This window comes from Sorghum bicolor, chromosome 6 (genome assembly GCF_000003195.3).
Source record: "Sorghum bicolor cultivar BTx623 chromosome 6, Sorghum_bicolor_NCBIv3, whole genome shotgun sequence".
In the NCBI taxonomy this organism is placed as follows: domain Eukaryota; kingdom Viridiplantae; phylum Streptophyta; class Magnoliopsida; order Poales; family Poaceae; genus Sorghum; species Sorghum bicolor.
This window is the reverse complement of record NC_012875.2, coordinates 54,769,948-54,909,723: the sequence shown is the minus strand read 5'-3', so window position 1 is coordinate 54,909,723 and position 139,776 is coordinate 54,769,948. Positions and strand designations below refer to the sequence as shown.

Sequence of the window (139,776 nt, the reverse complement as noted above, 5' to 3'; positions counted from 1 at the left end):
TGTCTCGACGGGGGGGCGAGCGGTGGACGACCGTGGACCGCCGCGGCGTCCACCGTCCGTTGCTCCGCGGACGGTGCGGGATGTGGCTCCGTCCGTGGATCAGGTCCAGGGCGAGGCTGATCCGGATGGCTCCAGATCGGACACGAGCTGCGGATAAAGCGACGGGGAGATTTGCAACACGCGAGTCCGCGTCACCCGGCACATGACCTAGTGGGGTCCACCAGCCGGTGAGACTGGGAGCTGTGGGTTCTAGGCATTGGTGGGTCCCGCAGAGTTCAGTAGCGTAGGGATCTGGCGGACTCGAGAGTCTCCGACGTCCAACGTGTAAAGTAGGTATGACCAGTCACTGCGTCATCTTGTGCCAGAGCAAATATTATGTGAAGACAAGAGGAAATCATCAAGTTTTTGAAGGAACTTGGGTCTTATTTAGTTTTCAAAAAAATTTAAGATTCTATATCATATCGAATCTTTAAACATATGCATAAAATATTAAATTTAAATAAAAATAAAAACTAATTACATAACAATCTTTTAAGTCTAGTTAATCTATGATTGGACACTAATTATTAAATACAAACGAAAGAATTTCGCGAACTAAACAAGGCCTTAGTTTCTAAAAAAAAATTAAGATTTTTTATCACATCGAATCTTTACGCATATATAGGATATTAAATATAGAAAAAAAATTAACTAATTATATAATTTGTCTGTAATTTGTGAGACGAATTTTTTGAGTCGGACAATAATTAACAAATATAAATAAAAATGCTACCATAGTCAAAACCAAAAAAAATCCAACTAAACAAGGCCTTGATGAATCCCTGCTAACTGAATCCATGGGGCAACGGACTCTAGGAATAAACATGCATGGGAATGGGAACTCGACCACCATATATGCCGGATGATATTGGTTATTATCAAGATGTGAATTCGTGTCGAATGAGTATTTGTCCAGTGCCAATGTCCCATGGTCTCACTATCGATCAAAATGGCCAGATCCTATTCACTGGCAATGGTGATGCGATGAGAGACCTGCTCTCAGTTTTCCTGAAGTTAACATGTGTAAACGAGAAACCGGTGCCTGCAAGGCTGCATTTCTTAGTTCCATAATTTTACTCTTTTGGGACGTACTCCCTCCGTTCCAAAAAAAACACAATTCTAGCAATGAGTCTAGATATTACATTTATTTGTAGGACGGAGGGAGTAACACTGAAAAACATGAATGATATTCTCTGAACTGCTATTGTGACCTTCCCTAATGACCTGAGCTCACATAGTGTCAGTAAGACTGCAAATGCAGATCATTCTAGGTGACTTTGCTTGTGATATCTGTCAAGCATTTTTTTTGGGTTAAATATACTACTTGCTGCAGTTTGCCCAGCAATATGATGCAATGATGCGGTATATCCATTATTATCTTCTAGGACAGGCACAACTTCTGCCCGCCTACCGTCCAGGACTGGCCGCTGCCCCTTCCCACAATCCCACCCCAACAAATAGGAGTAGATTGTTGATTCATGCTTATATGTAAATGGTAGATTTCTGATGAATTGCTTATATGGTGACGGTTGATTACTAATATTTGCTTTCAATTTTAAATGCAAACCAGTACCTAGGTTAGCCAAAGATGGTTATAGGTTTAAGGACACAAGGTGATCCTACTTTTTCGGGGTAAGAAGGGGTAGAGAAAATGCTTCTAGCCGAAAGGTAGAAAATGACTTTGATCATATGTTCAAACAACTATCTCATGTGCAAAATTGAATTATCTTGATTTTTTTTTCATGGGCGGGTTGAACCCGTATTTCATTAAGAGGTGAAGAAATAACATATAGTTCATTTTTTGGTTGCTCCCGTTGCAATGCACCGACAATTATCTTAGTAAAGCAAAATAAGCGTTATACAACTTGCCACCGCTTGGGATGTCAGCTAACACGGAAGCATTAAAGCATATAGCTAGCGACTAGCCAAACAAAAGACATAGTAATCGAGTAGTCCTTGGCTGCTTGCAAAAAGTAGTAGCAAATCCCGACTCATTTATGTAAACAAAGGAGCTTGTCACTCGTAGGTAGAGCACAGAAGCACAGCATAACAATACATTTATGCTGAAAATGATAATTTGTACAATCGCTGAATACGAATGATACATCTTAAGGGAAGATGGATTAAAGAAGTTTTTCAGTGTTGTATCTTTGTGCTGCATGTCACACTTTTTGCATGTGCGATGTTAATATCAACACACCACGCAAATCATCAGTATACAGAAGGACTGACTTCAACAAAACTCCCAGTCCCAGTTACTCGTGGCCTCTTTGAAACATTTGGATCAGAGGTATCTTTATGCGACTCTTGATGACTTGAGCGCTTCATAGCTGCACCCAAAAAATAAAATAAAAATCTTGGGACAAAAAATAACTATATAGCAACATTGGCAGGTTTGCCAAATTTAATCAACGATGAACAATTTCAAAGAGTAAACTGGGGTTTTGGACACATTTGAATCAATCAAACTGTTATATTAACTTAGTAGAGATCATTTCTGGAAAAGCCAAGGCAAATAACTTGCCTGAATTAATTTCGGGAGTGGCCACAGTAGCAGGAATTTGAGATGTATCTGCAAGTAAACGACAAGCTTGGCAGTAAGAAGATGCAGCTTAATGTGAAGTTTCGAACTGCAGAAAGAAAATTGCAAGTTACCTAGCTTGGATGAATGTTCAGATTCATGTCCTTGGTTGCTTTGGGGGAACACCAGGGATCCACGCGTTACAAAAGCCTTGAGTGGGAAAACTGCAGAGAACCAACAATATCATATCAGTGATCCATATCTGCAGCTTATTTTGTCTTGAGAGAACTTGATAGTACCTTGTTTGGACAAAGATCCAGTGGGGTGGCCTTGCTTGAGCACCGGATCGTCTCTACCAGCTTGTAAAGCTTGGTCTGATGATAATGTGAGTTTCCAGTCATCATGCATATACAAAATTCAAGTGCTTTGAAAAGTAATGGCACTTGATGAAACAACTGGGGAAATTCTAGTAACTTGCAAGCATGGAAAGTTCCAAAACATGCATGGGTATTTTAAGCTTTTCACTAAAGATCATGCAAGTTTTCCAGTCATTACACATTGATGAAGTTCAAGTTGTTGAAATGATGATGAAGTTCAAGTTGTTGAAATGATGGAACTCTGTAACATATAATTGGACCGTTCTAATTATATTAGCATGGAAGCATGGATATCCAATTGGATCATAAAATACATGGGTCTACCATATAGTTCAGCACAAGAAATGCAAAACGAAATATAAGATAAAATGAACTGGGCTCGCTCAAAACCAGACATGGAGAAATATACTCTGTCTAGGACATCATGGACAAGCAAGCTGGAAAACAAAACTAATGCAGTGACAAACTAGAAGTACGTACCCAGTAATGCTATCAGCACCTCCCATTTGTTCATTGCTGAGAATCATTAATCAACAAAAGTGTATTATGAATCATGTTTCTCAAACCATATATGATGTATAAAAACATGGTACTAGCTGGAGACGATGTTGAATAGCATCATGGTACCTGAAAAAAGACGTTTTTCCACAGGATTTGAAGAAGGCAGCCTGCACAAAATGAAGAAGGAACATTTATACAGTGAAGTTTGTCCGTGGAAAAGGTAGAAACAGCGTGAAAGCTTCATTGCAAGATGCACCTCTTCTTCAGCTGAAGATAGAACTGCGCAATGTCAGTTGATTGTTTGTGGCCTGAACTCTTCGCTCGACGCCTTTGGCGAAAGCTAGCAAGATTAGATCGCATGCACAGGAAGTCAGTTACTGGTAAGCGCAAGTGACGCGACATGTTGGAAGAAGCTTGCACCGGCGTGCTGCACACATATATGTACCTGGAACCAACAGGTACCACGTTGTCCAGGTTGTTCCGGACACGAGGGTAATGCATCCTGTCCTTGAGCTCGGGCGTCTTGTGAGCTATCGCCTCGACCAACTCCACTGCCTTGTTAATGACGAGTTTCCGGTCCAGGGAGGCCCTGCAACAGGAGTAACAATAGGAGTTAAGTGTGCTGCACATATCGATGGATGGATCATATTACATGGATGTGGCATTCAGAGAGATGGTACCTGACACGATCTGTGCGCAGGAAGAGGACATCGGCAACGAGGGTGGCGAAGCAGGGAAACTTGGCGAGCACACGGTGATTGTAGAGGCTTATGAACCAGTCGCAAAGGATGCGCGCCGCCATGGTGTGGCCGTCAGCGAAGTCCAAGATGGCCGCGAGGTCCTGCAGAAACAGCGCGAGGAGTGTCGCCTGGTGAAGGGCGCGAAGCTAAGGATGTAGTTACAGGCCTCCCGCAATTGGCCTGCCTTGACCTGCTTCAGCAGGTCCCTCAAGTGGAAGACGACACGCAACTTCTCTTTCGCCCTGCGATGTTTAATCAAGGCCGCAACTGATCAATTTTGCATGAACAATGGCGAGCGATCTCTGGTCGGGTAAATTAAAAGCAAGCAAAATAATCAAGATGGGGTTTCGATGGGGGGCATACACATAGTAGATCTCAATGTGGCCGTGCCTCCGGAAGTAAGCGAGGAGCCGGCGGAGACGGAGGCGCTTCGTGCAGGGATAATCCAGGGACCGCAAAAGGGTGCTCTCGCCCACGCCGGAGCCCGCCATCTCGCTCTCAGGGAGATGTAGATTTTCGTCGAGTCTGATCGGACACAGCGCATCCTGCGTGCGGACCGCGGAGGGTTGATAAGTTCACTGGGAGGTGGGAGCAGGTGCGGCGCTGCGCGGAATTCGAACGGACGGAAGCGGAGGTGCGGAAAGGCTTCGGAACGGGGGGGTTCGGAAGGAGGAGGGAGAACGGAGAAGGGTTCGGTCGTTCGGAACGGGGTTCGGAAAGAGGAGCCAAAAGGGGCTTCGGAAAGGGCGTGCGGAACGTCGCAATAGTTCAAGGCCGGGAGTGTTTGCCTCGGCACGGTTCCCGAGACAGAACGCACTATATTTTAAAATATAAATGGGATGGGTTTTTTAATACCAGAATCATGTCCCATGTATTGTTGCGGTTTTTTTAAGTAACATTGTTTCAGCGTAAGGCAAGATTCTCTGTCGCATCGAATCTTTGGTCTCATACATAGAGCGTTAAATAGACGAAAATAAAAATTAATTGCACAGTTTACCTATAATTTGTAAGATAAATCTTTTGAGCTTAGTTACTTCATGATTAAACAATGTTTGTCAAATAAAAACGAAATTGCTACAGTAGCCAAAAACAAAATTTTTACGACCTAAACAAGGCCTAAGTTAAACCTAGATATTCTTACATCTTTTTTATCAAAAATGAGTAAGGTAATAGCAGAATTCGATGTACTTATAAAATAATATTTGGAAGAAAAAACAAACAACATACGGATACCTCCTATATTTCGTTTGTTACACCTAAAATCTAAAAACTTTTTTAAAAAAATTTCCATCACATCAAATTTTGCGCCACAAGCATAAAACCTTAAAATATAGATAAAAACTAATTATATAGTTTATCTATAATTTGTGAGACAAATTTTTTTAGCCTAATTAGTCCATAAATAGAAAATAATTACCAAATACTAATAAAAGTGCTACAATATCTAAATCCAAAAAGTTTTTTAATCTAAACAAGGCCTAAATATGAGGGGACTCTAAGGAAACTAAAGTTATGTTTGGCACAACTCAGCTTTACTAGTAAAACTATTTTTTTTAGAAAATAACTTCATGAGCAACTTTTTTAGTCCTTGTTTACTTCCAAAAAATTTTACAAAATAGGAATAGTAGCAATTTCGTTTGTATTTGACAAATATTGTCCAATCATAAATTAATTTGGCTTAAAAGATTTGTCTCGTAAATTACAGGTAAACTGTGTAATTAGTTATTTTTTATCTATATTTAGTGCTTCATGTATGTGCCACAAGATTCGATGTGATGGGAAATGTAAAAATTTTTGAAATATTTCGGGAACTAAACAAGGCCTAGATGAAGTTGAGCTATTTTTAAAAAAGTGTTTGGTAAAATAGCTTCATCAACTACTTCTTGCATAGATGAGAGAGAAATAAAGGAAAGAGCTGCAATAAGCTATTTTTTTCAGCTTCATCCAACTCATATCTTTATGAAAGGAGAAGAAAAATAACTTTAACCATGAAACTGTTTAGAAACAAGTGTTTGAAAAAAAAAGTTAGGTTGGGTTCCACCCTATAATGGAATATTCGCCTAGTAAGCAGGTTCAATCCGTCCGCCCAAATCTAAGAAATCAGCTCGACCAACTATGTCCCTCGCGAGTCTTGGGCAAGCAGGGGAGGGGGGCACGCACATGGCACGACGGCGGCGGCGTGACCTGGGCTCGTAGAGGCGGCGTGCCTTGCGTGAACTGAAGCGGTGGCTCCACAACCTAGACGAGCGGAGGTGGGCGAGTAGGAGCGGCGACGACATGGCCTAGACGAGCGGGAGCAACGATGTGACATGGACAAGCAAGAGCGCTCAGTGGTGGAGTGAGCAGCAGCAACTCCATGGAAGAGCATTGTAAAGATGTGTCATGTGAGCCCCACAAGTAAGTACCTCATCCCATTTCAACTAAACCTTCAAAACCAAACAGAGAATTGGAATGGTTCTATCCTCCTCAACCAAACACGAGATGGACTGATCCCATCTTAAAAATCTGGGCTGGGTCCAACTTATCGGTTATCCCTAGTAGTCCCAAAACTAGATAAACACTTAATCTCGTAGAAATTGATTAATTTGTAGACAAATATTTATGTTAGAAATCTATTTATCCAGAGACAGAGAGCTGAGTATGAGTTAAACCTATATGTTCTTATATCCATTCTTATCAAAATTTGGCAATGCAATGAAATCATCCAATAAAAAAAAGCAATAGTATTCTGGTATATTAAAAATAGTAATCATGCTTGGTGGATATGACGTGGATGGCTTGCATTAATCCTCACTACAAATTCTTTTTAGTGATATAATTAGTGGGATGACATTGCTATTAGTGAGAGATGATTTGGATGCTTAGTGGTAGATGATCTGGATGACTTGCATGTGTTGAGATAGAATTTGTAGTGAGGATTAGTTTTATAAGAGATACATATATAGATACACTATCTAGATAAATATCAATATTTATGTATCCAAATTTAAAAATTAAAATGCCTTATAATTTAGAATAGAGAGAGTACATGGTATTACATTTATTTTTAAGTAAAATGCACCATGGGTTCTTGTTCCTTAGATTGTTCATAGATTTTCTCCGGAGTCCTCAAATTGAAAAGGTGACCATCTGGGTGATCAATCTACTGTGGATTCTCACTAGGCTCTTCAACTAAAAAGTGATCATGTAGCCCCTTCAACTAATGTCATGCCTGAGTAGAGTTTTTATAGTTTTTTTTACTAAACTCTTAGTTATTCATACTATACATACGTGAAAACTCTATATTATATAATAATAAATATTGAGATAACACAAGATAGTTTGATGGTCGCATGCCATAGATCTCGGGCCTTATAAACATAGTTCTATAGTGCATGCCTATATGTCTCGGGACTTATAAACATCTATAGTAAAGGGTTTGTGTTATCCTCCTGCTAAAATAGGATGCCAACTGCAAATATTACCTACTTCCTCTGTCTGAAAAATAATATTATCAACTTTTTAGAAGTTAATGAATTTTGAAGTTGACTAAATATATGTAAAGTATACGAATAAATTAATTCTAAAGTTGTCCTAAATAGACTTCCTTAATTGAATAATTTTTTAGAAAAGAGCATGAATATTTATAATACCAGATAAACGTAATATAAAAATATTTTATGGTGTATATTATGATATTAATTTAGTGTTATAAACCTTCATGTTTTTCAATAAAAATTGATAAAACTAAAAAAATATTTGATTTAAGACAAATCTATAAATTAAAATTTTGAAAGATAACTCTAAAATTTGATTTATGCAGGAACGGAGTGAGTAATATTTACTATCACAATTCTCTATTTTATAAGGCACCATTACAATTTTTATCAATAATTTGGCTACAATTTTCAATTTTAATTATTATAATATAAATTTGATAACGTTAGATTTGAAATTAAATGTATTATCCAATTTTTATAAAGGGAGTTAAATGAACAATAGGTTTGTTAACTTTTGCACGTATGTCATTTAGGTCTATAAACTTTGAAAGTGACTCACTCGACATCCATACCCTTTTTCTTTCGGTTGATCAAATTCGGGCATCTTTCGTAAATCGTCGAGGGCCCACGCAGACCGTCCCCAGTTGCTATTCTCTAAAACTAAAAGTTATAAAAAGGACCCGTCTACCACATGCATGGTAAAGCCACAACTCCCCTTTTACTATACCATCCATGATAGGCTATCCCATCAATTCAAGCTCCACTCACCCATGCATGCAAAGTTGTTATAGCGAATTAAAAAAAGTCATAACTCTTAAACCGAAGATATAAATTAAATTCCGATTGCGCCACTAAATTTCTTATAACAAATCCTTCAAAACAAGATCACACATGGATATATTTAGATAAAGTTTTATTAATGAATATTTATTTTTACAACTAAAATTATGGAGAGGATCCGTCCACAACTTTCATGCCTTTAGTAGTCTTTTTTACTGTGCGATGACATGCTATCCCATCAACCTAGGCCCCACTCACCTATGCATGCAAAATTGTTTTAGCGAATTAAAAAAAGTCATAACTGATAAACCAAAGATATAAATTAAATTCGGATTGCAACATTAAATTTTTTATAACAATTCCTTCAAACAAGATCACACATGGATATATTTAGATAAAATTTTATTAATGAATATTTATCTTATAAAGATAAAATATTTTCTTTTACTAAGTAGAGACAATATTCTGGGTTCAATAGACAATGATCTGTCTTTGTAAAAAAATGTTATCGGTTTAGAAGAATAGTATTTTAGTTTTAGATTTATGAAACTGATATTACAATATACATAAAAAATACATAAATACATGACATAGATAAAAATAATAATAAAATCTAGAGTAAAAGGCATAAGAAAAAAACACGAAATAGAGAAAAATTTCAAATAATGTCAAAGGGTTATTTTTCAAATATCATAAATATATTTATAGAACATTAACATCACTAAATACATCATAGAACATCATTAAATATATTATAGAACATCACATCTATTATAGATTACATGTATACTAAGTGAACACCATAAGAAACATCATAAAACATCACATGTATACTACGTAAACATGACATATCACAACATAAAACACTAAATATATACTACATAAACATCACGTATATATAGAAAATAAAATTACTAAGAAGAAAAAATATAAAAGCAAACATGATTAACAAATGATAAAAAGTGCATAGAGCAAATAAAATAAATAAATAATTTAAATAAGCATAAAAAGAAGATTAAAAGAAATTAAAATATAAAATAAGAATGAAGAAACATAAAAAACTTGAAAAGAAAAAAGAGAAAACAAATAGAAGCAAGGAAGAATAATAAAAATAAAATCAAAAGAAAAAGAAAGTAAAAGGTAAAATTAAAACAAGAAAAGAATAAGGAAATGACAGATAATAAAATGAAATCGAAAAACGAAAACTAAAAATAAATGAAAAAGAAAGAATATAGATAGAAAAAATGAAATAACAATGAAGAAACATAGAGTATGTGAATTTTAAAACCGTAACAACGACGGGCATTAAAGTGCAAGGATAACTCTGAAGAAAAATCAATTTCGGGACGAACGAACAGTCCAGACTCCAGAACCCACTACTCGAACCCGCAGCTATTGGACAGTCGCTGCCCATGGCTGCGGCGCCGGGGACCGGCCCCGGTTGCCTGGGGTCGCCGGCTCAGGCTCCCTCGAGCTCACTCGCCGGGGTTGAAGGCGCCCCGCGGCAGCTGGGCGTATCGAAGCCGTCGTGGATTGTCCGCACTGAGGTATTTTGGTCTCTCCCATTTGTCTTGTTCAGTTCTGTTCTCGTCTGCAATTCGTCGAATACCTGTTAGGTGGGGGAGACGTAGCTGAGCCCTGGTTGCCGTAGCTTCCTGTTATCCTGTTGCTGCATAGACTGGAGCAAGGCGTTTCGTAATTAGTCTGTGTGCAGCACAAACAGCTAGAATCCAAAATTACATCGTATCGGTGGAGGTGGATGTAACAGCACGAAAAATCTCATACTGGAGCAAGGCACACCATTTTTTTTGACGAAACTGGAGGGGCCAAGGCCCCAACAGGAAATTTATTACAAAGAGAAACAAGAGTCTGAGTTTGAGTTTGATACAAAACAGGGAAATTAGGAAACAAAAAAAAAAAAAGAAACAAAGAAGATTTTTTTTTGAACGTACGAAACAAAGAAGATAAGAACAAGCAGGGAGATTACAACAGGTTTTGGATCCATAGATCAAACATATTGGTAAATCTAGCCTTTACTCTAAAAGAAAGGATCTTCATTTCCTTCCTAAAGATTTCCTGGACAGACTCCACTCTTGGCTGGATAACTTTGAAGATTAGATCATTCCTAACAGTCCAGATACTCCAACACATCATAACAGCATCAATCAAAAAGAAGTTCGGATGAGTTTGGTCTCTAATTTGCATAACTGCCTCCAGAATGTCAGAGCCAGACTGAATTGTAATGCCAATCAAACTCCAACAGATGTTAGCAAACTGACAATTCAAGAAGAGATGAGTATTTGTTTCTTCAATACTTTGCTGACAGAGCACACAATTATACGATTCCAGTGCCATATTTTTCCTTCTTAAGATATTCCTGGTGCTGAGTCGATCCTTTAGGAGTAACCAGAAAAAAACTTTGTGTTTGGGTTGACAGAAACAATCCCATAGTCAATTATAAACCTGATGAACTTGACTGTGCCCCTTCAAACACTTGTAAGCTTTTGAAACTGAAAAATTTCCCCAATCTGATTTCCAACAGTCATGCTGCTCAGTTACAGGGAAGTGATCGACAAAGGACCGCACAATCTGAAATTGGTTGAAAGCTTCAGCAGAAAGAGGAAGGCTGAAGAGATTCTGAATGTGGGAGTGAGAGAACAGCTTGCTGACAGTGATGGATTTATCTTTAGCAAAGGAGTAGAGCTCAGGGTATTCCAGTTGCAGTGGTCGCTGGTTCCATTTATCAATCTAGAAGAGACAACTCTGGCCATTCTGAATGTGAACAACAGAGAAAACTTTGAAGGGCTCCAACAATTTAAGCACATCCCTCCACCGGAAGGAACCCTTTTTAATATGGCACCGTTTTCATTGCATATTTGCCAAATAACCAAGTTGGGGAAATTCCCCTTGCTCTTTGCCTGTCATACTGTCAATGTCTGTATGCCCCTTGCGGTTCAGAGCAAAAGGAGGTGAATATACAAGCCTGTGTTTTAACAAAAGTCATGTCTTCAGTTCAGTTCAACAGGCTCCGGAGAACAGTTAGTCAGGCTTCATTTTGTGTTGAGAAATTAGTCTGTACTAAATTAACCTCTGCACCTGGTCTCTAATTCATTGCCTATGTGCCAAATAATTGAGGTTGGGAAATGCTCTGTAGGGTTTGTTTTATTTTTCTGCCAAATCTAGATATGTGAAGACACAAGGCTATGGGGGTGCTGGTTACCATGTGACGACATTGGAGTTGTTGAGTTCTGGTGTATCTCTTTATCCCTAGTGGCCCAGTGTAAGAGTCTCCTAGAAAGAAAAACTCTGGCTTGGAAAAATGCCACTGCTGCTTTTAATATCCAACGCTGGGCTGACTAGGGCCATCCCCCATTTTAATGGAATATCAGGTGGGAAGTCTTTCCCCGGGTTGACTCTAAAAAAGGAAACTAGGATATCTTCACTTTTATAGACCGACAAAGACCACAACTTAAACTGGTGTTATGTACATTTGTTTTTGATGTGCTTATTGAAATTATGGTTGCAGTCAAACGTTAGGAGGGAGAGACCAAAACGACCGGATCCTCCTTGCACCATCTGCAGAGGCACAGGGAGAATAGACTGCCGAAACTGCTTTGGCCGAGGTCTCTTTTAGTCCATCGCCGTATTATTTTGTGATATGCTGCTGTACTACAATCATTCGTCGGCATGATGTTTTCTCTCATCAAAATTTGGACTGGGATTTACAGGTAGAACAAACCGCGCCGATCTGGTCATGCTTCCAAAGGGCGAATGGCCACAATGGTGAGGCGCACGATTGAATCTTAGTTCTTAGTACTCTTCTCCATGATTGTGCTAACTGCAAAACCTCACCACTCTTTCTCAGGTGTCGAATTTGTGGTGGTAGTGGTCTGGATTACTGCCTCCGGTGCCATGGAACGGGTGAATATCGAGAACCCATGGGCTTCCACTTCACTGTCCAGAGAAAATGAGGTTCGCCTTGTATGCTACGATGTGAAAATGAGGTCCGCGTTGTATGCTACGATGTGCAGTGCAGTTGGTACCAGCTGCGGGGACATTGTTAGTTACTCAGAGCATTTTGTCAGGTGTTTTTGAGATGAGTTATGTCTAGTGCTAACTATGTAGCAACGTTGCTTCACGAAAAGGGGGTTAAAATGTAATGCAAAATCACGAGTGTGAAGGAAAACCCAGTGTTTGCCGTGCATTGTAGTTTTTTTTTTTAATTACTCCGTTCATTGGTAGTCTTAGCTGTGTATGATAAGATAGACATATAGTCTATAACATAGACATATACTGTATATAACATGACTCATCAGGCGCTGCTTGAAGTCAGTATGAGTGTGTTTGGTTGCCTGGCTTAGGGCCTAGCCAGGCTTGCATAATGCAGCTTCAGGTTGTTTCGTTGTCTAGGTAGCCTCTAAACCAGGCTTGTGGAAGCCAAAAGGGGGGAGAAAAGCTGCAATGCTGGAGATGCTCAATTCCTGCGTTTTACCTAATCCTGGCTTGTACAAGCATGTGGCCCACCTGTCAGGAAGCTCAAGCATGTGGCCCACCTGTCAGGAAGCTCCAGGAGGTCGTGCTTCTGCTCGGACCGTCGTCAGCGTCGGAGACGGTGAGAAGCCGGGAGCCCGTCGCCGCCGCCGTCGCCGGCCTGCTGCCCCGCGGCTGCGCGGCTCCGCCTGCTGCCCCTCCAACACGGCGAACGGCGGCTTCCTCCTCCTGCCCCCGCGGCCCCTCGCCGCCACTGCCGCGCCCGCCTGCTGGCCCTCTGATCGGAGCGGGCAAGGGCGCCACCGTCGTCTCCAATGGTGCGGCCACAACAACGGTCTCCGAGATCCGCAGGCGCCGGCGACGGGCAACAGTAGGCCGCGTCATCGTTCCTCTCCCCCGCGCTCGTCGCCAAGCTCCACCGCTTCAACCTCGCGTCCGTGCAGGTGGCGCGCGGCAAGGCCGACGCTGCCTCGGCCGCAGCCGCCTCGGCACCCGCCGTGCTCCCGCGCATCGCGGCGATGGCTGCCTGCAATGCCACCGTGGGAGGAATTGCCCCCTCTCCGTCGTCGTCGGCGGCGGCGGCGGGTTTCTTGAGGAGCAGTACGTGGACCAGATGATCGAGGAGCTTGTAGACTCCAACTTCTCCATGGAGATCCCCCGCGAGGTGGCCTGAGCGCCCGCGGCGAGGTGGCCGAGACTGGCCGGTGTGCTCTTGCAGAATGTTGTATAAACCCAGGCAACCAAACAACGAATTTGCTAACCAAGCTTAGCTTAGATAGGTGAACCAAACAATAGTAGGTTGTGTTGCTAGAGCCAGGTTTAAACTAGCCTGGCCTAAAATTTAACCTAGGCTAGGCTAGCCCAAGTAGCCAAACACACCCTATGTATGTCCTGTATGTCCCGTGTCTGTCAAGTTCAATTTCTACGACTATAGTCGGACTGCACAATGCACGCAAACTGTATCGATTATTTTTTTATATGATGAACGCGTATTGCGTGGTAAATTTTTGGATTGTTTGTTTTCTCATTAAGCAAGAATTCCATTCTGGGAGTATTTGAGATCAAGGGAGCATTTTTTTCGTGAACACGTCTGTTGACGCATTTTTCTAAGTTAAGATGTCGTTTACAATGGTAACCGCAATGCTAACACGAGCAGCGTAAGCATCGGGGTTGCCAGTTGCCACAAACTTCGCTTGACAAGCCGATGAAGAAGCATGTAAATTGAAAATGAAAGAGCAAGAATGTGAGATGGCATTACGAGATGAAAGAGTGGATCAGGATTTCAATTTAGTTATTATTAAGACCTTTTTCGTTCATCCCTGAAATTCGTGAAATTCTGTTGAAATTTTGATAATTGTTTTTAGACTTAAACACGAAGTATGATTTTTTTTCTAAAAATTTTATATCGAAACAAAACAGTATTGATTTATAACTACACAAATCTATTGTGTAGAGTATATAAACAATAAAAAAATATGAGTCTAAATTTATATAGTACATGTGTATTAGTGTAATATGATTTTTCTTTCGGTCACCCCTAAAATTACCCAATTTTGTAATTTTTTGATAAAATTTCGCTGAAATTATGAACCTTCAATAACGGATGATAGGAAAAGAAACCTTATATTATACCTCAAGCAACCAACAAAATATCTCTGACAAACTCTGCGCCAGTCTGCTCCGCGAAACCGGAAGCCCTCCCCAACGCGAAATCACTGCTCCCCACGCTGCTTTTCTTTCGTCAGCGAAGCAACCCCCGCAAACCCCATCTAAACCCCCTGCTCACCCCGCCGCGATGGGCAACTCCATGGCGGCTCCACCACCCCCCGCTCCTGCTCCTGGTAATCGATCCATCTGCTTATCTCCCCTCCTCCCTCTGAGCGCGTTGCATACGTACATCAATCCACCCATCGTCGTGCCACGGCATCACTGGAACTGATTTTCTTTTTCTCTCTCTTCGCTCCAGATTCTGGCGCTGTGGCGGAGAAGACGACGGAGCCTGATCAGGAAGCGCGAGTCGTTCGTGGTAAACACCAGCCTTCCATCAATCGTCCTTTTTTCTCGTCGTCTTCGTCGATCATGGGGTTTTCTTTGCTGAAATGTCGGCCCTTTTCCATGCTGTGATCTTCGTTTCGCCAAGCAGGTGGCGCCTGTCCGTCGTCGCCCGGCCTAGTCATGGAGGAGTTCGTGATGGGCGACCACGCGCGGCTCGTGGCCTCCATGCGGCTCGCCATGGAGCTGGCCGCGTCGTCCAGACTCTTCGCCAAGCTCTCCGACCTCTTCGCGTCCGATGCCGCGTTCCGCGACGCACTGGCGCGCGTCCGCGGCGGGCCCGGCGGCGAGCGGCTCCGCGTCGTGGCCTACGGGCTCGGCGGCGCGCAGTACAGCTGGGCGCCACGGTTCCGCCTCGCCGTGCTACTCCTCCTTCGCGTCGCGTTCCCTGACGCGATCGGCGACGTCGAGGTGGTGTGCCCGACCGCGGCCCCCGTGGAGCGCCGAGCCATGGAGGAGTTGGGCTGCGTCGTTACCGCGTCGGTCCAGCAGTGCCGGCCAGTTCGCGAGCCGACGCTCATCTTCATGCCATACGCGGACCACGTCTTCTTCAAAAACCTGCTCACCTTGAACTGGAGCACGGATCAGCTCGGCAAGATCGTCTTGCTCGGGCACAGCTTTGGCACCATGGTCAAGATGCTTGAGCTCAGCATGTCCAAGCAGGAGAAGTTTGGTGTCACCGAGCAGAGGGAGAAAGTGAGGAGGGTGATGGCAATTCGGGAGTATGTGCGTGAGATTGAGCTATGCTCAGAAATCGATGGTTTGCTCGATAGTCCTCTCTGGGGAGATGATGGTCCTGATGATGAACAAGCCTGTAACGAATCATTTCTTTCAGAAAAAGATTGTGACGATTCACAGGAGGAGTGCAGATGCATGCACTGCATTGCTAATATAGATAGGCATGCCATGATTAGTGCTCTTCCCAGCTCCTTTTCAGTTCATGTATTCCACTTCGATCCTGAAATTGACATGGACCATCTTGTGCCAGGTTGTTCTGCTGTACAATTGTTCATATTTGTGGTTTTATGTAGTTGGATCTGATGTCTTGTTGCCTCTTTCTCTGTTGCAGTGAGTTGTCCTAAGAGGGTTTGGAGCACAGTGAACGTCCAGATGAACTATGATGCTCAGTTAGCAGGGTAAGATCATGTAGTACCTGCTAAGATCGTTTACACTCTGAAATATTTTTTTGGTTCAGTTTTTTCCTGTGTTGTATCAATTACTTAAGTAAAAAAAAATGTTACCACATACCACAAGAAATGGATAAATATTATATTTCTGGTCTGAAATGTGATCTGTGTACTAACTGCTAAACTGATTTTGATCATTCGTTTGCCCATTTCGTGGCTTCGCTACATTTGGTTATGATTTCTTTTGGCTTCCTCTTATTATTGAATTATGAGTGAGATTTGCTTCACCAATAATGATATTGCAGCATTGCAAGTTCTTGTTTTCTTCACTGATGAAGTTAACCTGCAGTGCAGTGCTAATAGTCTACACATTCTACAAGCTATTCAATTTTTCTGTTATGATTTGCATATAACTGCTGAAATATTCTTTGGAACAATTTTGTTCCCCTGCTCTTTGATCACTAAAATCCATGACTTTTTTTTTTTAAAAAAAAAGTACTACATGTCTACATGCAAGAATCTGGTACATTTTTGGTTTGTGGAATGAAAGTGCTCTTTGTGTGCTACATGATGAGCTCCTTCAGATCATCTATGTTTGTTCACTTTGGGGCTTCTCTAGATTTGGTTATGGAAATATTGGCTCTCTTTTATTATTGAACTTTGAGTGATACTGTATTTGCTTCACTCATCACGATATTGCTGCAGCCAGACCAGAAGTGCATGTTCTTATTTTCTCGAAAAATGTATAAGATAATGATCAGAAAAAAATTGAAATAAAAAATGACCTGAAAGGCATATACCAGTAAGACATTTGATTTCTCTGTTATGATTTGCATGTAAAACATGAGGCATATAAATATTGTTGTAGAGAGACCATAGTGCATTACTGTGTAATAGTAAATCTGTAAACGTGTCCTATCTCTCATTGTAAATCGTATTGGCTATTTGTCACTAACAACCTCACTGACTGATTCATGGTCTGTTTTTTCATTAAACTAGATGGTATTTAAATCCTAATGATGCATACATTGAGGATAAAGACTTAAAGGAAGCGGTGAGCATAGTTAAAGAAATGCGTGAAACTATGCTGGATGTTAGGAGTTCTTCACTGTACACAAAGTTCATTCATCAGCTTAAGGAAAATCCGAGTATTGGAGAACATATCACAAGCATGTTGGGAAGTCATGAATGCATGGATTTGGTAATTTATGGCCTTGGGAGCTTTGAATTTGACATGAGGTCTCAGTATCAGCTTGCTTTCGCTCTTCTTCTAAAGGAAGATAAGGTATTTCCAGTTGGCAACATCGAAATATATGACCCGGCACTCTCGCCAGCTGATGTCATGGCTTGCTTCGACTTGGGAGTAAGAGTTCTTCTAGTTAATGAGCAGTGCCAAAGAAGTGTGGAGAAGCCAACACTTTTCTATGTTCCAGGTCTGAAATTCATAGGGAATCTTGTGGAATCAAACTTCTCTCCTAAACAATTAAATCAGGTGATTCTGGTTTCCTATGGGTTGAAGTACAGTGTGGAAAGTGCTTATGGTGCATTTGAAAACTGGAACCGTGGATGTACCAGTAGGGGTTCCCTAGATTTGGAAAGGGACAGATTCCTATGGGCAACCGTGGATTACATTCGTGAAGCCATTGCTATGGGAAAATCCAATGAGGAATTAGATGGTGTTGATGAGTTGAAGGTGGAGTTTGTTGAAGTGGACGATGATGACATATACTCAAAATTGCCAAGTATGTCTTCTGCTTCTGATCGTCTGCTTATGCTTGATTTCTTCCCAGTGTTCTTTTTTAATGGTGAATCTGAACTCTACAGGGCTGACACTCAAGGAGAAATTTTACCTCAACTTCATGTTGGAGGTGGAATATAATTCATTCCTTTCTTTTGAGTAAGACCTTGAAGGCTTGAGGCCAATGTCTACCTATTTAACATGTGTTTTCTTTGTGTTACTGTATTCAGTTTTAGACCAAGAAGCCATTTCAGTGGAAAAATCATTAATCCCTCAATCATTAACACTGTATTCGTCATCTTCCTCAATTGTTTCAGTCATGTGGCTTCCCTCCGTATGCAACGGGAAGAGCGAATATCACGCCCATTCAGAGAAGATCCATGTGATTGCAGGGATGATGATACTCCATTCTGGGGACCTGTTTTCCGTCACCGTCTCCCAGCAATGAAACGGACTACATGGTCGCCTCCTCCCAAGGGTTGGATCAAGCTCAACTTCCATGGAATTGGCTCTTCCAAGGGCCGTCCCGCCTGCATTGGTGGTATATTCCACAATGACAAAGGTGAGGTGCTCTCGTACTATGCTGGTCCAGTAGGAGACGTGGACCAGGTTGTGGCCAGTGCCATGGCACTTGAGATGGGGCTACAAAAAATGATTGACCTCCATGAACCAGTATTCAAGCTGATCATTGAGGGGGACAACCTTATGGTGATACGCTGGTGCAACAGAATCGCTCGCCCACCTGAAAGAGCTTTTGATTCATTTTCACAAAGCTATTGGTACATGGATTTGAGACCCACCGAGGCACCTGCTCCTGACGAGGTACCTGAGGAGTGCAAGTGCGACAAGGGTGAGGATGATGGTTCAAAGGATACAGACGAGGATAATGGTCCAAAGGATGATGACGAGGAGGATGTTGGTGCATCTTCAGAGTTTGACATCCCTCCTGGATGGGCTCAGAGAGAGTACATAGCTTGGCATGTTGAACAGCCGGCCAATCAGGTCACGATTGGTCTGGCACGTGTTGGAGCTTCCCTACCTGGCATCTTTCTACACCAATCAAGCATGTGTGACTGTGGACATGGAATGGACATGAAGAATGACAAGCCAGACGTCACATGGTAACTACTAAGAACCTATTGAACTTGCCGATCTGTTCTGAATTCTGAGCTAGAAGTGTCTGTTCTTCTGGCTATGCTAACAATTCGTTTATTGCAGGTTCCTTCATGGCTTTGCTACGGGTGATGACAGAATTGAAGGACTGAAAATTTGAGGCTGAGAATTCTTTAACCACTTCATGAGGAGCCTGCTGCTGACTTCTGTTTCCTTTTGCTAATGGTTGTGCCTGTTCTGAACAAGTCGGGTCTGTCTGTTCTAATGAAATCCTTGATCTGCATGATAAGCCTTCGGCGTCTTCGGTTTCTGGCTTTATAAAAACCAAAGCCTGTGAATGATCCCTGAGAATATAATCGAGTCGTCCTTTGGTTCATTCGATATGTAGTTCAGTAGTTTGCTGTGATACATGGTCCTTCTCCTATTCGTTTGCTTGCTCTGAACATGTTGCGTCTGTGCTTACATGTGTGATTGTGTTGATGATTTTTCTGACATTCATGGAGTCCAAAGAGTAGTGTGAGCAGGCCGGTGAAATGATGTCGATTCTTCGTGTTAGATTATTAGATTACGCCTTACGCTGGGATTATCGGCACAGGTGCCGGGCGGGCGGGACGCGCGGGTGTGCGCAGCGAATCGCGTGTGTACTTTATCAGACACTGCCACCATCGCATTCCCACCAGGCCGCCAGCCGCCAGCCGCTGCTGCTTTCTCGACAACGAACCTCCTGCCTCCAGGCTCCGGCGGCGGCGCTCCAGGCCTCAGGGCTCAAGGCAAGAGTTCGCCCGTGCACCAACCTAATCCTCCCCTCCGTGGACGTTCGCTTCTGGGTCGCGCGCATGCGCCGCACGGAGCCGCGGATGGGGACATCGAGCGGGGAATGACGATGTGCCTGCGTCGCGCCGTCAGCGCATCATGTTAGTATCTAGCTTCTCTGAACCTTCCCATCTGATCGGTGTAAGCTCGCGACGGCAGCGGTGCTCCGCGTGCAGGCATGGCTCGGAGCGCGCGCCTCCCACCACAGACAAGCAGCTCGATGGAATGCCGCACCCAGTGAGCTGGATGTAAGTTCTACACTAAACCAACATTTTTTCATCTAGTTACGCGTAAATTACTCCAACTTCATGGTTCATTTCAGTGCACAATTTATACGGAATAGCTACCAAGTTATTGTTTCCCTATTTTCATCATGTCCTGTATCTGCAGTAAACTATAGTACATTGCATCACTCCAATTTTTTTGAATAATCTTAATCAGAGCTATTACGAGCACAACCCTAGTAAATCCTGGCCGTGCGGTTTGGTGCGTACTTGTCATATGTAGATATATTGTGTGGTAATCAACTTTTGTATCGACTTTCACCATCTTGGATTCATTCTCTTGTCGCCATTCAATTGTTTGCTGTTCCACCAAAGCCATGGGATCGCCGTGAGTACTCCTTTATCAGTCTGGAGAATTCAGAGTTCTCGTTCTCTAGTAATTTTGAGGGCGTGTCATATTCTATAATTCTTCCTGCTCAGCACAATGATTCATTAAAGCACACATATATTAGTGATCCAGCAGTTATGTCTGGTAACATGTAGAGAACTGGTGCTTCAATCATGTGGCTTACCTTCACTGAAAACAAGAATGAGATCACTGTCAATTACAGTGTGGATTCTGTGAGCTATTGTCAATACCGTGCATTCCCCGAATTCCTCGCGGATCGTTTTTTGGATAATCGCATCAGTGGAGGAGTCAACTGAAGCAGTTGCCTCATCAAGAACAAGAACATTACTTCGCTTTAGGAGAACCCTTCCAAGGCAAAATAGTTGCCTCTGCCCAACACTCCAATTTTCCCCATTCTCGACAACTGCAGGAAATATCTCATAATCTCAATGACAGTATCATTATGAAAGGGCTATAGTATCAACCATTAAAATTTCTATTCCTGCATCCTAAACTTTATATTTGGCTGTGCTCAAAAGAATACATTACCTGTAGAGTCCAGTTTCTTTGGGTTTTGCCGAACTATATCACCAAGCTGGCATTTGTCCAAAATCTGTCCAAAAGAAGGAGAAAAAAAATTATTCCTGGTCATATGCTTGAAGAAATAAAACCACTTTACCTTAGTCATCATGATTTTATAATAACTTTGTAATTTTCTTATTTACAGATTGTGTTTTGATTAAATTACAATTTTGTACAAAAATTACATCAGGGTTTTACCGTTTTATATTATGAGAGAACTCTGGGGCACTGCTTTGCATCTATAGTTCTCTAAAATAGGTGCACTTTTACATGTGTTTTTCTACTTCACAGGAGCCACATTTAAACCATCATAGTGCACAATCACTGGTCTTGGTGATTTAGTCCTGAATGCTGTTACCAAAATTTATTCACAAAAGATATTGTCGTCCACAACCTGTTTTCTGGTGACGTGGAACATTAAGTGTGAGCAATAATGGCTAATGCTACAAAGATTTAGCCTCTCTATTTGACATCTTAAATAAGGGATTCCTTCATAATGGTATCTGTAGTTCATTAAATTACCTCCCACACACGATGATCAGGGTACTCATTCAGGGGATCCAGATTCCCTCTCACTGTTCCCTCAAACATCGTTGGATCCTGCGGAATGATGCTTAGTCTTCCTCTTAAATCATGCAGCCCTATTTTCAAGATGTCAACATTGTCGATTTCGATTGTTCCTCCCCTTGGTTCAACGATCCTGAAAAGTGCTTGGATAAAAGTTGACTTTCCGCCACCAGTACGTCCTACAATCCCCACCTTCTTCCTTCCTGGAATTGTGCATGATATGTTTCTCAAAACTGATGGGAGATGCTCTGCATATCGAACCTATAAAAGCAAACAACAACATTAGGTGGCTGCAATTGGGAAAGTGCATATATCAGGGTTAATGACATCAGAAGTTTCCTTCTGAAAAAAAAAACTTCCACTCTTATGTGTCATGTCTCATCATAGAGAAAAGACAGTTAATTGCATGCTTTACAGTATCTATATCTGCCACCCTTGTCTTATATTTCTTCATTTTTTACAATCTGTGGCACTCCCACTTTTGTTTATGTAATCGAATAACCATATTTTGTGCATTAGAAAGCGCAAACTTCTGCTCTTTATTTTTATCTCATACTTAAAAATGTAGTCTTATTATCCTCGTTGGTAAAATATATTGCAAAATGTCATTAAGTCGGCAGTTTCCTGAGATGAACTCTGCTTTGCAGCACTTTCTGCAGGTTGTTTAACCTTTGATTTAGCAAACGATTGTTCATTTTCAGACATTAGTCTCCATGAGAGATTTTTAGGTTTGCTGACTAAAACTTTACAGACGCGCACTTGATAATTACACCTGGGTCAGAATTCAGTAATATATATTACACATACCTCCAAGGATCTTATATTGATAGTTCCGGCATCTGGCCAGCTGTTTGGTGGGCGGTAATGGTCAACTACGAGAGGAGCCTCACTAGGGATCCTCGAGTACTGCATTATTCTTTCAACTGATATCATTTTGTTTTCTGTGTTGCAAATGTTCCAAATTATGGATGCCAGCTGTGAGTTGAGGTTCAATGCATAAGTCACTGCAAGTCCAGCAATACCTGTATATACAATCATATTAGTTTGGCAATAATCAAACGCAAGATAGCTTGAGGCTTTAATGTTCAGAAAAAAAAAGATAGCTTGAGGCTTCTGTAATCATCCATGACTCTATCTGCATATAGAGCTTACTTGGGTTTATAAAACCTTCAGGGAGGCTCACTAGCAGAGTCAAAGAAAAGGCAAAGACAAAGTTGGATAGCATGTTTAGCCTGAAAGAAAGCCACTCCATTGCAGAAATGTTATGGAACCATGGCCTGGAGTGGTTGTCAACAAGACCAAGGTTTGCTTTTCTGAAACGATCTTTCTGTCCATATGCTCTGATACTTGATGCTCCTGCTAGCGATTCTGCAAAATGGTGTAGAATTGGGGCCCTTTGAATTTGCGACAAACGAGCCAACTCTCTCGCTGTTGGTATGTAGTAGCGCTGCACACATACAAAACATGAACACATTCAGCATTTTATGAAATGGGTACCATCAAATAAAGGATGCTGCTAGTGAATCTTCCTGGAATTCACAGTGCAAAAAAGTAATAGGAAAAGGCTAATTAGAAACAGAAGGTCATTTTTAAGAGTTCATACTTGACACAGGAAACAGACCACTGTCACCGGAACAAAGATAGCAAAAACTGGCCATGCCACTTGTGACATCACACCAATGGTCCCCAGAATTTGTATGATTGAAAACACACACCAGCCTAGCTTGTTTGCTATTTCCAGATCTAGAACACTTTGGTCATTAGAGGCCTGTTCCATGCAAAAATAATAATAATTAGTTTAATTGTGTGTAAGCATGTGACAGATGATGAGAATGGTCATAAAGTTAAATAAGCACTAACCCTGTTCAAAATTCTACCAGTAGGTGTGGAATCAAAGAAGGACATTGGGGCACGCAGAATGCAATGGAGCATGTTCTTGAAGAACTTTTCTGATGTTAGTAGACCAATCAGTGACACAAGCATGGACCGAGAGAAGACACACAGGGCACTTCCCATAGATAGTGCTATGTATACAGAGAAGAGGAGGCCTAATCCAACGGTTGGAGTGGTTGCAGTTGTAGGAGGTGATGCCCATGCCATCCAATAGTTGCTGGCAACCTGAAATATTTGAAAGAATGATTGTGCAGCTATTGTTACTGGCACTAAGGCTCCACCATGAACTGCCCTCAGGTAGGCCCAGTAAACCTTCTTGCCAATGCCTCCCTTTTCCCGTTCTTCTTCTTGTGTTAACCTCCCCTTGTCACTGATGTCTTGCGAGACATCATGTGCAGACTCTTGTTTTGTTATGCCCTGAAGTTGATCATCTGTTTCATTTTCTGTATCGAACTCATCCTCACTGTCTGCTGATTTTTGGTTGTCTGACAGAATTCTGCTGGAACTCTCAGCATTTATAACAGATTCAAGAGCCTGGCTATGCGCACCTACTATAGCTTCAAACCCTATGTTTTGTTGAAGAAGTTCATCGAATTTCCCTTTCTGCACGATTTTACCATCTTGCATGACCTGTTAATTTGAATTCAAACTGTTAGTTCTTTGGAATATGGACACAATGGGTTAAACAAAAGTATTTTTCGACACTTACCAGTATAAGGTCTGCGGCAGGAAGGAATTCGACTTGGTGGGTCACATACAACACTGTTTTATCTTTAAGAATTCCCATTACACAATCCTGTAGAATGAAATTATTTTATTTGATTAGGATATGAACAATTTTTTTCTCTTCTGAATAAACAATGAGCCTCAAAAGGTCAGATTACCACATTACTAGTACAAAGTTGAATGCATTTGTGCATTTAAACGAACCTTGAAAAGCTGGCTTCCTGTATGGGCATCTACTGCACTGAAAGGATCATCAAAGAGGTAAATATCTGCATCCTCATACACTGACCTTGCAATCTGAATTCGCTGTTTCTGTCCACCACTCATGTTAATTCCCCTTTCACCAATCTCAGTCAGATCACCATTTGCAAACAACTCAAGATCTTTTGTCAGCGCACATGCTTGTATGATTTTTTCATACTTTTCCTTGTCATGTGTGTTTCCAAACAGAATGTTTTCCCTTATGTTCCCAGACAGGATCCAGGCAGTTTGAGGAACATATGCTTTGCGGCCACTGACCCTGACAGTCCCATCTAGCTTTGGCATCTCCCCAAGTATGCATGATAATAGACTGGATTTTCCAGAACCGACCATTCCACAAATAGCCACTTTCATCCCTCTCTTTACCTTTAACTCTACATCTGTCAGAGTTGGAGAAGTAGTCTCAAGTTCCCAGCTGAATATTCCATGATCAATCTCTACATCGTAGCCTGTGTCGTTTCTCGGTACTTGTGTAACTGCATCGCATTTCAATTCTTCTTCCTCAAGGTATTTAACCACTCTATCAGCTGAAACTTTTCCCTGAGCAAACACTGAAAGTAAGTCAGGAAGTGTGAAAATTGGATCTTGTAGCATGCGGAATGTCGCAAGAGCTGACAAAACAGTTCCAGCTGTCAGAGGAATCCCCATCAGTATACATGAGCCAAATGTTATGGAGGAAATGAATGCAGGTGACCCCCAAAATATGAATGTTGTTAGAGCCGACAACCTCACAGATCTCCATAGCCAATTGTACTCCTCGCCTCGTAGAGTTTCTAGCTTCTGAAGGTACTTCATATCCCATGCTTGAACTTTCAGTATTTTCATGCTTCTAAGAACTTCCGTTGTTGCCTTCATTCTGTTGTCTTTAGCAACCATGATCTTGGCTTGCAACCTCTTTTGCATTCTAGTTAGTGGAATATTGCAAGCCATTATTGCCAATGTCGCTGCTAAACCAGCCCAGGCCCCGACCCCTAAGTTTGTATGGAGGACATAGACAGCTAAAGAAAGCTGAATGGGTAGCATCCAGATGTAGTTTGTATACCATATAACATCAGTTATCCTTTGGATATCTACACTCATGTAGTTTATGATCTCTCCACTAGTATGCTTCTGCCTTGAACTGCAGGATAAGAGAAGGCCCTTTTGGTAGATGTGGGATATCAAAGCAGCTCGCAGCCGCATCCCAAGCTGTCGAGCTCCAAAAATCCACTGCCTCTGTGCTATGGTCTCCACAACTTTAGCACTTAGAAAAGCAACAGCGAGAATATAACCTCTTTTGAGTCCATATTGCCTCTCTCCTCCAAGGAATTTCACCAAATCATTAATCAGTGAGGGTCCGACATAGGATGCGCTGGCACTTAAAACTGCAAATCCTGCATTGATCATTGCTTTCTGTCTTATTAATATAAACATTGCTCTATAGATCGATGAAGTACTTAAGCCATGCCTGCGTTCAACATCGTCTATGATCTTTTTAAATGAATCAGACAGAAACTCAGCAGCATCTTTGCCATCAACATCTGGCACCTCATTCTTCTCTAGAGGTTTCTTGTATCCAATAGAAAACACAGGGTTCATCCAGGAGAAGGTGACAAGTTCAAGAATATTTGCTCTTCCATATGGACATGGCCGTTTGGCTTCTGCCTGCTGTCCCACAGATGGATTCAATAGTGGCTCTGTTACGCTGCTGTCTGTGAATGTAATTCCTGTTTTCCCTCTGGCTGAAACTGCAAACAGGTAAGTGCAAACAAGAAGCATGAACAGATCAATCCATTCTTCAAATCCTAAATTGTCATGGGTTGCCAAAATTGACCTGAGATCAATTACAACAGTGGTAGCTGATTGTAGAAAGCTAAATATCCACCAGGACCGAATTACCATTGGAAGTTTTGCAGATTTTGCTTTCTGAAAACTGAATACTAGTATTGACAATATTATCCACGATAGCACCTGCAAACTTTCACAAAGAATAAAGGGTGGATACTTGCATTCACTTATTCTTTCATGTAACTGTAGAAATACTGCCCTCAGAACATGACTGCCTAGTATAAGCAGGCAACAAGCTTTGCATGCTTTATAGGATATACCCAGCTTTATATCTGTAATCTTGTGTTCATGATGTTGTTTATTGCTTTCAGGAGCTGCAGCCTTTAGTCTCTGTCTCCACCATCTGAATTTCTTGAACAGAAATTGAGCCAATATACTCATGATGAATATCAATTGTATCAGTGCAAAAGTGCCCATCCAGAAGCAAGGTGAGTATAGCTCTTGCCATTCTTGCACATGGTGCAATATAGTAGAATCTGTAATAATAGGTTGCAAATTTCATGTCAAAAACCAATGGAGGAATACATTCTCGAGCAATCAATTTTCTCTTGTGGAAACATAGAAGCTAGTAGCTACAATTATGTCATCAGTACTCAAGAAAAGTAGAAACAAACATGTTCTTGTGAGAACTGAACTTTAACTATTTCTTCCAAGCATTTTTTTTTCGAAATTCCAAGCATTATTTAAAATTATAGATAAGCTGCTAACCATAACCATGGGGAAGTTGACCTAACATGTTAACTGTCAGGAAAAAGAACAATTAACACGAATCATTATCATCATGTTTGGGGCGGAGTTCATCTTTGAGTTGGACTACTCATCTGTTGTTTCAGTTAAGGTTTTCTGTTTTTGTTATTTTAGAATAAAACACCATGTTTACAAATCTTTTTTGTTTGCTACTTCAAGCAATAATTGTAGGATAAGATTTGGTCAAAGCAGGATTACAGGATCATTCTGCTTTTTACTCCTGTCAAGAATGATTGTTTCAGCTTTCTTTGGGGAACTTTCGTCCTTAATTAGCTGCCGCCTTTTAAAGTAGTGACATGGACCACCAGTGCTCAACACATCTCTCTTACCTGATGGTTTGCCCCATGAACCAAAACTGGCTAACTAATATTCATGTGCTGACAGAAACATTCTCTGATTGCACTATAAATGTTCGGTCCTTCACTATTCTTTTTCCAGCTACGGTATCTCGTAATGATATCTGAGACTATAGGAGAAGAAGTTATGTCCTTAACTCCTTGCGACGGAGGGAGTTGGACGCTAGTCAGATGGAGTGGAAAGCTAAGCACAGTTCATGACTTGACTGTTACCATCCCAGTTTGCTATATATGTTACTTTAAAAAACATGCTTGGAATGAACGGACGATTCTTACAGCTGCTTAAGTTAATTTTCGGCCTTCTGGTTATCATACCATTCGCATAAACAAACAGCTGTCGCAAAATCCCTAGGGCTATCACACATGACCATGTTTTGTTCATCGGCTAGTAATACTGTGACACAGTTTTAGTTTATGCGCATTCTTCAGCACCATTTGTTTTTTTGTTCCATTCTCCTGATAGTTTTCTCAAACATTGCAGAACGAAGGAAGCAGGAGGGAAGAGAAATTGAAGGTGGGTAAACTGGAAAAGCCACAGCTGCCACGCCGCAGTAGTGTGTAACTGACGCGAGGAGTTGGAGGAGGCGAGGAGCGGAGCGGATTCAGACGACGTCTGCACTCTGCATGCAGTGAAGTTGCGGGTCGGGATCGATCGAGGGAAGGCGTAATTACCTGATGGGTCATCGAGGAAGCCTCCCTGGATCAGCAGCTGTTGCACCCTCTTGGGAAGAATCCCCGCGAGAGCTGCAGGCGAGTAGTGCAGCTGGCTCATCACTCTCTCCATCGTTTCGCCAATGAGAGAGAGAGAGAGTGAGGGAATTGGAGAGAGAGAGAGAGAGGTGGTGGTGGTGAACTGGTGGCGATGATATAGTGGAGAGGCGGAGACTGGAGGCGCATGACAAGGACGGAGACACCCCTGATAGTTGCGCTTTTGGCGTCTCATGAACTCTTGGTGCGGTGCGGTGCCCGCAGATCCCGAATATGCAGCAGTTTCCACCGGATGCGCCCGGCACCCGTCCGTGGGGGAAAAAAACACCGCTATAGGCCTATACCAGCTGTTACAATTTTTTATATGTGCTTGGCATTAGTATTTCCTATTTTCCAGCAAGCTACTACTTTTTATTGCGCATTTATGTACGCTCAGTAGTTGTGCAATAATTGTTTGGCTAATTTTACCAGTGTAATATTGACCGTGTTTATTACTACTATTTGCGTAGTAGTTTGTATTTTATCATTTGTGTGTTTTCCCACGAAGGCTCCCTATACTATGGTCTTGTTTAGTTCACGAAATTTTTGAGTTTGGATACTGTAACACTTTTGTTTTTATTTGATAATTATTTATTGTTCAACTGTAGATTAAATAGATTGAAAAAAATTATCTCTCAAATTATAGATAAATTATATAATTTATTATTTTTTATCTATATTTAGTGCTTTATGCATGCATTCAAAGATTTGATTTTGCAAATCTAAACAAGGCCTGTGATGAGAAGCCACAGGTGGGCGAAGTCGATGCAGTAGCCATCGCCCATCGCCGCCCGGGTGGGGTGCGAAACGACAAGAGCATGGAGCCATTGGGACGAGAAATCGGGGCGCACGTACGGACGGAAGCTGCTCCGGAAACGGAAAGGCAACTAATATATTCCGCATCATTGCATCAATGATTCATTTCGGTCAGGCTCCAGTCCACTGGCACGCACGTAAAATACCGGCCGATCGCGTTCACGCACAAAGACGGCAATAATTAATTAATTTTTATTTACATGGGGTGGAAAGACCGGGCACGGAACTACGGAAGCATCATCATTCTATTCTTCCTCTTCGTTATTACTAACATCATTCTTTAAACTAATTTACCCCACAAGCGCATGACTTGACTTATTGACACGTGGTGTACGTGGCGTCGTCGTCGTCGTCGCAAGAAGCGACCCTTCTCTTCTCTTTGTGCTGAATCCAATCTTTGATCTGCTTTATTGCAGTAGTACTGTAGATGCTAAGGAATGAAACGATATCTGACTGAGGCCGTGTTTAGTTGGTGAGCGAAAAAAATTCGCAATACTGTAGCACTTTTGTTTGTTTGTGGTAATTATTGTTTAATCATGGACTAACTAGGCTTAAAAGATTTGTCTCGTAAATTTTGACCAAACTGTGCAATTAGTTTTTATTTTTGTCTATATTTAATACTGCATGTATATGTCTAAAGATTTGATGTGACAGAAAATTTTGAAAAATTTTAAGTTTTAGGTTGGAAGTAAAGAAGGCTTGAGGCCAGCAGCGACGTATCCGGCCACAAGCACATCTGCGCGTCGAATCGACGGTGGTCACCAAACACCACCGTACCGGCAGATCGATAGAAATCACAAGATCCTCGCAGACCTAAGTCGTCTGTCGTGTCGTGCCAAAAAAAAAAAAAAAAAACTGGTGGTGGTGGATGCGTTAAGGATTTTAGGCTATCTCCAACAGGAGACCCATTTGGGAATCCAAACTCAAAATGGGTCTCCAATACAATACCTATAGCCTCCAACAGAGTACCCATACAGAAGACCCACTTTGGTATCAGGAGAGGCATAATCCAAATTTGGGTATCCTCTCTCCTGGAGACCCATTTGCAGAGAGTGTTGTCTTTTAGGTCTTGTTGTTGGAGAAGACTAAAAATAGGTATAGAACCTTTTACCTGTAGCACTACCCAAAGGACAAATGGGTCTTGTATTTTAGGTGACGATTGTTGGAGATAGTCTTAGTAAGATGGACAAGACAAAAGAAAAAGGGCAGTATGGGTGGTGAGGTGCGCGTGACAGTGCGAGGCTTGAAATAGGCGGCAGACGGCGATGCCGCAGCTTAATTAAAGCAGTTGCGACCTTGCTTTGCTGCTATTGCGTCGTGACCGTCTTGCATGCACTTTGGTCTGGTCTCTGCACTGGTCGATGCAGCAGGAGTTGGGGCATCGATCGAGAAAAGAAAGCTAGCTCTTTTGCGGCGTAGAGCCCAAAAAGACAGGGAGGAAAGCCGGCGGGCGAGCACCGAGCCGGCAGCGGCACATGCAAGCAACCACAGCCGCGCGTTTGACCGCGGTGATAATTTATAGTAAGTATGTATACTATGAGCGAGAGAAACTAGTTTAGTAACCAGGAAGCTTAGGGCCTCCGTTTGGAACGTACGAGTAGTACTCCTACAGCTAGCAATTCTGTTATTTCTTCCCAACAACTTCCCCAAGACGGGATTCGATCGAGTGACACGACGAGCCCCAAGTTTATTGTTATCATTCACCACCAGTTGGCAACGACGTTGCGTCTTTTTTTCCTTAATAAAAAAAAAGGGATGGCGGTCGGGACAATTATAGTATCATATTGCTAGAATTAATATACTATGTGCAGCAGGTGATGAGGTGAAGAACACGTACGTACGTAGAGCTTAGGTAGCTAGCTAGGCTACGCTGGTGATGTCACTGCTTAGTTCGTGTTTCTTGTCCGCACTCTGCTCTGGACCGGCGCGCATGGGCGCGGCGCTCCCGGCCTCCACGATCGGCCGGCCGGCCGGTCCCCATATACGCCCGGCGACGAAACGCTGATCGGCATCGACCACGACGTACGTGTTTCGATCGACCTAGCTCAAGCTCTGCAAAAAAACGGCGCGTTTTGTGACAGCACGTCGTCGTGTCTCGGCATGCATGTACATCACCGCGACCGACACCGGCCTGAAACGGACGGACAGATGATGATGGTCAGTCACCCCGTTGGACGTACGTCGACGACGACGATGCAGAGAATTAAGGCCCTGTTTAGTTCCCCACCTAAAAATTTTTCATCCATCTCATCGAATCTTTAGACACATGCATGGAACATTAAATGTAGATAAAAAAATAAACTAATTACACAGTTTAGTTGAGAATTGCGAGACGAATCTTTTAAGCCTAGTTACTCTATGATTAGCCTTAAGTGCTACAGTAACCCAAATATGCTAATGACAGATTAATTATGCTTAATAAATTTGTCTTGCAGTTTCCTGACGAGCTATGTAATTTGTTTTTTTATTAGTTTTTAAAAACCTCTTCCGACATCCTTCCGACACATCCGATGTGACACCCAAAAAATTTTCGTTCCCAATCTAAACGGGCCCTAAACATGGTGTGGTTAGGTACGGTCGCCCCCTGGTCGATCGGTTTGTTCCTTTGTTTGTCGATGGCGCGCTAGCTTGTGCGTGTACACGTGCATGCATGCGCCCTGCAGCTGCACAGTGCACACAACTGCTCGCTGTCACATGCGCGCGCGCCGATGTGCGTGGTACCCGACGGATGTCGCATGCCGTCGTGTGCATGCTACAGCGGAACGCAGTTTTTAAGTGTCAGCATGTGTTATGTGAACCGCGTATGCTCTCACCATTAGATCCGCATTGAAAAGTGTGCAAACACACATCTCAAAGCAGATTCGCATTGAGATGTGTGTTTACACACTTTTCAAAGCGAATCCAATGGATAGGAGAGTGAGGGCACATGCATACCCTCAAGAGCAAAGAAAACTTTACCAACCGAGATATGGTACGGTACTAGTACATAGTACCGATATATGATACGAAAACGTGCATAGAATTATATGATGATTGATCGCGACAAAGGAACGCATAAAAGGATCGGATCAGCTAGCGTATGGTACGAACTAATTTATTTATTATTTGCAGGACCTCGTACGCGGCACTGCTGGATACAATATCGATCGTACATACGTATATGTACGCTCGTGTGTGCTATATAGCTAACAATTAATCTCTGCAACCGTGTGTGTGCGCATATATGCTTTTGGAGCTGCAGTGGCGTGCGGACGAAAGGAGCGCCGCACTTTTAGCACGGTCCCATAGTCTTAGGACTACACTCTAGTTTTCTTCCCTAATTAACCATTTCCACCGCGGTGCAAGTCATCCTAGTTTTCCACCACTGGTTTTCTTTCCTAACGTGGGACGAAAACAAAATTGAACGAGCGTGATATGCTTAAGAGGAAATCTTATTTTCCTTTATTTTTGACATTGACATAGTTTGCCCATATTAGGGCCTTGTTTACTTTCAAAAATTTTTACAAAATAGGAATAGTAGCACTTTCGTTTGTATTTGATAAATATTGTCCAATTATGGACTAACTAGGCTCAAAAGATTCGTCTCGTCAATTCCGACCAAATTGTGCAATTAGTTTTAATTTTCATCTATATTTAATACTCCATGCATACGTCTAAAGATTCGATATGACGGGGAATCTGAAAAATTTTGCAAAATTTTTCATGAACTAAACAAGGCCTAGGTGCGTACTCAACTGTACGTGACTACAACACTGCAGTAACTACTTGTGTGTGCTGACAGGACATGCATGCCTAGAGAGAGCATATCAGCCGGAAGCGCCCAAAATGTGCCATGCGTGGAAGGAGCGATCGAGATAGGAAAGCTACTCTTTATTTGTGCTGCCTTTTTCTCAGTGGTGGCACAGTACAGTCACGGCGTATATCTGTATATGCAGCATTATTTGCCAGTTGGTGGCAGAGATCCACTCTTTTCGTACTAGAAAGAGACTGACGACAAGCATGCTCATCAGCTTCCTTTTGCTGACAGCCTCCATTCTCTCGCTGATAGCTCTCTCCTCTGAAAATTATTGGAGCGCATGCGCATATGCGTTGTTGCGCATGTCATCGTCCTATCGAATGATGAGTGGCCACGTAAGGAGATTGCACCTGAAACCAAACGAAAGGCTTGCGAACAGTAGATAGCATGCACTTCTACCTTAATTAGCTTAATACCTTATCCTATGGCCGATTGAGGACTCATTTTCAACTTGACCATTCACAGCAAGGTCGGCCCGTGTCAATTTTTTTCTTCAAAAATTCCTTATCGCCGGTGGCCTATCACGTCAATGCAAGACTTGAGAAAGAAGGTAAGCCAGTCAAGGCCGTCACTAGCTTGTATTACGAGACAAAGGTAGCATATTTCTTTTTTGTGTGTGTGGTTGAGATCGAGGAGAACGTATGGTCACATTCTTCAGTTTTAATTTACGGTCCGCCTATGATGCTTTGTTTATTTGTACATTATTATCTGCGCATGTCATAAACAACCCTCCTCGATCTATTGTTTATTTGTACATTATTATCTGCCATCGAAATGGTGAATTGTTCAGTATATTAGATGATGGTAGCACTTGACCGAGATTTAGTCACAAGGCCCAGCTTCCAGTCTATTGCAGCAGAGGGATTAGCTAGTGTCCAGGGGTTTCAGGGTTCTATACAGCGGCAAACCGCCGGAGATGCTAGTATAAAAATGACATTATTTAGAAGTGTTTGTCTGAAACCCGCATCTATTAATCATCATCTATATAGACAAGCATCTAATATGACAGCCTCCAAAATCAGACAATATGATAGTTGTTTCACTATTAAAGGGTGTGTTTCCACAACCATAATCAGCAACTTAATTCTCCTAATAATATGGGGTATAAATTTTTCTTACTAAATGTCTCCTAGTGAGAATTCCTATGTGTTATGACTATTGTTAGTATTTTATTATTATTTAAAAATGCCAGGAGAAATCTACTATTTTGGTTAGTGTGGGGACATAGAAATTTTAGGATTTTTCTTCCGTGATCAAACAGGCTCTAAGAAGAGACAATATGCAAAAGTCAAGAATCTGTCTCGCTAGTACTTGAGTGTTTTACTGGTGGGGGAGCGCTCAATTTTTTTCACTATTCTTCTTCCCCCTTTGATGTCTCGCCGCCGCCCACCACCTTGCCACGGTACGGTCTTGCTGGAGCTCTGCTGCCATAGCCGCGGCCGTGGTGCTCCAGCGAGACCCTACCACATCCGCATGGCCTCTTTCTCTGCCCCTCCTCACGCACCCACCATCGCATAGTCATGGGCGTCCCTGTCCTGACCTGGTTCGGGCACCACCGCCATCGCTAGAACCCTAACAACCCCCTACCCCCCCCCCCTACCCCCCCCCCCCACACACACACACACACACTCACCGCCGTCCTCACCGCTTAGCCGACCTGTCTGCCTTGATTTTCTCTTCTAAAGGCTGCCAGATTTGCAGAAAAGGATAGGGAGAGAGTCGCCGAATTTGGAGAAGACGAGAGGGAGGGGAAGAGAAGAGAGCAATCGAACGTTCCAACACTAGGTTGTTAGATAGCATTTCTCAAAGTCAAACATTATCTATTTTCTGTAAACTATATATAAAAGGGGAAGAATGAAATGAGTTTATTTTCTTACGAGCCATGAGCCCATGAATGCGATTGTGTGTATTATCAGTGTATGTATACAGTACCTTGCAATCGGGTTCCAACCAACCACGTTGTATTATCAGTGTATGCATGAATGCGATTGTGTGTATCAGTGCATGTATACAGTACCTTGGTCAATCGGGTTCCGACCTCGGGGTTCATTTTCTTATGAGCCATGCATGAGCCCATGATGAATGCGATTTGTGTATATCAGTGCATGTATACACTACCTTGGCAGCCACGCAATCGGGTTCCAACCACGTTGCTACTATTATATAAGTAGAACGAGAAGACAAATTAAATCTGTCATGAACTTCTTTTCGTGCCGCGCAAGTATAGTAGGCGATCGAGAACACGTCCGTAGTAGTAGTATATGCAAGTATGTCGATTAGTCAATTGGAGTCTTCTCAAACAAATCGTACTTTAATTTCGTCGGCTAATGCAAATGTGTCCTAGTTTCTCCGTCGGCCGTCGTGAGGTGTCATCAGCATTGGCGTATTTGGCGTTACTGGTTTAGTGCGATCCTACGTGTACTAATGTACTAGTATATATATGTTTTGCTTGTTAACGGAACGAACACAGACTAGTAGCTAGCAGAGTCAGTCAATGTGTACTTACTCGTTGTCTTTTTTTGTTTGCAAGGTTGTCCGTCAGTAGGCGAAGCGAGGAATATAGCGTCTATTTGAATCGAATCTACGTGCTCTGCTGATATTGATTAGGAACAGTCGTGTCAACCCAACAAAATCAATCAAATCTATATCTCTTATATAGATAAACTCCACTAGCTAGTTCTCTTGACATGCAAAGCATCCACATCATCATCCACTAGAGCATCCCACTAATTATTTCTCTTGTCATGCAAAGCATCCACATCAACATCTACTAAATCATCCCACTAATACATTACCCCACCATGCAAAGTGTTCGTATCATTATCCACTAATAAATCAAACTAACACATATCATTTATCATGTATCTATGTTATTCACATTAACAAACCACATCATTTTCTAACATATATTTAGTTGTCAATGCTAAAATATTAAAAATCATCCACTAATTTTACCGGTAATTTCCGCAGCAACACGCGGAGCATTCTCTAGTTACCATAAAACCCAAGCTCATCGCGACATCACGCCAAACGGGTCATGGACGAGGGAAGCCCAATTACCATAAAGCCCAAGCTCATTTCGACAAGCCAGGCCACTGGGCCCGAGACCAAGAATAACAATTCTTTTAAAAAAAATTAGTACTAAATAAATTAGCTTCTTCAAAACACTTTGTGCCAACAAAAAATTGCAGAATTACTCAAAAAAATGCAGAAATATACTTCTGGGTGAAGGACATTCTTTGTATGACTAAAAACCTCCCTTTTGGTGCATATCTTATTGTGTGTGTCAAACGTTGCGCATGTTTTTATACAGTAGATAATTTCTGTATTGTGAAACATGTTTGATGCCCACTACAAGCCAGACATGTTTAGCGTTATTGTCCTAACGACCTATTTCTAGTGGGCTTCAACTATACGGTTATTAAAATTGCATAGACTAAGGTTTGTTTTTTTTTTCAGCCAAAAGAATAGAAAAATTGCTGCTACCAAGAGCAGCAAAATTGCTGCTACCAAGAACCACCCAAGGATCACAACCCATTAAAAAATGCTTCTCTATAGTTTGTGTTTCCTCGTTCACAGCTGACGGTGGCCTTTGCAAACCGATTCATTGAATGAGCTGGCAGCTCATGAATCGGTGCATCCCCACTGGAGCCTACGGCATCGTATCACAGTACAAACAATCGAACCAGAAATATGAAGAGGTGGATGCACAATGAAATAGCACATCAGTACAAGGAATCCAACTGAAACAAACTAACCAACCGTTGCCCAAGCCCATCCGCCTTGTTTCTTTGCTCTCTCTATATACCCATCTGGTCTGAATTACAAGATTTCTCCGAGCCGAGACATCCAGAAATGAGAGATACAACAGCTTGCTAAAGGATCGGTGGTGAATGCTTAACGAGTCCCTTCAACCGCAACAGAATATACAGAGACAAGCAGGGCTTGCAAGGGCAGTCCACCTCTTATCATTTGCATCTACTTGCTAATGGTAAAGGATCCCAGCTTGGACAGATCCGGAACCCAACATGACAGTTCTGATGATCCTGTCACAAACATCAAGGATCCTGGAGCCCACCTTACCAGTGGCGGTTCGTTATCTGTGCTTCCCCAGCGTGCGACCTGCATGTCCAAGTATTACCACTTATAAGTCAAACAGATACACATACAAGTAACTTCAATATCAACATTATGTATTCTTCTGCACCTTTCCACTCCTAACATTCCAAGCATAAACACTACCATCACCAGAGCCTGCAAGAGATCATAATGCATTGCTAAGTGGAAGAGAAGATGGCAATGATTGCAAAGCGCGCTAAGGAATGGTTTCTAACCAGATATGATATGGTTTCCATCAGGACTAAACGATGCCTCCAGTGTTGAATTGGTTACCACTGGCTTCACATTGTACGATGCAATCTACAAGAAAAAGGAATCATAAGAACCATGTTTTACTAGTCTTAGTATGCAAGATATAAAGTACAGTAGGTTGTATGCTTACGCTATTGCCATGGAATGAATCTAGCACATGAACACGTCCAGCTTTAGTGGTTAACAGAATCCGCCTGCCATCACTACTGAACTTTATGACATGGGCTTCTGAATCATTATTACCAACAGAGAAGATCTCAAAAGGCCCCTATGAACGTAACAAGTTAGAAGGGTTGAACACTAATGGCCAAACCACACATTCAATCAAATACCTTTTCAAATTTTCGAGCATCAAACATCCTTATGTGACCACCATAGGCAACTGCAAATACCATGCCCTGATCATCATATGAAACTGCAGGCCTCCCTTGCACACGCAGTAAGCCCTGAAAAATCCATGAACACATGTTCAATAAATCAATACTCCCTCTTGATCCAAAATGTAAGTTGCTTGACTCCGACATGATCTCCAACTTTGACTAGAAATTACTACAAAAAAATGTTTATTTTATATAGTGTGTTATTATTTAGAAATTTTCATTCTCATAATAATAAATCCAGTAACATCAGCCTTATGTTGTCACTCTACAAACATTTATATATATTTTATGGTCAAACCTGAAACGGTTTAAGCAGCAAGAACCCTAAGCATGTTATATTCTGGATTGGACAGAGAAGATGTTATGGATTCCTGACAAACAAAATGATCGTGCCCAAGATTCTAATTTTACAAGAATGGAATCCAACATCCACCATCCCATGAATAGCACAAAGACAGAAGTAGGTAACAATAAGGGTTTAAAGATTCCGTTGCAACAGTGTTACATGCTTGGTTCCAATTGATTTGAGGAGCTTCAACAGGGAACAAGTAATAAGAGGAGAAATCCAAAATAGCTTTCGTCAGCTAAAACTGCAGTTCGTTTAGTTGGCATAAACAGGTAGTGAAGCAGAATCTGACATTTAACTCGTGTCACACAGCATCATTAGTTTTACCTGTGATTTTTCAGCTCGTTGATCCCATAAGAGAACAGTACGGTCAAGTGAACCAGAGAGAAAGTTTTCTTTCTCAGAGCAAAATGAGATGCAGACAACCCTGGACAAAACAAACATATTAGCATCCTCCACCGGCATTAGTGTGACCAAAAATATTAACTACTCCCTCCTTTCCAAATTTTACTTCACTTTGGCTTTTGTAGTAAGTCAAAACTTCTCTAATTTTGACCAATTTTTAGAAAAGTATATTGAACTATCAAGACATTTGTGCATTTTCCCATAAACTTGGTCAAAGTTCGAGAAGTTCGACATAGGAAAAAGCTAAAGTGACCAATAATTTGGAACATAGGGAGTAGAACTTATTTTAAGATAGTGTGGCATACCTGTCAAGGTGACCTTTAAAATATCTAAGAAACCGGTTATCATTCAGTGAGAGTAGACGCAGAGATTCTGCATTATTACTTATTTTCAGTACATGAAATAAATCATTTTCAAATTAACATAAAATATGACTTACCATCCCAGCCATTTTTTGATGAATATAAGACAATAGTTGGGTTATCAGTGAAGCACACTAGTTCGACCCCATATTTTTTGCTATTAATAGTCTTCAAACATCTGAAAAATTAAATGAGTGAGAAACCAATAGATATCACAAAGAAAGAAATGGTTCAGAGGAAAAAATAAATCACTACAAAAGGTATTGAGCCATCTCCACAAACTTAATCTTTTTGTGTGCAATACCAAAGTCGAACATGAGTTCGAAATATTAGACACTAAAATAAACTAATAACATACACGATAATTTGTATCAGGGCAGTATTATTGTTAGGAATTGGAAAATGAAGAGTAAATTCTACAGAACATCAGTGAACCTAGCAAACTACTAGAATGTAACAAATTGCTTCTTTTAAGACCAAAAAAGAACCCCAAGTTTTTAAGGCGGCACCTATGCGACGACTTGGCGTCGAGTGAGTTTTGAAATGGGGCGTCGGTCGCCGTGTGCGTCTCGTGTATGGTGTCGTAAGGCGGCGGAAGGCGTCTCCTACTTGTCCTTTTCTCCGAGGAAGACGCCGTGAGACAGAAGCTGCTGCGTGCGCGGAAAAGAGTGGCCCCGCGGGCTCGTGTGGGAAAAGGGCGTAGCAATGCGCGCGCTCGGGAAAGAAGCTGCTGCGTGTGGGAAAGAAGCCGCTGCACGCCTACGGCTCCCACCCTCCACAATCCCCATCGCGTCAGTTCGTTTGAGAGAGGGAGAGGGAGAGGGGTAAGGAGAGAGAGTAAGGGAGGAGAGTGCGGCGGCGCACCTGAATACGGCGGCACTATATTTGAATCCAGGAAGACTGCATTCTATCATACAAGCTATGATGATGCAACTGTTGGGCAGTTAAGAGGTTGTTTTCTTGATGTGCTTGGAAGAATGGTGGAGGATGAAGAAATTAGAAACAAGATTGATGCTCAATCCTTGGACTATGAAGGCCTTAGAGGAGATGCATTCTCAAACAAATTGGCCAAGCAAAACCTACAGAATTTGAACCCTCGTACGTGCTGTTTTTCTTGTAATTGCAGCAGGTTTTAGTATGTGCAATTTAATTCCAGCAAGTGAGTGATTGTGAGCAGGATCCCAATTTAATTCCACATGACTTGGGTTTGTCCAATGAAGAAGAGGAAGATGAAGATCCACATGACAATGCTGATGTGAGTGATTGTGAGCAGGATCCCAATGGCTCCAACGGTGGTAGCGAAAACAAGGAGGCTCCAAACATCCTTGATGAGTTTGATGATGGATATTGACTGTTGAGAGTTGGCTGCTAGCAGATTTCAGATCTGCACTAAAAATTACTTTTGTGTTGTACTTGTGCACTAATTAGCATGCCATGGTGGTTGGGCTATATTATGTAATTGTGGCTGTGGACTACTAATTATGCCACTAAGACTACCTTAGTTATATTTGTGAACTGCTTGTAATGTGGCTAACTATGCCACTAAGACTCTTATGTCTTATCTATATTTCTGGAATGTTTGTAATGTGGCTAACTATGCCACTAAGACTCTTATCTAAATTTATGGGCTGATGTAATGATGATATATTGGTATTTGCTTGTCAGCTTGTGTCCGTCTTGTGTTGCTAAATTCTTTATAGTATATGCAGCTTGCTGTTTGGGAGAAGAAAAGAGAGCTCAGATCATCAAAAGGTATTTCACTATCCATATTTAATCTGATTAGATTACAAAGTATTTCTGTTACATAATTATATTAATAATGAGTCACACATGTTGAAACTTGTTAGGAGCTGTATGGCACATGGAAGAAGACAACTGGAAACAGGAGGATCACTGCTACATGGGCTCCAGAATTGGCAGCAGAAAGCTATAGTGTATGCTTGTGCTGTTCTATGGAAGGTTAGAGTATGTGTATGGCGTCGCCTCGCCGAGTGCCTAACTCGCCTAGGCGTCTGGAAGGTGGTGGAGCGCTGCAGCTCGCCTTACCGCCTTAAAAACTTTGAAAGAACCAACTAGTAACCCTATTTACTTATAGAATAAATACTTCCAAAGACAGAGTAATGATGTGCACTCACACTGCATTTTGAGTGTCATATAGGCGGATTGATTCGTCATCGCTAGCTGTCACGAGATAGCTGGTAGCCTTGCTGTGAAAATCCATAGAACTAATTCTGCCATTCTGAAGTAGAATTATGATATACCAAAAGAATAAAATGAGTATAGTGGTAGTATGTCAATGTATATTGAGCAGTTCCCTAAATAGAGATGTGCATTTGAAGGGATGGGCACAAAAAATATAAGTCAAACAGACTATCATGTCATAGAACACACCATGAGACCTTTTTAATGTTTTCTTTCAACTGGGTATGCCCATTACAACATACGATAGTTACATGCTCCACTTTGAATCCTCAGTGCTATTAGCCTATTACGCGTCAAGCTTATTGAAAATTTAATAAAGAGGGCACTTCATTCAATACATCTTGCATTATGTATATAATAGTTGTATCATTGCAAACACCGCTAACGAATATGAACTCCAGTCCCACCAGGCCACAACATATGGCAACACTGTAACACGATTAATACTAATAGTTAAATCAGTTAGGCAGTATATAGGGTCCAATGTGCCTTCCCAGCCCTTGCATTCACATTCTTCTTACAGCAACCTACTTGACATACATTTTCAAGAAAGCTAAGTAAATTCAATAAGAGAGGGGGGGGGGGGGGGGAGTCAAATCAATTATCCCTTTCTAAAAAAATAACTTTTAGACCCAACCCAGGGGTGCAGAACAGTTTTAATTGCAGCATGCAATTCCAGTGTGTAATTTGGGTGAAGAACAGAGGCTTTCATACCCTTGGAAGGTCAGTCCTATCTTCATGCTCTTAAGCACCTCATTGGTGATCTCCATGCTCACACCCTGGGTGGACTTGTCATGGCAACAAACCAACCCCCCCCCCCCCCCCCAACCCCAAAAAAGAAGTTGTGCCCGCACGTTAATCAATCGGTTACTAAGAATATGGCCTTGAGCGCCAAAGAAGAACCTAATCAAACCATGGATGGATGGATTCAGGTTGGTAGCAGAGCAGAGAACAGAATGGGAATCTGGGAACAACTGGACCCATCCAAGCAAAGAAAGGAATTCTCACCAACAGCACGAACCAATTGAGATCAGAACGGATGGATTCAGATTGGTCGCTGCAAGCGAATCCGCAATAAATTGAGTGGGAACTTAACACTAAGAAGAACAGAATCCATCCAAGCAAAAAAAAGGTCCTCACCAGCAGAAGGAAACAGCCAATCAAGGTTTCAGGATGGATGGATCTCTGCTTCACTAGGTTGAAGGAAAAGCGGCAGGAAGACAGGGGAGGGGCCAGCAGACATCTGCTTGGCTTGACCACCATAGGACTCTTGGGGGCTATTTGGTCTGGATCCCTGTGAGCCTTACCATGGCTAGCATTTTGATTGTTACCAAAATTGGTGTGTGCAATACCACTGTATATTTGTCCACCAGTTCATTTCCAAATGGAAATAATTTGCATGCTGAAATGTTGGCTGCGCAAATGACCATGGAACTGATGCAGTGGCGCCACCAAATTGGTTGCATTAAATGCTGAGTTTTTGTATTAGCTAGCTTCAATAGATCACATATTCAGAAACCGTGAATCCTATGTGCAATCCATTTGCACTATTGCCTTCCCAACTATGAAATCTACATAAAGAAAGGATTCCTCCTTGCTATATTCAAGAATCTAGACTTCTAATAAGAAACAATAAATGAAATTTGAATCAATGATACATTCAGGAAACAGGTGCTTCAGCCTTAGAAAACAGGGAAGGTGTGGAAGTGTGGGTGTGTGTGTTTCGCAATGTTTTCAAGGTGGTAAGGCGAGGGCGTGGCGAGTGACTACCGCCTTACGCTTAAGCGAGTAAGGCGTAAGGCAAGGCGACGCCTTACCAATGAAAGGAAATTTTAAAACAGCAGCTCAGAGCAGTATATAGATGATAAAAAAAGGAAAGGAAAAAAGAAAAAGGAAAGAGGAGTAATAAGTGGTCTGTCCCAGCCCACGTGCACCAAGCAGCCAATGTGCCCCTCACCCTCGTAGCCCTAGCGCGTGTCTTCATCTCTCCTGCGCTGCCCACTGCCGCAACTCTGTTTTGACTTCCGTCTCCACCCATCTCGGTCTCTTCCCTCCCGTTCCGCCTCCGCCTCCCTCCCTCCCAGAGGAAGCGGGATGCTGCAGGCCAGTACCGATTGGGGAAGGTGGCCATGGCCCGCAGGCGGCCGCTCCTTGCTGCGGCCTGCACAGGTGGCCACAGGGCTCGACGGTGGTCGGTCGGCAACTTCTCCCGTCAGCGCAGGCGAGCTGCAGCTTCTGGTTCCCCTCCCGCTCTCCCGCTCACTGCTGTGGAATCTTCTGCGCACCTGCTCTCTCCCTCCCACTCTCCCGCTCACTAGTGTGGAATCTAAGGCAAGTCATCTGCTATGGCGTCGTGTGTGCAGCGTCTTGGCGCTTAAGCGACGCCTAAGTGACGCTAAGCGACGCCTTGAAAACATTGGTGTTTGGGTCTATGTATGACACCTTTCTTCTACTAATACAATGATACATAGTTCTCCTGTGTGTTCGAGGGAAAAAAATTGATTCCACATGCCAAAATCACAAATGCAGCAAGTTTTGGCATCACTGCAGTCCAAACACGCCACTCTTTTGTCCAAGTTTGGCATCGCTGGCATTTTGGCATCATCAAATTTCGGTAAGGTTGACACGTGTAACGAACCAAGAAGTCTTCAGTTTATGGAGATATTGCTAGGTTTCAAAGGAGAAAATCAAGAGGAACTGAAAAAGGTGGGTAAAGTCGCTAATTATTTGGGAGCTGGGGGAAACGAAGTGAGATTTATGTTTTCTGTTGGTTCAAACCTTAAAGCACATTATCAAAAAAAAACACGTAAAGCTGTATTATGTCCTAACCTCGGGAAAATAATTATTTACACGTGTTAAGAAAGTTCCATGCTCAAATGTCATTTGTTAACAATTGCATCAATTTCATTATCACTGAAGATAGAAGGTCCCTTATTCCCACGCTACTTTCACCATTATTTGACAGCAGCAATGTCATGTCTGTCCCATCATGGACCATGGAAGCATATATGAATTGGAGTGAAGAAGAGAGGCTGCTTACATAGTCCCGGAAGGCTAGGCCGACCTCCATGCTCTTGAGCATGTCATCGGTGATCTCCATGCTCACCCTTGGCGGACTCGTCATGGTGGGCAACCCTCCAATATCTTCTGCAACCAAACCTTAATCTGCTACGGCGGACCCAGTAAAGGACATGGGTGTACACATGTACACCCAGTAATTTTTGCAAAAAAAATCGAAGTTAGTAGGCATATACACCTGTAATTAGATCGGATTACAAATAGTATGTTAGGGTTTGGGCGCACGATTTTTTTTACCTATGAATTACGTTAAGGTTTGGGCGCACGGTTTCGCACAGCAAGAAGGGAGAACCAAGGGGAGGGAATACCTAGTGTCCTGGTGGTGCTCGTCGCCGGGCAAAGTGGCCAGTGGCGAAGTAGGACAGCAGCGACGGTCGCAAGGACACCGGGGCTGCAGAGGGCGGACGCCGTGCCGGAGATGGTTGCGAGGATGCTGGACCCCAGGTGGTGCTCGGCCGAGCGCAGTCTCCTCTCCGGGTTGCGGCGCGGCGAGCGGATGGAGGAGATCGCCCGCGGGCGAGACGAGTCCAGGCGGTGGGCCAAAGGGGCGTGCGGGCAAAGGCAATTTTTTAGTCCAGCTTACCTCTCTCTCAGCTTCGCCAACTTCACATTTACGGGTACAGCACACATCCATAGCGTATCGCCGGGCCTTGTTTAGTTCGTAGAAAATTTCGCACAATTTTTCATATTCTCTGTCACATCGAATCTTTAGACATATGTATGGAGTATTAAATATAGACAAAAATAAAAACTAATTACACAGTTCGGTCGAAATTGACGAGACGAATCTTTTGAGTCTAACTAGTCCATGATTGGACAATATTTGTCAGATACAAACGAAAGTGCTACAGTGTCGATTTTGCAAAAAATTTTGGAACTAAACAGAAGAGAGAAAAAAAGAGAAGAGAAGATGACAGAGCCAATTTAGTTTAAAAATATAATAAATATAGTGATATATTATAGAGATGTGTGAAATTATATTAATATATTATATATCTTTTTAAACTGTGATACTTTGAATTGTTTGTATCTAATTAATCCTAAAAAATGCTAGGCGGTATTCGTAGGTGGCCCACCTAGATATTCTCTAGTATCGTGTACATCTACATATATTATTATCTTATTGAATAAATAAAAACAAGAAAGTATGAACTTAAAGTTATATAGAAATAGAAATATTAAAAAAAACAAGTTCAGTTTATCTATTGCACCTTATAAAGTCAACATTTCATCTAACCTTATTCATCCACCTCCTGCAAGACGTGTCTTTTTTTGTCCACGTCTCTCACCTATCGGCGTTACCTCTATCTCCTTCAGGCTACAATTGTCGCCTATGCAACCTTGTGACTATCGTCTCTGCCTGTCCTCTTCCCGCCATCTGCCTGTTGCCTCCAGTTGCACCCATAGTGTGCCTTCCTTTTGGCCGAGCCTACCGTTAGCCTCCTCCAAGTGCGTTTGTCGCCTCTGCCGCCACCTGTCATCACTTCCTCAAGCAACACGACCTTGGATCTAGAGCACGCCACATATTCTCCATCTACCCCCTTAGGCAATACAGTCCCCCTCTGACTAGCGCATAAGCGTGCCTAGACGAGCAACCTATGAAATATTGGACGAGTTCGGTCGCAAGGGGAGAAGAGGCGGCCGCCACCCTCTGCGGATAGATCGAGAGTAGGAAGAATATACTAAGAAGAGAGAAGAAAGAAAGTAGAAATATTATAGGATGGCAGATGGATACACATATGTGTCATCTCATATTTCCGTTAAAAATTTGAGGAGCATCATGTATATCTAAAGGAGTGTTGTTCACGTCAAAAATATAGTAGATGAAGGAAGTGCAAAACCTGGTGCTAGGGTAGGAGGCCAAGATGGCAAAGCATAAAAGATTAAATGCTAGTGCAAAAGATATCAATGCATATTTGCGAAACTTTCTAGATAATAAATAATGAGTATATGAGACATGTTTGTCATGTTTTTTAGCAAAACTAGGATACTTTAGATCTAGATATTCTTGTATAATAAAAATATCTAAGAAATATATAAATATTAGAATATATAAATATATATTTGTAATACCATAGTGACCATGAACATGTATAAATAGGTGTGTCTATTGATGTGTTTCATTCACATCCATAACAAGCCACCTTAAATAATAGATTCATAAGGACAACTCCATTTGAACCCTTATTTAAGGTCCTATTTTATTTAAGAGCTCAAACACAAAACCCTCTCCTACCGACCCCTATTCAACCCTGGATGGATGAGGCATTCTAATCTTTCTATCCTGGATTCATAGATGTAGGAGCCTTTTTATCGAGCAGTTCTAGTGTCATAGTGAGGACATCGCGGCGAGTTCGGAGTTCTGGCCTAAGAGCTTGGTGGCACGATGAGCCTTGGTTGCTCCCATGTGGGGCTTGGTCCAGCCACTCTGGCTCGGTGACGTGGATGGCGTGGGGGGTTGGGTGGAGGTCCAACGTGGGGGCGTGAGGGTGTGGGGACACAGGGGCGGATCCAGCAATATGGTGATCGCTAGGCCTCCTCGCTGGTGACTGGGCTACCACTCTATGGTCGAACGGAGGAAGACGAAGTCATCGATAATTCTGCGCACGAGCAATTGGACCATGGTCTCCGCGCCTGGACCTATTGGGCTACATATACGTGTGAAGCTCAAGTAGAAGGCGTACAACCTCTAGCCTTTTATGCAATGCTTCTTCTCCCTTGGCCCATTGAGTTTTGCCGTTGTCCACCAATGGCTGGCACTCGATGCTCGACATCGATGACTAGTATGGGGACTTCCTCTTCGCTGCTGGGTCACTAACTTTCTTGGAATTGTGCTAATGAATGAGATTTGTCTCTATCAACCAGAATTTTGCAACTCAAGAGTATTTTTCTCTCATAATAAATTAACATCAGCCGTTTTTATGGCCAAACGATGTTCTATAGAAGAGGAAAAGAGAAAAGTAAAACTGATCCATCCCATTTGAATTTAGTTCTTGTGTAATCTTTTGTGGTTCGGCAATCAGTTGATGATTTGCATTAGTCTGTGTATCATTAAGAAGACACTGCCCTTTAATTGATAGTTTCACCTTTTAGTAATAAAAATTTATTTGCTTGTATAATTGAAACATAAATTATTTTTTTATACGATCGCTCTGTCACACAAATTAATTAGTATGAAGTTTGCCATTGGTGGATTTTTGCTTTGGATCCGTCACTGTATGGACGATGTCCAGCCTGGGCACCTAGGGGCGAGGTCAAAGCGTTGGGCGGTGGCGGTGACAGAGGCAGTGGGGACACCTCATCGGAAAAGGAGTGTTTTCTTTCTTATATATTGAGGCCTTATTTAGTTCCTAAAATATTTTGTAAAATATTTTACATTTTCTATCACATCGAATTTTGCGGTACATATTTAAAATACTAAATATAAATAAAAAATAACTAATTATATAGTTTACATGTAATTTACATGACCAATCTTTGAGCGTAGTTAGTCCATAATTAGATAATATTTATCAAATACAAACGAAAGTGCCACTGTTTTTATTTTGCAAAATAAATTGGAAGTAAACAAGACCTTAAAAAAAGAGTGTTGCAAGAGAGGTTGACATATGGGTCCCAAGGAGGGGTGGATTCCACAGTGATATAATAATTTTGAAATATGCATCCTTCTCTCCACATACACACACCAAACAAAAAAATTAGAAATGACACACATCTTTCCACAAAAAACACATGGTAAGATGATTCCATCTCAAATAAAAAAAGAAGAGATCATCCTATTCATCTTATTCCTTCCGGCATTCTTGTTGACAGTAAAGAGGAGTGGCGATTCTCCTAGAGCTTAGATTTTTTTTTTACGAAACTCAGTTACAGACATAGACATCCTATTGTCTTTGCACCATGACCAGGTAGAGTTCCCTAGCCACTGCGACCCCTCTTGGTCCTCCTCTGTCTTCGGCATTCTTGTTGATGGCAAAGAGGAGTGGCGATCCTCCTAGAGCTTAGATTTTTTTTTTTGCGAGACTTAGTTATAGACGCAGATGCCCTCTTGTCTTTGCACCACAACCAGGTAGAGTCCCTAGCCACCGCGACCCCCTTGATCCTCCTCGGTCTTTGGCATTCTTGTTGACAGTGAAGAGGAGTGGCGATCCTTCTATAGCTTAGATCTTTTTTACGAGACTCAGCAGACGCTCACAAATAAGAACACACACTAACCCCTATGAACGCACGTACGCACACCCTACCCCTATGAGTACCTCCGAAGAACCGAGTTGGACCGGCAAATCTCTCAAGATTGACAAAGTCATTACAGACGTCTCGCCGTTGACGGGCACATTGCCTACCACTGAAAAAACAATGTCGTTAAATCTTAGAATAAATCCAGAAAAATACGAGCCTCCGTGTTCCTCCTTTACAAGTTACTTTCTAGTTTAGCCGTCATAATGGTCTTTCTATCTTACCACTTTAACGTGTACTTCGACCGTCAACATCTCCCTCTGTGCTCTTTGCCTGTTGTGGCCTAAGGCCGGTCCAACCTAAAAGGCTGGTTAGTTTGGTCATTGATGTCACAAATCAAATTTAGTCTTTCTAGTCCGCTGCAAAAATGATGCATAAATTGAAAACAACTATCGTGAATAAGATTTGATAAAACCATTAGGAATATCTTTATTAAGTAATAACACAATTCAGAGCATCTATAAGAGATCTTTATATTTTTGTTTCCCAAAATATAGTGTTTACCGACTCCTAAATTAGGTTGAGGAAAAAAAGTCATCTTCAAGAGTTTTCTATATTTATATCCTAAATTTTTCTAGGCAATTTTTGTACAACTCGGTCTCATGTTTTGTATTATGAACCTGAACTTGTTTTTTTTACACGTTTGAGCTCTTCCATCCGTTCTCTCTCTTGCGTTTTTCTTACCTAAAACTTTGTCTTTCTTTCTTCCTATTAGATGGGCCGAGAAACTCACCCATATATACACGTTCGGGATAAGTTTTTGCTAGGTTGAGAAAGATGGAGAGAAGATAACAAACTATTAGAGATGATTTTTTTATTATTTTACTAAAAAATTAAGGATAAAAAATGTTGGAGATGATATGGGCTATCCCGATAATACAAGAATTTTACATCATTAGTAAAATTAATATCTTGCGACAGCCAGTGGTTCCTACCACTACAGTCCTACTACTCCAAGCATCGCGCTTCCTTTAGGGAGTGTTTGGGACTGCTCCATAAACTCCGTCATGGAGCAGCTTCACAAAAAACAAACTAGAGTTTGTGGAGTACCTCTCTCACAACTCTACCCTTTTTCCTCGAACTGAGTACGTGGAGCTGAAACCGTTTAACTAAAAAACGTAGAGCAGAGCTGAAAAATGTGGAGGAGAGCGGTCCCAAATTAAACACCCCCTTAATCCTCATCAATTGTAATCATGCATCGTCGTCGCCAGCATATCTACCGCCGATCTATCGATCGCCCTAAGATTAAGGCCTCGACTTCTCGACCTTGCCTTGGATTGGTGATCCCTGTATCTACTGGGAACGAACAACATTGCCTATGTTGGATGCAGCCTTGCCCTGCTGCTAGGTCTTCGGACGGAGTCATCGTCACAAGAGGAGGCGGATGACGACGAACACAACGTCGGCGACGAAGGTGAAGAATCGTCGTCGTCGCGCTTCCTCTTGAGCTCATGGATATTCGGACCACGAATCTTGTGCATCACGTATGGCGGCAGGTCCTTCCGCCGGACGTGCTTGACGGCCAACTCCAAGCCGGGCCTCCAGAACCTGTACGTGTAGACGTCCTGCAGGAACTCGTCCGCCGTCGCACGGAGGTCAAACTGCGGCTGCTGCCCTTGCGGCGGGGATGGCTGCTGTCGCTGCTGCTGTGGCTTCGACAAGCCCACGAAGAAGGACGACGCGCACCGCAAGCCGTGTGGCTCGGCGTCGTAGGCGCGCGGGTTCTGATGGCACAGCAGCTCGCCGAACGTGTCCCTCTCGACCTTGGCCACCAGCTGCCGCAGCCGCGACTCCACCCACCCCTTCCACTCCCGGAGCTCTTCTTCGCCGCCCGCCACCGTCGCGTCCACCTGCAGGTAGCTCTTGTGCGTCCTGAAGAACGGGAACGGCTGGAACAGCGCGCCCCAGCCGCGGTCGCCGCCGGCGGCGATCTCCTGGCACGCGACGTGGCCGGCCTGGATCTGCTCCTTGATGATCCGCTGGGTGGCCTGCGAGACGTTGTAGGTGCAGTTCATGCACGGGTACGCCGGCGTGATGACAGGCATGAGGTGCGTCCGGTCGCGCGGGTTCCTCCGCCCGTCCCAGACGGGGAGGCCAAGCTCGTCGTCGTGCTCGATGTCGCAGAGCATCACCGGGGTGGGCCACTTCCACTGGCTGAGCACCTTGAAGAAGCGCGACACCAGCATGCTGGGCGCGGCGTTGGGGTAGAGCTGGCACACGCGCGCCACCAGGATGGCCCAGGCCACGCCGCCGAGGAAGCCGGACACGTTGGAGTAGACGCCCCGCGCCTTGGCCCACAGCTTCACGCACCGCAGCGCCGTGCGGAACGCGGCGGCGTCGGGGACCAGCCGCAGGATCTCGTCGGCCACGCGCACGCCGTTCATGCTGCGGGCGGTGACGTGGTCCAGGCCGCGGAGCACGGCGCGGTCGCTCAGATCCAGGTCCCGGGGCACCACGGGGAGGTTGACGCTGGCGTAGACGAGGTCCACCTGCACGCCGCGGAACCTAAGCTTCATGACGGGGACGTGCGCGCCGGGCACGGGCTGCAGGTCCGTCACGGCCTCCGTCGCCTCGGCCAGCGCGCCGGCCAGCACACCGAAGAAGTCTTGGTCGCGGTCCACGAAGGAGGGACCGACGACGAGCGCGTCGATGTCGGAGCCGCCGCCGTGGACGCCGAGGCGGTAGGATCCGAAGGGGAGCAGCAGGGCGGTGGCCTCGTCGACCATGGCGTCGGGGTACCCATGCTTGAGCGTGAGCTGCTTCACCCAGCGGTCGACGATGCCCTGGAGGTCGCGCAGCACCTCGGCGCGGACAGCCGACTCCTGGGGGCTCTCGTACATTCCCGCTTCGCGCAGGACCTTCTCCAGCTCCGCCGTGGCCTCGAGGTCGGCCGGCGTCGGGCCAACCAGAGAGATGGGCTCGCCGAACATCTGCTGCTTCGGCTGGGAAGAAGCCATGGCCATGCCGTGCGTGATTGCGAGAGAGCGAGGGCCGGCGATCGTGCAACAAAGAATGAGCGTATACGAAGGATACCGTCTCCCTTTTAATACACTAGGAAGTATTTCCCCGTAGGCGCTGATCCGATTCCTGGTCGTAGTCGAACTGAATCTTGTCGCTTGTCGGAATCGACCACACCTGGTTCCCTCCGTCTCGATCAGATCTGGCCCCAAGTCCAGAATCGGATTCAGGGGCCGACCCAGCTCCTAGCATATATGCATACGGGTTTGCGTATAGGATCTTTTTTTCTATATATTACTCCTTCCATCACAAATTATAAGTCATTCCAAGAATTTTGGAGTGTTAAAGTATCTCAAGTTTAACCAAATTTATATGATAGGATAATAATATTTATGATATCAACTAAGTATCATTAGGTTCTTCATTACTTATATTTTCATAATATATCTATTTGATGCCATAAAACTTTGTAATTTTGTCTATAATTTTGGTCAAATTTGAAATGCTTTGACTCTCTAAGATTCTTGAAATGACTTACAATTTAAGATGGAGGGAGTAGTTCTTTTAGCAAAAATGTGTGTAGCTTATGGCTGAATTAAATTTATTAAAGGTAAACGTGTGTAAGGAGTCAACACGATAAAAAATAACAGTTTAAGCAATGAAATTAAATGATAACTAAACGCATGTACTAATTGTCTAATTATAAGTAAGCAACCTACATTCTTGTTAAGCATGTATCTCATATAGTGTCATGTAATCAAAAAAATATTTTGGGTTGAAAGATAAAAGTTGAATAGAAGCCTAATTATTTGTGGGCTATCGGAGGATTTGGCAATGCCATGTCATCAGTCAACACGGAGTCCAATAGTAAAATCTCGTGAGGGTTAGACGGACTAAAAATGCACCATCAACCACACATGTGGCACACAAATTGACTTATTGGCCATTTATTCTTTTTATGGCCCCACTTATCAGCTAGGACTAGGACCTACACAACACTCTACACCCTCCCTCTCTAGGACACAAATGAAAAAAAAGGAGATTTGATGAACCTTGTTAAATAGTTTGAAACCAGAGAACTGAATTTGTATAGACTCAATTATGCTATGACTACTTTGACACCCAAAGATCCTAAGTCCAAAACTCTTAAGAAGTTTAGGCCAATCGATTTGATTAATTGCATTTTTTATGTTTTTGCTAAAGCTCCAAACTACAGGTTGACAAGGGTTTGTTGATAGGTTAACTGCCTCAAACAGATATTCTTCCATAAAAGGCAGCTTTATTTTTAGAAAGTATGGTTGTTGCCCATAAAATTCTCCATGTGGTGCACAAAACCAAAGAAAGTGGCATCGTTCTGAATTTAGATTATGAAAAGGCATATGATAGAGTGAGTTGGGAGTTTCCCCGAGATATCTTGGAATCCATAGGCTTTGGTGACAAATGGAGAAGTTGGATTAGAAAAGTGTTGAAACACTAGGTCTATATATGTTAGGATCAATGATGAAAACAGTGTGTATTTCAAACCTAGTAAAGGTTTGAGATAGGGTGACATGTTGTGTGTTCTCTCTTTTTGTAGTTGATATCTTATTAGAATGCTTTACAAAGTAGGTAGACAAAACCAAATCATAGCTCTTATGTAGCAAATGGGGAAGGGGGTGCTTGGTATCATCCTTTAGTATGTTGATGGAATGATGGTACCCTTCTATTCTATAGAACAACTTTGAGAAAGCAAAAAACTAAAATGGTTGCCAGTTTGTTTTGAACAGATGTTTGGTATGAAAATAAACTATGATAAAAAGCGGTCCAATTACTATTAGTCTAGATAAGGATAGGTTCAATGAATTTGTTAAGCTCTTTTGTTGCAAAAAAGGTGAATTTACTATAAAATACTTTTTGGAGTCCCTCTTCACTTTACCAAGTTAAAGCGGGAAGACTTATAGCATGTGATAGACAAAATTATAAAGGATGCTCTCCTATGCTAGGAGACTTAACTCTTTTTAAGTCATGTCTAACAAGTACTCCCTCCATACCCATAAAACATGTCGTTTTGGACAATAACATGGTCTCCAAAGTTCAACTTTGACTGCTTGTTTTTTATAAAAATATTTATCAAACAGTGGTATAAATATATTTTTATAAAAGTATTTTTCAAGACAAATCTATTCATATGATTTTCATATTTTCAAACTCAACGACTTAAAAATTATTCATGATTTATATTCCCAATGTTTAACCCAAACCTTGTCTAAAATGACTTGTTTTATAGGTATGGAGGGAGTATACCTATTTATGTATTATTGACTATTGTTAAATTTTCAAGATCAGCCATTGATATAATTAACTTTCAAATGACACACTTTCTAGCAGAGGTCTGTGATGGAGAAAACTTGAGACTAACTTTTTATGAGGAAACAATGTTTCTGAGAGGCTAATGAATATAGTGGAAAATATTAGTTTGTCTTCTAAGGAAGAGCACTGAGCACATCATCTGGAGCTTGGTTATCTAGGTTTTTGTGCAGTCAGTATGGAAAATCTTAATTCCATCAAGAGTACAATTTTTTGTTTATTGCCTAACAAGACTTTTAACTGGGGAACAATCTAGCTAAAAGAGATCCATCCTGCTTGTTTTATTCAAAGATGGAACATGACTTGTCATTTATGTTAGTTAGCTTGGGGCATGACTTTGATTATATTGCACGTATTTGGATTGCTAACAAAAAAAACATGCAGTAACAAACAGTCTGCGGTGCTTTGATGCTATGTAAACTGCTGAATGAAATTTGCTTTCAAGAAGCAACTTGGTTCAGGGAAAAGAGCACGATGCTTGGATTACCGAAGATGGCTTGCGATATTAAGCCAAAGATTCCAGAGCTATTGTAGTTCATAGTAGAACTGGAAAGCAAAGGCTACCATTGCACAATGGCTGATGAGATTCAATCATTCAATGGAAACACAACCATCAAGATTAGAGCATTCCAGCAGTCCCCCAGTACCCTCTCCTACCCTATAAAAAACATAGTCCCCCAGTATCATCCTTTAAAGCATTCATATTGAGGGTAACTATGTTTTTTTTAAAAAAATTATCCAGCAACCAATATTTATGTTTTCTCTTCTTGAATAGGATGGGGATGTACATCTTCACCAAAAGCAGAGTTATCTTTTCCGTACACAAATGTGGCCTCTGTTCATATGGATATTTGGGAAGATAATATTATTAAACAACCGTAGATTTTTCCAATAGCCGTCAAAATAATATTAGGCGCCAAAGTCTGGATCAATAGAAAGAAAAGGGAGTCTTCTTTTTTCTCCTATTCCTATTTATTAGAAGGAAATCTATGATATAATAATATAGAGAGGAGTATTTTCTGTCTTGAGGGTTTTATTTGAAACCAAAACTGAAATGCCTCAATTTGATAAATTGACTTATTTCTCACAATCCTTCTAGTTATGCCTTCTCATCTTTACCTTTTATATTCTCTTTTTTAATAATAAGAGTGGAATACTTGGATTTAGCAAAATTCTCAAACTGCAGAACCAACTGCTTTGGCACGGCAATAGCCACTATTAAAGATAGAAGTAGAATATTAAGAAAACAGAGATACCCTTAGAGAGATTGAACAAGGTGTTGACAGTTTCCTAAAACTATGAATGTAATGATATGCTTGAGGACGGTCATTAAGCTGACTCTAAGGACATGTGTGAGGATAGTGGCAAGCGCGCTTAGAACACCAGCACTTTTGCTATATGTTTTCGCTTTGTGCGATATAAAGCAAGGGAAACATTTCTCTAAAAAAAAGGTGATGACTACCTCTAAATATCAAATGCCCTGGTTGATAGATACAATACATGCTGACACTGACCCAACTAGTGTCATTAATTAGTTGGGACCCCTCAATATTACACGTGAAAAGTATCACATGATACGGTGATACCTTTGCTATACAAAACCCAAGCTGTAGCTGTCTGGCTCTTGGCTACGCTTGCTATACATTTCCAATAACAAAATTTACAACATATTGTTATTTACAGCTTGGCCTTGCAAAAAACTACCAAATGCATCTACCGTATAACCTATTGTGCATTTAAACGAGAACCTTTAAGTTCTCAAAAAAGAATGCACATCCTTATTTGTCAGATCCAACAGGCCACCAATCTCAGCTACCTTGTCCACAAGAAGCCTCAGCAAAGGTATTGTTGAAAGCGTTCCACGTGACCCAACCATGATGAGCTTCTTCTGCAGCGTATAATCACGAAAACAAGGTAAAAATTTATCAAAATACAGAAGGCCTAAAAGAATTATGCCTGGCTTAACCAAGCTAGTCACATCTTTAGGCTTTTCAGTGAATTATCTATAAGTACAATAAAAGTGATTCAAACTTTTTTATCGTATCATGCTGCAAATCTCCATTACCCAAACAAAAAAGGACAATTTTGTCTAGTAAATAATGTTCAGTGCTGAAAGTCCATGATACTTCTTAAAAGAAGACAGCTTGGGGGAGAACCACATTCACTGCAAGTTACCTTTGCACGTGTCAACAGAACATTGATCCTGTGCCAATCGCCAAGCAGAGAAGAACCACTAGCCCTTGAGTTTGCAGTGGAGCGCACGAAAGATACTATTATACACTCCTTATCCCTGCCCTGAAACAAATTGAATTCTTCAGAAGACCATGCAGAGACCTCTTTTGGAAGACCAAGTTACAAACGTGACAATCAAAACCACAAACAAAAACAGGGTTGCTCTCAAACCTCAAATCTAGACTGTTTTCATTAGTGCAAGGACAAAACATAACAATGACCAGATGAAGCAACTATTTTCTAGTGCCAAAATATGGGCTATGTTTTCCAGTGAGAAACATGCTAATGACACTGATTCTTGAGTAAGCATTCTAAGCTTGGCTACTGGACAATATTACCAAAGCACAAAATACATAACTAATTGGGATGGGAATGCAACTAGCATGCTATTCCAAATAATTGTTAACACAGAATGTCACAGTCACTATATGCAAAACCAGCAACACAAGTTCAACATAATAAAAGACTCAGAATAATTGTCAACCTGGTATTTATCAATTGTGTGAACCTCAACCAAACCATCAGTGCATTGTTGAATGATATTCACTTGAGCATTATATGGGGTTATGATACCAATAGCATCTTGAGCTACACCCCTTCGTAGTAATTCTTTGATGATCTGCATAAAAGGCATAAATTTCACTAGAATAAATAACTAAATATATTTGTATCAGAAAGTTGGGGTATGTGTACGACATAAAGCACAAAGCCTATTAAGGGGATGTTTAGTTCCCCTTTTTTCCCAAAAAATTTTGGGTTTTGGTCCATCATTTTGCAAAATGGAACTAAACACCATGCAAAAATTTTGGCAAAACGATGGTTATTCTCCATTTTGGATTTTGGCCTCAAGAGGCCAAAAAAACCCAAAATGATCCTCAAGAGGCTCTCATGAGACAATAAATTCTGTATTTTGGATGGAACTAAACATGACCCTAAAAATTTTGGCATTTTGCATTCCACCATTCCAAAATAGTTGGCATTTTGCATTTTTTTTGAACTAAACACCCCCTAAATCTCAAGACAGTTCAGCGGAAACAGATTGACACCAACAAAAGTTAAAATTGACATTTTAGCACCCCTTCAGCCATACAGCCCAATTCACATCCAGACATATCTCAGTTGCTTAAAATATTGTTAACCCAGTAAGCACAAACATACATTTTGTCTTTTAGTTGAAGTGTGTATACCACTTGGACAAGACAAAAGAAATAAAAAAATTATTGTTCAAGAATACACAGAGCAACTGCAGGAGCACTCAGCCAGACAGCAGCAGCATGTAAGCAGACGTAGAGTGTAGATAGAGGTGTAAAATATGGTTCACTCAATACCACCACAAATAGATAACCACATACCCATGAAATAATGTGTGCTTCTGTAGGATTGTTCACAGTTCTGTGTTCCTTTGCCTCAAGTGCAGGTATTTGATCTGCAGAATTGCATGATTAGCCTTGAAGCTGAAAGCATCATACTGGAGTAACTAATTGAATTAGACAAAAACCTGTGTTGGCAAAGATCACAGCCTTATCAGGATTCAAGATCTGCAATTAAAAGTTGGACAGAAGTGTTAAAAAAGGATGCTGCTGAATTATGACCATCTCTGGGCCATGGAGTTTTCTAAACTGAGAAATCATGGAAATTTTAGGAAAAGGATTGTTACCTCTTCTAACTTAAAGTGCACTGGTTCCCTATGAGAAAACTTGAGTTTGGCATTTGCAATTTCCGATGAACCACAGCACAACCTATTGTCGTAAATCAACGAATTTGAGAGCTCCATGATACCAGATGACATACGGTACTACAACAAGGCAGTTACAAATAGTGAGTTCTGCTGGTACATGTGTCATCAACTCAGCAGGAAATAAGTACATTTAGTCAAGATCGTAATAAAAGATGGAGCATTAAGAAAGACCTGGCAACGCAGTGCTGAAATTGCCTGAGGATGTGCTTCTGACAACCTCCAAAATAAGCTGATGCCCATCCCATTTTCTCGGGCTTCAGAACTCTATAATCATGTAAAAACTTAAAACAAAGCAAAGATGGCATAAAAATGAGAAAACAGGTAATCAGCAAATAGGTAGATACCTGAACAAGTGGAGGAAGTTGATAATGGTCTCCTACTAGAACAAACTTTGTTGCAAGCATCAAAGGTCCCAGTGAAACCTGACAAGTTCAACAAAATAGTATGTAAGATAATATAAATGGACGAGGATATGGACATCTTTGGGGATCATTTTTACAGAATTTTCTGGTTAGGAATTCGTCTGTAAAGTTTTTAAAATAGTCCTCTAGTTAAATAGGCAGCATTAATTTTCTATTATATCATTTAACACCAAACTAACAAACATTGCTACTTAATCAACCAAAACAATTACCAACTATTCCAAGTTTGTCCTTACCGGCAACGTAATTTGTCCAGCTTCATCCATGATACATGTGTCAAACTTCTTATGTGCTAGTAAAGGATGATACATTCCCAAGCAAGTAACTCCAACAACCTGCACTTGCTCCATCCTTGCTTTAATGGCATCAACTGACTGTGCCTCAGTTGCTGTTCCACAACAAAAAAATAAAAATAAAAAAAATCAGTTTTTTTCTAAAAACTGCAGGTACATTCATAAAGTTTTAGTTCTGACTTGACAAGCAGTGGGCCCTGACATCAGGATGTACAGAATCAGGCCTTCCTATCCGAATAAAATCCACACCCTACAACAATATGAGGCATTAATCAGAATAAAGTGTATTCAAGTTGTAGTTCATTACAGTTGATTGCTCAAGGTAGCTGGCAAATGTTGCGCACTGGAATACAATTAATTGGATTGAAATGCGAGCAAAAGTACAGACTACATTAAGGGAAGAACTCAAACCTCAGTCTTCAACTTCATGAGCAGTGTATCAATAGCCGAGTTAGTATATGAAGTTAGCAAAATAGATTCCCCTCTTATCAATAATGACTTCACAGCATGCACCATTGTGTATGTTTTGCCTGTTCCAGGCATTCCTAAAATAAGAGCATAATCCTTTGCTCCTAGAATCTGAAAGCAAAATATGCATTACTTTGCAGAGTAGACAGCTAGACATCAATATCCAGACTACAGAAGGGGTGAAAAAGTGAAAGAGCAAAAAAATTACTTTATGCAGTGATCTTTGTTGGTCACCATTCAAGTTTGGTAGCGACCTTATATATGGTAGTGCAGGATCTTGGCTAAACAGTCCTCCGCTATCAAACCTGGGCGCCTACAGTACAGACATCCAAATTAGGAAACTCCAGACAAGAAAAAAGGGTGTCGTTAAATGAATATAATCGAGTATGAACAGACCTCAAGGTCAACAATCAACTTGCGTAGTTGAGTGTTTTGTGGATTCTGAGCAAATAGTTGGACAAGGTTGAGTCTAGCAACATTTCAAAGTGAACTCAAATTAGAAAGGTTGGACTTTTGTGAATCACCCATCATCAAAAGGGTGGAAGGAATCAAATAAAAACAAGGGCTAACCTCATTATTGCAAATGAAGAACTAAATTCATCCTTGTCTATCCGCCAAATTTCGCGTGTCAGATCCTGTCGCTCTGACAAGGAATTGCTATCTGGAATTCTCAAACGACGTGGCAAAGAGACCTAAATAGATTCAATTGGAAATGCTTATATTCAACCTAACAAAATTAAATGGACAAAATAGCTGAAGGTTTGTTATGGTCAAGTAATACCGTTATGAGGGAGTGACTTATTTCTCTTATAGATCCATTTGCAACTGCTATTCTCCCAGACTGAGTGCTAAGCACCTAACAAAGCAGAAGACATTATAAATATAAGACTTTACTATGCTGTTAAAAATATCAGTGGCAATGTCCATGCACCATCATTACAGGGCACTCCCTAACCCAGTGCGTACCTTGTTAGTCGCTGGATCCTTGCTCTAGGTGTGAGCAGGATCCTTACTCTCATTGAGAGGATAGCACACTGAGTTGGGGCAATTTTCTGGGTTTATTTCTCACACAATGCTATACCAACCTGAGGGGTTGGGGATACATATTTATAGGGCTGCTAACCAGCCAGCATATGCCAAGATGCTAGTCTAAGATGCTAGTCTAAGATGCTGTCCTACAGATGCTAACTGCTGTCCTAAAAGCAGTCAAGATGCTGTCCTACAGATGCTAACTGCTGTCCTAAAAGCAGTCAAGGATGCTGTTCTACACAAGGACCATGTGCTGCCTACTGCAGCCCACAACCACCAGCCAACAGAGACTTATCCATCATTCTCCCCCTAAGTCTTGTGTGGCTCCTTGTGGGGTATCTGAGCCATCCCGATCCTGGCGCGAAGTTCCTGGAACTTGACTCGTCCAAGGGACTTGGTCAGAAAGTCGGCGAGCTGGTCTTGGGTGTTGATGTAGTTGGCCCGAACGCCCCCTTCCTCCAGGCAGCTCCTGATGAAGTGGTACCTCACCCGGATGTGCTTGCTGCGCTCATGGAAGACTGGATTCTTCGCCAAGGCCAAGGCGGACTTGCTGTCCACCCTGAGCTCCACTGCCTCTGCGTCTCTGCCAAGGAGATCACCAAGCAGCCGAGCCAGCCACAGAGCCTGAGTAGAAGCGGTAGTGGCTGCGATGTATTCTGCCTCGCAGCTGGACAGAGCCACCACCTGCTGCTTGACCGACTGCCAGCTGATCGGACACTTGCCGAGGAAGAAGAGCGTCCCGCTGGTGCTCTTGCTCGTGTCGATGTCGCCGGCGTGGTCGCTGTCACTGTACCCGATGAAATGTGCTGCACCGGGGCACCTCGGGTAGTGCAAACCGTAGTCGGAGGTGCCCGCAACGTAGCGGAGGATCCTCTTCACGGCCTGCTGGTGCTCCGTCGTCGGTCGCTGCATGAACCGGCTGACGTAGCCGACGGCGAACGCCAAGTCCGGTCGCGTGTGGACAAGGTAGCAAAGGCTGCCCACAATGCGCCGGTACTGCGTCGCGTCCACCTCTTCCTCCGTACTCTCCCGACTCAGCCTCAGCCTCTCCTCCATAGGAGTGTGGGCTGGGTTGCAGCCGGTGAGACCGCCCAGCTCCACAATGCGCTTGGCGTAGGCTGTCTGGCGGAGAGAGGTGCCGGAGCTGTCCTGGTGGACCTCGATCCCCAGGTAGAAAGAGAGAGGGCCCAAGTCGCTCATCTGGAAGGTCGCCCTCATCTTCTCCTTGAACACCTCGATCTCCACCTCCTCGGTGCCGGTGATCACAAGATCATCGACGTAGACACCCACCAGCAGGGCCTTTCGTCCCCTGCCCCGCCGGTAGATGGCCGCCTCGTGCGGGCTTTGCTCGAAGCCCATCCCCTTCATTGTGGAATCCAGTTTGGCATTCCACGCCCTCGGTGCCTGCCGCAAGCCATAGAGGGCCTTGCGCAGACGAAGCACCTTGCCTTCCTTGCCGGGAATCACAAATCCCGGCGGCTGGTGCATGTAGACCTCCTCCTTCAAGTCGCCGTTAAGGAACGCCGACTTGACATCCATGTGATGGACACGCCAGCCCTCCTGGGCAGCTAGCGCAAGGAGAAGTCGCACGGACTCCATCCGTGCTACGGGGGCGAAGGCGTCGTCGAAGTCGACCCCCTCCTGCTGCACGAAACCTCGTGCCACCAAGCGAGCCTTGTGCTTGACGATGGCACCGGCTTCATCCCTCTTCAGCTTGAACACCCACTTAAGGGTGATCGCGCGGTGACCACGAGGGAGATCAGCGAGCTCCCAAGTGCGGTTCTGCTCGACCGCGTCCATCTCCTGCTGCATCGCGGCACGCCATGCCGCGTCTCCCTCTGCCTCAGCGAAGGAGAGAGGCTCACCGTCCTCGTGTGCCAGGTGCAGCTCTGCCTCGAAGTCGTGTACCGCTAACCCAGGGACACGTTGGTTACCGAGGATGTTGTCCATGGTGCAGTAGCGTAGAGGCTCATCGTCGTGGTAGGCGTCGACGCGATCCTCGTCGCCAGACAGTGGAGTGGCGAACTCCACCGAACGCTGACGGACCAAAGCTGCTGGTGCCGACCTTGGAGTTGCCGGTGCCGGTGCAGGAGTGCGTGGTGTAGCCGGTGGTGTTGGACTCGCTGGTGGTGAAGGCGGTGGTGGGCTCGCCGAAGCTGATGGCGAGCTGGGTGCCGAGGAGGGCGAGCTCGGTGAGGACGAGCTGCTAGCTCCCCCCGGCTCCCTCCAAGTGGACGTAGTCGACGACGAAGTCCCTGAGGGTCGAAGCCGAGCCGTCGTCCACCGCCTTGTCCCAAGTCCAGCCTCGCCCTTCATCGAACACGACGTCCCGAGAGATGCGGACGCGCTGTGTCACAGGGTCGAGGATGCGGTAGGCCTTGGCGCCCTCCGCGTAGCCGATGAACACTCCTGGAGTGCTCCGGTCGTCAAGCTTGCCGACGTGAGTGAGCTCCTTGGCGAACGCCAGACAACCGAAGATGCGGAGGTGACTCACCACCGGCTTGCGCCCGTGCCAAGCCTCGTACGGCGTCATGCCGTCAAGCGCCTTGGTGGGCGAGCGGTTGAGGAGATGGACAGCGGTCATCACCGCCTCTCCCCAGTAGATCGCCGGCATCCCTCTCTGCTTGAGGAGGGCGCGGGCGGTGGCGACCACCGTCTGGTTGCGGCGCTCGACGACGCCGTTCTGCTGCGGGGTGTACGGCGCGGTGAAGTGGCGCTGGATCCCCTCGTCGGCGCAGTGCGCCGCGAACTCAGCCGCCGTGAACTCGCCGCCGTTGTCCGTGCGCAGCACCCGAAGCTTGCGGCCGCACTCCTCCGCAGCAGCTTGGTGGTGCTTGATGGCGTCCGCGGCTGCCCCCTTGGTGTCGAGGAGGACAGCCCACATGTAGCGGGACGCGTCGTCGACGAGGAGGAGGAAGTAGCGTCGTCCTCCAGGTGTAGCTGGTGTCACGGGGCCGCAAAGGTCGCCGTGCACGAGCTCCAGCTTCTCCTTGGCGCGGAAGCTTGCTTGGCGGGGAAAAGGCAGCCGTCGCTGCTTGGTGAGGACGCAGGTGTCGCAGAACTGCTCCACGTGGTCGACACACGGCATGCCCTGCACCATCTCCTTGTTGCCGAGCTGCTTTAGGGCCTCGAAGTTGAGGTGCCCAAAGCGCTCGTGCCACCGCCAGGCTTCATCGTCTCGCCGAGCTGCAAGGCAAAAAGGTTGCGCCACCTGTACGTGAAGGACGTAGAGGCGGTTGCTCCCCCTGTTCACCTTGGCGAGAAGTCGGTGACGAGGATCCCAAATGCGAAGCACGCCGTCCTTGATCTCCACGCGCGAGCCATTCTCATCCAGCTGTCCCAAGCTGATGATGGAGTTCCTCAGCGCGGGGATGTAGTAGACGCCGGTGAGCAGCCGATGCTCACCATTCTTGGCGACGAAGATTACGGAGCCGGCGCCCTTGATCTCTACGGCGGAGGCGTCCCCGAACTTGACGGAGCCTCGAACGTTGGAGTCGAGCTCGGAGAAGAACTCCCGCCGGCCTGTCATGTGGTGGGTGGCGCCGGTGTCGAGGCACCACCCATCGATCTTGTTGCTGCCGCCGGACCCGCTGCTGAGGAGGGCGTGTGCCTTGGCCTCGTCGAGGTGGAGAAGAGCCGCTGCAGCCGGTGCTGCTGGAGATGGCTCGGCGCTAGCATGTGCCATGAACAGAGCTGGCTGCTCCTCCTCCGCCTGCGCGACGTGGGCCTGGGCGCGTCGTGGCTGCCTGCAGTCCTTAGCCCAATGGCCAGCAAGACCACAGTTCCTGCAGCAGTCATCTTGTGCCGGCTTGGGTTTTTCGGCGGCGGCGCCTTGGACACCTCCGCGGGCGCCTCCGTTGGCACGCCCTTGCGCCCCGGCCTGGGCGCCTTTGCGTGACTTGCCGCGCTTGCCACGCTTGCGGCTGGCTGCTGCAGAAGAAGGCTCCCCCTTCTTCTTGTCACCTTGCCCGGCAGCCCACTGCTCCCGGGTGAGAAGGAGCTTGGGCCCCGAGGAGGGTTGTGGCTCGTCAATGTCGACGACCTTGAGGCGACCTATCGCCTCCTCGATCGACATCGTGGAGAGGTCTAGCAGGGACTCGATTGAGCGAGCCATCTGCTTGTACTTCTCGGGGACGCAGCGGAAGAGCTTCTCGACAGCTCTCTCCTCGCTGTAGGTGTTGTCACCAAACTGCACCACTTTCCGCAGCAAAGTGTTGAGACGGAGAGCAAAATCATCAACGTCCTCACCTGGCTTGAAGGCCAAGTCCTCCCACTCCTTGCGGAGTTGCTGCAGTGTGGACTTGCGGGCGCGATCACTGCCGATGCGTGCTGCAGCAATGGCGTCCCAAGCATCCTTGGCAGTCCGCTTGCTGGTAAGCGAGAACTGCATCTCGGTCGGGACTGCAGCGATGAGGGCATTCAGTGCCCGTCGATCCTGGTCGTAGTCGACGTCGCCGTACCGGACTGCCTCCCACATGTGCAGCACCTGAAGTCTCACCTTCATCACCGCAGCCCACTCAACATAGTTGGTCTTGGTGAGGGTAGGCCACCCACCACCAGGGCCAACGTCCCTGGCAACAGCCTGGTACCCGTGGTAGCCACGGTACCGATCCGGGGAGAGAGAGCCACGCGGCCTGCGAAGGCCGTGCTCTCCCTCGACCCGTCCACCGCCGTTGCCATGTGCGCCTCCTCCAAGAGCGTCGCCGGCTCCACCACGGTACCGGTCCGGGGAGAGAGAGCCACGTGGCCTGCGAAGGCCATGCTCTTCCTCGACCCGTCCACCGCCGTTGCCGTGCGCGCCTCCTCCAGGAACGCCGCCAGCGCCTCCACGCCTGTCTGGACTGCGGCCACGCTCGTGGGCGTGCACAGCTGCCCACTGCGCCGCTCGCCGGCGTGCTGCATCTCTCTCCAGCAGCTCTAGGTCTGGGTCAGCACTGTCATCAGCAGCGATGGAGCTGCTGTGACTGCTGCGCAGGTCCTCAACCTCCGCTGCCGCTGCACGCGCTGCATCTGCAGCTGCTGCTGCCTCCACCTCCGCTCTGGCTGCTGCCAGCTCCGCTTGGGCCAGCCTCGACGCCCTCGCTGCTGCTGCAGCGGTCGCTGCCGCTGCTCGCCTGCGCTCCTCTGCTGCAGCGAGGTCGGCCTCCTGCCGACGCCGCGCGCTCGAGGTGCCCGAGTGCTGAGACTGCCCTTCTGCGGCCATGGCGCGCTGCTGCGCGGAGAGCAGAGGCAGCCGGAACAGCTGCTGCTGCCAGCCGGGGCTGCTGCGAGGCAGGGAGCTCGACTGGAGAAGGGATTGAGCAGGAAATGCTTAGGCTACAGGATACTACGGCTCCGATACCACTTGTTAGTCGCTGGATCCTTGCTCTAGGTGTGAGCAGGATCCTTACTCTCATTGAGAGGATAGCACACTGAGTTGGGGCAATTTTCTGGGTTTATTTCTCACACAATGCTATACCAACCTGAGGGGTTGGGGATACATATTTATAGGGCTGCTAACCAGCCAGCATATGCCAAGATGCTAGTCTAAGATGCTAGTCTAAGATGCTGTCCTACAGATGCTAACTGCTGTCCTAAAAGCAGTCAAGATGCTGTCCTACAGATGCTAACTGCTGTCCTAAAAGCAGTCAAGGATGCTGTTCTACACAAGGACCATGTGCTGCCTACTGCAGCCCACAACCACCAGCCAACAGAGACTTATCCATCATACCTTGTATGGATGATTGATATTACTTAATATACCACAGCAGCAAAAGTTTAAATCGGTATCACATTTTATTATCTTAGGATTAGGATGAACATGTTACTAAGATTATCGATACCTCTTTGTTCTTACTAACTTCAGTTAAATGATGGTGAAAACAGTAAAAATGCCCTACATTTCAAGATAATTGTTAGGAATTAGGACAGCATATACCCTATAAAAGTCTTATACAAAAGAAACAATTGTAAGTATAAGTGTTTTAAGAGGCATGAAATAACTCATAAGTCATAACAGTTACTTGTTCCATACAGCAAGTGAATAAGACTTACCACAGGATCACCAATTTTGAGGCTGAAATCTAGGCTGTCAAATTGAGTGTCTAACTGATCAGCTGTTTCAGACTGCATCTTTTGCTGGACAAAATTATATATGTATCTTGTGCTTTTTCCTGAAGAATCTATTGAATGCCCATTTTTTATGTCAAGAACAAAATAAGGTACAGCAGAGTTCCCACTCCGAGAGTTTGAATTATGAGGCTGGAAAATGTTCTTCTTTTTTACCTGAATTTAGCATAATCTGAGATTAAGCAAAAGCACATAAACTTCAGTTCCACAGCATAATAGACAAACTAATATACCTGAGAAACTCTAGCTTCAAGATCGATCAATCTATCCCAATGTTTAAGAAAACTATGATGCGCGACTGTTAAGTGATTTACAAGGTTATCAAATAGATCACCAAGCCCACTAGTTGTAGCATTGCCTCCATGTGCCTGTTAGAACATGTATATTTTATGTAATTATATAGTTTCTTCTCAACTGACAAAGACTTCCAAGAGTACCATAAAAGAAAATATTCATGTACCAAAAGAAAAGAGAGGAAAATCAAACCTTGTGATATATGGTACAAGAAATCAGGTGTCGACATCCATTACATGTTGATGGGCTCTGAAAAAAAAAGGATTTAAATTAACTTCTCACTAATGAATCCGATACAAATAAGTTTCCACTTCCACCTGTAACATTGGAGGAAAACTCTGTGAAATAGATGCCTTCAAGATCTCGGTAGCAAGCTCGTTGCGACGCATTATTAGCCCAATTAAATCAGCCCTCTTTACTTTAATGCCCTTAAGAAAATAAGGAAAATGGATAAGAATGGGGTACACTAGCATGCATTTTTAGTATAATCTTACAATATTACCAATGTCTGGTCTGTGTGAAGATAATAAAGAAGGCCCAAGTCAATATCCTCATTCAAGTATCTGAAAAGGACAATGTAAAACCACAAAGGGTTAATGGAAAAACTGCAGAACCCAGGATCACAGATAAAAACCTTAAACGAAATAGGTAGGTTATACCTCTCTGTCATCAACAGTGTGTATAATATCACCTGAGCAGAGTGTTCCATAGCTGTCTGCATATAGATAAACGCTTGTGAATGGCAATACTACACAAGTAAATGAATATATGAAAGGAACAAAAAATGAATAGGCGGAGTAGGTTAGGTAGATGGCAACAAAAGAAAGTAAACAAATATAACAAAGCCTGCTTTTTCAGAAAGAGTAGTAATGCTAAACATAAGTTGAAGAATTTGAACTTGGTATAAAGCACAAGGAATCCAACATAACTCTGCATGTAGTGATTATGGAAACAAAGAATGACCTTGTGGAAGTACAAGAAAGATTAAAATGCCTGTTATTCAGTGGTTGCTACTTAAGGACTGGGTGACACTATGTAGTTGACAATGATTTATGGGCAATTGATAATAGTTTGTATTGCAAGTGGAGTGCAGTACTGCAGAATCTATTTAAGTATGCAATCAGCAACCAGAGAGTAAAAAGAGACTACTTCAGGACTGCTCCATAAGAAAGACTAAGAATAAACTCATCAATTGCAGTAGTTGAAAGCCTTGTTTGCATGTAAAAATTATATGAAAGTAAGATAAAATCAGCAAAACGTCCCCAAGAGAAACTCAGTTGAGACTTTGCAGTAAATACTGAATCTCAATTCTGAACACTGTACTAGGTTATCAGCCCCAACAACAGTATGGCTTAGTAGGTAAATGTCGACAGTTTCAGAATGTCATGACAAAAAATAATGCCAGCAGGATGCCTATCCTTGTGATTGAGTCATTTTCCTTAGTGACCAAATAAATAAATCATGCCAAGAATAGACATAAACATGCATTCTCATTGGTATCCAAGAATATGAGCTTACCTGGCCACTAGTTCCTTTACCAGTTTTGAACTCTAGTGGCATTATTCTATCATATGAACCACCATTTCCTGACTCGACTCTTGATCTAACAGAAGCATCGATAACCCCTTTCAAACCATATCTTGGCGCCCATGCCATTTCCTCAATATCCATCACCTATGGCACATGTGGATTTCATTTTATTTAAAGGGAGAAACAATGATGCTTGGTACATCTATGGTAAGGCACAAGATCTAGCCAGAAAAAAAAAAGTACATGGGGACAATGCAAATTTTGATTGATAGAAACCATAAAGAAAACATTGAAGCATCAGCACAATATGCACTGCTTTCTTTTGATAGAACGCACCATGAAAGACATGGTACTGATGCATACACCAAAAAAACAGTCAAGCTAAGGTAAGAAGTCTGTTATAAACTATTGTAAGCTAAGTATTATTCCTACCTCAGTCACTCCAACAGTCTTTCTCCCTTCGTTATGTCCAAAATCAACATTAGAACACTTTGAACCCTGAAAGTGCAGTTTATCATTACGAAACAATCAAACAATTAATCATATGGTCATATATAAAGTGCAACAGCTTCAAGGTATATGTTCCGCCAATGATTATGCATAAGCTGAGATACCTTCTCTTGAAAACTATAACAGCTGTTTCAGATTTCCAAGCATTATAATTTTGAAAATAAACTAGAATAACCTATAATGGAATGCTACTTTTTAACACAATCAGGAGGAAGTATATGGATTCATGGTGCAATTGTATAAATTCCCGCACAGAGCGGGAGCTCTCTGCACTGGGTACGCCCAGATTTCCTTTAGAAACTACATAATGTTCAGAAATCATTGAAACTACTGAAGGATAGAAACAAAGTAGAGTTACTTGTCTCTAATCTAAAAAAAGCAGGTTCTGTTATTTTGTACCTTTAAGAAACACTTGTACCAATTCAACATTTTGGGGATAGCTTCAATGAGCGTGGAGTACATGTTGCTTTCATTGGCTGCATATTATAAGAGAAAAGTATGAGCCAGCAAGTTGCTCTGCAAAAATGGTATATCCCCCACCCTCACCCCCACGGCCCCACAAGGGCTGGATAAAAAGACAGCTCAGCTCCGCAAGATAACAAGCCACGGCTCATTATCTTAACGAGCCAGAAAGACCAGCTTGGCTCGGCTCGTTTACAACTCAAGCTGGCTCGTTTAGGTAATAAAAATCACAGAAAACACATCTGTACATTTATCTAAAACTTGGGAATAGTAATAATACAAAAGCAACTCAACCATAAGCCCTAAATCAAATAAATAGATTAACACATACTAACATATACAACTGCAATATAGTACTATATACCATACATCCACGGCTTATACTTCATACCATATCATACATGATGCACCCATTAAGGAATATCCATTTAAAACAAAGTGATAGCATCATAGTACGTACAAGTCTCCAAGGTCCAGGTCCAGCCATCGACCAATTGCAATGTGCAAGACATCAAGTTATACAGAACTCAGAACTGATATAAATTTAAGGCCAACAACTTTGTCTCTTAGGCTAGCGAGCTGGCTCGTTAACTACACGAGCTGGAATGTCGGATTAGCTCATTGAAAAATATAAACGAGCCAAGTTGACCCGAGACAAGGGAGCTGTCGAGCTGCTAGCTTTTCGTCCAGCCCAACCACCCAAACCTCCCTCCGCGGGGGGCAGAAAAAACATACATAGCCATTTCTCAAAACCAACATTGGAGTAGAATGTAAGCACCTATGTTGATTCAAAATGAAAAATGGTAGATTGATCAAATATGCTCACAAAAAAAATCCTAGCGATTCTGTTATTTAGCTATGATAAAGTTGGCATTTTTTTGTCCAGAATCCTACCTCCACATGCATATAAAGTCTCTATATTTTTCAGAAGAACTTCCTTTGCTTCCTGTTCCAAGAATTGCCGTGAAGGAGCATCCTTGAGTAGCCCAGCCTGACACAAAAGCAAAAAGAATGTCAGGAATGCCCACAATTGCTGTATTAATTGACACAAAATTTCTAAGTAATAACTAAAATTGACATATTTAGTGTAGACAACCTGAAAGACTTGGTGAAGCAGAATACCAGTCAACGCGCTGGTAGAATATTCATTGCCTTTTAGTCGGTCATCAAGAACAGACCTTCTTGGACAATGGAAGCTAGAAGCAACCTAAAATACACTGACTATCAAAATATGCAGTAGGAAAAAAACAGATGAATACATGCTTTAGTTATTAGAATTTTTTAGGATAGTTTATGGTTAGGCCACAGACCCACAGTAATCTGTTCTGTGATTCAGATTAATGTAGTTGTTGGAGTATGTATATGTATTAAAATTTTACCAGAACACAAGTGATAGTACTAACCCGTGTCCCAGAAATGAGTAGCTCTGGATGGACAATAACAAGATTATTGTCATGATCAACAGTACATTTTCCTTGGTCACTAAATTCTCCAATGACATTTACAGTATCACCAGGCCCAACAATACTGTGGAACCTGCAACAGTAGGAGCAGAAAGTTCAAAGGAACTGATGGTGGTAGTAAATGCTGCCTATACAGATAACATTTCTTAAGAATCATGCAACCTATATTCAATAAGCCTTAATGGTGTGCAATTGCAGTAAACACCAGAGACTTAAGTCAGGAATTTAAGGAAAGCCAAAAAGTTGTCTTATTGGAGGGGTGTGTATGTACTGTAGGGGGGGGGGGGGGGGTCTGTACTAACCACTCATCACACAGATGCACGGCACATTCTTTCCCAGAGTGTTCATTCAGCAGACGCAGAATCTGGCAAAACAATCAATGACTTGCAGAATAAGAAACACAATCACGCATTTATCTCATGCGTAAAGGTAAAGAAGGCAAACACCTTAACAGGATAGCGATCACACGATGAATCATCAGCTTTATGTTTTTCTGACACCTGAAAGGTAAATTAACACACAATGACACAAAACTCTTATTTTTTTCACTATAGGAGAGCTGTTTGGCATCAACTTAAACCAAGAGGAGGAAGCAGGCAAACCTCCAAGACAAGAAAACTATTGAAGGGTGGAGCATTAATGGTTTTCTTGGATGGGATAGTTAAGTCACCATCAGCAACAGGAGAACAGCTATTGTTGGTATTATCCTTGTTTGTGGCTTGCCCTCCTTTATTTCCAGGATCAACAGGCAATTCTTCTTCCATGATTGCATCCTCTACTTGGTCTAGAAGATCAAGTAATGCCTGTGATGAAAACAATTTGACTCTAAGCTGAATTTTTCTGAAACAACTAGTACTCTAGTTCTTGAGGATCGCATCTAGTTCACCTTTTTGTGCTGCCCTGCTCCCAATGGTTCGAGACCTCCCTCAAAAGTGACACCACTGCTCAGTTGCTGCTCAGGGGACAAGAAGGTTACTGATCGAAATGACTGGCACTCACATTTAGCTGACAACATGCACTATAACAAAGCGCATAACCAATGTACCTCATTGCAGCCATAGGAAAGTGATGGTGGGGTCCGAAATGGACTCTGAGTATCCTCCACACCATCACAACCAACTAGAGCAGATCCAAGAACTCCTGAATTACGCCCCAAAGTATTACACCTTGACAAGCCCAATGGAGATGAATGCCACTTCTTCATAGCCTCAAGGGAGGAATTTTTCTACCATGTCAATCGCACACAAGAAGCACAAATCAGAAACCCATCAATGAGAATTTTATCTACCACATCAACTGGCCGTACACTAACTCCAGCACATCTGCACATGCAGTAAAATCGGAAATACAGGCATCCTCGGTGCAAATAGCGCAAGCGTGTATAGACCCATACTTGCGCAAAAGAACCGCAGAATTAGTACCTCGCTTGAGTACGGATGAGGTGTCATCCCGAGAAACTGCTTCGACTTCGCCGTACCAAAGCGATGGTTCACCGGCGAGATCTTCCAAGTCACCACCTCCGCGGCCCCATCGTCCTGGCTCTGCTTAATCAGCTGGACCGCAAGAACCCATCAGATGAAAGAAAAGAGTCCACCCAAACTGCATCAAAGCAGACGGCGGCTGCTAACGCTCACCATTCCGGGAGAAAACCTGACACGCTTCGGCGCATGCGTCTTGGTGACCTCCGGCGAGACCTCTGAGGGCTCCTCCTCGGGCGGCGGCGGCGGAGGAGGAGGAGGAGGGGGAGGCGCGGGGAGGTCGGACTTCTGGCGCTTGGCGTTCTGGGAGGCCTGGGTCTGGCGCTCGAAGAAGTGGAGGATGCCGAACTTGGCGGGCTGCGACGGCTGCGATGGCTGCGGCTTCTTTGAAGAGGCGGCGGCGGCGGCGCGCCTCTTCGGAGGCATTGGGGATTAATGGATAAGGGATGGGCGCTATGGATTTGGGGCGGGTTCTCGGCGAGCCGGAATGGCGGCGGCGGCGAAATGGGGGATCGGATTGGGGAGGGAAAGGGAGAAGAGGGGAATGGAGAGTTGGAGACGAATAGGCAGTGCACTGGGAACTGGGAGGCGGGCGGAGGTGGGAAGGAAATTGGAGTTCCCGCGCGGAGCAAGTTTTTTTTATCACAGAAATAAATCGCGCGGAGCAATTTTGGCGATGCGGAATGGGCCGGATTATCGGCTTTCGGAGGAGCAGAGGCTCCGAGGGCTTGTTTCAATGCATGGAAGCCGCCTTTCGGCCTATTTCACATTTCATGGCATCTCTCCAAGCAGTTCCCAAGGCCCACGGAACATCTTAGCGCCATGCCTTGGTGCCGTTTCCAAAGCCCACTATTCCTCAGGAAAAGAACATGAGTGTTTGTGAGGCCCATTTGAATCAGCTAGAAATTATCAAAACCGTTTTTCTTCTTTTAGATAATCAAAACCATTTTTCTATCACCATTTTAAGTTTAACTAAATTTATAGGAAAAAACATCAATTAGTACATGAATAAGTATAATATAAAAAATATTTCATGATAAATCTAATAATACTTATTTAGTATCACATCAATATTTTTTTCTAGCTTAGAACATGAGTTGTTTTAGAGCAATTTCAAGAGACTATATGTATATCCTTCCTAATTCTTAGGAATCTAGACTCTGGTAAAAAAATACCCTCCAGTGGACTCTTTATATACTTCTCTAATTGTTAGGAGTATAGATTTTGTATGAAAAAAAACTCCAACAAACTATTTAATTGGATATCTAAATATAGACGTCCACTATTTTGTATTTCTCGCTAACCAAAGATGGAGAACAAGAATAACTCTTTAGAGTATAGAATATAGAAAAGCTTACGAAGACCGAAGATATGGAAAAAAACAATTTTGCTCGAGTGATTCTTCAAATGATGATTTAAAGAGTGAGTTTTAAAAATATTGTTGAAGATGTTCCTAGAACCGGAGTAAGTACATGGCACTATCATATCGGAGACGTCCAAAGGATGCAGCCTGAGATAGCACGTGTTGTTCGGCAGCGCAAGGCTAGACCGGATTTGCAGCTAGAAAACCGAAGGCATTGCAGTCAAGACGACCAATCCGACAGGCCAGTTGGAGAAAGAGAAAGGTAGACAATTGTCTTGCGAGTTGCGACGACGCTAGTAGCCTCGACCGGCCAAGTCGTCCATCGATTCCATCCTCGAGCGAACGATAACCACCACGAACCGGGTGCTGTGCTCTAGGGTCTAGAAGGTCGAGCTGTTTCCGTCGCCACCTTCTCCAAGACATGGCGTGTCCGTGCGTCCATGTCGCTTCTTACTGACCGAGATCCGAGTCCGAGACGATGTCGCCTTCGTTCCCGGCCGCGCAGAGGTTTGTCGTGTCGAGCCAGCAACGTTACTGCTAGGGGAGGGGTAGGAGCACGCTCTTCGGCAGTGGTCGTTCAGGTTCTGACTGCTGCTGCTGCTAGACGCTGCATTTTCAACCGGTGGTTGAGAGTTTGGGCGATCGATCGATCGGTCGCGCGCGGGGACAGTAAAGACGAATCGGGTGATCAGCGAAGTTGAACGAACCGCTGCACATTACTTTTCTCGCTCACGCTAATGCTAGCTACTGGGAAGGTTTCGGTGGCCGTGGCCTGTTCTGTGTGCAGCCGGCCTGCGAGACTGTGACCGAGCGACCCGCCCGTCACTGCCCCTGTGTGACGATGCTAGCTGCTGCACACGCCGACGGGAAACGGGGCAGATAAGGATTCTGGAACCCGAGGGCACGGGCACACGAGAAAGCAGCCCGGCGCGCGGCGCGGCGCGGCGTCGGTGACGCCTCGTTTTCGCCGGGTTAATTGCGCGAAGCTAGCAGGTTCGGCTCGGGCCTGCGTCGTGGACTCGTTCTGGTCATCGACTTCGTTCTCCCGCCCGCGAGCTGCTGACTCGTCGACGGCCGGCGATCGAGGTCGAGAACGTTGGAGACGGCCGCCTTGCCCGTCCGTCGCTTTCAGCGTCACGGACGACACGGAGGGCGGTACAACGTGATAAGTTTACGCTGCCCCGTGGCGTGGTCAGCCGTACAGGATACGGCGCCGTGCACAGCTCGCGTTAAGTGGTACGAGCCAAACAAAACCGTGATCTCGTTTCACGGTTAATTCGAGGCTTCTTACTTAGCCCAGCATTTTGCACGACACCAGTACTCGAACGCTCTTATTATTATGTTCCTACGGTACGTACTAGCATACGGGTCCGGACTATTATAACATTACCCAAGCGTGCATCCATGATCCATAGTCCCGCACGGGTGGAGTTTGTGTGCACGCGCGCGCTGCCGCCAACGGGACACAAAAATCTAGCGCCGCTGCCCGTGCTCTCGTCTGCAGTTGCAGAGACATCATGGCGGGCCTGAGCACGGTTTACTGAAACGAAAACAGCTCGTTTACCGTAAACCATCTCTTTCTTTCGCACGCACGCACGCCTTTTCACGTGATCCACGCATATTTATATTTTAACAACGTCCTCGACCTCTCAAGGAATCGAATTTTCCAATCGCGCTTGCTTCGTAGTCACATACAGGTCTTATTTAGTTTGCGAAAATTTTCAAATTTAATGATTATAGCATTTTTGTTTTATTTACTAATTAGTGTTAATTGTAAACCAATTAGATTTTAAAAATTCATCTCATAAATTACATACAAACTGTATAATTAATTATTTTTATCTATATGTAATGCTCTATATATACGTCTAAAGATTTACTACCATGATATAAAAAAATAGAACTAAACAGGGCCACAGTTCTTTTGCCTAAACAGTGATAAATTTTGCCCTAGCTTTAATTCCACTTATCAACACGCAGAAAGCGGGGGGGGAAATTTAGTAACTTTTAATAACCGATACGGATATATAGTTCAAAATGTTTAATATCCATCCACCTCAAAAGCAAAAATAGATTAGGTCTTTTCAGGAATCGAATTCCATTATTGTTAACCAATGGAAGGAGCTTAGTAGCTGGCCACCAAGTTTTGCACACCAATAGCAATAGGCACGCCATTACTGTTTCTACTTGACTCTGTCCACTACTGTTTGTGTGATTAGTAGTACTATATCTTTTCTTATATCTCTGAAACTGTCTTTCTCCATCGGATGAAGTATTGCAGACCTAACTTACGTATTACATACATCATGCAGCATGTATCAGTGTCAAAATAATATCAGTTAATACATAGGAGTACTCCTACAATAATAAAAATCTCCCTACTTTTGTGTGCTAACAAATGGGGGCTAGGCGGGTGTGTTTGGTTCACGTTTTAGTACTTGTGCCTTGCTAGCCACTTTAGTTAGGGCAACACGAGCCTTACTTTGTTAAATGCAAAAGTGTTGTTATTTGCTTTACTCGTCTTTGCTAAGTCTGGCTTACCCAGATCATGTTTGATTGCCTAGTTAGCTCACCTCATCTCTATTCAGGTGAGGTTACCTTATTAAGGCATCTCCAACCATGACCGGCATGCTCATGCTCATTTCTGGTGAGGAACTCTAGCACATCTCCCACCATGGAGAGGAGGCCAGGGAGAACGAGGGGTGGCTGTTGTGTGAGCGGAGCGGGATGATAATAATAGCCATGGCGTGTCAGACTGCACAAAAAACATAGGTGGACGTCGTTGGGATCTCGGGGCAGTGCGGATGTTTGGCGGTGGTGGCGACCCTGTGCGGAGGAGAGCATTGGCCATTGCACGCGTGCAGGCTGTGCAGAAGCAAGGGGTTCTGCTTGGCGACGAACAAGTGGTGCGAGCTCGGCTGTGGTAGAGGGTGGATCCCACACCGCGCGCATAGGCCCCCACCGCAACGCTGACGCGATCCCCACCACCACGCCGCACGCTAACTGTCGTGTGACTCTGTCGTCGTGATGTCGTCCTCCAACCGCTTGTCGTGCTATCTCCCTCGTACGACCTCCACCCGAATGAGTGCGCCACCGTTGCATGAGCATGTTCAAGTGACGACGCATGAGCCATGTAGGAGCGGCAGTGCGTGAGTGTGGAGGAGCAGCGGACCTCGGATTGCGGAGATGAAGGAACAACAGTAGTGGTGGCAAAACATTGGGAGCTGAAGGGAACAAACACGGATGCTGGCCAAGCCAGAGGGGTGATCGGTGACAAAAAACCAAACACTTGTACTGAAATCTGGTTAGAGGGTTAATCATCCAACCAAACTCTCATGTAATTTTCCAGCATATATCCTCAAAATAAGGGCCTGAGCATGGTTTATACCGAGGGCTTGTTCATCTAAAAACTTTTCAAGATTCAACGTCACACCGAATCTTACGGTACATATATGGAGCATTAAATATAGATAAAAAATAACTAATTACACAGTTTTCCTATAAATTGTGAGATGGATTTTTTGAGTCTAGTTAATATAATTGTACAATAATTATAAAATATAAACGTAAGTGTTAAAAATGTCCAAATTTTAAAAGTTCGTGGATCTAAGACCATGTTTGGTTTGGTTCGCACTGTTAAATTTTAATTCTTGTCACATCGAATATTTAGCTACATACATAGAATACTAAATATAAGTTATTTACAAAATTAAAAATACAACTAAAAAATAATTTACAAAACGAATCTTTTGAATCTAATTAATCTATAATTAAATACTAATTACCAAATAAAATAGAAAACTATAATATCCGTTAAACTTTAACACACTCCACCCTCTTTCTTTCTTAAGCACGCACACCTTTTCACGTGATCCAGCCATATTTAAACACCGTCCTCGAGCTCTCGAGGAATCGAATTTTCCAATCGGGCTGCAGAGAAAGAGCCAGTCGACAGAAGATACCAACCTGCCTACCATCAGGAGCTGACAGCCTCGCCAGTCGCCACAGAAACGACTACTACCCGTGCCGTGAGTAACGAAAAGGGAGAGAGAGCTCGCTCGCTCGCTCGCTCGCCTCTGGCCTCCGGCATCTCCTCCATTCCTCTCTGCTCGGTGCCCGCGTCGCGAGAAGAGATCACGAGAGGTAAGGTAATGGCCGAGGCAGCGGCAAGGGGAGCGCGATGAGGTGCGCCAGGCACCCGTACGAGGGCGGCGTCGGCGTCTGCGCGCCGTGCCTCCGCGACCGCCTGCTCGCGCTTGCCGCCGCGCAGAACGCCGCGTCCTCGCTGCCCCCGCCCCTACCCCCACCGGAGCCGCCCGAGCCCGAGCCGGTGTTCCCGAGATCCGTGTCGTCGCCGTACGTGTGCCGCCGCAAGTCCGACGCGTCGTCGGCGCCGCGGGGGCGCCCGCCGGGGAGCCTGCTCTTCTTCCGGACGCCGCAGGTCGGCCCCGCGTACGGCGCCGGGTCAGGAGCTGCTGCCGGGTTCGAGGATGGCGACATCGGGTTGTTCCGGAGGCGGCGCGGCAGGTTCTCCGTGCTCGCCACGCTCTTCGGCCACACACCGGACGACGACAGACAAGGCGGCAAGGAGCGGAGGCACAGGCCGTCCTCCTGGCTCGCGGCGATCGTGCCGCGCGCCCGACGTAGGAGGAGGAAGGACGGGGAGGCGAGCGCTCTGCCGCCACCGTCCCCACCGCGGCGCTCATGCCGCGGGATCAGCGACCGGGGACTCTCGCCGGTGAGGTACTACGCCGACGGGGACGGCGAGGAGAGCACCTCACCGGCGGAGTCGCCGTGGTGGCTACCTTCGCCGTCGCCGATGCGGAAAACCCCATGCCGTCGCCGCCTGGGACTGGGACTGGGAGCGCCTGGGGCCGGCGTCTCGGGGTTCTCGGTGTGCATCAGCCCGCTCGTGCGGCCCAGCCTGGGGAGGCACCTCCGCGGCGGCCACCCGCCGGACGCGATCGTCGCTGGAGAGCTTCGCCCGTCGCCGCTCCACCCGCTCACTTCCAGCGCCTCGCTCCACCACTGCCGCTCCTGGAAGCTCGCCGACGGCGGCCGGTTCCGGTGAACTCATCGACGACTCCCTGTCCATGTGACCCTGTAAAACTCCTTTCTCACTGTTCTCCAACATGCTCGGTCCATTTTTCACACAGAACTTACACGACCATTGTTACTTCGTGGGTTTTATCCTTTTTATTTTTCCTTTTTTTTTTATTTTGGTTTTACCTTGACGTGAAAGCTAGGGAAAACAAGGAATTTGTGCCTCGCAAGCTGTTCCACTGACATTTGGGCACCGACATTTCTAACGGTGCCGTTTGTCAGCGGAACATGTTGCAACGCTGTAAAAAGGATCAAGCTCCCCGTGCTCAGTGTTCATGTACAGCTTATTGCGCCTTATCGCGTTCTGAGATTCTCCGGTCAAGAAGCTTGATGAGGTCTGGTTAGATGGTGTAAAGGCCATGTGGGCGGAATTAAATGCTCGAATTATTAATGGGAGGGAGATCTCAGCTCTTGGCAGAGCGCCGTGGACCAGTGCTTGTCTTAAAGATAAATACAGTTTTCGTTTTTTTACAATAAAACAGTTTTAAACTTGACCAAAATGAAAAATACTAATATTTCGAATAAGTATCATTTGATTAAATTGAATATTTTTTTCATAATATCATGTTTTGAGTCCATTTTTTTATAGGTTTAGTCAAATTTAATAAAGTTTAACTCTAAAATATCTTTTTTTTTGGTGTGAGGGTGGGGGGGGGGGGCAGAGTACTAGCTCAATTCTATTTTATTTTTAAATTTCGTAATGGAAACTGATGTACTTAGCTTATGAGTGTATAAATATCTTCTATAACGAATGCATTTATGGTAATACTGTAAACATAATCAATGTTTTTATAGTTTTAGAGGAGCATTTCCACCCCCTAATCTACGTGTAGGTTCACTCTGAGTGCGGTAATCCTTAATAAGATAAATTATTTGGGAAAAATAGTAAGCCCCCCATGGTACAGTCAGTAGTAAAAAGGTTCTTCAACCCGAAGTGGATGAGGTCTCCGAAATTTCATTTGGTCACTTGACCATGCGCAAGGAAGCAAACGAACTGGTGAATGGTAATGCTTCCCCTCCCCGTGGCTTGTTGGTAAGCACCACACGCTGGTGGACCAGAGCAGATGCTTCCAACTTCGTCACAGCAATAGCAAGGCTATAGTAGGCCAGATCCGGAAATCCGTCATCATTCCGAATTCGGATCGTGGCTCTGGCTCCCAGTGCAAACTTGCTTCGACTGGACGATTGCCGCCAAAGGCAGGCCAAACCCACAGCCACAACACGATCTTGATCCTTGCTCAGTCACTCGTACGGAAAAAATCGTCGCGTTGCTTCCTCAGCCACTACAAATACACCAGTCTTTGATGAATACTGGAGTACGAAAGTGTTCTACAACAGTACTCCTAGGAGATTCATGGCTGCCTACGCCGCTACAGTCAACTCGCTCCATGCTAGCAACAACAGTGCTGAAGTAAAAGTCAACCATGAATCTAGGACTGGGAGTACTGGTGCCATCCTTGGGCCTTGTTTAGTTTCGAAAACTGAAAAGTTTTCAGAACTGTAGCACTTTCGTTTGTTTGTGGTAAATATTGTCTAATCATAGACTAACTAGAGTCAAAAGATTCATCTCGTGATTTACAGTCAAACTGTGTGATTAGTTTTTGTTTTCGTCTATATTTAATGCTTCATGCATATGCCGCAAGATTTGATGTGACAGAGAATCTTGAAAACTTTTTGAATTTCGGGGTGAACTAAACAAGGCCTTGGCTGACGACTGCAATGAATGAACCGGAAATAAAGCTCGCAATAATGGACGTGTGCTGAGCTTGAAACCACCACCATCCACCAGGACCATCTGATCAGGTCTTCACTCTTGAGCAGAGCAGTTGAGCTTCAGCTCTGTGCCGGCCCGAGCCTCTGACGACAGTTGAAATTCCTCGACAGGAGGTGGTTGCGCGCTCGCTTCGCCCCCGGAACGTAAAGGCGCAATCATGGCAGGTGCTCGCGCCTTCGCCGCGGCCTGGAAAGAAAGCTCGTCGCCTTTACGGTTTGAAGCTAGTGCGGTGGTGGTGGTGGTGGCCGGTGGGCTTGCAAAGTTGTGCCTGCGATCCGGTGAATCGCGATGAGCTGTGACAGACAGAGTGCTGGGTTGCACTAGTTTGCTTGCACCTGTTCTCCCTTCTTCGGCCTCCTACTAGCGCTTTTTGGTGGTTATACATTTTGATGATGAAGGAAATATTACTTCCTTGCTGGGGTTTGCTGTTCGTATGCGCTCCACAGGCGCACATGTGCTTGTCCTGCTCGAGTATGATTGGCGTAGAGGGGGGATGCCCATGGATTTATTAGGCCAACTAAACGCCGACCATGCATTGGATCGGTTTAAATGGATTGAAAATGATCACTTCGTTTTCGATGGGGGAGGCGGCTAACTGACAAGGAGACGGATCGAGCCAAGACGCTCCGACGCAATAGGGGTGGTAGCCTGTTCGTGCATGTAGGCAGGTGCGGAGTTTTTGGTTTTGAAATATACAACACACAGGCCTGGTTTAGTTCGCAAAAATTTTCAAGATTCCCTGTCACATCGAATTTTTGGTCGCATGCATGGAGCGTTAAATATAAATAAAAATAAAAATTAATTACACAGAGATGAATCTTTTGAGCCTAGTTACTCTAAGATTGGACAATGTTTGTCAAATAAAAACGAAAGTGCTACAGTAGCCGAAACTCAAAAATTTTGCAAACTAAACAAGGCCACAGTATATATGTATCGACCTTCTCGTCAGTTTTATGCTACTAGGAAGACTTCCAAGAGTTTCTGACGTTTTCAACATTGATGAACGATTATTGTCAGCGGCGCTGGCAGTATACATCTCGTTAGGTGTCTTTCAGGCATCAGCATTGCATGCACATTGCACTTTTGCACGCGCCCGTGCCATATATGTACGATGAAGCACTTCGTATACGTGAAGACGTCTTTCGTAGCGGCGGATCGGATATAGGAGGAGTGAGCACGCCGCGAAGCAGTTGCTTCTGCGTGCCCGCCTCAGCTGTCGTCTCGTTTCTGCTGGACTAAGATAAAGGTTTGTTTTCTCTTACTAAATTTGCCAGCTAGAATTATTCTAGCTACTTTTAGATGATTAGTAGAACTAAACTATTTTAGCTCCTTTTAGTTGGTATTTTTTACAAATTTAGGGGTTGTTTGGTTGCTAGCCACAGTTTACCGCACTTTACTTTAGGCAAGTGTTTGGTTGATAACTAAGTTTAGGCATGATTCTTTTAGGCTCCACACGTCATAGAGTTAAAAAGTGTGACAAGATTCTTTTAGATATGGTAAAGTGTGGCAACCAATTTGCTAGCCACACTTTTTGTGGTTTGCCAGTTGCCACACTTACCTAAAGTTAGTTGTGGTAGATGATGGCCAACAACCAAACATTATCTTAACTAGCTAAAATTTAGCGAGAGAAACCAGACCCGAGTCTGCTTCATCGGTAGGAACTACTCGTAAGAACGAGGTAGTATGCCATCTCCCTTGCATCGCAGGCATTCATTTTGACTGCTTTTCTCCCACCATTGTGTTTGGTACTTTGGTTTAACACACAATTAACAGACTTAGCTAGGCCTTAGTAGATGATGGGCCTTTGAGGCTTAGCTAGGCAAAACCAGTTAATGCGTTAGGCCCATATGGAAACCAGTTAAAGAGTTGGGCCAGATACGAAGGCTTCATATATCTACTCGTAAAAAGCCCAGACGAATTGTTAATATGGACTCTTCAACGTACATGAGATCTTTGTGCAGCGGGGCCATCGTCCACTCAGGGCTTTCGCATCGGCAAATGGGTACTCAGGTTTTGTTTAGTTTACCCAATTTTTTTAAAAAAATTCACCGTAATCTTGCACGTACAAGGTCTAGTCTCTCTTACAGCCAAGTTGTTTCGCTCGTGTAATAGAAAAATTGAGTTCACCAGTTTCGGTTCCATTCCATGACAACCTTTCCAAGATCCAGTCTCTCTTAGCATCAAGCTATCAATCTGTACGTGTTGTTGACGCTAGCTATCTACTTACCTACCGACTATATGGCTCTAACCTCCATTGATTCAGACTTTCAGTACCTCAAGCATCAATACAAATCTAATTTACAAATTGTCTTTAGAGCAACACGTTGGATCAGACCCTAGTCCTAGTACTTGCTGCAAAAGGAGGCACAACCAAAGTTAAATTTTGCCAGGCCGTACCTTGGAAGGCAATGATTATGGACACAGGAACGTGGGTGGGTGTTTACTAGACTTAGGATGCTGAATTAGGGCCTTGTTGAGTTCAACCAAAAACTATTTTTTTTTCAAGATTTCCCGTCATATCGAATCATGCGACACATGCATTAGACATTAAATATAGATGAAAACAAAAACTAATTACATAGTTTACCTGTAAATCGCGAGATGAATTTTTTGAGCCTAGTTAGTCTATGATTGGACAATAATTTGCCAAATAAAAATAAAAGTACTACAATACCTAAAACCAAAAAAAAATGGAACTAAACAAGGCCTAGTTTAATTGGTTGAGAGTGTGGATGTATACTTAGATCATTATTCAAGGGTAAGTCCTCGTCGAAGACGAATTTGGGTGTCTTTTTTTATTTTTAACTAGCAAATATGCCCGTGCGTTGCAACGGGAGAAAAACATCAAATGATCATAAAAAGTGATGACATAATGTTACATATCTATTTATATTTATCTTTTTTATAAAATTTAAAGTCCATAGTTTATTTTATTGATAACCATGACATCTATGGTATGAGATAGTTAATATTTACAATATTATGCAGCTTGGAGACATATTTATTTAATAATAAAAATAGTATTATATTAAAACATGAGAAGTTTGTTGCTAGCTTTATTTTTTTATTTAGATTAGGATTCCTATAAAATATGATATATCAGTTAAATGTATGTAGACTATAAACACATGGGCTTATGAAGTGTTCATATGATACAACAACACATTGTGCAAAGGTAGTGGAAGCATCTTTTTTATATTTTTACATACTTAAATTGATGCTAAACTACTTAGCAAGCATAAATTTAGTAAATTAGTAAATCAGTGAGATATGCACGAATGGTGCTAAAACTTTTACCACAAATCAAGCATCACATTAAATAGGCTACCATAAAATTTTTATAATAATTGGAGCAAGATAACTACAATTTCAATTTTACACTAAAAAGCATAGGCAAGCATCTTCAGCAAAAAAAAAAACTAAAATTTGTGATATTTTTTGTTTACTACATGGATCTACATATGTGGAGCTGAACAAATTCTGTTTTGTAATTTTTAGATTTTTCTATGAATTTCTACACATTTATTAATTTTCAGCCGATATAAAGAATAAAAGAAAAATAAATTAATAGGACAAACACTTTGCACCTATTTTTTGTTTACTTCATGGATCTACATATAGAGCTGAACAAAATTTGTTTTGTAATTTTTAGATTTTCTATGAATTACTACGTATGTATTAATTTTTAGCCAAATTAAAGAATAAAAGAAAAAAAATAATAGGATATAGAAGATTTTGTATTGGGAACTATGAAAAAAAAATCATTTTCTTCTACAAGTGGACGGCCAAGGCCAGAGCTGATAGAAAACGTAAAGAAGAAACACTAAATCCTAAACCCTAAAAAATATTCTATTTTCTTTTTCTCTGTTAAACGGACGGAGGGACCGATTCTGGACGAGACGGGGACACAGAAAAATTTTAGCAAACTGAAATTTTCACAATTTATTAGTATTTTTAATAAAATGCTACCTAGTTTGCATGTTTTTTTTTTCCTTAAAATGATTGCTATCTCTAGGCATCTTGCTATTCGTTATTATTCCAATAGACTGGCAGAGACTACAAATACAATAGATCGTTGGGTACTTGAATGTATGCCTTGTGCTGTTGTGCACATACCAGAATATATGTAAGCATTGATCAGCCTCAGGCGGGCAAGAGCGTGTCGCTTGCCGTGCGTGTGGCGCAGACGCGGCACTCGGCGTTCCCGGCCCGCCGGCCGTCGATGTAGTGCTGGTACATGTAGGAGAGGAACCCCCACACCGCCATGAGCATGGCCACGACCTTGATGCCCGTCATCTTGTCCCCGAACAGCACCACCGCGAACACCGGCACCAGCGGCAGCGCCAGCGTGCACGTCACGTTGGCGAACAGCGACGACACCCTCATGATCAGCCGCACCACGCCCACTGCCGCCGCTTGCCAAGACACCGCCGTGCCCACCAGCGTGAGCACGTACCTCGCCCTCCCGTCCTTGAACGACGCCATCTCCCCCGGGATCGTCCGCCAGTCCCCCGACGCGAGCAGCCCCACCACGGAGACCACCGACGCCACCAGGTTCGTGTACATCTGCATCCGCAGCACCCACCGCGCCGTCCGCACCCGGATCACCTTCTCGAAGCTGAGCTCGAAGAGCGACAGGATGAGCGCGAAGACCGCCGAGGCCGCCAGCACGAGGACGAACCCCACCGGGTACTTGCCGCGCGGCACGTCGCTGGAGGTCTCGTCGGAGGAGGAGCCGACGCCGAGAAGCGCGGCGGAGAAGGTGAGCACGACCACGGAGTTGAGGATCAGCGCCGTGAACTGCTGCGCGTTGATGAGGCGCGAGGTGATGGCGTTGAAGCCCAGCTGCGTCGCGGCCACGAGCGAGAAGGTGGACACCGGCAGGTACTGCAGCGCGTACGAGTACATGAGGTTGTCGAAGCCGATCATGACCCCGACGCCCGCGTACACGGCAAACATCTTGGACGCCGGCGGCCGGCGCTCGTCCGCTGAGGACGCCGGCGTCATGAGGAGCGGGACGACCAGAAGCGGCGAACCACCAGACTGCGTGAGAGTGGCCATCCACTTGCTGTTGCCGCCGGAGTTGTAGTACAGGCGGCCAAGGAGGGTGGCCACGGTCGTCCCACAGAGAACCATGAGCATGTCCACCACCACTGTCATCCACCATCGGAAGCTGACTCTCGTGGACCACCGCGTGTCGGCCTTGGGTTCATCACCGGCGTCTTCGTGGACGGATTCCTTGTCCGGAATGCCTTGTGCAATTACAACGAAAAGAAAACAAAGATGCGGTCGTATAGTTAGTAGTACTACGGACGGAGTACTGCAATAATGGAAACGAAAAAGAAGCAAATTTGGTACCAACATATAAAATGTAAAATGAGCACTGGATCTGCTTTTGCGAGAGATAATTTTTTCGTTTCAGTCAATCTGACACCAGCAGTAATCGTTTTTTAAATCAAAATATTTTTTCAATCTCTACAGTCGCACATTAAAGTTTTCAGTTAATCAGCTGGACAAATAAAAGAGAAGAGAAGAATCAATCAAAATTTATTATTATTTCTCCATTTATTTCTTGGTGGAACAATCCCCCTCACGACCTCGTGCAGTATTAATACGACATGGCTAGGTTAATACTGAATACTTCCCGTTTCAGTATGCTTTCACCAATCAACTACCGAATTCAATGGTGATAGGGTGGACCATGCAGGAATTGCTGTACTGTAGTTTATATATTTATATTTTTTCAGTGACAGGCGGAAAGCTACTCTGTTTTCTTTTTTCTTTTTTTTTAAAGAAACATTTTTAACTGGCCAACTTATAAAAAGAAAAAGATTGAGATCTTGAGGGGAGAGTATCTCAATGCCAGAACATTGTTTTTTTTGACGAATCTAGAGGGGCCGAAGCCCCTACTGCCAGAACGTTGTTTCCTACAATCTTTGCTAGCTCAGGACGGCAAAGCAGACTGTACAAGAACAGTCTAAGCTGGACCTTTCAGATGCATCAATAATTCAAGGATGAGCAGTTTCCAACCATGCATGAACATAGAAGTAGAACTCTCCAATCAGGGGGGAAAACAGGCACATGAAAGAACCACTCTGGAAATTCAAGAATTGTTTTTAAAATCTACACATGATAAGGCACAACAAAAGCAACCAGGAAGAAGAGAAGGCAAATGATTTTAGTACCTCTGATCTGGAGCTGAATTTCTTGAGCATGCGCCATGCTGCCTACTGAAACTCAAACACCAGGACGAGAGAAGCTTCTTCTGCCTCAACTGTGTCGCCGGCTGTTTTCTGACACTTCTTGCTGATGAACAAGGGACTCTACGCAGTAGGCACCTTGGTCCTTGGGCATCATATATATCGATCCAAACATTAAATAATAAGGTAGAGACATATATTTTTAAATGATTTTTCACCCTCAGAATGGACCGGCCCCGCTCTCCCGCAGAGTACACTTATGGACTCATGGACTACAGGTTTCAGTCAAATCTATTAGTCACCTCTCTCTTTTTTTTAATCAAAAAGTATTTGCACATGTCCTTTCATTTTAGGCCTTGTTTACTTTGCAAAAATTTTCAAGATTTTTTATCACATCGAATCTTGCGGCACATGCATGAAGTATTAAATATAGATGAAAACAAAAACTAATTGCACAGTTTGCCTATAAATTACGAGATGAACCTTTTGAACTTAGTTAGTCCATGATTGGATAATGTTTGTCAAATAGAAACGAAAGTACTACAGTGCCCAAAAACCTAAAATTTTGGAAACTGATATAGTAGGAATTACACTTTGGGTATTTTGTGGGTCAAGCTAAGGTAGACAAAAGAATACTTCGGTCAAAATTATGTGTCTAGATATAAGTACTTTTTACCGGACCTGGTAGGTCCGCCTGGTATAGACAAAAAAGCCTAATTGGTACTATAATAGTTTCAAGATGGGTCTTTTGGTATTGGCTAACTCTGCCCAAGCCCGGTGCTATTGATGCCACATACCAAGCCAAATTTGCCTGCGTCTACTAGGAACCATCACAAACCTTCTCTATGATTATGCCACTCTATTTACCACCACCATCACCACTATTTCTTTGTTATATTATTCAAGGGTTGCAAGGTTATTTCCTTTCAATCCTGATCGAGACGACCTTTCCAATAGTGATCAACACGCCATTATGTCATTGGTTAACTCATAGTAGGGGGTGGTGAGTGGTGACCTACTTGTAAACATCGATTGCTAGTTCTTCGTCCCTCCCTATTTCTTAAGGGATAAGTAGGACTCTAGAGCCCATGGCTCAATGTCTTGGCATAGGTTTGCTTTCGGAGACCCAATGAGATCCTTGCGCTACTTAGGGCTCCCCTTAGTAGTCAGAGCCTTAAGAGATCCTCTAGAGGTCCAACTCAGGCAAACCTTGGACTTTGGAGTTATTATGGTGCCCCCCTACTGGGGTTCTCCTAGCATATATGATTGTCTTATCCATTAACCATAGCTCTTTTTTTTTCATGTACATAGAACTAGACAATGACCATTGCTATATGATCCTGTACAGTGTATGCATAGTCTTGGTGAGCTCAGAGTGTACTATTTTGAAGCATTTAGTGTAAATATTTTTTTTACACATCTCTTATGCTACATGTGCCTAAAAATCAATCTTGATTTCAGAAGATGCTCTCCACATTGTAGGCAACCCCTTTGGGTTTGAGGGTGTTGTTGGGTCATATTATGCTTGGTGTCCTTAGAAAGGGGTTCTAGGGAGGCAACCATGCCAGAGGCGGAGATAGGAGCTAGGGTGGAGGAACAAGGCAATGATGTGTCATTAGCTAACTTAAGCAAAACAGACCTAGCCATCCTAAGCCCGCCAGGCTTGCCTTGGCCCACATATATTATTGGACACAACCTAGACATGGTGAAGTAAGCTCACTATTTTTTTCTTGGTTTGAACTATTTATTTTTTTTAACTAAAATGAGTGGGGGCCACCACAACATTGGCCTAGCTAGAAAGCAGATGTCTGCCCTCGCCCATTGGACATTACTGGATATGAAAATTCGATTAAGACCTTGTTTAGTTACACCTGAAGTTCAATTTTTTTAAAGATTTTTTCCATCACATTGAATCTTGCGAACACATGCATGGAGTACTAAATATAGATAAAAAATAAACTAATTGCATAGTTTGCCTGTAATTTGCGAGACAAATCTTTTAAATCTAGTTAGTCCATGATTGAACAATAATTATCAAATACAAATAAAAATGCTATAATATTCAAATCCAAAAAGTTTCGGTTCTAAACAAGGCCTAAAAACCCGTGCTTTTTTTTGCCAGCCTAGCCCACCAAATACTCAGGTTTGATGATGATGAGAGTTGTGGTGACGTCAGAAATGGGTGAGGATGCATGGCCGTGAAGTTAGCAGATGGTGAATATAGTGGTGGCAAACCAGACGCCAAGGACAATGGTAGCTAAACCAACTTGATAAGACGAAGGTTTAATTCAAGGAAATGCCACAATCACTCGATGCATATGCACACATGACACATGGACACACACAGGTGGTTGAAACGTTTTTGTCCATGGCAAAGGAATACATTCTGAAGAAAAAAAAACGCTAATTGACGGACTCGATTAACTGGATAATAACAGAGCGCGATTCTTTCTTCAGCTATATATATGGAGATAGATATGCAGCTCAATCATTTTAGTCAGAGTCCCACTGAAATCGACATGTTCCACTTGTTGCATCATGTTGATGATTAGGGCAAAGACTAGTTTCGCAAGGTGTGTGAAAGGAGAGGTCTGACAAGCTACCGTTTCCTATTGGAGCTAGCTCTAACCCCTGCATTTCGTCAAGTGGTTCTGCACTACGGATAGATTCATCGGATTTACCTGATACTGTATATCAGTTTCAAATTTTTTTTAGAATTAGTTTCTCTTAGGAAGTATAACAATCACATATGAAAGCAGGAAGCTTGACAAGTTAAGTTTGGCAGCTGCTGAGAGGCACGTGTGACATGTCACCTCCTGTAGAATCCTGGCAGGATCCATGAGCAAGCTGCCGTTCTTGCATGTCAATGTCTTCTCATAAAGTGCGGTGATTACTGACCCGCTCCCTTGTCGATCGCATTTCTTGTCGGCTATCTTACACCTTGTTAGATACTAAAAGTTTTTAAAGTTTGATACGGTAGTGTTTTTGAATTATTTAATAATTATTATTCAACCATAGACTAGATAAATTGTGCAATTAATTATTTTTTTGTCTATATATAATGCTTCATGCATGCGTTAAAAGATTCGATGTGATAAAAAATCTTGTAAACTTTTGGAATTTTGAAGACACCTAATTAAGCATCCATGATTGCTTTGAAGAGTATCCTGGAGCATTAGAGGATTCAAGTCTGTTCGCTTGAGTTTGTTTGCTGAATCTGTCATTCAACTGTTTTTCTCTTATATAAATCAGCAAACATTACTTTCACTCTGTGACTTTTCAGACAAGCGAATAAGCTCGCAAACTATTACTTGATCCAGCTTTGAACTAGAGCTGTGTAATAAGTAGTAGTTAAAAATAGTCTTAGTCCATCTAAACATGCAGGCTAATAACTGGTCCAAGATAATCAAGTGACCTGTACTTCCGTCAACAAAGAACCGAACTTTCAGCATTTCAGTGGCGCAGTCAGACTGAAACTTCCATACAGCGATAAGTCGTGATGTGAATATGTGATGACTTATCAAAAAGAAAAAAAAATGCTGTGATGTGATCGCAGCGGGAAAAAAACCAGACCGGCCTTGTTTAGTTAAAAAAAAAACCAAAACTTTTCAAGATTTTCCGTCACATCGAATCTTGCGGCACATGTATAAACATCAAATATAAATAAAAACAAAAACTAATTATATAGTTAATTGCGAGACGAATCTTTTAAGCCTAGTTACTCTATGATTAGACAATATTTGTCAAATAAAAACAAAATACTACAGTGTTGTTTTTCCAAAAAATTTTAAGCTAAACAAGGCCTAACTTAGAAACTCCAAAATCTCTGGAGGATTCGGACTTTTCCCTTGGTAAGTAATCTATGGAGATATCATTTTAATTATCTAACTTCATTATACAGGTTATTTTTAGGGGAGCATATTAGCTCCGTTTCTGGGCCCCGCTACAGCGTGATGAGCATGCCAAGGATATCTTCACATCGATAAGCAAGAGATTGGACACAATTGCTTTAGAGATATCTAATAAAAGATGGAAACATATTTATTGTTTGCTTTAATTTTCTGGTCAATGTTTAAGACCATGACTTGCTTTTTCTCCTCTTTTTTTATCTCAAACGTTGTAATAATTGGTTGTGTAAATCTCTAGATATAGAGGCCGGATATTTATATATCCCTTATTAAAAAATTATCATTCTAGTTTTTAGTGGGGGGTTTGGGTTTTCTATCCCCAGGTTTTGCTCACCTTTGATTTCAAAGGAGGAGCCCCCAATGATTATTCCGTTTAGATTTTTGCGGCTTGGTTTTGTTCATCAGCTTTCTCGGCTACTCTTCTTGTTAGGCTCCATTTGGTTGCTCTTGCTAAGTTTACCGCTCGTCACATCGAATATTTAGATACATGCATAAGTACTAAATATAGACTATTTAGAAAACTAAAAACATAGCTAGAGAGTAATTTGCGAGGCGAATCTTTTGAACCTAATTAGTCAATGATTGGATACTAATTATCAAATAAAATAAAAATACTACAGTACATGTTAAACTTTAACACCCCAACCAAACACCCCTTAGCCTTGGCACCTTCGCCACCTCTAAGCACCTCTCAAAAGAAAAAAAAACAAGATATGCTATCTGGTGAGAGCGCTCACTCTATAAATTGAACTGTTATTGTTTTTATTTATTGAATCATGAATGTTGTTCCTTATTATAATTTTCTATAGTTGTCTTAAACATGCATCCTAGCCTCCTAGCGCTTGGATAAATAACTATTGACCCCATGATTGAAATTGTAAAAATGGAGCTTTCTACTGGAAAGAAGTTGATAATGAATATAATAAAATAATAGTCCCCTAATCAATGTTTTTGCCCCACATCCCCCAAAAAATTAATATTTTAATAATAGCCATCTTGAACTAAATTTCCAAGAACTAGTCCTTTTGGTCGCAACAAAACACTTATACAACTCATAACTAAGTGGCGCCACATGCATTGACACGACCGAAGGCTTCCCACCATACCCATTAGTGTCACTAAGTTGCGCCAGGAACTTCGGGGTGACTCAGTCGCATATACATACCTTTTTCCTCCTCTCACTTCACTCTCCTCTTCCCAACTAGCTCATAGGAGCGAAAATGGTGGCTCTGCCTAGATCAAACCCATTCCTCCCCTGATTGTCTCTTCCATGACTTGAAGACATTCCTAGCGGGTACCTCCTTTGTTTCCCCCTGATTTGGTTCATTTGCTTGGGATTGCTAGGATTCAGTGTGGTTAGGGTTTGGTGATTTGGGTAGCAATGTGTAGCAATATCATTAGCTCCGATAGATCAGGTAATCTATTTCATTTAGGTTGATGTCTAGTTTCGTTATCCTGACGTACACATTTACATGCATGCAACACTAGCTTTGATTTGTTAGCAGCCTCAAGTTTTGAAGATGGTGGGCATGTGGCATATAGAGAATTAGCAAAAGAAGGGTCATTCCAAAGGTTTGTATATACCTAGAAGTGTCTTGCATGGATGCACCTTTTCATCCTGCACTACCAATGTCTAAGTGTGACTGCGATAAGCCAGCCCAAGTGTTTGACTCTAGGCATTTGGATACTGTTGCATGGCCTACTACACATGTTTGCAATTGTCGTGTAATAAGTAATCCTTTATAAATAGTTCATGTTGTTTCTAAAAGCATCTACGCCCCCTAATTCGGTTTTATCATTTAATCATGACACAATCATTATGACTAACATCTGTTTTAATTTGTAGGGGCATTCTAAGTTAGGTCACAATGATTGATTAATGGGCAATCAATGGTTTTCATGCCCTATGTATGGATTTCGTTTGGGTTTTCAAATAGTGAGTAGTGTTAATGGTCGCTAAACACTATTGTTGACCATCAATATTACACCAAAGTGAAGGTAAATCAACAACATAAGCAGCGAATTATGTTTTCAATTCACCTATTTCCACGTTCCACCACTTGTACTTGTACTTGGTCTTTTTGCTTAACACCATAGTAACACTGTATTTTCTTCTTTTCTTCATTACCAAGGTGGCCCTTCTTATCATCGTATCATCCTGCGACCCTTGTCTTCCCTACCCACCTTACTGTACACCACAATGATCCTATGCATGTTTTGACTCCGTTTGAGCTTGGTTTTGACCAAACTTGGATCTTGCATATCTAGGACTGAGTATAACTTTTCACCTCTTAGCACATATATCCTAGTGATTGTGTTGTCGTTATCATCACAAAAGTCTTAATAAAATCATGGTCATGTGCACACGATCCTTACATAGCCATATGTAGATAAATATGCAGCTCAATCATTAGTGGAGCCTACTTGAAATCGATATGAATAGCATACATATATATAAATCGATATGAATAATCACATTGATGATTAGGGTAAAGACTAGTTTCGCAAGCAGTCCTGAATCCTGATGGCACTGTCAATCAAGTGAGGAAGAGAGTTTTGACAAGCTGATGACTGTCGACGAAAGCTGGTCGGCAGTCTACCTTGGGGTATACCTACGGTAGTAGTTTATCGGTAGACGGTGCGCAAACTACGAACTCGATGGTGACGCAAGACACAGGCAAGCTTTTTATCCACGTTCGGCCGCCGAGTTGGCGTAATACCTACGTCCTGTGTCTGATTGTATTGATTTGTGTTGAGCGAATAATGTGTCCTAGGGGGGGGTCCCTTGCCCCTCCTTATATAGTTCGGAGGGCAGGGTTACAGATCTGAAAACTAATCCTAGTCGGTTACAATTGTCATAGATAGTTCGATATCAATTCCTATTCTAACCGACTAGAATCCCGCTTGATCTCCACATCTTGTTTCCTTGCGCGAAACTCCAAACTGTCGGATCAAGCCTTGTACTTGTCTCATAATGGGCCAAGCCTCCTGGCCCAAGTCTAGTCATAAGGGTATAGGGGTTTATACCCCCACAGCTAGTCCCCGAGCACCATGTATTGTGAAGTAACACACCGTCTTGAGCTTCTTCGACCAATGAGACTTTGACATCTTCAATCAGCATGAAAATTGTCCAGGCAATTGCGACGGTATTTTGACCAAATGTAAATATATCTGATCCACATCATCATCGAAGAAGCCAATTGTTCGAAGAATGCATGGTGCTCTTGAGAAAAAATATTTCTTCTCTCGTGAAGTGTGCCCACTTTACTTTTCTGAAAAGTACGGTTCCTCAAAAAAGCAAGCATATTCACCGCAAGGTGAAGTGTGCCCACTTAGTCCCCGAGCCTGGTAGTAGGTGACGTAGGCACGTGGTGCCAGGGTCAAAAGAAAATTCCTCAAAGTATTTTTGAGTCTGAAATGCATCGCCAGATGCATCGTATCGATGTAGTCCCCGAGCTTGCTGGATGGCGAAGTATGAGCCTTGTAGCAAGGTTTAAAAAATTAAATTATCCAGTCCTCTGGTGTACAATGCTCAGAGATCGATACAGCCCGCAGATTCCCAAACTAATAGACTAGGCGACCAGTCCCCGAGCATCAAGCGCTCGGTGGTCGGTGCAGTCTCAACAGATTTGACGACCAGTCCCCGAGCATCAAGTGCTCGGTTGTCTGTGCATTCCTTGAAATTCCGGATTGATAGACTGGGCGACCAGTCCCCGAGCGTCAAGTGCTCGGTGGTCGGTGCAGTCCTTGAAGTTCCGGATTGATAGACTGGGCGACCAGTCCCCGAGCATCAAGTGCTCGTTGGTCGGTGCAGTTCCATCATATTTGACGACCAGTCCCCGAGCATCAAGCGCTCGGTGGTCGGTGTATTCCTTGAAATTTCGGATTGATAGACTGAGCGACCAGTCCCCGAGCATCAAGTGCTCGGTGGTCGGTGCAGTCCCCAGATTGTTGACTCTCTGCCATTTTTGTCTGCTTGTTTTGAAAAAATTTTACCACATAAAAGTTGACGTGACGAGACCTCCTGATGGGATGTCAGATGGCTGCATGAAAAGTTGCGCCTAGCAACTGTACAGCCGCCCTTTGCGTGGTTTGAGAAAAGGAAACCATCAATTTGTACGAAAACTCCGCCGCATTAATTGTCGATAATCATTGAAAACCGAAGCGTCGCGCCCGCCGTATGGCTCGCCCACTTCCCGAGAATGCGGGAAGTGGGAGGGGTGGAGTTGCGGTTTATAAAATCCTGACATTAACCCCTCATTGCTTACCCTGCCATTGCCTTCAAGCTTGCCGCTCTCGCCTTCTTTCAACCACCTGCGCCCTCCTAGTTCAAAGCCACTCCCGCATCTCTAATGGCGAAGAGCGACTCCAAGAAGAGGGCCGAGCTGATGGCCAAAGAATGGAAGAAATCCTGCAGCACCGCAAAATCTCTGGGTGACCTCGTCGATATGGGGCTACTGCACAGTCCGGAGCTCGGCGGCTGGAGGGCGTCGGAGGGGGAGAGCTACCCCGACCCCCGCGCCGGTGAGATCGTAGTGTTCGAGGATTTCCTTAAGAGGGGTTTTGGGGTGCCTGTTCATCCTTTTCTTCAGGGTCTTCTTTTGTATTATGAGATCGGGATTTGCAATCTGCACCCGAACTCAATCCTTCTTATTTCCACTTTTATCCATTTGTGCGAGGCCTATGTCGGCATAGAACCGCACTTCGATCTCTTTCGCTATCTTTTTTGTTTAAGAAAGAAGGGAGCGGTTGGAGGCTCCAAGGTTGCAGGTGGAGTATACCTCAACCTTCGCGACGGGATGAAGAACTGTTACCTGCACTGTCCATGGAACACTTCCCTAACCGAATGGTACAGGAAGTGGTTCTACATTAGGGAAGAACCGGGCAGCTCCACGTTCTGCGACGTGGGGTACATCCCCGAGAAGAGGGTAAGCTGGACCGATCGCCCAGGGTTCGACGGTCAAGTGGCGGACCTGATGAAGCTAATCGACTGGTCACACTTGGACGGGCTAGGCGTGGTTGGCAACTTTGTGTGTCGTCGGGTGATGCCCTGCCAGAAGAGGGTGCACTCGGCGTACGAGTATGCCGGAAGCGTGGACCCGACCAGGATGCGTCCTGAGGTCTTGGAGAAGTCAGAGGTGCAGCAGCTGTTGAACGAGCTGTTCAACTTTGCGGATGGAGGCTTCATCCATGGTACTGATCGGGTGCAAGCCTTCAAGTTAGGGCGACCAGCACCTAAGGTATCTTACTGATTATTTCGCTTTAGCATTCGTTATTGTCTGCTGCTGACTTATCTTTGTTACTTTTGCAGATCGGAGATGTTGACCGGTGCACGGTATATGTGTCACTAGCACCTGGAATGGAGAATCCTGCGGGGGAAGATCCACCGTAGGAAGACGCTGCTCGGTGTACTCATTACACCAGCAGTGAGGAGGACCAGGCCCGCCCCGTCCCGACCACCGAGGAGAGAGTGGCGGGGAAAAGGCCAATGGCAGCGGATCCTTCGCCTGCGCCGACGCTGCCAGCAGAGAGCAGCCAAGTGCCAAAGCGTCGTCGGCTCGTCCGGATCGCCGACGACGAGGAGGAGGAGGGGGAGGCCACACTGTCGTTGGTCCGAAGGCCTCGCAGTCGTCCGGACGATGCGCCGACCACCACTGATCGGGTGGCCAGCGACCTTCCTGCCCTGAGCGTCGCAGAGACGGGAGCACAGGCGCCGTCTGGCAGGGCCAGGCGGAGGTTCACCGCAGCCCACCGTCGATCAGACCTGTAAGTGTTCAACTTTTGCACTTCGACTGTTTTTTTGTTGTTGAAAATGTCGCTTTGTTGTTTAGCACGGCGTCGGACGTCAACCCCGACCAAGTCGCGGAGGCGAGGACGGCCGAGCCTGCTATCGCCGTCGAGGACGCCGCGCCGCGGGCCACAGAGCAGTCTGCGGCGGCGGCCGCTGCTACAGTTGTTGAAGGGCAATCTGCCCCGGCGAGTGCCACGGCGAGCACTCCACCGAGGGGTGAAGAGGCAGCGAGGGCCCCTCCCCCGAGTACTGTTGCGGATGAGGAAGGCAGAGTCCCGACCCCTCCGGCCGGGGAGGGGGGGTCCCAACACCGCCCCGAGCAGGGTCCTCATCGCCCGTGGGCTCCCCTTACCTGGACCAGGGGCCGGTGATGCCCACAACCGCGGCCGGAGATAATGCGGCAGACGAGGAGCCCCAAGTGGCCTCTGACGACGACGTAGAAGAGATCCAGGGTCGTCCCCGTGACGGCCGCCAGCACGTCTATGTGTGGCGCCAACGCGGGGACCAGTTTATTGGACACAAGGAGCTCGCGGAGACGGAAGAGGCCGCGAGGGTGGAACGCGCAGCCAAGCGTCTCGTGGACGAGGTCAAGGTAGGTGGTCTGTGCATTGCTCAGCAAGTATATGTAGTGCTCCTGTGCTCAACATATGTGTTTCCTTGCAGGGCGTGATGAAAACGGCGAAGTACCGGAAATGGTGCTTCGACCAAATCGAGGGCATAGTGGCCGAGAACAAGGCCTTATCCATAGAGGTGGACCGGCTGCGGTCCGAGGTTGGTGAGAAGGTGGCCGAGATGAGTGCTCAGGAAGAGCACCGTCTCGAGCTTACTCGGCGCCTAGCCGATCAGTATCGGCAGAAGACAGGTTAGTTGCATTCTCCGAACAGCTGCATATAGCTGTGTGATTAGATCTGCTGACCAGGAATGTGTTATTGTAGACTTGGAGGAGGAGGTTGCTCGCCTCCGACAAGAGAAAGAGCAGCTCAGCCAAGAGCTTGCCGGGGTGCTGGAGGCCGGGCGCCGAGCAGGGGAGGAGCTGAGCCGGAGGGACCAGGAGTTGTCTGGTAATACGCGTTGCCCCCGTTATTTGCCGCTTATCGCTCTTTTCGATATGTTGAAACTAACATCTTTCTCGATTTGCAGTGCTCAAAGTGAACACCAAGAAGCACCTGGACGAGCTGGTCAAGGATCGGGACTCCTGGAAGGTTAATTGTTGTAGGATCTGGAAAGGAGTGGCCCCGGTCCTGGACTTGATCAGTCCCGAGCTCCCGGAGAGCCAGCCCCGCGCGCCGAAATTGACGCCAGTTGAAAAGGCGCAACGGGCGTGGGACTGGCTCCAGCAGTTCGTGAAGGATGCCGGGGAGTTTGCTGGCGCGCATATCCTCAGCATGGTGCACGCCCACTACCCCCTGGTCGACTTGACCAGGCGGGAGAAGGGGTATCCCAAGGAGGTCGGCCCGCAGGAGGCGGACGAGCTTCAGGGTGGTCTGCTGGACTTGTCGTCGACGGTGATCGGCGACATCAATCTATGCGGAACGGCCACTCCCCCCAACCAGCCGGGCTCAGACAGGTCGGCCAGGGAGCTGTCTGGTGCGTCTATTGTGGGAGATGGGCGGTCGACGCCTGCGGTCTCGACCAGCCAAGCGCCGGTGGCCCCAACCCCTTCGTCTGGGCAGCAAGGCCAGGCGGGTGATCAGCTCGAGCAGTAGGCCAGTAGGGTAGTCTGTAGGAGTAGACTAGTGTCCGCCCGTTAGGGTATTTATTGTAAACTTTGTATGTAAAGTTTGTAATAAAGTTTGCTTTTGTCATGACTGTTATTTTGAGCGCTGTACGATTATCTGAGTGACGTGCCACTGTGTTTGATTCGTAGTTGCTAAGAGCTTCCGTCGCAGAAGACTTTCCGAGCTCTGCGTGTAAACAAAGTATAGCCAAAAAGAAAAACTTTTACTATTGACAGCTATAAGGGATTTACAAGCAAAAGTTACTAGAACTTATGGATAAAATCGGCGCAGTCTGTCTATGTGCCAAGAGTTAGGCACACGTGTTCCGTCTGGATATGCCAATCTGTAGGATGTGGGTCGTGTGACTTCAGCGACCACGAAGGATCCTTCCCAGGGAGTGGATAGCTTGTGCATGCCCTCCTGGCTTGTTTTCCACCTGAGCACCAGATCACCGACCATGAAAGAACGGTCCTTGATGTTCCTGTTATGGTACCGCCTGACTGCCGCAAGGTACTTTGCTGTTCGGAGACAAGAATTTAGACGCTTTTCCTCCATGCAATTGATTTCAAGATCCCTGACGTTGTCGGCTGTTGACTGGTCGAAGTTTTCAATTCTAGGGGAATCGAAGGTGATATCAGACGGCAGGACGGCCTCGGTGCCGTAAACCATGAAGTAGGGTGACACTCCCGTGTTCCGACTAGTCTGAGTTCGGAGACCCCAGACCACAGCTGGCAACTCTTTCATCCATCGACCAGGTGCTCTGTCGTTCTCGGTGTACAAACTTTTCTTTAGGGCGTCAATGATCATTCCGTTCGCGCGCTCGACCTGACCATTTGCTCGTGGGTGAGCTACTGACACGTATTTTATGACTATGCCCCTGTCATCGCAGAAGTCCCAAAATGTGGTGCCAGTGAACTGAGTACCCAGGTCGGTGATTATACTGTGTGGGATCCCGAATCTGTGTATGATTTGATTGAGGAACTCCACAGCCTTCTCGGATGTTGCTTTAACCAATGACATGTATTCGATCCATTTTGAGAACTTGTCGATTAACACGAAAACGAACTTGAAGTTGCCAGGGGCCGGTTTAAATGGCCCGATCATGTCGAGCCCCCAGCAGGCGAAAGGCCAGGATGACGGGATGGTTTGAATCTCGTGAGCAGGTACGTGAGTCCTTTTAGCAAAGAACTGACATCCCTCACAATGTCGGACCAGTTTCTCTGCGTCGCTGACCGCGGTTGGCCAATAAAAACCTGCCTGGAAAGCTTTCCTGACCAGCGTTCTGGATGCAGCATGATTGCCCTAGGATCCGGCATGTATGTCCTCTAGGAGCTTGATGCCATCATCTTGGGATATGCATTTGAGCAGCACTTCAGAACTTGCATTTTTTCGCATAAGTTTGCCGTCCACCAGTATGTAATTCTTTGATCGTCGAATGAGGCGCTCGTTCTCTGTTTTGTCCTAAAAGCCTGACCCGTCCGATATATATCTGATGAACGGGGTGCGCCAATCACGGCCACTGGTTGCCGGGGTGGCATCGTCTTTGAGCATTGTTTCCGTAGGTTGCTTTTCGACCGGGCCGGAGCCCACACTTGGCTCATGGATATCTTGGACGAAAACACCCCGTGGGATCTGGGCCCGAGATGACCCTAGCTTTGACAGCGCATCTGCTGCTTGGTTCTTATCCCGGACCACGTGGATGTATTCTATGCCGTAGAAGTTGGTCTCCCACTTGCGAATTTCTTTGCAGTAGAGATCCATCTTTTCGTGGGTCGCGTCCCATTCTTTGTTGAGCTGGTTGATAACCAACGCGAAGTCGCCATAGACATAGAGGCGTTTGATTCCCAACTCAACGGCTAGTCGGATGCCATGCAGGCATGCTTCGTATTCGACGACATTGTTTGACGCCGGAAAAAGGATCCTAAGGACGTAACGCAGTTTATCCTTGTTAGGTGACACGAAAAGAATCCCCGCGCCGGCGCCGTTGATGTTCAAGGACCCGTCGAAGAACATCGACCAGTGGTCGGAGACATCGGGAACGGGAGGCTCGTTAAGATCCGTCCACTCTGCAATGAAATCGACCAGGGCCTGAGACTTGACTGTGGTGCGGCTCTGAAATTCCAGGGAGAATGGGCATAATTCCATTGCCCATTTTACTATTCTGCCGTTGGCGTCTTTATTGCGCAGAATGTTCCCAAGAGGGAAACTGGTGGTTACCAAGACTCGATGGCCGTCGAAGTAGTGCTTTAGCTTTCTCGACGTTATTAGAATGGCGTATATGAGCTTCTGTATTTGTGGATATCTGGCCTTGGACTCGTTTAGGACTTCGCTTATGAAGTAAACGGGTCGCTGGACCTTGTAGACATGGCCTGGCTCGTCTCGCTCGACCACTATTGCCGTGGAAACAACCCTGTTGGTTGCAGCAATGTAAAGGAGTAGGTCTTCATTGGGCTGAGGTGCTGTGAGAATAGGCGGGGAAGTGAGGAAGGTCTTAAGCTGGGTAAACGCAGCGTCGGCTTCCTCTGTCCAAGAGAACTTTTCCGACGCCTTCAAGAGTTTGAAGAAAGGGAGGCATTTTTCTCCTAGTCTTGAGATGAAGCGGCTGAGTGCGGCCATACATCCAGTGAGCTTCTGAATATCCTTGACATTTTTGGGTGGTCGCATGTCGAGTACTGCTTTTACTTTTGAAGGATTCGGCCGTATGCCATCGCGGCTGACGACGTTGCCGAGTAGTAGACCGGAAGGGACGCCAAAGATGCACTTTTTGGGGTTAAGCTTCCACTTGTACCTGTTTAGCGCCTTAAAGGTTCGGTCTAAGTTGTCGATTAGGGTGCTTGCATCCCTTGTTTTGACGACTACGTCGTCTACATAGGCCTCGACGAGGTCATCACGAATCTCGTCGTGGAGGCACTGCTGGATGGCCCGTTGATAGGTGGCTCCGGCATTTTTGAGTCCGAATGACATGGTCGTGTAGCAATATGCGCCGAAAGGAGTAATGAAAGATGTTTTTATCTGATCGTCTTCCTTTAACGAGATCTGGTGATAACCAGAGTAGCAGTCGAGAAAAGAGAGGAGTTCGCATCCGGCCGTTGAGTCGACCACCTCGTCGATGCGAGGGAGACCAAAAGGATCTTTAGGACAGTGTTTATTGAGATCGGTGTAATCAACGCACATTCTCCATTCATTATTCTTTTTGCGTACAAGAACCGGATTGGCAAGCCAATCGGGGTGATACATTTCTTTTATGAATCCGGCTGCTAGAAGCCGTGTTATTTCTGTCCTAATAGCCTCCTTTTTGTCACGAGCGAACCGTCGCAGCTTTTGCTTGATTGGTCTTGCGGTCTTCGAGACGTTTAAGGAGTGCTCGATCAGGTTTCGTGGGACGCCGGGCATGTCTGCGGGTTTCCATGCGAAAACGCTCACGTTGTCCCTTAGAAACCTGACGAGCGCGTCTTCCTATTTGAGGTCCAGATTGACCCCGATGAGGGCCGTATTCTCGGGGCTGCCATCGACCAGTTGTACTTCTTTATGCTCCTTGGATTTTGAATTCTTCTTGGCGGTCTCCTGCTCAGGTAGTTGGAGCTGATCTGGAGGTAGCTGTGCGGCTTGGGTTGCTGTTTCTGCCATCCGGATTGAGAGATCAATTGCTTCGGTGATCTTGAAGCTCTCTTCCTCGCAAGTATATGCAGTGTAGACGTTGCCTCTGACGGTCAAGACGCCCTTCTCCGTAGGCATTTTGAGGACCAGGTATGAGTAATGCGGGACCGCCATGAATTTTGTCAGCGATGGTCGGCCTAGTATGGCGTGATAGGTCCCATCGAAGTCGGCGACCACGAAGTTGACGAACTCTGTCCGAAAGTGGTCGGGCGTGCCGAATTGGACATGCAGTGTTATCTGTCCGAGGGGCACTGAACTCTGTCCTGGCAAGACTCCCCAGAATTGAGCATCGTAGGGTTTTAGTTGTGCCGGAGATATCTTGAGAGCGGGCAGGCTGTTGCGGAAGATGATGTCAATGGAGCTTCCTCCATCCACAAGCACGCGCTCGAATCTGATGCTGTTGATGCAAGGGTCCAGGATTAGAGGGAATCGACCTGGTTCTGGGATAGCGGCCCACTGATCCTTCCTGCTCAAGGAGATCTCCCTGTGCGACCACGGGGGAAATTTCGGGTCTGCGATCAGGCCGTCCGTGCTGTCTATGTTGAGGCAGGCTCTTTTTATAGCTTTCTTTCTCGCTTAGATTCGATGGAGACCTTGCCCCCGAAGATGGAGTGGACCACGTCAGTGGGACTGACATATTGGTGTCGTGGGTCCCTATCTTGGTCCTCGTCCTCGTCTTCGTGGTCGTGCCCGTCTCATTTTCTATTTTTCTTGGCGGAGTCGTCTTGGGCGGCCCACCGCGTATAGATGTTTTTGAGGACGCGGCACTCTTCCATGGTATGATTGGACTTTGGGTGCAGTTGACACGATCCCTTCAACGTTTTGTTGTAGTCTTTTTGGTAGTCCCGCCGCCCGTTGGGACGCTTGACCGTATTCACTTCGTGGTCGTGGTCACGGGGGCGCTTTCCTCTGAAATCGTCGCGATTGTCGCGCCGCCTATCCCAGCCTTCTCTTTGATCACGGTTGTCGGGGCGGCGGTGGTTCCTGTTGTCGAAACGACCGCGACTGTCATCTCGCCGAGGAGGCTGGTCGGGACCTCTCGCATCGTCCCGGATTAGTTTTTCTGCGTCGTCGGCATCGGCGTAATTTTTAGCCGTGGCAAGGAGCTCGGCCATTGTTGTTGGCCTTTTGCGCAACAGCTTGTTCCTCAGTGCTTCATGGAAACGCAGGCCTTTGATGAAGGCAGAGATGGCCTCGTCGTGGGAAATCTTCGGGATCTTAAGGCGCATATCCGAGAATCGTCGGATGTAATCGCGCAGAGGTTCATTTTTCCTGTCTCTTATCCTTTCAAGGTCGTACTTGTTTCTAGGCTGCTCGCATGTGGCGATGAAGTTGTCGATGAAAGCTTGGCGTAGCTCTTCCCAAGAATCGAAGGAGTCCTCGGGCAGGCCAAGGAGCCACTGATGACCAGCCTGGTCGAGGACTACTGGGAAGTAGTTGGCCATGACGTGCTCGTCTCCTGCTGCTGATCGGACGGCGATTTCGTAGAGAGTGATCCAATTCTCTGGATTTTCCTTGCCGTCGTATTTTTTGAGTTTCTCGAGCTTGAAATTGCGGGGCCACACGACCTGGCGTAGGTGTGAGGAGAACTGTCTCAGGCCCGGGGGGCCGTGCGTTGCATCATACTCGATACGGCGCACGTTTTCGTAGACTGCTCTCTCCGTGGCGCGCCTGTTGATGCGGTCCCGGGCGTCTTTGGGAGGGATGTTATACCGAAGATCCCTGTGCTGGTTTACTTCTTGACCACGCCCGCGATTCTGCTCGCGGTGACCGCCAGCATCCCGACCGCCGTCGTCACGCCGTGAATCTTTTCGATGGTTGTCGGGGGAACGGCTGCGGTGGTGCCTGCTGGGCTGCGGTGAGGTCCGGCTACGGTGAGTCTGGTCAGAGGTGGCTTCTGTATAGGAGACGGCCTGGACTCTTTTGAGCAAAGTGGCTGTCTGTCCCATCGCGGCGATTAGGTGTGCCCGGACACTGGTTCGGACCCCTGGCAATCTGGAGTATCAGGGAGCCGGTCTAGATTAGCCATAGCGACAGCCACGTTGGCGCTTGGCGTCTTGTACACTGGCTGGTCCCCGACCATGTCAAAAGCGTCGCTGAGATTATGCGGCAGAATTTGTCGTTCCTCGTCCGCACGTCGTCGGGTGCGATCGGCGTTACGCTGCTCGCGGAGCTGCCTCTGCTCGTCTGTTTCTCCATCAACGACCGGCTCGTCGGCGCTGACGTTGAAAACAATGTCTCCTCGCCGGGGGGGGGGGGGAATACCGGGAAACGAGAGAAGCCCGAAGGATGTGAAGGCAAATCCAGGTCGTAGTCCTCGTCTTCGGAGTTTATGACTTCGGTGGGGACGGAACCAGTGCTCGAATTTGTGCTGGAAGCCTGGCCGTCCCGTAGTTCTCGGATCGTCACCATGTTGACGTAGTGACGAGCAGGTCGACCGTTCCCCTTTGGCAGCCAACCCGCCTTGTTGAAAAGGGATTGGATGTGTCGTGAGTAGAGAGAGGCCGAGTTGTTCAGACCGCAAGGATAATCTTCCTCCGGGTTAGCCTTGAGCTTGACGGATCGTCCTGAGGGAGTTGAGGTTATCGTCAGAGACGTTCCCAGCCGTTCGTGTGTAACGACACGAGTTGGCCGGTGGGATTTGAAAAAATCCGTTGGGGCGGATTGATCAGGCTGGCGCAAGATTCCATCTACTAGTTGGGAAGCTTCAAGTAGCTTGGAATCGGCGCAATCAAGTGCTTGGAGAAGGTCCGAGCAGTCGATCTTCTTCCCCTTGTAGAGTGGGAGCGGTGGTCGGGCGCTCGGTGCCGTCATCCGAGTGGTCGGAGCCGACGTGATCCCAGATTGGATCTGGGTTCCTTCCGAAACCGTGGTCGTGAGACCAGCGCTGCGCGTCGTCCACGTGATCTGGCCGACGGTGAACGTGAGGCCTTCAGGCACGGCCGCGGAAGCTGGAACTATGACCATCTTGTTCGCCGGAGAAGTTGTACGCACACCCCCTACCTGGCGCGCCACTGTCGACGAAAGCTGGTCGGCAGTCTACCTTGGGGTATACCCACGGTAGTAGTTTATCGGTAGACGGTGCGCAAACTACGAACTCGATGGTGACGCAAGACACATACAAGCTTTTTATCCAGGTTCGGCCGCCGAGTTGGCGTAATACCTACGTCCTGCGTCTGATTGTATTGATTTGTGTTGAGCGAATAATGTGTCCTAGGGGGGTCCCTTGCCCCTCCTTATATAGTCCGGAGGGCAGGGTTACAGATCTGGAAACTAATCCTAGTCGGTTACAATTGCCATAGATAGTTCGATATCAATTCCTATTCTAACCGACTAGAATCCCGCTTGATCTCCACATCTTGTTTCCTTGCGCGAAACTCCAAACTGTCGGATCAAGCCTTGTACTTTCCTGGCCCAAGTCTAGCCGTAAGGTATAGGAGTTTATACCCCCCACAATAACCAATTCCTACTGCAGCTCTTAGCCTCTCACCACATACTTACACTACACAGAGAATGAGAGATTCTCCTGATATCAGTTTCAGCCTGAGGAAGTAGCAATCAAACATGAAACAAGCAAGCTTAAATCCTCTGAATTTTTGCATCTTCTGACAGGCACGTCTGACGTCGCCGCTTGTAGAATCCACGCAAGATCCAATTAGCAAGCTGCGTGTTTGCGGTCAATATCTTCTTCCACATACAGAGCGGCTGACTGGAATGCATCACCCGATTCAAAACGCGCCACGGGAATGGAATTGGGTATTGCGACGCCGGCGCCTATTCTCAGGGTACTTGCTCCAGTGATTAATCGAGACGACCCGGAGAAGAGTGGGTTTAGGTACGTCTTTGTTGATAAAGTGGTTTGATTGGACACAAAGGTTTCGTAAGTCATTTTCTCTATGGCTGTGATCGCATCACACGATGCATGTACTCAAAATAAGGACCAAGGGATAAGCATGTGGTGGTCTTTTGATTTGAAAAGTACTCATGTATTCGTCGTCTCACAATCGGAGGATGAAATCGACTTATCCAGGTTTGAACTACTACTACTACCTCCATCCTATAAAAAGGAATGTAATTCTAGTTCTATTCTTAGTGAAACTATTGATGAATAAATTTATATGAATAAATGTTTATGACATAAATAGACATATAAATTTTTGTGTACTCGAGAAATGACAAAGATCCAAACCGAGTTTGACGGGGAAGTACTGAACTACTCCTACTGTACTTATGTCGACAAAGAATCGAACTAAACTTTCAGCATTTTCCAGTGGCATCGACAGGAACTTCCATACAGCAGTCAAGTAGTTTTGTGATGTTGATAGTGATAGTGCCAGGAAAAAAAACACTATTCTGCGGAGATTTTTGCAGCTTGGTGTTGTTCTTCAGATTTCTCGGCTATCTTCTTAGCGGCACGGTCATCGAGGTAGTGCTGATACACGTAGGACAGGAGCCCCCACACTCCTATGAGCATGGCCATCAGCTTCACCCCGTCCATCCGGTCGCCGAGGAAGATCACGGCGATGACGGGCGACAGCGGCATGCCCACCGTGCTGATGATGTTGGTGAACAGCGATGACACCGCCGCGACCAGGCCCATGAGGCCCATCGTGCACAGCTGCCACGAGACGGCCGTCCACGCCAGTGTCATCGCGTACGCCAGCTCCCCCTTCTTGTACGCCTCCATCTCCCCGGCGATGGTGCGCCACTCCCCGGAGGCGAACAGCCCGGCCACGGACACGCACGCCGCCGCGGTGTTGCTCCAGAACTGCATCTCCAGCACGGTGTGGAGCGTGTCGCTCTTCAGAACCTCATCGAAGGTCAGCTGCGTCAGGGACAGGATCAGGGAGAAGAGCGCTGACGCCGACAGCGTCAGCGCGAACCCCGCCGGGAACTTCCCCTTCGGGATGCTGCTGTCGGTCTCGTCCGAGCCGTTGTTCACGCCGACGAGCGCGGCCGAGAAGGTGAGCAGCACGACGGAGTTGAGGACGAGCGCTCGGAACTTCTCCTTGTTTAGGAAGTAGGCGAAGACGGCGTTGAACGAGACCTGGCTCGCGCAGATGATCGAATAGGTTGACATCGGCAGGTACAGGAGGCCGTACGAGTACATCAGGTTGTCGCCGGCGAGGAGGACGCCCAGGCCGGCGTAGATGGCGGCGATCTTGACGAGCGGCGGCCGATTAGCCGCCACGGAGGAGGAGGACGGCGTGGTCCGGAACCGGAAGTAGAGGAGCAGCGGGATGGCGAGCGGCGTGCCGCAGGACTGCACCACCGTCTGCATCCACAGGCTGTTGCCGCCCTGGTCGTAGTAAATCCTGCCAAGGAGCGTGGCCACGCTCTGCCCGCCGAGGATGAACACGATGTTGATGAGGACGACCGCCCACCACGCCAGCCGTTTCGATAGCGGCGGCCGCGGCGCCTCAGTTGCACGACATGCGCCACCGTTCTCTGCTCTCTGTCCATGATCGTCTCCACCAGCTTCTTGGCCTCGGATACCTGCATGCCCGCCTCGTTATTTCAGGTGTTCGATATTGCTGTCTCGCTTAACTAATTGCAGTATCTCATAATAAAAACAGAGAGAAAGGGACCTGCGATTTGCAGCTGAATTTCACCAACGTCGCCCATCTTGGATTGCAATTGCAACCAAGATCTGTATGCGCTGCAGATATGAAATTTCTTAAAGTAAAAGGACAGGCAACTACATACATATACGCAACCGTCGCCGTCCTGTCTATAAACGAGTTAATCTTACGTGCCCTACGGGTTCTTCTCCCGTGTGAATTCCTCGATAAATGGATCAGCAAGAACTGAAGATATAGAATAGACAGCACGTGGCGCAAGAGTCAAAATTTGCTGTCAACATTTGCATCACTCATGAGCTGCGGTTCAGTGTCCCCTGGCTCACAAAAAAAATTCAACGATGTCTGCAAAAGATTCCAAAGGACAAAGGAGAATGACGTCGATCGCATGGAAATATCCAGACGGAAGCAAACTTATCAGGGCGGCCTGTCACTGTGTGGCTAAGCATACAAGCTTTGAGCTTTCCAATTATTGAGCTGCACCTGCACCTAGGATAAGATGCGTGTCCCATGTCCGTCTCATCTGCAGTTGCAACTGAGGATGTTGCGGAACGCCTGCATTTTCAGTGGCCAAGAGAACGAAAACCCTGCATGTTTGTTCCGCGAACAGGAAATCATGGAGCGAAGCCGGCGCAAAGATATCTTGCCGCCCTTGTGCGTAGTTCCTTAAGAAACGAGTAATCGTCATCTACTACATTTTGTCTGTTGGTTTCTGGCATGTTCGATCTGATGCTCAGCTGTTTTCAGTTATGCTGAGCAGGCTTATTCTTGGCGCCACTAACGCCTGTTAGCTGCTTCCTGCCTTTATTAACACAGACAGAGAATGTCCTTGGTCTTTCAGAAGAGAGCGTGTGTGTTTCCCTCAGACAGAGAAACATATTCCATACTCTAGAATGTCCAAAAACTACTTTTGTCACAAGCGATTGCTTCTAGAACGTACACTAATTCACTACACTTGCTGATGAAGAGGCGCTAACGTGGACTGGAAGTTCTATTTTTTTTGGCTTTTATAACAAATCAGTTAACAACACTTTCAGTCATGACTTTTCAGAATAGATGATTGTGTATATAGGAGGATGATAAAATATAAATTTACCTCAATAGTTAGTGAGGTTAGTTGTGGCCAAGGGAGCCATGCAACATGACCAACCCCCAACAAAGTGAAGATCCGGTGCATTTTGTGCTGACTGGGTGATCCTCTATGGTGTAAAGAATGAGCACCGAAAAACTCAAGACTGCCGCGGAGCAATACAAGAAGATGTTGCAGTGGTGAAGAAAAACCATTGCATTGGGTATGGAACTATAATCTGAGTTGGTACCAAGAAAATCAACACACCGGATGATCTTGCAGTTGACAAGATGGCCTAACCACAGTATTGATCGGAGGATTGGTTAGAGAAGGTGTTCATGTTGGAGTTTGGGAACACATGTTAGATGCATCGGATGGTAGGGTTGAACCCTGACGGATCATCTAATGGCACTTTGCCCTAGTGACCAAGTAGTTGTTGTATAAACTGGCGGGGATTGTGTGACCCTCACAAACTATCCAGTGAGGTGCAACTTGACTTAGTGACTCGTTGGCCAAGCCAATGATGTGTTCCATCGATCCAATAGTGACCGCGCGATCCTAACGGATCATTTGGTAAAAGTCCAACTTGATTTAGTGACATGTTGACAAGATTGTTGGATTGTGTCGTATGGTTCAATGTTGTTTGTGTGACCTTGTGGGCCTTGTGGCAGATCGTCTGACAGGTCAATCATGACTGTTTGACAAGTTGGCTAAGTCTTTGTGGTGCAATCTATGATCCAGCGAGTCTGTGTGACTCGTCGGTGTATCATACAATGGTGGTATATTTCTAACTAGCCATGAATCAACCAACACATTGTAACCTTATGATCCCACGTGCCTAGTGAAGGCCGACAGATCATTTGATGATGTCTGCATCTCTTAGTTTTTTTCAACAGCTAGCAGCCTCTTCACCCTCTACATGTGCTATCCTTGGCTCATTTGGAGTTGCTCTTATACCTCATTGTTGCCAGAATTTTTATAGAGATTAGTGAAGCATTTGGAGAGCCACCCAAGTCAAGAAGTGAGATTTAAGTGTTAGCCTTAAGTGCTACGGTTTCCTTAGTTGGGTTTTTTAGAGTTGAAACTTGAAGGCTTGTTACTCTTGGTGGATTGCCATCACCTAAACGGTCTAGGTAGAGGACTTGGTGACCTTCCTCGGTGCTGCTATTGTGAGGAGGCCCTAGAAGTTGTACACAGGTTTTAAACCCACCATGTTAGAGTGACAAACCAGAATTCACTAGTGGATGAGAGCTTAACCTAGTCTTGGTGACTCGTGGTGCTCTAGTGTGGAGTAATTAAGGGTTGAGGCAACAACGCGATACCGTGGGATAAAATCGATGTCTGTTTTCCTTTCTTCTTGCTTGCCTTACATTTGATTGATTGCAAGTCTCTTATGTGATAACTGGGATTTTCTTAGTGTGCTTAGCCTAAGGTTTTATACATGAAAAACTAAGGACCTTACTCTTTGTGTGATCCCTTGCTAAGGATATGATTAGTGTGATGGCCCTAAGGGCTCATTGGCTTTCCGTTGTAGAAGAATATAAGACTCAAAGTGCTAGAGGTTTTTAGTTTTGCATAGGTTAAGTTGTTGCTTCAAATTTTTAGAGACCAATTCAACCCCCACACTTGGGCCATTCGGTCCTTACAATGTGGTAGTCTCTTTCTATATGTGTTGGTTGTGCATGTGGCAGTGTCTTGGTGACTTTGGCTGAAGTTCTTCTGTAAGGGCATCAAATCCTATTTTTGTCGTTAGATATTTGCTTAAAAGGAAGACCCCAATTCCTAGAAAAGGCATACCAAAGATTTTTGAAAAGATACATTTAAATAGAATCTCTCAAACCTATTCCTAATTAAGTTTAGGATGAGGTTTCCGATCTATTTGTTGTTCCGACATCCCAGACCGAGGTGGCTCTATACTCCACTATGCATATATTAGTTGAAAGCAGTAGCTCTACTTGAGTTCCTCTGGATCCTACTCTTCAGGATTACCTACCTGAGTTCCTCTGGATCCTATTCTTTAGGATTATCGTGCTCTGTAGGTTGTTCAACATGTAATTCAATCGCATTTTCACTTCCTATACCATCTTGGAATCATGTAGCTTGCACGTGCAAAGTAAAAATTGCTTTGTCGCTTTTGTGTCAAAGCTCGACAATGATAACACGCAAGGACCCACCTATGTGTTTGTTTCTATGTGCTAGTGGCTTGGTTGTTATGTGGTTGTGAAAGTGGGTCATGTTTTCATACCGAACTCTCTTCTTCACAATTGAGTGATAGAGCTCCTCCCCCTTTTCATTAAAAAAAGAATCATGTGACTGGCAGCGCTTGGAATCACTCGGAACAAATTATTGCCCACAAACTTGTTTTGAATATATCTCGAAATCTCAACTTGCGCGCTTTGCAACCCAAAACTAAAGGAATATGCTAATATGCGGTCAACATTTTTTTAGGTGTGGTGGTATAGCGGGAGGGGAGGGAGGGACATACTATAAACTCAAGTTTAAATATGGCTAAGCACAACTTGGATACTATTTTTTCGATAATGTCGTCCCCTTCCTCCAGAAAAAAAAATTATAGCTTAAATATGGCATATCTATTTTACCATTGTTGCCCCCCTAAGATTCATGTGAAGCTCCACACTGGTGCACGGTGTATATGAAATGACAGAAATGTGGACTGAAAGTTTATTTTATTTCAGGCCTTTCCACGGGAGGCATGGAAAAGGGGGAGCTATAGTGAAAACTTTAGAATCCGTGTAGCAATTTATACTTATTTTTTAAGAAACTAAAGTTAATCCAATAAAATAAGTATTACTTACGGTCATAAAAATACTTGGTGGCTGATAACTATCTGGTCAAAATTTTAAAACTTCCATAGTTTATTTAGGTTTAATATGGTAACTACTACAGATAACAGTGTGTTTCAATAAAGAATTAAAACATCAACAAAATAACTATAAATTTTTCACCTATAAATCTAAATATCATGTTTATTTCCATGTCCCATAACCTTACACATAGGCCCCATATGCAAACAAAAATAAGACCAATAATAACTAAGAAAAAATTTATAACTATGCTAAGAAGCTATATAGTTTCCTCCTGGTGAAATGTACTGAAATTGACATAAGTAGTGAACATCTATCATCTCGCAGGAAACAAACTAAACCTGACAACCGGTAAAGAGCTATCTATCACAAGAAAATTGTAGAGCCTAGGAATCCCACTATGCACTTCTAGCTTTCTTATCATCAAGATAGTTTTGATAGAGATATGAAAGAAAACCCCATATCGAAATTAGCATGGCTATGATCTTGACTCCATTCATCTTGTCATGAAAGGCCATCACACCAAAAAGAGGGACAATAGGTAGAGCAAATGTGCTGATCACATTCGAGAACAAGGATGATACCTCAAAAACCAAGCCCACCACTCCAATAGAAGCGACCTGCCAAGACACGGCTGTCCACACTAGTGTCATCAGGTAGGAGAACTCTCCTGATTGGAACCTATCCATCTCCTCTTTTAAATCCATCCATTCTCCACTTGCAAATAGACCAACAAAAGAAGCAAAAGTTGCCACAAGTGCAGTATATATCTGCATGTTTAAAACTGCCGAGAAGGTCTTTTTCTTGATCACATTCTCGAATGTAAGTTGCATAAGGGAAAGGATAAGTGCATAGGTGCCTGATGCTCCTAGTGTCAACAGGAAACCCACAATATACTTTCCTCCTATAATACCACCAGTAGGTCCATGAGATTCATGATTGGCTCCAAGGAGTAAAGCAGCCAAGGTAAGCAGTACCACGGCGTTCATGATTAAACCGGTTAGTTTCTGAGAGGTTAAGACATATGAGAAGAAGACGTTAAAGGCCAACTGACTAGCACAGATGATTGAAAATATTGAGACTGGAAGAAACATCAGCCCATAGGAATACATCATGTTGTCCCCGGTTATGATAAGCCCCAAGACAATATATATCATGGCAATTTTGCCGACCGGAGTTTCGCTTGAAGGCGACTTTGAAGGGAAAAAGAACAAGCCGAAGAACAATATAGGGAAGCCAGCAGTCTGCACAAATGTTGATAGCCACTTGCTGTTGCCACCTTGACTGTAGTAGTATCTCCCTAACAATGTTGCTGATGTCTGACCAACAATGAGGAAAATTGCATCCACTACCACCATAATCCACCGTTTCCAATTCTTAGCTTTGGGGCTTCCCGATGGTCCTTCTTGAGTTGCTGGAGCTTCGGTTTTCGATGGTCCTGCGGTTCACAACGGATACAATAGAAATTACTAATGATTAAGAGACGAAGTGGACAGACAAAAAAATTATCTACCAGGGTTTTGCATTTAATACGAGTAAACCTCCCCTTTTATTTTAGCGAAGTACAAATAGGCCGGTGAACATTGTACACATTAGGCTAATATAGGGCACACGAATCACATTCTTCATGTGATTTATGAGAGAGCACTGAATCACAATAATCTTCTGCAAAAAGCACTAGCAAATTCTAAAAAGAAAAATAACTGTAGAATAAGAACAACTATCTCATGCATTGAAAAGCTACTAAATGCTGAAATTTAAATCATGCAAAGAACTCGCCCAACGCTTCCCCCAAGGAAATAAAAATGCGATATACAAGAGAAACAACGTACAAGAGAAATGGTATAGATCAACTGACCAAATGACGAGCAAACATGGTGCAGCAATATATTAAACTGACCTGGGATTTGTATCTGAACCTCAGCGGTGGTGTTCGCGTTGGCGCCTCCGCTGTTGCTGTTGGCACCGTTGTTGTCGTCGGCCATCTTCTCCGAGGCACTCTAATAACCTTCTACTCCCAGTGAGATCGTCGTCCAAGACAAGAGGACGACGAGGAGGAGGAGAAGGAGACGAGAGAGCAGTGTTGACACTGCTGAGGGATGCAGAAAAATCGCGACGCCACCATGCGCTTCACGGTGGGGAGAAGAGATAGAAAAGTGTGGCATGCGTCTCGTAGAGGGATCCCAGTGAAGTTCTCATAATCTAATAATAGAAACCTTCGGGGACGACGACGACGACGACCCCGGCCGGCCGGCCTGTTCCAAGAGAGAAACCAGCTGTCCGGTGGTCACTGGCGAGTGGAAGGGGACGTAGAACCAGCGCCGCGCGGATGGCTGCGCTTGACAGTAGGAGAGACGAGTTTGCTCGGCTCCCTGCCGTCTGTTGCTTCTCTCGCTGCTTTCTCCTCTCGTCTCCAGTCTCCTCGTTGCAAAGTGCGGCTCTTTCGGTTCGCGTGCGGTCGCAGCCACGGCATGCACGGTTTTGCATGCGGATTTTTCCTCCATGTCCACGCCTTTTCTGTGTCTCGCCTCGCGCGGCCTCTCGTAGTCGTAGTTAAGCCAGAGAAGAGAAGCACGGCCAGATGATGAGCAACCAAAGTGCACATTGGAGCGGGCGACTGGGCGCAGTGGGTGTGTTCTGCCTGTGTACCGTCGTATCGAGAGCGCACACATGGGAAGGCCACTTTTACTACTAGGATTGATCCGCGGATGCGTTCTCGTGGAACAGGACGGATGAGCATTGCTGTGTTGCTTAAAGTTGCTAGTAGTGCATGCAGAGATACATGCAGGGGTGACAGGGAGTTGAATGTTGTGCCGAATGAAGAGTCTAGGGCCTGTTTGGTTGAGAGAGAACTTTTAACTCTTATATCGCATCGAATGTTTGGACACATATATACGGAGTACTAAGTATAGATTATTTACAAAACTAAAAACACAGCTAGAGAATATAATTTGCGAGACGAATTTTTCGAGTCTAATTAGTCCGTGATTGGACACTAATTTTCAGATAAAACAAAAATATTACAACACGTGCTAAACTTTAACACGTCCAACCAAACACGCTCTTACTTGGTGTGGGTGAATCCCATTTTCATAAGTCACGGGCCAAATCTGCCCTTGTTCTTGTTTTAGATGTGTTTGTTTTTGCAGGAGATGAAAATTGATGAGCCTAGTTTCAGGTGTTTGTTTTTGTGACACGATTGATGGGTTTGTCCAAGGTGTATTCTCACTAGATGCGGGTCCAACTCGCCTCTTAAGGGCTTCTCCAATGCACTAGCATGGTCATCCATGTCTGCAGCGAACATCCATATCATAGGGAGTAGTAGCCTTACAGGTTGTCAGAGGCTCGTGCAGAGCTTTACTCCTCCATCTGACAAAAGATGCAAGCATCCATTAGAGATTGTGTTGCAGCGAGGGAGTCACCGCACGTTTGGGGACCATGCATGTTTTAACATGTGGAATAAAGCACATATGTATGGTTAGACTCAGGTAAACAACTTGTGTTGGCAATTTTGATAGCCCTGGGTGTTTTTGCTCATGTGGACCGCCGCTTTTGGTTGAATCCAACAAGTTTGTTCGCCTGCGATGGCGAAGCCTTAAAAATAAAGGAACTAACTCATCCATAGTTATTAGGATCGAACCGGACATCGAACCGACAAAGTCGGTTCATTGATTCACTGGTCCAACCGTTAAGAACCGGCTGAACCGCCGGTTCACAAGTTATTTTATTTTTTTTTAAAGTCAAAGCATTTTAAAATTTACCTAAAATAAAAAAAGATTAAAAAAAGTTTATGACATCAAATAGGTATACTATAAAAAAGTAATTAATAAATAATCTAACTGTACTTATTTAGTATAATAAATATTACTATTTTATTATATAAATTTAGTTAAACTTGAGATGCTTTTGATTCTTAAAAAATAAAATGATTTATAATTTAGAATGTAGGAAGTATGTTTTTGAAAGAAGTTGTATAAATGGAGGAAAAAACACGGTTAGGATAACCTAACTTTTAGGTTTTAGTATAAACCAATTCATACAGTGATTAGTTCACTTGAGCCTATTTTTATGCCTCATAATATTTTTTTAGTTCTTGTGCTTCAACTAGCTATAAATTTATAGCCGACCTCTCTTCTTTCTTCTTTTTCTCTTCCACCTCATCATATAACTTACTAACAACTCTTATTAGACTTGCTCTTAGCAAGTGAAAAGCAGTTAGCCGGCGCTGTTGACGACAACATTTGCAGATCCCATGGGATTTATTGCAAATCTGCAACGACTGATCAGTGGAGTCAGTTCCTTACTTCCTTTTGCCGTGTAAATTGATATGTCCTAATTATATCGACTTTCAAATGCTAGTAGTACAGTATAACTAGGTTCGATTGGTATCTTCGTAGTTCTGTTCGTTCCAAAAATGGGTTGGCATCATCCCCAAGTAATGACGTACTGGATCGATACGTATCCAGCTTGATCATGATCAGCAGTTTTCTTAAGCCCGAGATGATCAAAACAGTTCAACGAAGATTATTGCAAAGTTTATTATTTCAAATTATCTGAGCTCATAAAAACCCAGAGGGTATATTAACATATCCAAAAGGATTCTACACCCTAACTTAGATAATTCATCACGTCGTCATCGATTATGACGATGCCTACAGCGCCTCCGTTACAGACAGCGCGATGGACGCCTCCTTCCGGAACTCGGCGTCCTCCGAGGCCAGCGGCGAAGGCACACCCAGGTCCTGGAACCCCTGCTCACAGGTGCCGGGGGCGTCCTCCACCGCGCTGAGCGCCGTCACCGCGTCCGCACGGCCCCGGGGCGTGGCCGACGCGATGCCCTTCGCCGCCACGCCGGTCTGGTCCACGGCCTGCGAGTACACCTCGGAGCAATCTTTGAGGCCCGCCAGCCGCTTCGTGTCCTTCTCGGAGGCCCGCAGGGCGGCGATGTGCTGGGCGGTGCTCTTGGCGGCTGCCCCGGTGATCTTCACGGCGATGGCGGCGAGGCCACGCTTGTCCGCGCTTCCGCTTCCCTTGTCGGCCTGGAAGAACTTGATGCAGTAGGCGTAGTAGCCGGTCTCCGGGTGTTTAGCGGCGAAGGACTTGCACGCGTCTTGTAAGACGGAAGCGTTGGACGTGGAGCAGGCGAGGAGGAAGACGAGAGGGCACAGAGCTTGCAGAAGCTTCATGGTCTCCGATCCTTGGCTGACCTGATTGTCTATGCAAATCGAAGTTCAAGTGAGTGTTTGGACTATCTCGTAGGGTAGCCAGCGTGAGCATGGAAGTAGAATGGACTTTGGGGTATATATAGTCAGATGTCCTTCTTGAATGAACTAATAATAATAGATTATACTTATAGCTGGTCCATGGAAACTATTAATCCCCTACCATAAATGACCAGCGCTTCTTTTATATCGGCAAGATCTCACAAGTTCAATTATGAGGTTTATTTACTCATACAGAGAAAATCTTACTACTCCAATAGTAAAAATTTATAACATTATGAAAGTAATAAATCCATGCATAGTAAATTCATGAATGAGTGACCATAAATACTCACACAAGTACTTCGTATTTTAGAATATTTATGATAATATTAGGTCAGTTTTAATGGAGGTTTTATAGAAGTTTCATGTACATTAAATATGCTAATATGTGACACTATATTGATGAAGAGAGAGATAATGAGAGTTTCATGAGAGTAGATATAGTTTTATGGGGATGAAACTCTTCTGCACTGTTCCAAAATACAAGTGTTTGAAACTGAGTCATGAAATCGCTATTGAGGATGGCCTTAGAACATTTCTAAAGATGGTTGAAATAGTAATTGTATTCCTGAAACATTTATGAGTGAGCATAAATACTCCAGTATTTTCAGAATATTGATAATACTATTAAAGGAGTAAGCTACCTAGTGCCATTGGTTGCCTATATATAGCTACCGAAAATCAAGGGATAGCCAACTTTCTATTTACAAAAGCGGATAGCATAACTGTTGGAGCCTACTTTTTATTTTGCAAATTCTAAATTAGCATGCACAACAAAAATAGCCAAGTTGTTGGAGTTGCTCTAAAAATCTGATTCTACCAATTCACAATTAATTAGAAATAGTGTCATTTTTTCTTAAAATTTCTATCTAACTATCATGATATATATAGTTATTTGGAACTAGTTTATTTCTATTATTGGTTTACTCCTTGTAGTTGTGCTCATTATTTATTTAAAACAATAAAATACAAAGAACTCTAATAGAACAACAATGGATAGATAATTATTATTGAAAAAACTAGAACTAGTTTCATTTTTTCTGATTTTAAAAATATTTATAAAACTTTAAAGATTAAACAAGATTTTATTATTTAGAAAATTAAAAACTATATTTGAAACCGATCAGAGAAACCAAATTTATCTAATTTGGATAGGCAGAGACTTAGAGAGTGTTTGTTACCTGATTTCAGGGTTCCAAATCAAACTGACGTACAACTTAGACTCTTAGAGGTTCAAAGTTGTACTTTGCCTAATTTTAAGAGTACAAAATATAGAAAAGCCTGGATAAGTGAATATCAATATGGACATGTGGATCTCGAATCCAAATAGCCTAACATACCTTTTTTAGGAACAAATAGCCTAATATACGTACATACCTAGAAGCCCACGATCTGGAACTTTTGGCCCAAAAGAACAGGCAGCAGCCTATGAAGGTAAAAAAAAAAAAAAAGTCCGCTTCGCCAGCGACTCGGCGTTGCCCGTGCTCGCACACCGGGCCACGGGTGACGCTTTGGTGAGTTGCCTAGGTTGTGCGCGGTCCTCGTAAAGGCCGGCTCAGACCCCAGCACTGGTAGCAGATGACGCGGGAATCTTCCCGTCCGAAACGATCGGACGGGAGCAACCTGCCGATGTTTCCCGCGCAAGTCTCAGGCCGCCAGTTCCTGTTTCCCGCGCAAGTCCCAGAGACGGAAGCGACGGCCCATGGTGCAAGCAATGATCCAGGTACGTAAGTTTCTCTTTTTGTTTTCTTTTTTATTCCTTTCATTTCATTTTATTTTCTTTTTTCTTTTTCCTTTTATTGTTACCCTTTTATTTTTATTTTTATTTCTTTTGTTTTTGTGTGACTTTTTCATTATTCCTTTTGTTTTTATATTTTTATTTTATTCTTCTTTTTCTTTTTTCTTCTATCTTTTATTTGCTTTCCTTTTTCTTACTATTTTTCACGATTTAATTTGTTTTTTTGTTTCATGTGATTTTTCTTTATTCTTTTCATTTTTATGTTTCTATTTTACTTCTTTTGTGGTTTTATTATAATTAATTATTTTGTTTGTTTCATTTTATTTTTATATTTTGTTCTTTTTTGTTTTTCTTTCCTTTATATTTTCTCTATAGAGTTTTAAATTTTAATTTTTTTTCTATTTTATCATAGCTAATTAACCATTTTTTTCATGGTTTCTCTTTTCATTTCTGTATTATATGATATGCTATAATGTTCATGTAGTATATAAATAAATAGTTACTATAACTTATTATTTTGTTTATTTATATTTTATTATTTTTTATATTTCTTTTTATCATTTATTGTTTTCAGCAAACTTTTTTATTTTTTTACTTTACTTATCTTTTTACGTTATATTTTTGATATGCTATGTTCATATAACATAGATATGATGTTCTGTAATGATTTTTTATGTTCTATGTTGTTTTTATAGTTATGTAGTATACAAGTAATGCGTTATATTTTTTTATGTTCACGTGTTATACAGGTGGTGTTTTTAATGTTCTCACGGTATACATGATGATGTTCTATGGTGTTTTTTTTCAATGTTCGTATAATATATATGTGATGTTCTATGATGTATTTAGTGATGTTCACGTAATATATATGCGATGTTTTATAATGTATTTTAGTGATATTCTACAGTGTATTTAGTGATTTTCACTTAGTACACGTTTGTTCTATTATATATATAGTGATCTTCACGTAATATACATGTGATATTCTCTGGTGTTTTTAGTGATGTTCACTTAATACACATGTGGTGTTCTATGATGTATTTAGTGATGTTCGTGTAATATATATCGATATTCTATAATATATTTAGTAATGTTCAATGGTGTATTGAGTGATGTTCACTTAGTACACATGTAATGTTCTATGATGTATTTAGTGATGTTCAGATAATATATATGCGATATTATTATTTAATTTTTTTCTCTATTACATGTTTTTATATTTTCTCTATACTTTACTCCAGATTTTATTATGTTTTATTTATATTATGTGTTTATTTTATGTTTATTATAATAACAATTTCATGAACCTAAAATTGGAATACTAAACATTTTTATTGTGAATTTGGAACATTGTTCTAGTAGTATAATAAGGCCTTGTTTAGTTGGAGAAAAAAAATTTAGGTGTCACATCAGATGTTCCGTAGGATGTCGGAAGGGTGTTCGGATACTAATAAAAAACTAATTACATAGCTCAGCTAGAAACTGCAAGACGAATTTATTAAGCCTAATTAATCTATCATTAGCACATATAGGTTGCTGAGGCTAATCATGGACTAACTAGGCTTAAAAGATTCGTCTCGTGATTTCCAACTAAACTGTGTAATTAGTTTATTTTTTATCTATATTTCATACTCCATGCATGCATTAGGCCTTATTTAGTTCTAAAAATCTTTTGGTTTTCGCGACTATAGCACTTTCGTTTTTATTTGATAAACATTGTCCAATCATGGAGTAACTAGACTTAAAAGATTCATCCCACGATTTACAGATAAACTGTGCAATTAGTTTTTATTTTTGCCTATATTTAGTGCTTCATGCATGTGACACAAGATTTAATGTGACGGAGAATCTTGAAAAGTTTTTAGTTTTTGGAGTGAACTAAACAAGGCCTAAACATTCGATATGACTGGTGAAAACTTTTTGGGTTGGAAACTAAACAAAGCCTTAAAAAAATATACTATTTTTAGAGAACAAATGTTCACTAATAAAACTATATCTAAATATATTCATGTGAAGTCTTATTTTGATGGATTTATTGTAAGAAATATAATGGTGTAATCAGAATTATATTTAGATATTCAGTTTAGTAGTTATAACATTTTTTTAGCCGGTAGAAAATGATATGCACGCAAATCAATTAATGAATAAAATATTAAAAACCTCTTTCCTGAGCATGAAGACTCTCCGGGGCTGGGCAGGTGGGCGGGAACGGGAAACAACACGGATCCCACGCGAAGAAAAAAACGAGGCGCGAAAATTTATCGGACGGAGATTTCTGTCCGAATGGGCGGACTGTAGCACTCCCCCAGATGACGGCGCAACCCAGATCTGTCTTGTTTAATTTGGATGTCCTATATATTCAACTCAATTTATGTTTGTTAAAGTGAATTATAGTAACTAAATTTATTCTAACATATTCTAACATGAGATAGATGCACGTATATCCAAACAAGACCTTGGTGATAGAGGTCTTGTTTAGTTCTGAAATTTTTTTGGTTTTGGGTACTGTAGTATTTTTGTTTTTATTTGGAAATTATTGTCTAATCATAGACTAACTAAGCTTAAAAGATTCATCTCACGATTTATAGGCAGACTGTGTAATTATTTTTTGTTTTCGTCTAATGCTTCATACATATGCCGTAAGATTCGATGTGACAGCGAAAAATTTTAGTTTTTGAGGTGAACTAAACAAGGCCAGAGTTTGTAAAACCTGGAAGACTCATGAATCCGGAGCGGGGGTGACCATACCGAGATAGATCGATTGCTCAAGAGCTCCAACACATCCATTCTATTTTCGTAAGTTTAGGGTATGTTGGTTTCTAAGAACATCTCCAACGAGACTTAAATAGTTTTATTATTCTATTTCCTTTTTGTGCTAGAATAATAAACTTATTTTTCTCATAAAAAACTTAATTTAACAGAGTTCTAACTCAAGTATCTACTTTAGATGGGCTATCAAATCTTTCTTCACAACCTCATCTTTTAAGGCGTGGGCAGGATGAGCTCCTTCGGCGGCGGCGCGGATGGGGTCGGGGGCGGCAGTGATGTCTGGTTGGCCGGCTTCTTCTCCATCTTTCTCCAAGGCTTTATTTGACTAGAGAATCTTATAAGGAGGAGAAAGAGGGGAATAGAAAATGAAGGGAGGGGGCCGGCCCACCTGTCCTGCCGCCGGCGAGGACGCCGAGGAGGACAGGGGACCGACGGTGGCGGAGGGAGAAAGGGGCTGCTGGGAGAGGAAAGGTGAAACCCGCACTCGGCGTTATCCGGACTTTGGAGCTCTGCTATAGTACCACAATAGTACTGCAACGATGACGGAGCCAGAACCAGTCGGGACCTCCAAACACGTTCTAAAATCGTCATATCAGAACCACCCCATCCGTATGTCTTATAATTATAAACAATATTTTTTTTCACGATAAATCACCCAACAGTGTTTTAGCCTTGGCTTTCTTTTTCGTAAGCACCAGCGTAATCGAGAGCAGTTGCGGGAAGAAATTTGTGGACATGAGACTGCGAGTTTATTGATTGATACCAGTTTCCAACCTTACAAAATCTCATATACTAGTAATTAATTTTATTGATCTTCCAAAAGACTCTAGATCCCTAACTTAGAGCTGTTGATTTGGGGAAGTAACGTCCCCGTTACAAACAGGGTGATGGACGCCTCCTTGCGGAACCTGGCATCCTCCGCAGCGAGTGGCGACGGCTTGTGAAGCTTCTGGAACCCATCCTCGCAGTCCAAGGGCGCGTCCAGCGCCCCGCCGAGTGCCGTCACCGCGTCCTCTACGCCCCCATCCTTTCTCGAGACGATGCCCTTCGCCGCCTTGCCGATCTCGTCCATGGCGTCCAAGTAACCCTTGCCGCACGCGACGAGGCAACCGAGTTTCTCCTTATCCTTCTCCGAGGTCAGCATGGTGGCGATGAGAGAGCCGGTGCTCTTAGCGGTTGCCTCGATGAGCTTGGCTCCGATGACGGCGAGGCCACGGTGGTCTGCGGTGGCGCTCTCCTTGTCGGCCTGGAAGAACCTGACGCAGTAGTTGTAGTCGGCATCCTTGTGTCGGATAGCGGCGAAGGACTGGCAGGCGTCATGTAAGACAGAAGCGTTGGACGTGGAACAGGCGAGGAGGAAGACCAGGGAGACAGTAGCTTGCAGGAGCTTCATGGTTTCCTACTTTCCTTGGTTCGATTCCCTAAAGCTTTTTGAAAGTTCAGGTGTGTTGGAGCTTCTGGCAAAGTAACGAGCGTGTAGATAGTTATATAAAGATGATTATAATGTCCTCTTTGGATCTATGGAGCTAATATTTAGTTGCTAGTAATTAGTTTCTTTAGATCCCAATCCTGCTAGCTAACTATTAGCTAGCCCAAACTTGTTTGGGTCCAATTGAGCTAATTATTAGCAGCTAACTATTAGCTCTATGATCTAAATAGGGTCTAAATTAGCACTAGTAATTTCAAACCAACCTGCTAATAGACCAACTATTAGCTTGAGGACTATTATAAAATTTAGTTCCACTGACAGGTTTGGTACTGCCACTATTAGTACTAGCAATCCCTGTTACAAATTAGCAATGTACTAGCAGTTGGATCTAAACAATCCCTGCTAATAATTAGCTAGCTAATAGTTAGTAGTTATTAGCTATTAGTTAGCAAACTATTAGTACTAGCAATCCCTGCTACAAATGGATTAGATTGTTGGATGATGGAACTAATTAGGGCTTGTTTGGCACAGCTCAACTTCACTCGTAAAAGCTGTTTTTTAGAAAATAGCTTTATGAGTGACTTTTTAGATGAAGTTGAGCTGTTTTGAGAAAAGTGTTTGACAAAATAGCTTCACCAACTACTTCATGCATACTCCCTCCATACCAGGATTAGATGACGTTTAGGACATGATTGTGCTTACCAAGGAGTCATTAATTAGGGGCTAATCTTCCGACTTTGCCCTTATTAAATAGAGCCGAAGGTGTCTCATAAACATGAAAGATTCTCTTCTCTATTGGTTACTAGGGCCTGGTTTTCGGTGCGCGTGGGCGAGGTCAGGGTCCTGCGCTTTTTTTGCTCAACCGAAGTTGCTTGCGTGCGTTGCGTCCATTGCGGTTGCGGGACCGAGATGAAGCGAAGTTTGCGGAAGCCGACCAGGGGCATTCTAGTCCGTCGGACTCCTTCAGACGCCAAAACGACATGCTTAGCAAAATTTGAATGGGTACCCAGAACGTCACTTAAACCTGGTATGGAGGGAGTAGTTGAGAGAGAAATGAGAAAGAGAGCTACAATAAGCTACTTTTTTTTCAGCTTCATCCCAACTTATGTCTTTGTGAAAGAAGGGGAAAAACAGCTTCACCCATGAAGCTGTTTTGGAAATAACATGCCCTTAATGTACTGCCACAAAAATTCATTCCGTGAGCCAACAATATGCTACATTAAGTAATATTCACTAGCTTTTGATCCTAACAGGAAGATGTGGACGCATTTTTTTGTTCTCTCTAGAATCCAACAAAGAGTTTGAAGAAAGCACCCATTTGTATGCGCCCACGTTTTCTCTGTGATAAACCTTGCTTTTGATTTTGTGAAACCCCCCAGAATTGCACACTATATTGTTGTTTTCTGAAATCAGAATAACACACTTTGCCTAGCAGGTTGCTTGCACAAAGACAGTTCTAGATCGTGTTGAGCTAATAATTGAAATACTCAAAGAGACTCAGATTTGTCTCTACAGCCTCACACATGGCAAGATGGCCCGGTAACGCGGCAACGCCGCGTGATTTATATATATATTTTTTTTGAAAAAAATCCACATTGCCTCTCTCAATTTTCATAAAAATTCATTTTTTCTCTCTAAACTCTAAAACCGAGCAAAACAACTCGTTCAATTTTTAAAACCGTTCGTCTTACCTCCCTTGTCCTATTACAAGCTATTTTGAAGGCAATTTTATCTTTATCTTTTTTCTTTTAGCTGAATTTTTAAAAAATTATAGTAAATCGTAGAAAAATTATAAATTAAAAATATAATTTTGTTGGACTATACATGAGTATATCTACATAGTGCTATATAATATAGTATGCTTTAGTACAAAGTTTTTATTATGGCTTTAGATCTATGTTGTTCTATAATTAATTAAAATAATTTATAGAAGCAGTTTCTATGGCCCAGTTGTGATAAAATTTTTATGATGAGATAATTATTGCATGATTAAACTGTATTAAAATTTTCATACTCATTGAATCATGTATAGCTTAGTTATAGATTTATTAATATTTAACAAGAACAAACCTAAATAAAATATATAGCTAAGCTATACATAATCCAATGAGTATGAAATTTTTACTACTATTTAAACATACAATATTAGTCCACCATAAAAATTTCATCACAATTGGATCATAGAAACTGCAACTATGATTATTTCATTTAATTACAGAAAAACATAGATCTAAAGCTATAGTAAAAATTTGGTACTAAAGCATACTATATTATATATTTATTATGTAGATTTACTCATGTAGAGTTCAAAAAATTAGATTTTCTATTTTATAATTTTTCTGTAATTTATTATGATTTTCAAATATTTAGCCAAAATAAATTAAAAAAAAGACAAAATTGTTGTTTATAATAGGGCCAGGGAGGTAAGCCGAAGGGTTTTAAAAGTTGAGGGAGGTGTTTTATATGGTTTTAGAGTTTAGGAGAAAAGGTGAACTTTCGCAATAGTTCAAGGAGGTAATGTGTACTCTTTTTTTTTCTCAAAACAGTCAGATCACTAGATAGGCCCATAATGAACTTGCTAGGCGGGCTTCAACTTCCTCTCGGAAAAATGGGCTTCAACCCTAGTCCGTCTGTGGAACTAACGCGCATCCAGCGAGCCGGAACGTGCGTGCGACGTTATTGCGGTACGGGCGGCGGTGGCCCGCAGGTGGCACCGTTTCTCGCCGTCGACGATTTCCGTAGACACGGCAGGAAAAAAGCGTTGCCGATGCTGCTCCTTGTGCCGTTTTAGCTGCCAGTTGCCACACCCATAAGTCCGCAAGAAACTGAACGAGTGCCCGCTCCTGCCGGCGGCCTGTCGTCGGCTGCTCTCCGGCGGGTTCCAGGGCGTAGCGCGCCCCGGCGGACCCCGGGGGCCGGAGCTGGTGAAACGCCTGTTTTTGGACACGTCAGTTTTCGCCACTTGCTAGCTCCAGTACTAACTACCTGTACCAATGTCGGATTAGTGGTCAGACCAACAAAATCTTGTACGGAGCAGTTGTGCATGCTGCTGTGCTGGTCTAGTGCTCTGCTCTCCCGCCTACCAAAATGGTATTGGTAAGCTAAACACGACGGTGGAGCGTGAAAAAACTAGTAGTACTAGCGAGTGACAAGGGCTCCGCCGGAATCGTTGCACCAAACCATACTGCAGGCGGGGGGGCGCTGGTCGTTGCGTCGCTGCCAAAAGCGCAACGCCCGTGTCGTGGTCGTGGCTTTGACCACGGTTTGCAGGGGCGCGCCGCGCGCCGCCCTCGTCATGATCCCTCACCGATCAGCTCCCCTCGTGGATGGGTACAGTTGGTGACCAAACCACATCCACTGCTGCCTGCCGTGCTCATGGCAGGGGCACCGCCGGCCACAGGACTTCGGCGTGTTGGACTTGGACAGCTGGACCGTCGCCGGCGCGCGGCGATGCCTTCGGCCCCAGGCCGCGCGCCGCTCCGCTAGCTGCACTGCACGGGAAATGGCTGAGGGCGTTCAGCTCCAGCTCTGCTTTCAATGGTGCCGCCGCCGCTCATTCGCGTGGCGGCAAGCGGCTCTCGTCTCGTGTCTGAATGAGCTGGACTCACCTGGGAATTGGCATGAATTGCGCAGATCCGTACCAGTGCAAAAATGGCGTCGCGTGAGTCACACTCACACACTCCGGCCGGCCTGATCACTCTCTGTCAGTGCGTTGCCTCTTCCTGTTCCAAGTTCAGCGGGCTTGATTGCGATACTACACGGTAGATACGCCTGATACTCTGCCGAGTATCAATCTTTGCTTTCAACCAAACGTCTCTGCGTCTGCAAACTATCAAGGAAAGCCTGCATAATCGACAAAGGATTTGGATTGTTTTTCTTTCCTCAGCTCGATACGCATGGCATGGGTTCGCTGTGTTCGAGACTTCCCAGTCTAGTAAACCAGCTGTGCAGTCCTTGCTGGCACTTGCGAGCGAGTGTGTGTAACTGACACGTTGTGAGTTGTGACAAACCGAACGGTCCACACTCAGAGTGTAAGACAGATGACAGCCACATCCAGACATCCTTGGAGGGTGAAAATGCAACGAACCACAGAAAAGTAACTTATCTCCTACAGTTTATGCTACAGTAGCTAACATGCAAGCACATCCTCGTATCCGTTTTTCTTGGCGTCTTCTTATCTCCTCGGCGTTCCAAAATGCGAACTCCGAGGATACCCATGATCTAATATGTGCTGATACTCTCACTGCTGCTTGCTTACGCCTACTATGCCATGCATCACAGTCAACAGAAGGTTCCAAAACATTTGGATCACCTCAACTCGACTACGTTTACACCCCGGCGATCCAGCGGTACATCACCATGAACGCCGTCTCCTCCTCCTCCTCGTCGGACCCCGGCGCCGCCGACATGTCCGCGGCCTCCGTGTCCCACAGCCACGGCTCTTCCTGCCGCTGCTGCTGGCTCTGCCCCTGGCTCCAGCGGGAGCTCCACCGCTCCGACAACGTGTAGGCGGACGACGCCAGCCGGTCCACGTACTCCCGCAGCCACCCGCGCGAGGAGCCCGCCGCCTCGGCCACCGTCTCGCCTGGAGGCGGCGGAGACGGCGCCGGCGCCGGCGGCCGTGCCGACACCTCTTCACCCGAAGGCTTCTCCATCTCCTCCTTGACGGTGCTGGATTCCCTCGCGGTGATGCGCGCGACGCGGGACACCACGGCTTCCACCTCCTCGTCGATTTGGTAGTCGAAAGAGCCGAGCGAGTAGGTGCGGCTGTTCCTGTTCCTGTCCCCGCCACCGCCGCCGGCCGCCACGGGCGAGCCGCGGCTGCTGCTGACGGTGCCCATCTCGACGAGGAAGCTCGACCCGGACCGCGGGTCCCTGGTCCTCGGCGACGCCGGCCGCTGCTGCTGCGCGGCGGCGAGCATGGCGGAGAGCGAGGGGTGCGGGAACGCGACGACGGCGGCGCGGCAGAGCGGGCAGGACGGCGTGGTGCGCAGCCAGGCGTCGACGCACGCGGCGTGGAACGCGTGGCGGCACGCGGGCAGCAGCCGCAGCTCGGCGTCGGGCGTGAACGGCGACAGGCAGACGGCGCAGTCGGGCGAGCTCTTGGGGAGCGCCGCCAGCGACGACGCCATCGTGAACAGCGGCAGCGAGTCGATCAGCCGCTGCTTCTCGTCGTCGCCCGCCGCCGCCTCCTTCTTCGCTGCGTCGGCTGGAGCAGCCGCGGTAGCGGCAGGCCTCGCCGCGGACGACGCGTCCATCGTACTCCCCGCCGAGCCCGCTTCGTCGCGGTGGGTCCGCGGGAGCGGAGGTCCAGACGACGACGACGAGGAGGAGCGGTCGGAGAGGAAGCGGAGCAGGAGGTGGATGGAGACGGAGGCGAGGAACACGAAGGCGAGCAGCGCGGCGATGATCATGAACGAGGGGAGGAAAGACGTGGACGCGGAGTAGGGGGAAGTGCCGCCGATTGCACCGGCGGGAGGCGGCTGTAGAGACAGGGAGGAGGAGGAGGAGGAGGAGGAGGACATGGCGAGCGAGGCTAGCTGCCGCTGCCTGGATAGGGACGATGGGTTTCACCGCGAGACCCGGCCGGGACAGGGGTGCCGCGGCTTTTATTCGCGCGGATCTTTGGAGTGCGTGGCACGGTGCGGAAACAGAGGCCGGCGCGGGCGCGGGAGTAATAGTGGTTGCCGCCTTGCCGGGTGTGCTCAGCTCAGCGCGGTCAGTCACTCCGATCCCAAGCTGCCCGAATGGCGGAGGAGGTCAGGTCACTCAGTCAGCCGTGTAAACCAATCCACGTCTGCACTCCACAGCTGCACAGCTACACTGATTGTGTAATTGAGTAAAACTGATCTCTGCTCTTTCTTGACAAGTACTCCTACTCCTGGAGTATAATCCTTCCCAGGGAACTAATGAATGATATAGCACATCCATCCATGCATCGACGGAGATGGAGTGCCGCAGTGACCGACGAGCATTGATTGCAGTACATGGAGCCATCAATCCGACCGAATCCATCGCTAAACAATCGATCAGATCGACAGCATTACGGCTGCACGTACCTATCGCACCGTAGATGCTGTGCTACTTCCTACTGTATTCCACCAAACTACAGCATTAGTGGAAGCCTAGCTATAAAAGCCGTCGGATCCGGAGACGTACCAATAGGTAGCGTAATGCGCCACCGCGTGCTCGCGCGTATTGTCGACTTAGTATCGTACACTACACATGCTGTAATGCTGCTACCAAATATTCGTTTGCGTCTGCAATATAAGTATATAACTCTGTAACCAAAAAAAAACACGTCGCAATTCGTGGGCCACTTGCATCCTTATGATGAGTAATGACGTGCCATCATCTGACAATTGCAAGAACGTCTCTGACCTAGAGCTAGAGGGAGAGAAGGAAAACGATGGAACCATGGAGGTGACTCTACATCATGACAGATGCGCGTGTGTCATTTCTAGAAATGAGTCGGAGATCCATGATTAGCTCTGCATTTAGTCACTTGGATCCACCGGGGGTAGCACATGTACATAGGCCGTGCAGATGAGAGGAGTATTGATTTTTTGTACTGATCAGTAATCAGTAGATTAGCAGTACTGGTAGTTGACAATTGATAGGCGTCAAAAGGAACCAAAACTGCTTTGCATGGTCTGGGATGTCAGACTGTTGGTACTATTAAGCAGCCAGCCCTGTTGGAGATTTGTTAACCAGGTAGTATTCTCGTTCTGGAAGCAAGCTAACCAGTTTCAGAGTTACTGATGACTCACGGTCTGCTACAGCCGTATGCCTCTGTTCTTACGCCTTGTTTAATTCCTTTGTGAAAAGTTTTCAACTACTATAACACTTTCATTTATATTTAATAATTATCGTTCAAACTAACTAGGTTCAAACCATCTGTCTTGTAATTATAGGTAAAATATACAATTAGTTATTTTTAATCTATATTTAATGCTTCATGTATATGCTGCAAGATTTGATACGACGGAAAAATCTTGAAAAATTTTTGAATTTCGCGTATAACTAAACAAGACCTTAGTGCAAACTGCTAAGAATTTGTCCCCAGTAGTCCAGTACGGAGCACAAGCTCACAATGACAAGGCGAAGGTGTCTTTCGTTAGTGCGCGAAAGATCAAGAGGCCCGTGCCTTTTAATCCAAAGCAAAGGAATCGGGAAAAAGGATTGCTTGGCTTGCACACTTAGCATGCGCTGGGTCGGGTTTCTCTCCGATCTCATGCATCTCCATCTTCGTGGCTACAGGTGGAATGGATCGGAGAGCCGAATTGGGGGGAGGGGTGTAAAGGTCCGGCGCTTTGGTGATGAATTCCTGCCTCATGGCGCTGCCTTTTTGCCGCCTCAGTTATGATGAGCATGCGATGCACTTGTGCACAAGTCCGGCCAATTCTTTTCTACTACTACTACCCTTTTTCGATCGATCTTACTGGAGTCCGCTCTCATGAGTGATGATGGTGATGCCAGGCCCTGAAACATTCGAATTGAGTAGTAGCTCTCCAACTGTCGCGGTGGCGCCACCAAAATTGCACTTGAACCGTCCTGTCAGGGTCTCCTTGTCGCAGAGCATTCACCTTTTGTTGCAGGTAACTTGCAAATCACATCTGGTAAAAATGGATGAACTTACTGACACGAGCATCAATCTAGTAATACTACAAGACACCGCCCCGCAATGGTTGCATCCACCTACTAAATCTCATTAGACTTGGCACAGATGTTGATTACCTGACGACGTGCCACGGACTGCTACTGACGTGTAATCAGTTCGGGGCAGCCAATGATGCAACTTACAGCATAACAAGCTACCTGAAAACTCCTGCTGGGAGAAAATCCAACCAGACAGACGTGTCTAAACATGGGTTGCCCACCGATGACACCATGCGATCTCCGTGATGGTGCCGCAAGTGACCTGATTTCCCCGTGACATTGACATCACCCCGGGAATGCTGTCGCGAGACACGGGCTTTTCTTGCCTGGATCCACACGGAAAACACCCTTCCAAGCTTCCATTTCGGTTGGTCCACCACGAATTTCTGGCGGAAGTGCGTACTCCGTGACGAGGAATCCCAAGCGGAAACGCCCAGATTTGTTAGCAACTTGTTGTTCACCAACACGAGCCCAAAAGCAGCGGCAACCTAACCCCGAAACATCTGTGTCCGTCCGGCGGCGCACTCGCACGTACGTCACACACCGGAGATGAGGCTGAAGAACAGGGAACAGAGACGAAAATTTGGGCTCCAAACGTATCTTCCTTCTATATGGGCCTTACTGAAGCGGCCTAGTTAGTGACAGTTTGGGCCACGATCATTTCTGGTCCGTGCCGAAGAAAACATACGTTTCAGTTGGGCCATCGAGCACAGGAGCCGGTGTCGGCTCAGGCACGTGGACAACACCCGATCCGGCCTTCCCCTTCCGCCTGCACACGGTAGCCCACATGAAGACGCAGCCCACCAGCACCGCAGCGAGGCCACCGGCGGCCGCGGCCCATCCAGTCCTCTTGGATCGCGCCGCGTCCGCGCCCGCGCCCGCGTGACCACCGTCGTCCACCGGCCGAGGGATCGGCGGCGAGTCGGGGCCGGCGAGGCTGTCGGTGTCGTACGTCTGGAGCTTGAATACCTCGAGACCGTTCAGGATCGCGTCGTAGTACTCCGGCCTGGTGCTCACGTCCGGGTGCAGGGCGACCCACAGGTCCGTCTGCCCGGCACCTGCGGGCGCCGTCACGACGAGGTAGTCGGTGCGCACCGGTCTGCCGATGCCACCGCCCCAAGCGATCACGTCCATTTGCGACTGCGCCGTCTGGTTGTTGATGTAGATGTCGAACACTCGCTGGTTCAGCCTCGTGATCGGGTACTGGATCTCGCAGAAGTGGAACCGCAGCATGTAGTAGAACCCGGCGTCGACGGGGAGGATCCACGTGAGGTTGTAGTTGAGGTTGATGTGCGCGCTCGGGCCCATGGACCTCGCCGACGCGTACACGCTCTCCGGCGCGACGTACGCCGGCACGGACGCCGTGTACTGGATGGTCACGTTGCTGTCCTTGCCGTAGCTCACGCCGAAGGCCGCGCCGAATATGTAAGGCGAGTCGTCGTCCCACGAGCGGTACAGGAGCCCAGAGTCGTCGCCAGGGGACACGGCCGTGCCGCCGACGTTGAGCCGGTACATGGTCTGGAAGGCCGTGTCGGCGCGGATCGGCATCGGGTCCGGGAGCCCGCCGTTGGCGAACGTCGGCACGGGCTTCGTGATGACCATGTCGCCCGGCGTGGGCACGATCTCGATGCCGTTCACGAACGCGTAGTAGCCGTTGGAGGATGATGATGGGGCGAAGGTGACGTCGAGGCGGGCACCGCTGATGTTCAGGGAGAACTCGCGCACGAGGTAGGCTTGGTCGAGCGCGAACGCGGTCTGGGACGCGTTGAAGTCGCGCAGGAGCGTGACGCCGCCCGCCGTGACGCCGAACAAGGCGTCGCCAGCGGCGCGGTCGCCGTAGGCGGACGGGTAGAAGAAGAGGCGGAGGAACACGCGCCGGGGGCTGCCGGGGCGCGTGGGGAAGGAGTAGGTGTAGCTGGAGTCGAACACGCGCGCCGTCATGTACGGGACAGGGGACGGGAGAGACGGGTCCTTGTAGGACGCGCCGGCCGCGACGCCGCCCACGGACGGCGCGAACTTGGAGGCGGCGTCGCCGTCCCACGCCCGGCCGTCCGAGTCAGTTGCCGAGACGGACGCGCCGCAGTTTACGCGGATCTGTCCGGCGGCCGTGCAGTTGTCGTCGCTCGCCGCGACGGCAACGAGCGACATGACGAGGGTCAGCAAGAAGAGGCGTGGAAGAAGCAAAGCTGCTGCGGAGGCCATGATGTGGGTGGTAGCTGATCTGAGCTTAGGGTGGCGTCAACTGTCAAATGCGCGCGCGCGCACTCAAATTTTTGAGAAGCTAGTCCTTTTACGAAGGCCCAGATCACAGGAGCAGTAGTTTTGCATCAACCACGGCAGGAGAGATTCTCACTTGCTCTTCATGGATTGCTCCATGCATGAGTGGTGAGGAGACTGGATGGCACACGCTCAGAATCTCATGGGATCGGAGGCGCGTGCGTTCTTGCTCGGTTGGTGTGTGTGTGTGTGTGTGTGTGTGTGTGTGTGGTGCATCAACGCTTCAGCGGGGAAGATAAATAAGCTAGTGGCCGAGACCATTGATTCCACACGCTTTTTCTTTGCGGCGATGCTGGCTTGTGCCGGTGGCCATGTTTCCGTCTCCGTTCCTGGAACAACATATATATGAATGAGAATTTGGGTGGGTGGGTGGGGGGGGGGGGTATTATTTTATAATGTGAGAACGGATTTTATGTTTCTAAAACATGTTTTTTAGAACATGAAACATAGAAATAGGAATGTGGGTGTTCTCATTCCCAGGCTACTATGGTGCGGGTTTGCTCACTGTGTCACGACGCGGAGTGGCACCACCACCAGCATCAGCTACATTGTGGAACTAGGCTCCGGATTCTAATTTAATTTGATTTACTAAAGTCGTCGAGATTGTGCGATAGTCATGTCTTTACTTGAAGTCTACAGCCGCAGTTCGGTGGAACGGAATCCGCGACCAAGTCAGACGGTGACAAAAACGAGTCGTGCTCAGGTGCTGGAGATGAACTGTAAGGCACCGCACAAAAGGTCGCTAACCCGGCATCCAGCTACCATCGCACGAATGCACGATCATTTGAGCACAACATGGCAGCTGAACATGCATGATAGTTTAAGGGCTTGTTTGGATAGAATAAAATTTAATTTAATTATAATTGAGATGAATATATACGCATTCAAACAAGGTTTAAATAGGATCTGTTTGGCTCGCAACTCTTATATACTACTCTAGTGTACCAAATAAAAAATTTGATGATGATCAAAACTAGAGCATGGCTGAGTTGTTAAAAATTTGGACCACGGTAAGCCGCGACCCATCGCACTATAGCCGAGGGCGCGATCCACCTCACCTCGCCTGACCGGCTCCTCTACACCTGTCCACACCTTTTTATTTTCGAAATGACCCAACCATCCGTTGGCAGGCAAGCAAACTACCGATGTCCAGTCAGCACGTGTCCAAATCTCCCACGAAAATAAGTTAAAATGGAGTAAAGTTGAAGACACAACATGCAAGACATCAAGAGGCTGACACAAATTAATAGAAATGAAAACATTTATTTTAAATTGGTACAACTTTTGAATGATTTACCTATTTTCGATTTTGTTTGCATCAATGTGTTTTACATGACCAGGTGAACAAAACTAGATCCCACTTGCAAAATGTTTCAAAATTTTTTATTTTAGTAGCAATTTATATGTAATACATGCTAGGAGATTTATCAACGAAGTTGCTACTGAATAATACATTGAAGTTGTTACATGGAGCAAAAATCAAAGAGAGTCACTACCATTTAATACTAAAGTTGCTACTAAAAACACATGAATCCTCTCCGCACTAAAACACTTGAGAGTTTAATTTGCATCTAGTGGCACTAGTAGATCACTGTTGTTATAGATCTTATTCTCTTGATTGTTGCCACCACCTAGATGATTTGGTGTTATTGGAGATTATGCGGGGGGGGGGGGGGGGGGGGATGGCTTTGAAGGTCTTTGTGCTCATCCCCATGAGATATTCATGAAGAGTAACTCTATTGGAATTAAGAGGCTTGGAGAGTATTTTGGTGATCCACCGGCTTCCACACAAGTGCCCACATTCTTAGGGCCAAGCTTGAGTGCTCATGAGGCTTGTGAAGCGGTGGAGTAGGTTGTCAGCAAGCAACAAAACCTTAGGGTAAATTTTGTGTCACTTTTCCTCGTTGGTTTGAATTCTCTACACTTGTGCTTTACATTCATATTAATCCTTGTGTAGTTGTAGTATTAGCTCTCCTAGTGAGCAGAGTAGTTTAGCCGCCTTGAGTAGTTTAGCTCACTAGATGTAGTTGCTTAGCTTGTCTCTAGTAGTTGTGTGATTAGTTGTAGAAGAAACCATCGGTACTAGAGTAGCGTAGGAAAGGTTTGCTTTGGAGTGATTAGTTAGGCCTTGTTTAGTTCCCAAAAAATTTGGTAAGGGTATTTTGGACATTTTCTCAAGCCGGGCCCACACGTCAGGAGCACCATGACACTAAAAAGTTGGACATTTTCTACGCGAGCAACGGAGGCCAGTGGTGGAAGCCGCCGCCGATCTAGAGCGAGCAACGGAGGAAACTCTGGCTTGCTAGGAGAACACAGTTTTTTGGTGCATACATGTTCAACATCTGCTATCCTCACCGTTCAACATTGCATTGAGATGTGTGCAATCCAAATCAGTAATGTGAAGCAGCAGTGGAGAAGTGTGAAGTAGCAGTGGGAGAGTAAAATGCACGAATCTTAAAGCATTATTAGATGGTGTAGATAGTACATGTTGAGCATGTACATGCTACATCACATTATCGCTTGCTAGGATGATGACCTCAGCGTGAAGCATGAACCATTTTTCTTTAGAAAAATAAATTCGATAATACTTTATAAATACGCTCGTACTGGCACTGGCAATGAACCAGTACCGTTTTTTTCATCTGCGGCCAAGATTAAAAATCACGTAGACTTACGCTAGCTGACCTGAGGTAGTTTAGATATTTTCCACCACAATTTAACACCGTTAGAAGTAGAGATGGACGGAATGACATGTTAGGCAAAAGAGATACACGCCATGATATAAAGGTTCACTCTACTTTTTAATAGCATATTGAAAAAACTATCTTTTTTAATGGCATACAGAGAAAAGCCTCTAGGATCATCTCTTAAACCTCTAGGATCATCTCTTGTTCTAGGCCTTGTTTAGTTCACCCTAAAAACTAAAATTTTTTCAAGATTCCCCGTCACATCGAATCTTGTGGTACATGCATGAAGCATTAAATATAGTTAAAAACAAAAACTAATTACACGGTTTATCTGTAAATTGTGAGATGAATCTTTTAAGCCTAGTTACTTCATAATTAGATAATGTTTGTCAAATAAAAACAAAAGTGCTAAAGTGTCAAAATCCAAATACTTTTCGGATCTAAACAAGACCCTAGTCAACTTTCCTATCTTTGTCTTTGCATGCCCTAGTAAGGTAAAGGTTTCGGGTACCCGTTGCCTCTAGTCCAGCATGAGGATTAGGGATGAAAACGGTACAGATATTTTCCGACCATATTCGTTTAGAGGGATTTAGATCTGTCCGTATCCGAGTCCGAATATTCAACATCCGATACTGTATCCGTATCTAAATACTTAAATTGTATATTTATAATCTCGACATCCAATCGTATCTTATCCGACATGATTGACATTATCCGTATTCGAATCCGAATTCGACATGAAATATGAAAACAAATATGATATCGATGATATCCGTTTGTATCCGATCCATTTTCATCCCTAATGAGGATAAAGACAAGGGTATTATGGCCAGTTGCTAGGTATCTAGTACGTACACAACTATTACCTAAAGATCCAATCAGTCCCATCTAACTTTTAGCACAGCTAACAATTAGCCCTCGCCATAGCAACAGTTCAAGCAAACGTGACTATTCAAAACACAATATTCACCTGCCATCTTTATATGCAGCATTTGCATTTTTTTTAAAAAGGAAAAATACAACAATATTTACGTTACTGCCCCCTGAATAAAAATGGATTCAAACATGAAGCAGGCTGTCACGAAAGAAGCTAAAGCAGCAGAACAGCAGACAGCTATGAACAGTGTTCCTAACATATTTACATTCCTATAATGCAAGTAGGCCTCATCATCTGAAGTTCCGAACGATACAATCTTCTCAGCGCATAAGGAACAGCAGAAGACCTGAGTTGGATAATGATTTATGAAGCTTAGGAGATTTCATTCTTGTCGCCTTTCATCATTCCAGAGGAAGACGGTTCGCCACTAGAAGCCGGTGAGGAAGCAGCCTGTTGAGGCTCCTTCAGAGAAGTGGGCATTCCTGAAACTTCCTACAGAAAAGAGAATGCAAATGATGTATGTTATCATTCTATGAGCCTTATGGATCACAGCATGTATCAAGAACAAAATGACAAAACTGCATTATAGAATATAGGAAAAAGAAGAGAGAAAAGAAACAACTCATAGTCGAACCTTATTGTTTACCCAATCAAATTGCATATCAATCTATATAGTCATTACGCCAACTAAAACCCATGCAACTTGGAACCCCCAAACCAATCATGCAGTTTACACAATGAGTTGGTCACTGATGCGCTGACTACTGACATGCACCTCACCTTATGCACCAGAAGCTGAGGAACTTCTGTATTCTTTTTCTTAAAAAAAGGCACACAAATTTGACAATAGCACCAGACAGTTTTAATTTCTGACTCGTCCCAACTATGTTTAAATGGACTGGAAGCTTAAATTACTAGACAGTGTGCCACAAGCATGTTCGGCACTGGTGCTGACCCTAATGACATGAACCTCACATTTTGCACTGAAGCATGAATAAGGTCATCATCTCAGAGTTTTGCTAGCAAATAGTTCCTTTTCTTATTCCTTTTTAAGACTCAATCTGTATATGTTGACTTACTGGCTTACTGCTAACTATTATTAACCCAAAGTATAAATCATAACTTGGGTTTGGAAAAGTTAGGTCAGTAGACAAATCAGCTAATTGCCTCAGGTCCCCCAAACAAGCAACAAAACCAACTGACAAGAATGGAAGGGATCTGATAAGAGGTAAATCATTTGCTGATAGTGAAACAACACAAAAGCAACTGATATGGTCCCAACAACTCAAAGTAGCAAAATGTTCCATAGAAAAAACTGAATCAGGCAAGAATCTGTACGATAGAAAAACAAAATAAATTAAGGCTCACCAAGCTTGTCATGTAGGTTCAAAATAAATCCAACTCCTCAAACCCCTCTTTATAGCTCACCAAACAAGATTAAGTGGATGTTATATGTATTTATACTTTGACCTCTCAACTTAGAATAGCCAATTGATTTTATGGTTGCAACAAGTATGTTAAAACAATGGTTATATTCAACAGTTCCCACTGCTTAGGATGGGGATGGAGGGAACAGCGGGAATACTAAAAAACTTCTTCGTATGTTCAATTGATGTAGTACAGCTTTTTGTACAAATTGAGACCTGTCTATGAACAACCAAAAAATACAGAGAGGAGGTGCACACATGACAAGAAGATAAAGTAGAACGTTTTATAAAACGTAAATGACTGATTTTGGGGATACTTTTAACATTTTCTTGAATTAACCGAGCAACCATTGTTATCACTTACCCTTTTTCTCACTAAATATGTAGAGGCACCTCTCAATTTTAGTATCTAGACACATAAAGCATACTGGGACCAGCACATAGCCATGCAAACGATAAATAAGAAGGAAACTAACAAGAACAAAGCATTGATCTACAAGGGGAACAATTCTTTTCTTCATGTGGCTGGTAGCTCATGACAGGTGTTGGACGTCGAATAGCAAGGCGAGGGCTCCCCCATCCAGAGAGGTGTCCTCACTGTGATCAAGCTGAGGAATCCATAAACCACCTTTTCCTTTCTTGTGTCTTTGCCACAGAGATTTTTGGTTCAGATTATTCCACAGAGTAGGCCTACAGATCCTTGCCCCTCGGATTGGAGAAGGTTATTTGATGATTGGTGGGAGAAGATTATTCTTCTGTTGGAGGACAACTGCATAAAGGCCTCGACTCCCTTGTGGTTCTTGGGGCTTGGACCATTTGGAATCACCACAATAGATGTGTTTTTTATGGTGTACCTCCTTGTTTGGCTAGAGCCTTATTGCTTCTAGTGAGCAGCTACAGTTGTGCAGTTTGGCTGGGACTAAAGGTATTTTTTACCTTTTCACCCAGTCGTCTCAGTAAGGTGCATGTGTTTTTTAAGGTTGCAGTTGTATCCTTTTCTTTTACTGGCGCGAAGGTGATTTGTAGTTTCCTTTTGGGTGTGTGATGTTTTGTAAGGGTCCCCTTTTTCTTTTTAATGCAATGATACACAGTTCTCCTGTGTGTTCAAGAAAAAAAATTCTCAGCAAAAGAAAAGCATATGATAAATTCACAAGATAGAGGAATCACAAAGGTCAACCTTAAATCCTTGATTATAACAGATATAAATATACCTTCATAAGATGCAACCTGAGATCAGTAGGGCGAACATCCTCACCAATGCAGACCATAACAAATTGTGAATAGTGAAAAAGAACATCTGCAGCAGCTTGCTTCTTTTGTTCAGTCTGCATCACATCAACACTATAAGAGCACATACAATCTCAACTAAGAGTAAACTTAGACCTATATGGATCTGACAAAAAAAATGCTATGTTACTGTGGATGGCATTTGCATCCTCTGGAAAACACCATTATTCTGCTGCCACATGATTCAACATCATGATGTAGTCATAGTCCAATGTAAAAACAAATACTCCCTTCAATGCAAATTGTAAGTCGTTCTGGCTTATGGAGATACATAGCATCTGCTATGTACCTAGATACATAGTAAAAGCAGCCATGTATCTCTAGAAGCCCGAACGACTTACAATTTGGAATGGAGGGACTATGTATTATACTGCTATATATTTCTTATTTTTTGCGAAATACAATTCTACATATCCAGCTCTAGTACCCTACGCATTAAAGCTTGCACTATCACCAAAAAATATGCTGACAATTGATTTTTTGTTTCCATTCAACCTAATAACACCAAAAACAGCACAAAGCTACTAAACTTTCTCAGAACAATTATATCCCTGGAATCTGTAAGTCAAGTCATCAATCGAGAAATCTACCCAAGTACAAGTAAAAACTAAAGGTGAACTCATCCAACAACAAAAGACACTCCAATTCTAATTTACTACCTAAATATCTTGCCCTATATATAGTAGTTAAATAGGTCACTTGTTCATCCACCATCTAGCAATTTCTGGTTGCGCAATAAGTCCGTGCATGTGTCTATTAAGTGGGGAAACAGAGCAACAGCCTGGAAGAGAGGAAAGACCTGGAACGTACCTCGTAGTCATCCTCGGGGGGCATAGAACTGCTCCGCGCAGCCATTCTTAATCTATCTCACCGGCGGAGCCAAGGCCCGGCCACCCTGGGCAGCTGACCGGGCTCCCACGGGAACAGCAGAGGCGGGAGGGGAGAGGGAGGTGCGTACGCAGGGTCGTCGGACGGTGCGCGGAGGACGCAGGCGAGGGCGCGAGGCGACTGGCGAGAGAAGGTGGGGGGAGTCGCCGCCGCCGCCGCCGAGCCTGGGACTGCCCCTCCGTCGCTGGACGCCGCCGAGGGGGAGCCGCCGACGCGCGGAAGATCCGATCCTTGGGACCGAGCCTGAGCGCGAGTGGGGGAAGGAGCAGAAGATCTGCGCTGAGGGACCGAGCCTGATGCGAGGAAGATGAGCGTCAGCGCTGCGCTGCAAGGAGCCGGCGGGGCGTGGGTTTGGTGGGCCAGCCCATACAATTTTTTTCTCTTTTCTTTTTCAATTTTTTTGAGCAACTTCTATTTTTTCTAACATCTTTTGACAAATTAGCACCTATATAATTAATATATATATATATATTTAAAATAATATATGTTAGGGATCATACTAATGTTACCAGGACTCAATCACATAACATTGTGACATAATAATTTCTCTAAAAATATTTTTAAAAATACAAACCCTATTAGAGGAAATTATAAAAAAATTTCCTCACACATTTCCTAAAAAAAGGAAAGAGTGGAGATAGACAAAAACTTATGTATTCATTTGCTCTTTCTCAATTGCTCTCCACTCTCTTCTTTATTTTTTCAATTTAAGATCAAAATTGTAATATCTATTACATCATAGAACTCTTAAGGGATTAGAAACGCTTGAGCATGCTTAAACTTAGTCAGCGAGTCACTGCTCTCTTAGCACTTAACCCCTCTTATAATCTTGCATCATGTTTTTCTTGTTAGTATTAGGCTAGTTTCAGTGTTTGTTTCACTTCACAGTTTCCAAAACGCTACATCAACTTTCACAGGATGAAATAATTGATGAAACTATACTCCACAATATTATGTTTCATCTCATCATTTCCAAAACAAACTAAAGCATTAATTGTTGTGAAGAGATCAGATCCTATGCTCCGATGGCCATGTAGCCATTTGTACACAAACGATCAGACCATATGCTCCGGCG

General features: G+C 44.6%; 17 protein-coding genes and 1 long non-coding RNA gene across 19 annotated transcripts; 5 read left to right on the top strand and 13 right to left on the bottom strand.

The window, feature by feature from the left end:
* On the bottom strand, positions 2,087-4,774 carry LOC110436663. Its single transcript, XM_021464111.1, has 10 exons — positions 4,542-4,774; positions 4,119-4,420; positions 3,884-4,027; positions 3,695-3,778; positions 3,565-3,605; positions 3,418-3,453; positions 2,860-2,934; positions 2,695-2,784; positions 2,564-2,611; positions 2,087-2,369 (listed from the first exon to the last, which is right to left on the bottom strand). Exons 2-10 carry the CDS (start codon positions 4,238-4,240, stop codon positions 2,251-2,253), a joined length of 759 nt encoding a protein of 252 aa, XP_021319786.1. The 5' UTR covers positions 4,241-4,420; positions 4,542-4,774; the 3' UTR covers positions 2,087-2,250.
* On the top strand, positions 9,765-12,769 carry LOC8060460. The gene is made up of 4 exons (XM_002448374.2): positions 9,765-9,984; positions 11,964-12,060; positions 12,166-12,220; positions 12,303-12,769. Exons 1-4 carry the CDS (start codon positions 9,850-9,852, stop codon positions 12,406-12,408), a joined length of 393 nt encoding a protein of 130 aa, XP_002448419.1. The 5' UTR covers positions 9,765-9,849; the 3' UTR covers positions 12,409-12,769.
* On the top strand, positions 12,951-13,942 carry LOC110436502 (forkhead box protein D1-like). Its single transcript, XM_021463643.1, is given in 3 exon segments — positions 12,951-13,235; positions 13,303-13,506; positions 13,509-13,942. Coding segments are annotated over 3 exon segments (582 nt in total). The 3' UTR covers positions 13,602-13,942.
* LOC110436544 lies at positions 14,684-19,467 on the top strand. The gene is made up of 8 exons (XM_021463805.1): positions 14,684-14,769; positions 14,895-14,954; positions 15,072-15,968; positions 16,050-16,116; positions 17,107-17,849; positions 17,932-18,004; positions 18,163-18,966; positions 19,064-19,467. Exons 1-8 carry the CDS (start codon positions 14,724-14,726, stop codon positions 19,116-19,118), a joined length of 2,745 nt encoding a protein of 914 aa, XP_021319480.1. The 5' UTR covers positions 14,684-14,723; the 3' UTR covers positions 19,119-19,467.
* On the bottom strand, positions 20,043-28,285 carry LOC8060459 (putative ABC transporter C family member 15). The gene is made up of 11 exons (XM_021463804.1): positions 28,015-28,285; positions 24,356-26,715; positions 24,135-24,221; positions 23,393-24,055; positions 23,136-23,300; positions 22,685-22,979; positions 22,340-22,554; positions 21,488-21,793; positions 20,933-20,996; positions 20,568-20,807; positions 20,043-20,467 (listed from the first exon to the last, which is right to left on the bottom strand). The coding sequence occupies exons 1-11, from the start codon at positions 28,283-28,285 to the stop codon at positions 20,346-20,348; spliced, it is 4,788 nt and encodes a 1,595-aa protein (XP_021319479.1). The 3' UTR covers positions 20,043-20,345.
* LOC110436545 lies at positions 26,533-28,576 on the top strand. Its single transcript, XR_002454318.1, has 2 exons — positions 26,533-26,667; positions 27,824-28,576. It is a non-coding gene; the product is annotated as an uncharacterized LOC110436545 (long non-coding RNA).
* LOC8060458 (protein ANTHESIS POMOTING FACTOR 1) lies at positions 36,377-44,451 on the bottom strand. Of its 2 annotated transcripts, none has more exons than XM_002446964.2 (11): positions 44,154-44,451; positions 43,808-43,932; positions 40,701-40,804; positions 38,643-38,743; positions 38,509-38,575; positions 38,126-38,225; positions 37,405-37,518; positions 37,203-37,340; positions 37,036-37,120; positions 36,909-36,955; positions 36,377-36,823 (listed from the first exon to the last, which is right to left on the bottom strand). In XM_002446964.2, the coding sequence occupies exons 2-11, from the start codon at positions 43,889-43,891 to the stop codon at positions 36,680-36,682; spliced, it is 984 nt and encodes a 327-aa protein (XP_002447009.1). In that variant the 5' UTR covers positions 43,892-43,932; positions 44,154-44,451; the 3' UTR covers positions 36,377-36,679. The 2 variants fall into 2 exon arrangements, with proteins under 2 accessions (XP_002447009.1, XP_021319461.1); XM_021463786.1 differs by having other exon boundaries at positions 43,808-43,979; positions 44,154-44,436.
* Positions 49,398-51,044, bottom strand: LOC8060457 (nuclear poly(A) polymerase 4). The gene has a single exon (XM_002446963.1). The coding sequence runs from the start codon at positions 51,042-51,044 to the stop codon at positions 49,398-49,400; it is 1,647 nt and encodes a 548-aa protein (XP_002447008.1).
* Positions 54,821-71,998, bottom strand: LOC8071074 (DNA replication ATP-dependent helicase/nuclease DNA2). The gene is given in 35 exon segments (XM_021463295.1): positions 54,821-55,143; positions 55,145-55,273; positions 55,561-55,680; positions 56,102-56,236; positions 56,970-57,043; positions 57,116-57,155; positions 57,275-57,412; positions 57,527-57,619; positions 57,700-57,777; positions 58,014-58,165; positions 58,251-58,320; positions 58,482-58,649; positions 58,747-58,851; positions 58,935-59,007; positions 59,109-59,230; positions 59,320-59,394; positions 65,601-65,831; positions 65,909-66,043; positions 66,162-66,218; positions 66,287-66,397; positions 66,472-66,532; positions 66,629-66,684; positions 67,488-67,643; positions 67,932-67,997; positions 68,409-68,485; positions 69,366-69,462; positions 69,568-69,678; positions 69,875-70,007; positions 70,237-70,298; positions 70,381-70,434; positions 70,537-70,737; positions 70,821-70,886; positions 70,980-71,159; positions 71,356-71,487; positions 71,569-71,998. Coding segments are annotated over 35 exon segments (3,861 nt in total). The 5' UTR covers positions 71,839-71,998; the 3' UTR covers positions 54,821-55,110.
* LOC8060456 lies at positions 76,555-78,269 on the top strand. Its single transcript, XM_002448373.2, has one exon. It carries the CDS (start codon positions 76,956-76,958, stop codon positions 77,844-77,846), a length of 891 nt encoding a protein of 296 aa, XP_002448418.1. The 5' UTR covers positions 76,555-76,955; the 3' UTR covers positions 77,847-78,269.
* On the bottom strand, positions 83,594-86,086 carry LOC8060455 (probable purine permease 11). The gene is made up of 2 exons (XM_002446961.2): positions 85,838-86,086; positions 83,594-84,904 (listed from the first exon to the last, which is right to left on the bottom strand). The coding sequence occupies exons 1-2, from the start codon at positions 85,872-85,874 to the stop codon at positions 83,796-83,798; spliced, it is 1,146 nt and encodes a 381-aa protein (XP_002447006.1). The 5' UTR covers positions 85,875-86,086; the 3' UTR covers positions 83,594-83,795.
* Positions 105,028-106,884, bottom strand: LOC8060454 (probable purine permease 11). The gene is made up of 2 exons (XM_002446960.2): positions 106,515-106,884; positions 105,028-106,422 (listed from the first exon to the last, which is right to left on the bottom strand). Exons 1-2 carry the CDS (start codon positions 106,549-106,551, stop codon positions 105,275-105,277), a joined length of 1,185 nt encoding a protein of 394 aa, XP_002447005.2. The 5' UTR covers positions 106,552-106,884; the 3' UTR covers positions 105,028-105,274.
* LOC8060453 (probable purine permease 11) lies at positions 110,536-112,515 on the bottom strand. Its single transcript, XM_002446959.2, has 2 exons — positions 112,300-112,515; positions 110,536-111,837 (listed from the first exon to the last, which is right to left on the bottom strand). The coding sequence occupies exons 1-2, from the start codon at positions 112,382-112,384 to the stop codon at positions 110,798-110,800; spliced, it is 1,125 nt and encodes a 374-aa protein (XP_002447004.1). The 5' UTR covers positions 112,385-112,515; the 3' UTR covers positions 110,536-110,797.
* LOC8060452 (cell wall / vacuolar inhibitor of fructosidase 2) lies at positions 114,913-115,669 on the bottom strand. Its single transcript, XM_002446958.2, has one exon. The coding sequence runs from the start codon at positions 115,583-115,585 to the stop codon at positions 115,052-115,054; it is 534 nt and encodes a 177-aa protein (XP_002447003.1). The 5' UTR covers positions 115,586-115,669; the 3' UTR covers positions 114,913-115,051.
* Positions 120,914-121,608, bottom strand: LOC8060451 (pectinesterase inhibitor 12). The gene has a single exon (XM_002446957.2). It carries the CDS (start codon positions 121,561-121,563, stop codon positions 120,997-120,999), a length of 567 nt encoding a protein of 188 aa, XP_002447002.1. The 5' UTR covers positions 121,564-121,608; the 3' UTR covers positions 120,914-120,996.
* On the bottom strand, positions 125,599-127,493 carry LOC8060450 (E3 ubiquitin-protein ligase ATL4). The gene has a single exon (XM_002446956.2). The coding sequence runs from the start codon at positions 127,122-127,124 to the stop codon at positions 125,928-125,930; it is 1,197 nt and encodes a 398-aa protein (XP_002447001.2). The 5' UTR covers positions 127,125-127,493; the 3' UTR covers positions 125,599-125,927.
* LOC8060449 (receptor-like protein kinase FERONIA) lies at positions 129,470-131,833 on the bottom strand. The gene has a single exon (XM_002446955.2). It carries the CDS (start codon positions 131,458-131,460, stop codon positions 129,916-129,918), a length of 1,545 nt encoding a protein of 514 aa, XP_002447000.2. The 5' UTR covers positions 131,461-131,833; the 3' UTR covers positions 129,470-129,915.
* Positions 135,172-139,026, bottom strand: LOC8060448. Its single transcript, XM_002446954.2, has 3 exons — positions 138,624-139,026; positions 137,738-137,851; positions 135,172-135,591 (listed from the first exon to the last, which is right to left on the bottom strand). The coding sequence occupies exons 1-3, from the start codon at positions 138,666-138,668 to the stop codon at positions 135,472-135,474; spliced, it is 279 nt and encodes a 92-aa protein (XP_002446999.1). The 5' UTR covers positions 138,669-139,026; the 3' UTR covers positions 135,172-135,471.

Bases quoted from the DNA above. Each gene is read 5' to 3' on its own strand.
- LOC110436663 (XM_021464111.1), bottom strand. From the start codon at position 4,240: ATGGCGGCGCGCATCCTTTGCGACTGGTTCATAAGCCTCTACAATCAC. The intron at 2,935-3,417 runs GTACGTACTTCT...CATTATCATCAG, and splicing joins GGTGCTGATAGCATTACTGG to ACCAAGCTTTACAAGCTGGT. The intron at 2,785-2,859 runs GTACTATCAAGT...GGTTCTCTGCAG, and splicing joins TGGATCTTTGTCCAAACAAG to TTTTCCCACTCAAGGCTTTT.
- LOC8060460 (XM_002448374.2), top strand. From the start codon at position 9,850: ATGGCTGCGGCGCCGGGGACCGGCCCCGGTTGCCTGGGGTCGCCGGCT. The intron at 9,985-11,963 runs GTATTTTGGTCT...TTATGGTTGCAG, and splicing joins CGTGGATTGTCCGCACTGAG to TCAAACGTTAGGAGGGAGAG. The intron at 12,221-12,302 runs GTGAGGCGCACG...ACTCTTTCTCAG, and splicing joins AAGGGCGAATGGCCACAATG to GTGTCGAATTTGTGGTGGTA.
- LOC110436544 (XM_021463805.1), top strand. From the start codon at position 14,724: ATGGGCAACTCCATGGCGGCTCCACCACCCCCCGCTCCTGCTCCTG. The intron at 14,955-15,071 runs GTAAACACCAGC...TTCGCCAAGCAG, and splicing joins GGAAGCGCGAGTCGTTCGTG to GTGGCGCCTGTCCGTCGTCG. The intron at 15,969-16,049 runs GTTGTTCTGCTG...TCTCTGTTGCAG, and splicing joins CATGGACCATCTTGTGCCAG to TGAGTTGTCCTAAGAGGGTT.
- LOC8060459 (XM_021463804.1), bottom strand. From the start codon at position 28,285: ATGAGACGCCAAAAGCGCAACTATCAGGGGTGTCTCCGTCCTTGTCAT. The intron at 21,794-22,339 runs GTATGTGTAATA...TTGCTTTTATAG, and splicing joins TCAATATAAGATCCTTGGAG to GTTCGATATGCAGAGCATCT. The intron at 20,997-21,487 runs GTAATTTAATGA...TCTTTTGGACAG, and splicing joins CTGATCATCGTGTGTGGGAG to ATTTTGGACAAATGCCAGCT.
- LOC8060458 (XM_002446964.2), bottom strand. From the start codon at position 43,891: ATGACGAGTCCGCCAAGGGTGAGCATGGAGATCACCGATGACATGCTC. The intron at 37,341-37,404 runs GTATTTGATTGA...TTACGTTCATAG, and splicing joins ATGCTCGAAAATTTGAAAAG to GGGCCTTTTGAGATCTTCTC. The intron at 36,824-36,908 runs GTGCAGAAGAAT...TTGGACATGCAG, and splicing joins GGAATGTTAGGAGTGGAAAG to GTCGCACGCTGGGGAAGCAC.
- LOC8060457 (XM_002446963.1), bottom strand. From the start codon at position 51,044: ATGGCCATGGCTTCTTCCCAGCCGAAGCAGCAGATGTTCGGCGAGCCC.
- LOC8060456 (XM_002448373.2), top strand. From the start codon at position 76,956: ATGAGGTGCGCCAGGCACCCGTACGAGGGCGGCGTCGGCGTCTGCGCG.
- LOC8060455 (XM_002446961.2), bottom strand. From the start codon at position 85,874: ATGGCGCATGCTCAAGAAATTCAGCTCCAGATCAGAG. The intron at 84,905-85,837 runs GTACTAAAATCA...TAATTGCACAAG, and splicing joins AATTCAGCTCCAGATCAGAG to GCATTCCGGACAAGGAATCC.
- LOC8060454 (XM_002446960.2), bottom strand. From the start codon at position 106,551: ATGGGCGACGTTGGTGAAATTCAGCTGCAAATCGCAG. The intron at 106,423-106,514 runs GTCCCTTTCTCT...GCGGGCATGCAG, and splicing joins AATTCAGCTGCAAATCGCAG to GTATCCGAGGCCAAGAAGCT.
- LOC8060453 (XM_002446959.2), bottom strand. From the start codon at position 112,384: ATGGCCGACGACAACAACGGTGCCAACAGCAACAGCGGAGGCGCCAAC. The intron at 111,838-112,299 runs GTCAGTTTAATA...TGTGAACCGCAG, and splicing joins GGTTCAGATACAAATCCCAG to GACCATCGAAAACCGAAGCT.
- LOC8060452 (XM_002446958.2), bottom strand. From the start codon at position 115,585: ATGAAGCTTCTGCAAGCTCTGTGCCCTCTCGTCTTCCTCCTCGCCTGC.
- LOC8060451 (XM_002446957.2), bottom strand. From the start codon at position 121,563: ATGAAGCTCCTGCAAGCTACTGTCTCCCTGGTCTTCCTCCTCGCCTGT.
- LOC8060450 (XM_002446956.2), bottom strand. From the start codon at position 127,124: ATGTCCTCCTCCTCCTCCTCCTCCTCCTCCCTGTCTCTACAGCCGCCT.
- LOC8060449 (XM_002446955.2), bottom strand. From the start codon at position 131,460: ATGGCCTCCGCAGCAGCTTTGCTTCTTCCACGCCTCTTCTTGCTGACC.
- LOC8060448 (XM_002446954.2), bottom strand. From the start codon at position 138,668: ATGGCTGCGCGGAGCAGTTCTATGCCCCCCGAGGATGACTACGAG. The intron at 137,852-138,623 runs GTACGTTCCAGG...GATGTGATGCAG, and splicing joins CCCCCGAGGATGACTACGAG to ACTGAACAAAAGAAGCAAGC. The intron at 135,592-137,737 runs GTATATTTATAT...TCTTTTCTGTAG, and splicing joins TCAGGTTGCATCTTATGAAG to GAAGTTTCAGGAATGCCCAC.